This window comes from Electrophorus electricus, chromosome 13, assembly GCF_013358815.1.
Source record: "Electrophorus electricus isolate fEleEle1 chromosome 13, fEleEle1.pri, whole genome shotgun sequence".
Lineage (NCBI taxonomy): Eukaryota > Metazoa > Chordata > Actinopteri > Gymnotiformes > Gymnotidae > Electrophorus > Electrophorus electricus.
In genome coordinates this window covers 14,309,944-14,454,122 of record NC_049547.1, presented here as the reverse complement: position 1 = coordinate 14,454,122, position 144,179 = coordinate 14,309,944, and the positions used below count along the sequence as shown (strand labels likewise).

At 39.0% G+C, this 144,179-nt stretch overlaps 1 protein-coding gene across 2 annotated transcripts; it reads left to right on the top strand.

Moving 5' to 3' along the window:
• Positions 1–42,377: 42,377 nt before the first annotated feature.
• On the top strand, positions 42,378–116,388 carry LOC113591837 (leucine-rich repeat and fibronectin type-III domain-containing protein 2). Of its 2 annotated transcripts, none has more exons than XM_035533117.1 (4): positions 42,378–42,874; positions 92,654–92,744; positions 107,712–109,107; positions 113,618–116,388. In XM_035533117.1, the coding sequence occupies exons 3-4, from the start codon at positions 107,732–107,734 to the stop codon at positions 114,579–114,581; spliced, it is 2,340 nt and encodes a 779-aa protein (XP_035389010.1). In that variant the 5' UTR covers positions 42,378–42,874; positions 92,654–92,744; positions 107,712–107,731; the 3' UTR covers positions 114,582–116,388. The 2 variants fall into 2 exon arrangements, with proteins under 2 accessions (XP_035389010.1, XP_035389012.1); XM_035533119.1 differs by lacking the exon at positions 42,378–42,874 and adding an exon at positions 50,742–50,805.
• Positions 116,389–144,179: the final 27,791 nt, after the last annotated feature.

Here is a 144,179-nt window from a genome sequence, read left to right as displayed (position 1 = left end):
TCCATTTCTTACATATACTTAGAGAAACTGGATATGATGAAAACAAAGCAGTTCTAATGGTTGCAGTGTTTGTGTTCTGAAGGCTAAATCCTGTCTCTATATTACTATTTTATAGCTGAATAACTTATGAATAACTGCAGATATAGATTTTCAAATACGTGTCACTGAATGGTTGTGTGAATGGATAGATACACATTGCAAGCTAGATTTTCACTGTTTCTATTATCAAGATAATTAACAGCAGGACAACTTCGCTGCTGTAATATTATTGAAGCTGTTCAGCACAGCTTGGATTACAACCACTGTGTGGTAAAAATCATGCACTTACTTAAATGAGCTGCCAAGGAGAGCTAATGATGACACATTAGTGAACAATATGTTCAATACAGACCCAAGCCAGACTCTGCTGAACAGCTCATATATCCATAACTATAATAATAAGGGAAAAATATTATTGAATAAGTGTATAAATAACAAGTGAAAAGTAGCAGTAGTAATTTGCTCTGAGAAAATGACAGATCCCAGCATTTTCAAAAGGTCAGAATTCGGTTTGGTTGTCAAACTGCTCATGCAGCGAGGTAATATAGGATTAAATAATACTGTGATGTTTGTTAGTATAGTGTAGTTATCAATATCTCAGAAAGTGACACAATGACCCAAAATATGAACTTTATTTCTCTTGATATTTTGCAGTGCCAAACTCTATTACAATAATACAACACTTCATATAGGGCAACATGTATTTTTAACATTTTAGCATATCTTTTTTAAATTCAAGGGACCTCTTTATTCCTGTTATGATTATTGCAAAAGTTTGTGGAAAGAGCAGGGTGAAAATCATTTGATGTCTCTCTTTCACAATTAATTTTGTCTCAAAGTCTACAATCAACTGCATGCATCCCTCTCAGAAAGACAGGACTAAAGTATGATTTTTAAATGTTACTGCAAGAGATGTGGTAGTATTTATTATGGTAAAGATATTCACCTGTCCTTTAATGAAGCTTTTTAATTAAACGCACTGATATCTTTTACTGAGACATCGCCTTCAATTTTCTTCCGTTTTTATTAAATTTATGGGACACTCTAAATATATTATAAACATTCTATAATAACTAATAAAGGTAAAAAGACATGATGGTTCTCTATCATGTCCTCCTCCCTTAAAGCTCTTTATAATTGAAGTTTTCACATATGGTTATTGACATATGCACATATGCATAACCTGGTATAGTACTAATATTATGACAGCTTTTAAAATAAACACATCACAAAGTCTGCTTGGCCTTCCCTTGACTGAAATTGTACACGATATTGTACACGATAAGCATTGCATATAATATCACATATTAATATGTGGTAAATTTCCATGCACAATTCTGTGCCAAAATGCTTTTGTTTATTTATTTTGTTTATTTTCTTCTTGTGATCAGTCATAAACCAAGCATGCATTTTCTATTAGGCAGTAATTATATATAAAGCTTTATGGAGCAGTAGGACTGTTTTTGAATTCAATCTGCTGTTTGCCAGGCTTTTACAGAAAAAAACCACAAGAAACAATTTTAATACAAACATGCAGTGTTAAAGACAGAAGCTTGCAATGCTGAGTACTTCTGATGCGAGTGGTAAATCAAAATAGCATTTGCCCCATTTGCTGTGCACTGATTGCGGATTCACACGGCATGCTAAGCAGAGTCACATTCATACGGCATGCTAAGCAGAGTCACATTCCTGATGTGACTAAAAGTGTTCTTTTCTGGGCTGCTGCTTTTTCTGTTTGCTTTATCTTGGTTGTGCATGGCAGACTGTCAGCACTTTAGGTGAGATAGAAGCTCTTGCTGTGTCTAGGGAGGCATGAATAAACATTAAAAGCAGTTACTGCCTCAGGTATAACTGCTAATGGTTGATATTGCTGTGGGGATCTTTAGTACAAGATTCTGGCCAGAGTATTAAGCATTGTGAAACCCCAGATTGTATTATTCTAAAGCACCTGTAAAAAATGCTATATGCCAACCTAAAATTGTCAAGTTTTATTTATAAGCTTTAAAAAGTGCATATATATATATATGTGTGTGTGTGTATATATATATATATATATATATATATATATACACACACATGCACTTTAGAGAGAGAGAGAGAGAGAGAGAGAGAGAGAGAGAGAGAGAGGGGAAGGGGAGAAGGGCTGAGGAGAGAGAGATGACGAGAGAAGATTTTGGTCTTTTTGTGAAGATGCTGTAAATGCATTTGACACGCCAATTGTGTATGATATGTGAACTGAGACGTGTGTGTGTGTGTTGGGTGAAGAGCGGACAGCAGAGTTCTTGGTTCACTTGGTCCGATGGACAGCCTGAACGGTCATGGGGAGTACCCAGCATAGAGACATTTTTTACTAAATGGGCCAATTTGAATGCTTTACATTTGATGTGTTGACTCTTCTTCCTTGCTGTGCATTTATCAGGTGAGAGTGTCATAGGTGCACACAACCTGTTGTGAGAAGGTACACAATAATGGGGCTAACTTAACCCATGAATGCGAACTGCATGAATTGCATCAGTCAGAGTTACATTTTTAGAAAATGAATTTTTCCTCTCACAGTATCTGGAAATAAAAAAAGGCTTGGTTATTTCCCAAGTAGCCAGCATTATATTTTTTTTTACACACACACACACACACACACACACACACACACACACCACACACACACACACACACACACACATATATATATATATATATATATATATATATATATAACATTATTTATGCTGCAGCTAATTGCTTGCACAACACAAATCAGTAGACAAAAATATTTTAAAAAGCACAGTATTTTGAACCCTAGCCTTTACATTGTGAGCAAGCTGCTGGCTTACCAACAAGATTTCACTGAAATCCCTTTATACCATAGCCTGTTTTATACCATAGCGAGTTTTGAACTATTCCTTTCTTGTCTGGCTATACTGAAGCCACCGTCTAATACTAACCCATCCAAAAATCTCTCAAGCTATGAAGATGACAAGCATTATTTATCAGCAGAAATACTGAAGTTTCATTTGTGGGCTTTGATGTCAGCTCATGGTTGATTATTATTGTTCATCTCCTCCTTTTCCCCTCACTCACTGCACTGCTTTCCATTCCAGGTTCTACACAGCAGCTCACAAGACCAACAGCCTTTCACGTCATTCCAGCATTTAGAAGGATGTGGGAGTGACATTGCTCACTTTGGAATATCTGTCATTTCAGTGACCTTTTTTGTGATGCAAATTCCATCATTCATTAGTCATCTAGGTCTTTTTGCATGAACTTAAAGAACATATTATCACGTCAGAAGTGTAAGCTGTTTGCAAAAAAATGTGTTTTATGTGCTATTGGCAAAATTGCTAATTCCTTAGCTACCAGGTTTGAATATAAATCCTCTTATGAGATGCCATCCTTGTGCAGAAATGAGTCCATTGTCAGAAATTGTCTGAAAGCAATGTATAACTGATGACTTTTCTCATCAGAGAAATCATAGAATGAAATGGAAATGTATAGAATGGAAGAAAAGGTCAGTGCATAGCCCATTGATGTTCTCCAAAATTAGAGCTGCCCTTATGGAAGCTTAAGATGCTGATGTAACTCATTTCAGACACATCTCTTTAAAGGAAAACAATATTATATTGAAACCTGTACTGATTCTTTTGAATTGTCATTTGAATTTGCAATCATCTTAGCTGAGTTATTGATGTTGCAATTTCTGGAAGTTTTTCTGAAATAAATTTTTATTTCCATTCCCAACAGGTCCATATTATATAACAGAGGCACATTAATAATAATGATCATAATAATAATCATAATAATAATAATAATAATAATAATAATAATAACTGTATAATAATGACTTACCCGTGAGATTTTATTGTAGTGTTAAGATCATTTTAAATGGAAGAGACAGTGTTCAGTGTAATAGTCCCTTTACCATCTTTGTTTATGATTAGCTGGACCACAGCTACTGGTGAGTACTAGACCTACAACAGAGAAAACTCTCTCTTGCAAACATGCACAGTGTCATGTCTCTTTATCCAACTTGTTTCACAATACTGATACAATACTTTGTTTAATAAATGTCCAATTTATTATTATCATATTACTCAAAATTATGTTCAGGCACAATAATAATAATAATAATAATAATAATAATAATAATAATAATAATAATAATAACAGTAAGAAGAAGAAGAAGAAGAAGAAGAAGAAGAAGAAGAAGAAGAGAAACCTTGGAAATAAAGAAAACTGCCACCAAATACTATTTGCTGATGTGCATGTCTGAAAGCTACAAGATCAGTAAAAGTGTATAGTGTACCATTCGATGACTTACCCTTGAGATTTTATGCTCTTGATATGAACTTTTAGTTTTATCAAACATCACTTAAACTTGCTGGACACATGATTTTGTGTTCAGTCTTTCATTTTTGTTTGCAGTCTGAAAATTTCACCTTTTCTGTCTGTTTTTGGCAGAGCTTAGACCTCTATTTCTCTAGCCTATATGGAAGAAAGATCTAAACTCTGATCTTATTATTTATATTATTATTTAATTATAATTTATACATTAGTAAATTTGTGACGGAGGTGGCACAGAGGAAGCGAGAGGCAGGGTAGTAAGGAAGTGCTCTTTATTATCCATAGGAGAAGAACAATGTGAAGCACTGATGAAACAAAAAAAACAAGCTAATATTTTCTTCAGAAGACAGCAAGATGACGTGTCAAGACTCTCAGGTCTGTGGGTCAGCTAATGTACAGCGCTGTCTACCAGGACCTGTGAGTTTAAATAGATGAAACTGAAAATAGGGAACAGGTGAAGACAATAAGCAGGTGATTGGCAGCGGTGTGGGTAGGTGGTGTGATCCCTAGCAGGAGTGGGCATGTCCCACCTTCTGGATGGCCGACCAACCGTGACAATATTGTTCCCTAAGTATGGAGAATTATTTAGTAACTACATTTGAAGTATGAAAAAGTATGTATAAGAATGATAATGTGAATGTGGATCCAGTGGGGGATTCTGGAAGGGGTTGATGCCTCAGCCACAAAGCATATGTTATGAAAAATTAACATCGATACTAAGGTAGAACTTAAACTGGGAATACACAATGAAACTGGAGATGGTTCACGTCAAGGAGCACCATCTCATATTAAATGTCTAATTTTGCATGTGGACTCAAGATGGGTGATCTGTACTGTAAAAGAGTGTCCAGGACCTCTCCCGAGGTACTTCATACACCTATGTGTATCCCAGACAAAGATTTCAGACATGTCAGAAAGGGGTTCAGGTGTCCTGAGAACCCAAAGGAGGTTGGAGGGACCTACCTTGAAGTGTCTTTCACCTACTCACAAGACCAAGCTTTGGATGTTAAAGAACTAAGGATATTTTTAAGCAAGCTTACCTGTGAAAGAAATGAACATGGCCAAATAATAAGGTATAATGCTGGGCTTGGAAGTATTTGTCATAATAAAGGACATTAATGCCCAAAGAAGAAACTTACATAATTCATTTCCTCACTATTTATGAATAGCTGTTTGAAAAGATGCTAATCATATTGTGATCACTTTTCTGTTTTAGTTTGAATGCATAAACCAATTTACTATAAGTGCGTCAAAGACAGTAAAACCTTTCAGCTTAATTAGTTTGTTCTTTCTAAAAGGATTATGGGCACTGGTTATTATATATTCATTGCCACAAATGGATTATCAAAGTTATCCATGACCAAGAGAGTTTGCATGAGACTGATGCAATTCTGAGAGACTATGAAGTATGCCATATAGTTGAATACATAATTACATTAATTTCTTAAGTTCACCTTGCAATTCACAAGACCCACTAGTTTCCTCTCCACTATAATGAATAAATCTGAAGGAGAGGCAGTATGGTTGCCCAAGGTTGTCTGAGGTATTTCAGGACAGGCGATAGATACGGCTAGCTCTTTTTCATGTTTTGTTACATTGTCACATTTAACATTTCAGAATGTTTCAGAATGTTAATGGTAATGAAGCTCTTGCTGAAAGTTCACTACTTATCCAAATGATTACAGTAGGTTTTAGCAGCAGGTGAGTTATATGTGTAGCAAGTGGGTGGAAGGATGCAGAACCCATACACAGACACTGCATATTTATGGAACTGAAAATACATCAAATTACATCAGGTTTTTGCCAGCCTTACAAAAAGATTATTTCAAAGTGATGAGGATCCACAAGAGATTAGACAAGCATGCCAGGAAATATCATTAGTGGATTTCAACAGACCAGTTGTACTGGTTCTGCAAATGGATCCATTATCACATGCGATTTCATTGTCTTATAGGAATGAAATTGTAAATATTATAAATGGTTATTTTTTTATTAGCATTCCTGAAAAAGAACTAATGGGAATGCACTTATCAGATGACTTGGAGCTCTATAAATGTTATAAAGTATTAAAAAAAATAAAATTTTACTTTCAGATTAAAATATTGTTGATAAATATATGGAGTGAATAGTATAGCCATTATCTGCATATCAGGTACCTATAAAATCTATTACCTATATAATCTAATAGTTTTTTTTAAATTTATTTAGTTTGTGTTAGGCAGTTGGGTTAGGGAGCATAGTCCTTAAGTATGTTGAACCCATTTGCAAAACTCCTTTAAAATCAAAACTTTAAGAATCAGAGTGTTTCTTGCCCAGAGGGGCTCCTCATCTTTTTCAGATTATGCTGTACCAGACAGCACTAAGGCCTCTTCATAACATTGCATAACAGGCTGTGGAGTGCTGTCTACAAGGCTGGGAGCTCTGAACCATTATTCAAAGTTTAAAAATCTGGAAAAAAGCCCCTAACTACTCTGCTGTCAGTGGAAAGGGCTTGTGCTTGGCTTTTCATTACTGACTCTCTTATCAATGACTATGGATTCTTTTATAGAGAAAAATATGAATATATGGAAATATTTTTATTTAAACTTAAATATAACTATGCATGTCTATTTAAATATTTTTTGGATTATACTGTGGAGAAGTGAGGGCTGCACCCATAGTTGCCTATAGTTTTCTATATATTTTATATATTTGTATACTTTATTTTGGCTCCATCTAATTTCTGAACCCCATTTCCCCATATTATTGTAGTGTTAAGATCATCTTAAATGGAAGAGACAGTGTTCAGTGTAATAGTCCCTTTACCATCTTTGTTTTATGATTTTGGGAAACACAGCCCTGGTTGGCTAAGACACTGTTTTCTTAGGGAGTCTTTCCTGCTTGCTAATGGTTTACTAAAATGTAGTTCTGTTGTGCATTGCTTACATTCAGTTGTTGTATTTGGCACTGGTGAGTATTAGACATAAAACAGAGTTTTAGTCTCGCAAACATGCACAGTGTCATGTCTGTTTATCCAACTTGTTTCACAATACTGATGGTTTAGCTGTATTTGTTTAATAAATGTAAAATGTCATATTACTCAAAATGTTATGTTGATGTTTTGGTAGCTATTTAAATACATTCATATCAGCTGTCCGAAATAGCAGTAAACTTGGGCACCATTTCTACTTTCAAGTGGTCATATTAGCTTGTTTATCATAGTGCCAAGCTTGGTTGTTCACTCTGTATTATCTGTGGTTCCTGCTGCAGACTTCATGATTTTTTCATGCTTTGCTTAAGCCAGATCTTACCTCGGAGACCTGAGGCTTCATATAAAACGGACATTTTGTGGACTCGTGGGGTGAGGGTTTCTGGACTTGTGCTCAGAGCCGAAAATGTGATTTTATGCAACCATGGACCTCATAAACCATCCTGCTACACCTAGAGAAAATGGGTACCAGCACTGGAATCAACATGGAGGAGATAAAGACACAGGAAGAGAAAGACAGTGAAAGAGAGAGAAAGCAAGAGAGAGAGAGAGACTGTGTGTGAGAGAGAAGGAGAGTAAGAGCGAGAGAGCAGTTTATGGCAGAGGGTGAAAATTAGGTTATCAGCTCTCTGCTGTTGCTCCAGGTCTAGATTTTAGCTTCCTCATATTTCCATCTTCTTCTGTTATTGTTTGTTTTGTTTTTTTTTCTCTCACTTTTTTGCCCCCTTGTCTTTACCTCTGCCTCTCTTGTGCCTCCTGCTCTGGATTATGGTTCTGTCATTCAGAGCTCTGTTACTGTCCCGCTATCTCACTGATTAGGATGACAGTGCACCTCAAACTCCTTCTGCATGCTCGCTAATGAGGACCTTGATGTAGGTCTGTTTTCCCAGCAGAGTCCAGCTGCAGAGGCAAAAGCCCCTGCCAAGATTCCACAGGACCTGGCAGCATCTAACAGCCAGAGCCCCTGCATGGAGCAGCTCTCCCTCTGTGATCCACTAATTGAACTAAGGAGATGTAAAAGAGGCTGTCGCAGAAGCCCTGTTAAGCTCAGCTAATTGTGTTTTGGCTGGCCAGAAGAGGTCACACTCTTCAGGCACCCATAGAGGCCTGTGCTATTTAGTCAGGATTAGGATTCTCTTCTAAGAACCTTTATTGGAACTGTCCATTACTGTCAATATAGTGCCAGCCTTCCTGCGTGCAATCAGTCCACAGCCAGAAACAGGCACCGCCAGATATGGAAAGGTTAGGCTCAGAAAACCAACATTAATTCAGAACTTAGAGCGACAATGTAATGTTCTAATATACACTTGTGAAATACATCATACTTGGTCATACCTATCTGAAAAAAATAATTTGGCATGAGCATATAATTTTACTAAAACTAAAGGGATAAGACAGACTGTTTATAATAGCACATGCATACTAACTAAAATAAATTCCTTATTTAAAAACATTTTTCACTATTGTCAGTTGATCACTAAATCCACTTAATCTAAGTGCCTCTACCTTAACCTGAATCACTTGTGCTTATATATAGAGTGTCATTTCCAAATTATTATCTGAAACACTGATAAGAGAAATTTATAGTGTTATAAATGTCACTGCCTTTAATGACCAAATACTTTGTAAACTGTGGACACTTTACATACATTTAAATATGAAGCTTTTCATTTCTGCAACTGGAGAAAAGAAATCAGGACAAAATATATGTACTCTGGTTCATATTATTAGCAAGATGAAAGGAAAGGCACAACTAATATTGAGGACAATGGTTCAAGTCAAGCTAATCTAATAGCAATTTCTCTCTCATCTTGAAAAGGCTCTGAATCTTTGATAACGCATCTAAAGTTTCTTTAATAGCAAAGAGTTACACATATGACTACTTCTAACTGAAAAATAAAAAAGTATTTACTTTGAAAAATGAAGCATTTATTCCTAGGTTTAATGTATCTTTATTCAAGAAAGGTGTGTATCGCATGTCAGTCTACTGAATGTAACGCGTGGTGGCCCGAGTGTCGCAGGGCGAGGAGCAGGACGCACAGACTCCAGCGACTGGGACGTACATTTATTTACATATAAACATAACACTAACGGCACTCAATAATTACACACGAAAATGATACATAATACGAACATGAAACGGTTAACATTTAAACACGGACGATAAGCACAAATACTTTTAACAACGATAAAGGGAACATTACATCAAGACACTTAGGACGTTACATCCACAACGACCAGCGACGCTGCGCACCCTGACGTGGGTTTAAACACACACAGACGAAACGAGGCGCAGGTGTGTGCAGGCGTGGCCACGAACGAAGGTCTCCCACCAATTGCCTCGCGGGAGGCGGCCGTTCCCTGACACTGAATGGCTCTATGAGATGTTTATATGATTTGAATGTGTATACTGACTGTGCATTACAGTATAATTGTTTATTAGGTCCATCATAATATATGAATTGTGCATGATATATTGGACAAAATAGCCTGTCACATAGCCAAGCCACTGTTTAAGTTAGTTAGACATCCAAAGGAGGAAGGAGGGGAGTGAGAGATTGATGATTTTAGTGTGTTTCACCGAGTGTGGATTGGCAGGTGATGCAATGTTTGTGAAACCTAGTCCGTTCAAAAGGCAACAGAACACGATATAGTCATAGAGCCACAGCAAATCTCTGGCACACATTCCGTTCATCTAGTGTGTTTGATGGTCTCCCTTACTCTTCCCTGGCCTTTTCATCTGCAACGTCTCTTGAATAAAAATAGCTGACAGTCTAATACTAATACCTTAATCAGCTGAAACAGTGAAATAAAAATTGTAATAAAATATACATGTGAATATGATAAAGAGAACTATTAAACAGAGTTACTCTCTTACATATTTCATAATACTTAAGAAACTTAAGTTCAGCAAGTGTTGCTGTTAATTCATTATCGTAGATTATGTCTCTAGGGGACTATTTTATCTAGAATTATAATAGTGGATTTTCTTTTTTTCCCAGTCTGTGCATAATCATAGTGTGCAAGGACAGCCTTACTGTTCCTTGCTAGACTGAGATATTTAAACTCTCTGTATCCCCACAACATGGCACAGAGGTGACAAGGTACAGTTTACTCATGAGTGAGCTACATCTTCTTAGTTATGTTTCAGCTTTTGAGCATCAGTATTTTGATTTGTAATCCAAGGTAAATAATATGTGCTTAAAACCAGAATAAACATAGTTAGGTTCATTTTGACACAAAAGGAACTCTTAATTTTGCTTAGAGGGACAGCTCAGCCAAAGTGTGAGCACTGCTAATGCTAATGAAATGACCAAATGTTAATCCCATTATTAAGCACTACACTGAAATTGCAATAATGAAATCATCAATAATGAATTACACACAAAAACTTGATAGCTGGCAAGTGTTAGATATAACTTTCACTACTAGTTTTATTGTAGCTTTACTAAGTTTTAATTTCATATGTAAACTAGCAGACATATCATAAAAATAGTACCATGTTTTAGAGAATGCATGGATAGAGAAACAAATTATTATAATAATTATAATAATTATAATTATAATTATAATAATTATAATACACTAATTTCTCTCACTGACTTCCTGAGCAGCTCAACCAGCTAAAGCTTTGTTTCTACTACACCTTGTGTTTGTTTATTTATTTATTTATTTTTCTAGAGCACTGAACTATTTGGTAGTGAGACCATCATTTGGACAGACGCAAAGACTGGCTAAGCATGTGTGTGTCTGCTAACTCTGAATGCACGTGTCCGCCTTTACCCTCCTAAGACTGACGGCACTGTTATGTGATATAGACAGTCCTGCAATGATTGGAACATGCCATGACCAATGAGAAAGGCAAGGTGAGAGGATGTTTGCCCTAAAAGTTATGACATGTCTAAAAGCACCCTCATTTGCACATGCTGTTTTACCCTTTCATGTGTATAGGTTTTATCCTTTAGGCCCTTTTTGTGTTTTTTTTTTCTTCATCCCAGCTGATGACAAACTGTTACTGCTGTGCCCTTGGGAAAGACACTTACCCTAAGATGCTGTGAGGAGACTGTTGCTGTAATTAACATACCTGGATATGACTGTCTGATAAATATGCATACAATGTAAACAGTGGACCCATTATTATATAGTTTATTACGGTGATTTGAAATAGTGACTCATTAATTTGAAACTTGAAATGAGCAGTATAGTTGATGAATAACTTACACCTGCGATGTGCATAACTCTAATCTCCTTTTAAATAATTCCTTCTCCTAACTCATCTGTCACTAAGCTTTCCATACAAAATAAGCAATTTGTGCTAAATACTGAATCATGTAAATAAACACTCAAATACATTTTCAATACAAATTAAATTATAAAATAAATTGCATGTCCACTTCAGTTGAAAAAGCATTTACTTCAAATAATTCATAATAATAATTATCCTATCTTTGATATAAAATTAAGAAATGTATGTTTCCTGTATGTTTCCCTCATCTGTCTATTATATGGATCTGAGATCAGATATTTGCATAATCACATAATGTAATAAAATCGGTGAATTACAGCACATGAGAACATTCAGTGGTAATGCTGTTTATAACATGACAATGTACAACTGTAACCCTTCTGGATGGACTCAAATATTCACTTATCTCAATCTTAGTATGCCTTTAAAAGTTTTTAAAATCTCTAAAGCTCTTATGCATAAACCAGAGAAGACATATTCATGCTGAGTTGCTGTGTCACGAGTACTGAGGAGCTTATTATTTTAAAAATGATCGGCGAGCGAGCCAAAGCAGTGGAACTTTAAGGCCCCATGGTCACCATGTGCTTCAACCTCTCTTCAATTCAGAACCATACCCACCTGTAACATTGGTGAGGCAGGATGCAGAGACAAGCCGTGTCGACAGACACAGACGTTTATTTTCCCACATAACAAAAGCAAAAATAAAATATGAATAGTGACACTACATGAACACAAGACAAATGCAGTAAGTGCTAAACATTACTCTAAACACTTCAAGAGGCTGGCAACAGCATACATGAGATCAAACACTGACAAAGACTAACAACTAAACAGGACCTTAAATACATAAGTTAACAAGGGAGATAACAAGAGGCATGTGTGACACATGGGAAGGGTGTGGCAACCAAGACACACACTCACACACCAGATGCCAGACAAACATAGGGAGGAGTCTAGGAGGAGGGGGTCATGCCATGACACCACCAATTGTTGTGGGTATTTCTAAAGTAAACCGGAGAGATATATTAAGGATTTTCTTCACTGTACATTTCTTCACTGATTTTTACATTAGTTTTAATAATTTCAAATATATCAAAACAACTAACTACTTATACTTAATGTTATGTTCCTATTTAATGGGAAGATCTTTATTGTCATTCATTTTAGAGTGTTATGAGTGACATTACTATAATAATAATAAATAAAAATAAAAATAATAAATAATAATAATCTGTAATCCAAAGACAAATATCAGCAAACAGGCAGGAGTCATAAACACAAAATCAGGCAGACCAAAACACAAAGCCAAATGGGGAAATCCAAAATGGAAAAGATTTTAAACAAAAAAAGGGTAATAACCAGAGAGACTACAGAACAAAGGCTTAGAAACACATACAAGACTACACAAAGAATATGGAAACAAACAGGTGTTTATTTATACTGAGGGGAAATTGGAGAGAGGTGACAGTGATTAATAATTAGTTGAACTAGATCGGACAAAGGTAACAGTGGATGTAGTTCAAACAGGGGAATGCTGGGAATCAGAGTCTAGTTCAAAGGTACAAAAGGGTGGCGTACAGGTCTGTTAGTATCTCCCACAACAAAATACCACTATAATGGAAACAGGAACATTTATTTGCAAGTAGTAACAAGTAGCAGTATTAATGAGGATTTACATGATAACAAATTAAGAATTTTCTCAGGAAATAAAAGAACACATTCTAGCATTTTTGAGGAAAGAATACTGAGCAATATGTTCTCTCTAAACACTCTATTTGGTGTTTTACAGGTTCCATCACGCCTGAATTGCCTTAAGAACCAAATGCTGAGAACAGCAATGGCAAATAAACAATAAAATGTAATTACCTATACCTATATATTCCCATTGCAGTAGCTGCCATTCTTCTGCACAGCACTATGGAACCATCAAGAGAGACTAATGGCCTGAGCTCGCCACTGGAACTAATGGCAACATAACACAGTCAAATGCTTCTCTATGTCGGAAACTCAGACCGCTGACTCTTAAACCAGAAAGGAGAGAAGGAGAGATCCCACCATCTGCACTCTCAGGGATCTGGGCTCCTATACAACTAAGCAGTATTTATACCACCTAGTCCCTGTGGGGATGCTTTGACAGGGAAAATCAGCATAATCTGAAATAGTCTTAAACCATCTAAAGATACAAGGTCATGCCAAGCTCCAGGGCTATACTGAAGGACACTGCTTCAGGATATCCTTTTTAAAATGCCAGAATGTCTACCTTTCATCTGGATAACTTCAGGCAAAATGCCCTTCAGGAGGACTCAGCCATACTTAATGATGCAGTTCGATCAGTAAACTAATTTCTTGATGAGGAGAATGTCTCAATACTTTGATAAGACTGGAGTATAATCCCACCTGTACAGGAATTCCTTTGGTACAATGTTAATGCTCACCATTAAACTGGTCATCAATATAAAGTCTAGAATTTTTTATATCCAGTGTATTTACTCAAGTGGACATATATTTTACTGCAAATATGTATTTTTATTACAAATATGTTCTGACAATACTGATGTGAAGTGATAGCTTGTGGGAACTAGTAATAGAATTTTGAGCCTGTTGATAAGTTCTATGCCAATCATTACACCAACAATTTTCTGTCAAACATTTTAAAAAGGTTTGACCTTTCATTAAAAAAAACCCAAATCTTCTCGAAATGTTTGGCAGAAACCTTTCTTTCTATCTTTCTCTTTTAAATAAATATATGAATATATGAATTATATGAATATCCGACTTAATATAAGTCTGACCTTATTAGGTTACCATTATCTGTGTACTTGAGCCATTCAGTGTCCAGTGACTCACTACCGACTGATACATCCTTATTTGAAGCATTTTTGTAAACATACTGTAAAATACAAGCAACAGGACAGGAACTTTGTTATTAAAGAAAATCCAAGTAGCCTAGTTGTTAGAGGTACTTCTGTTCAATATACAGATAGGCAGGGGTGAAGGCATATTTAGAATCCGAATCCAAAACTCAAAAAAGTAGTCAAAAGCCAGATAGGATTACAGAACTGGGAAATAAAGGAACTAGCTCTTATAGGTCACCTAGCTAGTATTAGTCATCTGGTGAATGATGATTTATATTTTATTAACAATATTTTTTTAATATATATTTTCTTCTATTAGTTACATGAGAAACGTACATTAATTATAACAAATTCAAACAACCATTGCTGTTTTATGTTACAGCCATTTTCACTTTTCTATACATCAATAAAATACGTCTAGGGGCCCAGTGTGGTGCTGATTTTTGCAACATGGTCCCTGTAATACAAAGTTTAAGTATTCCTGGGTTAAGATAATGAGGAATTGTGTTTTTCTCTGTGCTCCAGCTAACTTTGAATTGATGAAATGAATACAGTGTCTAATCTACAATGGATTTGAGTTATGTGGAATAGCATCTCCTTGTTTGGACTTTCTACTGTGTTCCTTGCAAAGACTATTTCCTTTGTTTGGGATCAGTCTGGAACTGAGGATGTAAGGCATATAACATTTATGTCAGGACTTGTTCACTCTCTGTCTTTCTTTAATCTCTCTTTCAATAAATTAATGTATTTATTTAAAATATGAAAGCCACCAACAAGATTCACAAAAATGGTAAGGTTAGGCTTACTGTTGTGCTGATATTAAGCACTCCTCATTTTTAATACTAGTGTGATTTTTAGCAATTGTCAGATTTCACATGACTTCCAAGTTCAGCATAGGTTTACTCCTTATTAAGTTAATGTAAACATGAGACCTTGGAGATATAGAATGCCTGTATATTAATATTTAGGTTAAGTTTGTGGAGTAATATAATAACCATGTTCAATATATTATAATATATATAAATATATATAAATTACCATTAAAAAAATTTACTATTTACTAAATAAATTTGACATTTTCACTTTGTTTTACTATTATTTCCCCATCAACAAATTTGCATTCTACTGCATCTGCTACTTTAAAGCTTTACTTACTTTTTTAGATAGTTCAATAATGTTGGTCTTGTTATGATGCACTGGGCACAATGCCAGAGGGACACGCCCACTCACTCACACACTCACTCACACACACACACACCCCTACCTGCCTTGGTCCCAATCACCCTCTTAATGATTATTACACACCCCTGTGCCTTGTTTGCCCTCGTTTGTTCTCCACACTACCTCCACAGGTACCTGCCGTCTGTGCTGCGCATTGCCAGTTGTCCTGCACCTGGAGCCATCCTGTGAATGTACCTGCTTTCAGGTATCTTCAGTTCTTATGATAATCCATGCATTGAGCTATTAACACTGCATTGTCAGCTGTTTTTTTCTGAGATCTCTCAAATTGAGTGTTCTGGAGAATAAAGATTCTCTTGCCTTCACTCGCCTCTCGCATCCTCCTTGCCGCCAACGTTGTAGGTCTCACTACTAACTGTCACGGTATGACCCCTCCTTCCAAATGTCCCCCCGTGCGTGTTTGTGTGTGTGTATGTTTGCCCTCCCTGTGTTCCACACCTGCTCCTTGTTGTGTGTAGTTAGTATGCCTGTTTAAAAGTTTGTTGTTTATGTGTGACAGTTGTTGGTGTTTGACGCAGATAGCTTGTGAGCTGCGGCTTCAAGGTTATATGTATTAATAAACGTATGTTCCTGTTTTATGTGACTCATCCCCGCATCCTGCTTTGCCTCCTAAGCGTGACAGAAACACAGACCGATGAAGGATGCTTGGGAAGGGGAGCAAAAGAAGGAAAGGAAAGAAAGCAAACGCCCATCCACAACCCTCGCAGAGAGACCCTCCATCATCCTGGCCTCACGCCATACTCCTACAACAGGGGAGGAGGCCACTGGTGGATTTTGGGGGGGGGCTGGGTATGGTCCAGACCTCAGCCGGACTACGGGGAGCAGTACGTTGAGGATCAGTACTCCGCTGGGTCAAAGGACCCCTACATGGACTACTATGAGGGTTACGCAGATTATGGAGGGAGAGGAGAGTGCAGCGACATTAGTCTGCGGTTGGACTTGGGGTTCGACTATGTGGAGGATCTGTCAATGGAGGTGGAGGAAGTCCTCTATGGGGATCCTCTCACTGACAGTGACGTTGAGTCTGTAGTCTCCAGGAGCGATGAACCTCCGGCACATAGGATATCGCAGAAGACTCCATCCGGGAGGTGCCGTTGGAGGGCAAGCAAGCCATCCCATGCGGCGCACATAGAGGCGACCTTGTTCGAGGAAGAAACTCCCTCCACTACCACACACAGCCCCGGAACTCGTGCGCCTGTACCGAAGCCTTGTAGAGGCAAGAAGGAAGTGACACCAATGCCCATACCAAAGACGGGCAAAGTAGCTGGTGCACCTCCTGAAATGGGGCAGCAAAAGTTACCGCCCCCCAAATCAGCGAGGGGCAATCCCCCACAGGCGGGTTGGACTTCAGCCCAGCCGGCGACTGCGGGACAGCCCGGGGCTCTTGCTGGCTTACCTGGACTCTTTACCAATCCTCTATGTAGTTTTGTTACCTGTCCCTGTCACTGTGCCTGTCCCCATCATGCTGTCTGTGCCAGTCATCTTGTCCCCCTTTGTGTCGGTGCCTGTGCCTGTCAGTGTGTTTTTCTCTGTGTCTATTGTCGTCCTGGTCTCTGTGCTGCCCATGTCGGGTTGCTCGGTCCTCCGGCTTCGCCATTTGGCGTTGGCTTCAGGGCCTTAGCCCGAAAGGCTGTCGCACTGGGAGTTGCGCTGTTGGGGAGGGGCTCTGTCACTGTATTGCCCCTCCTCCCAAATGCCTCCCCGTGTGTCTTTGTGTGTGTGTATATTCTTCTGTGTGGCCACGCCCTCCCTGTGTTCCACACCTGCTCCTTGTTGTGTGTCGTTAGTATACGTGTATAAAAGTCTGTTGTTTATGTGTGATGGTTGTCAGTATTTGACCCAGATAGCCTGCGAGCTACATCTTCAGTGTTATATGTATTAATAAACATATGTTTCTGTTTTACGCGACTCGTCCCTGCATCCTGCTTTGCCTCCTAAGTGTGACAGTCACAACATTTCTATACATGAACACTTCTGTTCTGTTATGAGATGTTACTGTTGAGATCTGACATTCCTAAAGAGATTTTGGGATTTGATTTTGGGATTTCACATGTAAACGAGGAAACTCATGAACAGTGCATTTGGCCATACGTAATTAAACAAAGTCTCCTTAGCTACTTCACTTGAATTATCTATGTGATAAATAGCCAACTTATCACTGTCAAATTGGTTATAGTAATAAATGCAGAAACTTTGCCCTATCCCTTCTCTCTGATTAAGTCATTTTTTGTTTCCCCCTTGTTTATGCAGTGATAGACTGAGGAAGCGATTTTCTTGCACTCACACATTCTTCACCTCATGCCCTTTACAGCAGAAAGATCTTGCACTTTCATCAACCTCTTTTGCTAATGAAACTATCCAGCAGAACTAATCAAAACATGTGCGTAATTAATCAACCCTTGGCAATCTGGAACCTTTTACAAATTCTTCTAAATTGCCTGTGACATCTCTTTCCCCTGCTTAAGATGGAAGTGTGGGTACATTTTTCATCTCAATGATAGCACTGAATTGTACATGATTGTGTATTTGGCAACCATACTGTACACAAGCAAATAGCATCTCAATGCAATAGAGATCTGTTTCCCAAAATCATTGTAGTGTTAAGGTCATCTTAAATGAAAGAGAGAGAGCACAAGTTCAGTGTAATTATCGCTCTGTCATTTTCATTTTACAATGCTTTTGGGAAACCCAGCTCTGTAGAGTAGTGCTTAATGCTACCGTATAGTAGTGTTTTAATGCAAAATACATTTTAAAAACAACCTTATACGTTTACTGAGCAAAATGATATACCAGACACAGAAACAAACATAGTTGTACCTGTAAAACTCAAGAAAATGTAAAAATTCTTTACCAAAATTCAACTTAGACTATGCATCACTGGCTTCACAAACGTTTTAAGTTTATTTACTAATATTCCACCTGGAAACCATTTTGAAACAAAGCCAGTTTTGAAAAATCTCCAATACTGGGGTAAGGAACATCAGTCATGAACTGAGCCATTGTCTTGTATTCTCTACTTGCCATTTTCCTGATCCCACGCACCCAGTATGATAATAGGTTTATTTTCCAAGATTTTTCATTCAAGAGTTTTTGAAATGCAAAACCACATTATAACAAAGACTCAAAAGATTATATTATAATAAACTCCCACCTTCTAATTATAGATGCCTATTTGCTCTTCCCAGTTTTTCCATTATTTTAGCAAACCCAAGTACATTTTCCATATTGCAGTCTTAGAAACATTTGTAGCTCTTCTTACTTTTTGGAACTGGAAGTAGGCTTGTAAAAAATAGCATGTTGTTATCAGTCTATTGAGACCTGTGCATTCTGGGTGTGGCCTAACCTTTTCAAATGTAATTTCCAAGGGCTTTTCAATTTAGATGGACCTTCTCTGGTGGAGCTTGGCTAGCGTCCATTGTCCTTGAAGGGAAAGGTCAACTGTTTGGAACATCCAGGGTCCGAAAGATACTAGTGTTCCTGCCAGACAAACTGAAGGAGACAACCACATAGAGAGACTGACTGATGTTTGACCTGACAGGGAACAAGGGAGACAAATACAAAGCCCAGTGAAGTCAGAATGTCAAATACAGTTTTTAAAAATGTGTGAGTGTAGACCCTTTTATGGTTAGATGTCTTGAAGAAGACTTCTGGAATGCTAGTTGTCATTTTCAAATTGACTCCTTACACTACAGTTAGTAATGATTCAAATTTTAGTTATTTATTATTTTGCATTGAAGGTTGATTGAGATTAGCTATATATTAACTACGCATAAAAATAAACATTTTCAGCCTCTCTGACATAACTATTAAAGTATGAATTCTCAAGTTAAAAGGGCATTATGTTATGTGTTCTTGAGAAGTAAAGCATGTAAATTAATGCTTGTTCTGTCATATGCAGCTAAGGTTGTTAGAGTCATCTTCTGAAAGTGTATTTTTATGACTTTTCACTGTAATGACACACAGCATGATGAGGTCTCTTAGGAGTCCAGGGACTGGGGCAACACATGGCCACTTGTGTGGTCTGTGCCTCCCAGAACCCAGCTGGTTTAATTGGCTTTGGTCATGCCTGCCCTTTATGAGGTAATGAGGGAAAGCCTGAGCACCGACCCAGTTGGGGGTCAACAGCCGCAGGCGATGCCACAGTGCCCTAACAGCCAGTCGACCCTGTGGACACCCCAGCAGGAGTCATTGTTCATTGCCAACCCCGTTGCCCGCCTGGGTTTCTGGTCTATGACTGATTCTGCTTGGAGTTTAATAGCATGAACAGCATAAGGTCACAGCCTCATTCAAAAATTAAAATGGCTTCAACTGTCAAGCACTATGCCTGTGATTCAGTGGCCTTGTTCATGCCCCATTGAAAATGATTATAAATAATTAGCTTTTTTTGCCAACCATTCAGGTTTCAATCAGGTTATCAAATAGAATTTACATTATGTCAATGATTCATCATGCATCTTGTTGAAATGTGTTTGAGGGATTCTCCTTCAAATCTACCTTATATAAAAGTATGTGTGAATTAATTCAGAAAACAAATTAACAGTTTTTTAGTATCTCCGATTGTTTTTATCCTAGTAAATCCATTAATACAGCATATATATTAATGTAAAACAAAATGATACACCATCATTATAATAGGCCATGTTCTATCCCTGGAAAGGTCATTGAATGCTGTGCTATCTGTAGATAGTTGCTGTGAATAGATGTGCTGGCTGAGGTCCAAACCATGCACCTGGGAAATGTACCATATTGAGTGTGGGGTTGGGCTAGGCTGGCAAAAGATTAATTTATCACTGGTATTTGAACCTGTTTTCAATTATATTACTCTGTCATAGGAGATACTTCATTAAAAATTAATTTTGGTCTAAGACCAGTTTAAATCTGTGACTGCAAAACTAGCCTATTGTGCTAATGTGGAAACTATCAAATGATAGTTCAACATGAATATTTACTCCATTCAAATAATAGATGTATATAATTTGATTTGATGTCCCATTCATCGATTGACCATAAACAGGCCATAAACTGCTGCTGTTAATATGATAACTTGTATTTAAAATTAGGAATTCTAGAAAAAAGTCAGTCAGAGCAAAGAATCGGACAATCAAGAAGCAACTTCATGCTACTATATCTTTAATAAAGCTCTCCAAGTGTGACAACATCAGTTTAGAAGCTCTGTGAGTGCTACATAATTAAATTATATATGCCACAGTGAAATACACTGGGAAACAATTTACTGAATGTTGGGTTTGATTGTAGAATTTGCTTAATAATAACTTGCTTAACATTAATTTATTAATGTAATTATCTTTAATAAATCTTGTTTTCTTCTCACTATGACCCCAAACAAAAAATGCAGTAAATTAGAGTGCATCAAAGAAATGTACAATACATGTGTTTCTTTTATTTTCCTTTTGTTACATGAATTGTACAAAAAATCTAAAATGAAACTTGGATTATCTTTGCTAAATTGGGATCCAAATTTGTAAAACACAGTGGCATTAAGTGATACATCCTTTAGCATCTCAGAGTAAACACAGTGTTATGAGCCTTTGGCAGTATGTGAAGTAGTTCTTTTGAAAACCACAGCTGTCCTTGAGTGTGTACACATAAGATGGCTGATAGCACAGTACTAATATTGCTACAAATGCTGCTCTCAACCATCCAGTTCCTAGACTTGAGCTAAGTGTCAAATCTAACAGCTGTCAGAAAATGTCCAAGATTAGAGGTGTGCAACCAAGGGCTACCTGAAAGCTAGAATTACTGAAAGGGTTCTGAAACCTGACTGAAGGTGGGAAACAGGGAAACAGCTAAAATAGCAAGCACCACTCAGGTGGAGCTCAGTACCAGAATTTCATCATCGTCTACCTCAGGATTGATCCAGGAGGGCAAAGCAGGTAACGCAGAATCTGTGTGGCTTTGAGTTGAGAGCATAAAAGGGTGAAGTAACACTTGTTGCTGTCATGAAATCCCAGTATCTGTCTTTACAAAACTGTAATACATTCAGTGTATAATACACCCAAAACTCATATTACAGTGTGTCCCATCAATGTTTTGGAATCTATTGTCAATTACAAAATATTCCATTTTCATTGGAGTGAGATGCTATGCTTGAATTTACAATGTAATTTTATGAGTGTCGTAAAAAAATAAATGGGTAATATCTAGTCAGTACAATAAATCAACCTTTTTCATTCAATAGCTGTATGGTAGTGGGTTTTAGAGAGAGGATGGGGAGTTATTGATGGTGTGGTAGCCATCCCGTAGCCCTTTATCAAAAGTCAATGTCTGACCACAGGACCACTGGAAGCTGAGTGGATGGTGGACCACTCTCAACACAACAATAACATGTAAAAACCTGAGCATCTCTACTGCAACTGTACACTAAAGATGTGCCTGTAAGAGAGTGCCAGTGAATGTATTTAGTAAACATGCAGTAGTGCATTTACATTTCTGTGCCTCTCTTTATTGGTAACATACTTTTCTTTTGCTTTTTAGTTATATATTGTAGCTCTATTGGTGTTATGTAAGACTATCTAGTCAGAGAGATCGTCAACATGGGCTCCCTTAATCATATAAGGGTAAGAAGCTACTTTGGATTTTACCTTTTTCTTTTAAGTCTTTGCAACTTAAAAGAAAAACATTTACAGAGTGTCTATAAATAAAAGCTAAACTACTAGCTAGTGGATGTCTGGATTGGACTGAAATGTCCTAAACTAACTGTAAGCAATAGAACACTGAAGGTAATTCTACAGTAAAGAAAAGCGGGCACTTCAAGGATTCATTGACTGACAATGTGTAGTAAGTGGCAGCACGTCAAAGAAAAGCAAAATGAGTGGGAACTGAATCTATGCCAATGGGAATATACACTTACATGTAAACAATACGTTCATATACATGTCTAGCTAGTATAATGTAACAGATAATGTGTCATAGAATTGGTCCTCCAATGCTACAAAATAAATGAAATATGAGTAAATAATCCTTTGCATTCTAGACTGTCTGGACTAGAATGACAAATAAATGACAAATAAACAAATAAACCAAACTTGAAACTTGAACTGTACTGCCACTCCTTTATCACTTCCACATATCAGTTGAATCCAGTCCCCTTGGTCCTAAGCTCTAGCCTTTTCTAGACTTTTCAATCTCCTATTCTCTGTGGTCGGTATTTTAATCTCTTTCACAGATATAGATCAGGAGGCTCACAGCAGCACTCCAGTCTTTTAGCTGTGAGCAGTCCACAGAGGAACAGAGCTGTTTTGGATCACAGTGCCTTCTGAACTTCAGAGCTGAAAAACGAAATCCACCCAGTCATGCACTAAAATTAGCACACTCAGTCAGCTACTGCTTTTTGTGTCCAAACAAAATAAAATACAATGGAAATTTTGACAGCTGAATGAGAAAACCTGCTTCTTCATTTTGATCAGTCCCACACTGGATGTATGCTTTTTGAAAATTGAAGATTGTGTGTGGGCCTTACCTTCACTTTTATGCAGTCCATGACAGCTCTCTTGACCAATGAGATAAGACTTCACATTTGGGCAGGTTAGATAATTTACTGGCATTTCTCTAGTTTGTGCATCTGTACAGAATAACTAAGCTAAATCTATAGCTTTCTTGTTCTAACTTTCCTTTATAGAAACATCAAAGAGAAATTCCCCTGTCATTGTCAGTGGAGTGGTAAATAATGCAAATGATTAAGGAACAGGTAATGAAAATAATAATGAAACAATGGACACATCAAATAATAGAATCAAACAGTGACTACTTAAAAGTTTGTACCTGTTCATTTGAGATTGGGTGGTAGGGTACTGACTATGTTTCACACCATTTACCTTCAGAAATGTCTCAGCCGTCTTTAAAAATTGTTTTCTGTATTGTTTTCTGAACATTTCATTCTTAGCTCCTGCAGTGGATGGAGTAGTGTTTTTCATGAGCTTGATTTCTGGCCAAAACGAATAAGTATCAATGACCACAGGAAACTGATGCTTGACTTTTTCTTCAAGTCTACACATATATTTCTCCATGACTGCTCCAGGGCCCTCCAGGGACACACTACAGGTTTGGATTACTACGGTTTGGAAGCATTGTTTTGTTTTGACATAAGCATACATTTTCCGTCATATCACTGTCTACTCGTAACCATCAATAAATGTCTGGTGTTCTCTTAATCAGGACTATTCCTAGATGTTGATCATATCATGCTTTTAAAATATTTTGTCTCTGGTAAGATTAGCTACATCCATATAGTACAGCCAACTTGAACTGTAAAATCAACATTTTCTGCCAACATAGTTTCAACCTCTTATCTATATAGCACCCCTATACTGGTTTTTGATAAATGTAGCAGGGTGAAGGATAATGGAAGGGCACCCAGATTTCCATTAATTTATTTGAGTATCTGTGAGTAATTTTATTGCTTTCTAATTTATTGAGTAATTTTAACTAAATATTGCAAGTATTGTGTGTTGCCGATACCACTAGTGGTCTATGCTTGTCCCCATGTCAGATGAAACACAAATAACCCAAAACACTCTAGATATTAAATTTAATGCTTCCCAAAATATATGGGGCTACTGAGATTCAAGTAAAAATAAACTGGTGAACTTATATAGCATATGTGTTATTCCACAAGATCTAAGTGGTCTATGGCATCTTGCAAAAAGAATTTCAACTCAAATTTAAATGTACATCTTTGGTAACGATACAGAACTCAGATAAATTCTCAAACATTAGTAATAAACAATCAACTTGTAATCAATTTATAATTATGCAGTGATCCATGAGCACAGACCCTCCCCCACCACACACACTCTAAACCACTCTTAACTGTTGGAAACCCCTTGCTGCAGGCTTATATTGGTGCTAGAATACATCTTGGCCCAAAAAAGCCACTGAACACCCTGAACACTCATAAAATAAATGTAAATTAGCTTTATTAGCATGACAAAATCATATTGTTTTGCCAAAGCATTTCTTGTAAACAGAAGTAACGTACATAAACAAAGAATGTTTAAACACAGATGAAGAACAGAGCAGTAAACAATAGTATATACAGTATCTACACTGTACAGCAGGAAAAGTTTGAAATATGGAGTTGAATGTGTCTTGTAGTTGTGTGCATTAGCTACATGTGGTGAGGAAGTGTAGCTGTCTCCACTGCAGTTTGACTTCAGTGTACACACTCCTGTGGTACAGTGGAAATATGGGCTTGAATTGCTGGCTAGCTGTTTGTCCAGCAAGGTCCTGAGCTTGAATATGAAAGGACAAGGCTCGGTTGGCCTAATCAAACAGTCGACGTTTAACTCCCACAAGTGATGCTGTCTGTTAGCCTGTGTTAGACTAACTAGCAGTTCAGTGAGTGTATTGCTTACTGGCTAATATGACACATTACAAGTACTTACAAGTTATTACCATCAGTCTACTTACTTCATGTATCACCATCATTTTTCATGATATCTAGGTTATAACACAACTATAAAAACTGCTGGAATTACTGGAAGTTTCTCGCACAGTCTTCTTCTCGACCCAAGTTCTGCCCCACAGCTCCTCATCTCCAAAGGCCTGCTTAAGTAACTAGAATGTAGACCACCCATCTACATTCTGGTGAAGGCTTGTATTCATCAAGTTGAAAAAATCCTATCAAGTTGAAAAATTAAACTAAACTAAAACTTTAAACTAAACTAAACTTTAACTAAAACACACTTTCTCCCATACTCTGAATCTCTAAATGTCTGGATCCCAAAATACACTTGTTCTTTCTTTGTTCAATCTGGGTAATTTAACTCTTGCTGAGTGTACACATAGGCATTGGACCATCTGTGCTTTCTTGTGTAATTACAGGTTTTCTTCTCAAACTGAAGCAGCACATGCTAGTATGAAGTAGCAGTGCAGCAGCATGAGTCAAAAAAGTGGCTGCTTATAATGATTTCTTAACCATAAACTCAAAACAGCCTTTTTTTGAACATGTTAATAAAAGAGAGTATTTTATCATTATCAGCATTTATTATAAAGTCCAAAACTCTTTCAGTTTCTATTAGGTTCACCTTACATCACATCATTACTATATGCTACATAATGGTGAATGCAAAATATATTGTTGTTTACATGAAAATCAATTAACCATAATTTTTTTTTTTTTTTTTTTACCATGCACATTAAAACTATACAGTTGACTGTTGATAAGTACTTTATTAGAAGTAATTAGAAGAGAGCACAACAGCTTGTGTCAATGTGTTGAGCTTCATTAAAGCAAATGAGCTGTTATGAAAGTTTAAAAACTCAAAGGTCTAACACAGATGTGTCACCCAGTCTGAAATGTAAGCAAATGAAAGCTATAACATCATCATCTTGTGGAAAAAAAACAAAATATTAGAACGTTAACCTCTCAAATATTTAAGTGGATACAGTGGAGACTCTCCTGCCTTTTGCTGAAGATAAAAAGACCCTCCTAGCCCCTAAAAAAGCAAAGTATTCCCTTTCAAAATGTTGCCAGTGATGGTCAGGCAGTGGTTAGTTCTCTGTTTTGCTTCCTCTTTTCCACTACTCATGTCTTGTTTCTCATCTGTATGTGGTGTACCAAGTTACATCTTTCCCCTTTGAAAGTCAAATGTGCACATTTCTTTGCTTCAAGGCAACTGCAGGTTATACACATGTGCCAGCTAAATAGAGATAGGAACCAGTAACCTACTCTGAAATGTTTTTGTTGGAGTTCATGTTTCAACAGCAGTGCTTCTGTCACCTTGACCCCTTAAACTGAATGTTCTTTTAATATCATTCTTCTAAATGTCCTTCCCCAATTGAAATTTACAAAAAAAAGCACAAAATAAATGTTTTGCGAAGAAAAAAAAAGTAACCCTAGAACTATCATAGTTCTATTAAATTATTCTGCTTAATATTTACTATTGGCTCCTAGGGAGTAGCCCAGACTGCTCATTTATGTCAGGAGAACATGGAGAGGTCCATAGAAGAATATTATTTTCACTGAAAGATCATTGTGGTGTTACCTACTACATAAGGCCAAACATATGTTTTTCGACTCTAGAATTCTGGTCTTTGTTAACTGAGCTGTATCTCCACAATATCCAGAAAGAAGAGTATATAATGCACACTTTAGACATAATTTGCAACATTTGCAAAATTGTCATATTATTGAAAATTCAGTTTCCATGCTAATTATTATAACACATTGTCACATTATCTTAAGTGTCATGTGGGCATTAACATAATTATATTCAAAATTGTTTTTTATCTCCATATTTTATATTATGGCGGCTCATTTAACTCTTGCCTGTTGACAAGACATTAGTTAAGCAGCAAGATAACTGTAACGTGGAAGTTCAAGCAGGATGCAGGGACGAGTTGCAGACACAAGAACATACGTTTATTTGCACATGTAACATATAACATTTAGCACGCAGGCTAACGGGGTCAAACACCGACAACACAAACGCAAATGATAGACTTTTATACATGTATACTAATGACACAATGAGGAGCAGGTGTGAGACACAGGGAGGGTATGACCACTATGACATGCGTGCAGACACACACACACACACACATACACACACGGAGGCGTTCGGCGGGAGGGGCCGTATCGTGACAATAACAGTCTAAATATGGCAAGCCTCTCCATCAGACATAGCAGTTTGAACCTTTATTCCAGATTTAAACTAAGATTTTTTCTTTACTTCTTTCTTTCTAACTACAAAGTGTTTCCTTTGTGTTTCTCTGCAAAGATGTGAACTTAGAATTGGCAAGTGTGCTTAAAGCAATTTCCATGAGTCAGTCCAGGAATGAAATGGCAAACCCATTTATTTATTTATTTACCTATTTGTTTGTTGGTTGTTTATTTTTGAGATGTATTTTGAGATATATGCAGCTCTTCTGTACAAACACATGCCTAAGTAATCATATTTTACCCACTGTGATGGGAAATCGGCCCAGATATATGGCTTGGTTTTCCCTTGTTTACAAGATTTATTTATTTCTGATGTGGACATTCCAGTAGTGTTTCCCTTGGTTATCTTACTGTTATGGGCAGTGCAATTACATGTTTACATATAGTTTAAATAAAGCGCTTTCGTGATGTACTGTTGGAAAGATGTAAGATATTATTCTCACAGTAAATGTCCACTCTGTGTCCCAGTGTAACAAACTTGCATTCCACTCCTGACTCCTGAATGAATGTGTTTTTCTCATTCATTCAGTGCTCATATAACATTTTGTCTATGCATCTTTTTCTCTTGTTCTTTTCCCATGATTGCTTTTACTAGGCTCCTAGATAGATAGGCCAATTGTTGAGAAGCAAGTGCTTCACAGCAGAGTGGTTGTTTAAATATTCTTTCCCCTTATTAATTGCCATTCAGTATATGAAGATAAATGCTAATCAATGTTGTACCTGAGCCTCAGCAGAAATATTTTCTGAGCAGAGATAATTGGAAGTTGGTGAAACATCTTGGATGGAATATTTTTAATGCCTACTATGTAGTTTGTAGAAAAAAAGAACTAGGAAAAAACAATGAACTTACAAACTGTAACCTACAATGATATGGAGATTATTAAAAAAACACTATATATATTTTATGAATAGTTTATTCAATTTTCCGGCAATATGATTTATTCCTCTATATTGCTTCCATATTCTCTATATTGCTTCAAAAATAAGTCATGTTTTTGATGCTCCATACTTTTATTAAAATTAAGTGAATTCCAGTTGGAAGAATGCATGCCATTTCAGTATGTAAGAGCCATAAAACAGGTTTTGCATATTTGCTTTATGAGAAAACTATGCAAATTGCACTGGACTCTCCAAGCTCACTTGAAGTACAGTTCTGCTTGAGAGGCAATAGTAACCATAAAACAGTACAACACCTAAACAACATTACCATGATCAGTGTGACTGTGAATTATTCTGCATAATATAAATTATGTAATCACAAAGACTATTCCAAGTCTCCCCAGCGTAGCATAACTGTAGCATAAGAGCTATCTCTTTTTGTCAAGGTCAAGGTATGTGATGCTTTTACTTTTCATTTTCAAATATAAACATTAACTGAAGCAGGAAACAGTAGACTGCTAACACGTATTCCCTTTCAAAAGGTGTTTCTATTTCAGATTTGTCAGTCATTTACGACATGTATATCTCTGGTAGATCTGCAACAAAAACACATTGATAGGAGTGAAAGGCCTTTCTGATTTATTATAAAACATCAAGGAGAGGTTCGCCGCAACTCTGTGACAAAGCTGGGTGTGCTGTGCATCATCTTAAGGCCACTGGGCTTTGTCTTCACTGCTCTGATATGTCCACTGCTCCTTCAACCATTCAGGTCCACTGAGGTTTTGTTCTCATAAATTCTGTGGTTTATCGGATCAGGGAACAGAGCAAGTCCTCAGACATACCCAGACAGTTCACACATTGGCATCCTAATTTGTCCTCTGATTTATATCTAGATATGAATGAGCCACAGAGTGTTTTGTTTACATGAACGTGTTTTTTTTCCTTCATACTTTTATCCCCCCCCCCCCTTTCTAGTGGAAGCCTGCGAGTATAAAATAGATCCAAACATAAGCCTTTCGCTCACAGATGTCATTTGCAGCTAGCTTGTGGAAAATGCAACATTACAGTCATTCTCAGTACTCGCATCCTTTAGTGGTTTAAGCCATCACAAATAAAAATGTTTTGGTCAATTTTATGCAAACATATCTAAAAAAAATGGACTTCCTTATTTACAGAGGGCAGAGGGAAGAACTGCATGAGGGACAATGACTGATATCCTTATCGAGACTGAGGACAGAGAATAGATTCCCACGAAGCAGATCACTGAACCAGCATCCTGCTGGGGTTGAACAATCTACACAGACACAGTCTAATACACAGACAAGGCAATGGTTGAGTTCTAGACTTTACTATTTTTAAGGTGACCCTCTGCTCACAGTTCAACACAGCACCAGGTACTCATGACCAAATCAAGACACTAACAAGTGCTTACCTCAACTATTTGCTTTAACTTGAAAAGATTATTATGATATAATGAAACAAAGTTAAATACAGGTGCACTTTTCATTTCATGAAAATTAAGTCAGCATATGAGTAATAGCTGATGTATTCAAATAAAATGTGTACTGTTGACAACTTAGTCACTGTAGATCTTCCTTAACATAACACAATAGCCAAGACAAGTTTATTTGTATCGAAGGTTTCATACAGAGTGGAAAAATGTAAAGGGAACACTTGGCTTCAGTTTCTTGACTTTTCTCCTCCTTTGAAGATAATCTCACACTTTTACTCTGTAAGGCACACAAGACAGCTTTGTCTATGGAAAAATTTCACTTTATTATTTTATTTATTTATTTTACACATGTAATATTTGTGTGACGTTGGCAGGGAGGTAGCTGAGACTCGTCTGCAGAAAAAGGAGTGTCTTTATTCTCCATCGTAGAATAAAGGGACGAACGAACAAAAGAGCCCAGCGGCGAGCTGGCTAAAACACAATAGATGCAAACACACTGGCAGTAAAGCGTGAGGCATGGAGCTGCAGCAGAGCAACAGCAACACTCAGGGCATCATTTTGCCTCAGTATCAGTGAGCAATGCACAGCACAGTACGAGTATTACTGTGGGCTTTATATACAGGGAGAAACAAAGGAAGCAGATGAGGCACACGTGCACATGGTTAGTAATGAGGGGATTGGGAGCAGGACAGGTGTAGTGTGTGTGTGTGAGAGACAGTGGGCGTGTCCCTCAGGCAGGGTGCCTGGTGCACCGTGGCAATTTGTATTCAATAAGTTATACGTATATGTGCAGGATTGCAGGATTACACAACAAGTGTCTGAAGAGCTATTGAATTTATACGTATTCTGAAGCTCTCTGGTTCAAAAGCAGTGCAAGGCAAGGGCTTGCCATTACTGTCAGTCTGCATTGCCAAAAAACACTAAAGATCTTCTCAGCATGCAAGGCCATCTTGCTCTCCCTGTTCTATCCTTATCGCGTCACAGAGAAGACCAAGATAAGCATGTCCAATGGTGGTAAATTACTGTAGCTGCATCCACTTTGTCTTCCCCCCCTCCATCAACTATGGCCAATTAGTGCACGTAGATATATTTAATGGCTTATTCCTTTTCAATTTTTAGCATGCCCAGTAGTTAAATTTTGGGTGAATCACACAAAAGTTGAAATTGAACAACTGCACACAGGGATATGTTATAATGTTAATGACTAACCACATAATTAAATTCAAATCTGCCATGCTACAAGCAGTCAGCACATTTTTATAACATGTTCATTACAATGCTGTTGTTTTCATTAACGGCAGCTAGCCTTCCTGCATATAAATGAGGAACAGAAGGAGGAATCATATGGAATCTTGGTGAATTATAAAATATTTTATTCATACCTTGATTTTACATGGATAATTATTACATAACCCATAGTCTTATGGGCACTGGCGAATATCCAAGTGTAGATGAACTTATGAGACTTTAAAGTGATAGGACCATGATGGTCTTTTGCACTAATTTTCTACACTTTCACTAGTGACACTGGCTTAGCCAGCTGTGCTGGAGGCACCTTAGAGCCTGTTCAGCCTCCACTTAAACTCCGGTTTCAGTTCCATTTCATGGTACAGTGGCAATGGCCATCAATGGTCAATCATAGAACATAACTTCATCTTAAGAAGTCTCAGTTATTCCTTTAATCCTTACCAGCTGTAAAGGTATTCTAAATGTCTTTTCAGCTTGAAATGGTATTTTCCCTATTTTGTACAGTTTTCCCTATTTTTGTACAGTTTCTGTACAAAGATTTTGTTTTGGATTCATTCTGACCCCATATTTTTAAAGTGTATATAACTCAAATCAATAAATGGTGCTACATGTTACCTTAAGAGAACAATACTTTGCCTAGTCAAGTCCTCCTAGTCAAATCTGACTGAGTTTCCACAGTAACAGATGTCTTGCTTGCTAACTAGCAACCAGTAGGCCCCTGTAACAATCAGTTACAAGTTGTATGTATATAGTTTCACACCTGTAAAGCAAAATAAAAGAACATGAACAAACCAATAAATCTAACCAATAAAAACTCCAATAAATCTCATTCAAAACACCACATGGTGGAGGGATTCTAGGACTTTATGCACACCATATATGCCTGGGAATTTTCCTGTATGAGGAGGAGACTTGTTATTGATAGATGAAGATAATCTACAAGAAGTGCCTAATGACAATAAGAAGAATCAGATCAGGAAGACAGCTTCGAGTAAAACCAGGGAGAACCAGGCTAGGATCAAAAGCCAGGAGCAGAGGTACAAAAATCACAAAATACAAAAATCAGCAGAGGAATTAAAAAACAGGCAGAGAAAGGCACAGGAACCAGAGGCTACAAAATGCTAACGAAGGCTTGGTATGAAGGCAAACCACACTTCACAAGCATAGAAAGAAGAACTTGGTTTATCTAGGGAAGTGATTAAGGGGCGACAGGTGCGTGAGGTTAGTATTCTGGTGAGGCTGTTCAGTGTGCGTGTGATTGTTGTGTGGTGATTGACTGTTGGGGTGGAACTGTATGAAGACGTGACAATCAGGCAGCAAGGTGGAGATAAGGGGTGAAGAGATATTCGTGATATGCTTACACTGAAATGCTTACACTGACTAAAAATACATTTTTAATATTTTTAGTCAATTATTTTTTGAAATGTTTATAGTTATGCCCTCTGGTCTTAGGTATTTACTTATTTTACATATCTTTACTGTATCTTACAGAAGGAGAAGATCTATTGTATGTAATCCTTAATAGGTCTTGTATTTTTTTAGCCATCATTGTAATAACAATTCCAGGAAAAAAAAAGTCACATAACCCTGTCTAATAATAGTACAGAATTCACTCCACTGTGATCATTTTACACAGAATTAGCATCTAGTGGGGAACTTGAGGATTACCATGTTAGGATTAAACTGTTTTAAATGCAGAAATGATTTGCATTTAAACTTTAATGTTCAGTGTGACTGCTAGGATAGGGCCGAAGCAAACCTGGACTATATGGCTAATTAACAGACTATACACAGAATGTGGGGATTAACCATGGTGAAATGTGGATAAATGTCTGAAGATGTTGTCTTTGATTCTTAGTCCAGTCCTTTGAGAAACCTAAACAGTGTATCATTCTGTTTTTCTGTATTATTTCTGTATTATTTTGTGTATCATTTTATTAATGCCCTTGTTTACATGACTTTTTGTGTGTTGGAAGCTGGAATAGAGCAAAGGAGAGGACTGGATGGTGGTACCTGGTAAAAGGTAATACCTCATACATTAGAAGGTCAGGACCTGAGCTCTCATGTACTTTAATCAGACCAACACATAGCAGTGCTGGAAAGTAGTGTGTGGGTAGGAGGATTGCAGATCACAGGTGAGTTAGCATTCTCCAGGCTGCTGCTGCTTTTAGGCTCAGTGAAAGAGTTGTGGTTGACGTCTAGAAGAGACTCCGCAGAGCTGCCGGCCATTACACAGGCCACCCAGGCTAAAGGACAGACCACACTGTACCGCTGCACATGTGCTTCATGCAATTGCTTTCATTCACATTTGCAATTTTGCTTCGTACCTCATCCACCCAAACTCAGTGAGTCATACTCTGTACTTTATTATTATTTTTAATCCTTACATGTAGCTTCCAAGTGGCTTTGAAATATAAATTGGACCCAGTGTTCCAAAGTATGACTCTCATCCAGACTTCACAAACACACATACATACCTCTGAATCCAAAAAAATGTTCCACATAACATTAAATAAATCATACTTTGGATATTATCTGACTGTTCCTGGAGGTGCTTAAACTGATACTAAATAAAGCATAGCTGCACCACACTATTCCACTTGTCAAATATTTTACACATGCACAAAGCTGTCACAGTGCTTAGAAATAAATTCTTATGCCTGTTACAGGTGACAAATAGATGTGGGAATAGATCTGTTGTTTGATCCTCATGCTAACATGCTTAGCACTGGCAGGATGGCATCATAACATGCCCAGAGTACAGCATGCAGCAGTGGGTGACTAAGTCAGAGTGTGCGCTCAGCTCCGACACTCCTCTGAAGGCTGTGCGTGCCAGGTTAACCAGTTACTTTTCCTCCATTTCAAACTCAACTATGCGAGAACACGATCAGACAGAAAACATCACACAGCAGTCATGTCCCACTTCCGTCAGTGCTTATGTTAGTTTGTGTGTGTGTGTGTGTGTGTGTGTGTGTAAGCGTGCATGTATGTATGTGCTTTCTAATAGATTATGCTGAATACTGTCTGGTTGACTTCTTGTTGGATAGAACATATTAATATGTGTGCTGCTGTTAAGTTCCTGATTTTTGCTCATTTACCTTCTCCATAGTTTTAACTGTTAGCATGTACTTGTAGAGAATAAATGCTGCACGTGCAGTGGGTACTGGTGATGTTCCCAGCATTGCAATGCCTTTCTGTTTCTCTTTTTCTAAAAACCTTTAGATAGGAAGTGTGAAACAATGTAAATTAGTGATGAATCATTAAGATTTTTTTTTTTGTCTGACACCTTCCCCTTTGGTCTCATGGAATACTGTATATTGATTTTTCATGAAACATGTGAATATCATCAGAGGATTATAGTGAAATCTAAGCCCTCAGCCATAATCATCCTGCTTTTATTCAGATCACTTATTTCTGTTGCCTGCTCTTTGTCTCTACTCCACACAAGCTGCACAATTCCTGCATAGGAAAGTCATTCATAGGGAGTCTGTAAAATGCCTGTGTTATTATAGAGGTGAAGTGACTCGGCAGCTCTGGAACACAGTCCTTGGGCAAGTGTGCTTTTTATTTCTCTGATGTATACAGCTCATTCTGTATGGTCTTTAAGATGTACTGCTGATTAAAAAAAGATAAAAGCTGTTGGGATGTAGATGCTTGCTTGGGACACACAGAGAAGGGTAACAAGGTCCTTGGAAAGGCAGTTGAATCTTTGTAATTCAGATGAGAATGAGCTATGCAAATGTTACTTTCCCTGGAAACTGCTCATTAAGCTAAAGAATGTGAACATATTATTTTTGCTTTTAGTGCAAGAAAACATTAGGTTACTAAAGCACAGGGTTACTGAAGATTTAGTTTCTTCAATAAAAGGAATCAGGGTTCTTCTACATTTACAAGGGCAAAAACTCAGTAACTACAGGATTTAGCTTCTCTATTTAGCAAATCGTTGATGGTTTGTCCATGAGCTTTGAAACTCAATGGAAATATATGCTGATGTAAGGTCACACAGAGAGAAACTCAAGAACTGCTTCTGATTTTAAGTGCAACTGACATATTGGCTACAATGTCGCTGAAACCCTACCCACTCTTTATTGATTAAAAGTGCCCCTTTTAGATAAGTTTTATCAGGTTTAGCCTTTGTATCTACATCTGCATTTCATAACCATAATTCAGGCCAAACGCAGTTGAGAGTAACCACACATCTGGTGACAATAAGGTGACAGTGATGATGAGGCAAACTGCCACATGTCAAATGCAGCTAAGGACAAGATATAGGCTAATCAGGACTGAGAATCAATGTTTGATGTAAAAACTTTCTCTCCCTCCTTCAAGCTCCATTGCTTCCATTTGAAAGGCATTATCATGGGTCACAGGAATAAGGGCTACATAATTTTAGAGGTTACACCATATTAATGGGTGATATTTATTTACCAGTGCCAACAAATGTGACAGTTTAATATCATTGGACAAGGATATTGATATTTCCCCCACATTCTTCTGTGCAGAAAGCACTCACATAAAAATGCCTGCTATTTACTGTAGGTAAACATGTTAGGCACTTTTACAGGGAAGGCTCTGGCCTTTTGCCCAGTTATTTGCTGAGGGCTGTTTGATGAAGACTTTTCTGCTGTTCATAGGTGCCCTTCCGCTCACTGCACCTCCTCCGGTTCTTAAAGTATTGTTCACCGAACCTCCAGTTGGAAATCTATCTACCAGTGCAGCTCAGTTCCAACTGAACAAGTAGAACAGGAAAAACTGAGGAATTTATTCACCAGAGTCAGGGATGTGAGGAATTAAATGCCATTCATGGTCCAACTGACAAAAAAAGGGAAAAAAAGAAGTCATCTTAATCTCCACTGTGCCCTGTAGATATAAGCTATTCACTCTTTGTCAGACATATTGAAGAATGTAATTCTTAGAGGCTTCTGTTAAATCGCCTCTGCCTCTTTATGTAAAGAGCAGGAGTATGAAGCGGTACTGCTGGTGAGTGAGAAGGAGAGAGTGACAGCAAACTGCAGCATCCAGCATGCAGTCACAATGAGTGGTGGGTGTTGTGAAGACAAAATACCTCGGCTCAATATCTGTGTCTTCCATTAAAGCCTTGTCAGAGACTCCCTTCAAATTTAGGAGCAGGACACAATTCTTCATCGACTAGCCGCTGCTGTTACTTAATTCACAAAAAATAAAAAAAACACCAAAATAAACCTCTGGCTGGGGTCTTGCTTGTTTTCGCTGCATTTGGCTTGGGGTAGCATTGAGGGCATTGCAGTGAACAACCATTGTTCCTGGTGAAAGCTATCTGAGATAGGGCCCTGATCCCTAGCAATTAGCTACTACTGATTTGTCTTCAAAAGATTCATTTCCCCCTACCAGGAATAGGATCCATGATGACATTTAATGCACTTATAATTCGCTTTGAAATTGCCCTTTCAAGCCAGCATGCACATAAAGTGGGCTTATCGATTACTACTTAACAGGAAGCTGATCTGCACTTAAAATGGGCAATTAAATGGCTGGTAATTATATATTGATTGGAAGCTGAGGCGTTTGTCAAAGGCTGGGTGTTTAATCCGCATTGGGGTAGGCGGAGGGATGAGGGGAGGAAGTGGTTGTCATGCACCATGTGAAATCCCCTCTGTGATCAGAAAGCAAACGCGTGGCGAGGACCCCCTCCCCTCTCAGTATCCCATTACAGAGGCACTGTGAGCACTCTTCTCTCCCCATAGACCCAACGAAGCCTTGTGATGACCTTTTTGATGCTGTTTTCATTACCCGGCTGTGCGGAGGAAAGCTGGCGTGATTACAGGGTCAGGGGAATAGAAATGAGGAGGTCTTGCCGTGCACTTCTGAGATGATGACACAGCAGGGTCTGCCCAGTCCTATGAGTCAGATATATCTATGCAGTGGATGCATTGATCAGCCTGAAGCCACCATCTACAAAAAAATGCTTTTTGTTTGGTAAAAGATTACTAATAGTTTATACAGTCAACATGCCATTGGTGTGAGTGGGAACCCTATTTATGTTTATGGTACTATTGATGTTACGTGCCTTCTAACCTTTAAAACATTTAAAGTTTTAAATATTCTTGTTGTTTATAAATCTATATCTGTCAGGATCAGTCCCCTCCATGTTCCGTGTTTTCCATATTTTGTGTTTTGTTCCGTTCCATAGTTTCGTTTTGTCCTCACATTGATTGCATACACCTGTCCCTCGTTTCTAGTTCCTCTGTTCATTACTTGTTTGGAGGTTTGACTGTAGGTTTCATTTTGAATTAATGTTTGACTGTTTGAATGTTTGATGGTTGTTTCTTTGTGTTCCATGTCTTTGTGTTTATCTTAGCCTTCATGTTTCCTAGTCCTGAGTGTTCCCTAGCCTTAGTTCCTAACCTGCTTCCCTAGTTAGCCTTCGTGTGTTTTTGTTTTGTAATGTTTCTCAGTACTCTCCGTGATGGCTCTGTGACACTGGAATGCCTTAATGACCCTGATTTTGGATTTGCCCCTATTAAATCTCGCTCCTCTCAGCACATGCGTCCGCCTCCTTACCGCTCAATATTACAATATCAGTTTTCATCACTATATATATATATATATATATATATATATATATATATATATATATATATATATATGAGAATCTTAAAATCCCACGAGTCTATATAAATCCAGCTAACAAACTGTTTTTGCCAAAAACAATGGATGAATAGAGAATTATTTGTGTACAGAGACACAAATAGGACTGGCCAAGAAGTAGGAGTAATGTGCACCTCTGGAGGGAGGCTGTACATAGTTCCCATAAACAAGCATCCACACTGAAATGTATCGTATTACTCATAAGCCTCCTTGACCACAGTGGGCGAGAATGTGGTCCAGTATGCATGCAGTGTTGCCAAGAGGAATGTGACATTTCTCATCTAATAGGGCTTTTTTCCTGCTAATTTCAAAGGGTGAAATGTGTGCCTTGTAACAGTTGGTGGTGCTTAAGTTATCACTGGTTGATGAGAACCATGCTATGCTAAAATTATCTGCTGTAGAAAAAAGAAGCGTAATTAGTTTCTTTAGAGTGAATCAGTAATCACTCAGAATAATTCTGTTTTGATTGGATTGGTAAAGTGACAAGTTAATGGCATTATTTTGCAAGTGCAGTCCGAAAGTTTGATTGAACGACTGTGGTTTGAGGAGCAAATGCCCAATTTTGGAAAGGGGAAAAACTTATTGAAAACTCCTCAGAGAAAATAGATAAGTGAGTACAGAGTGTAAGCATTGAGGGAGCAGAATATTAAGATATGGTCTCTCTCGGAAGCTTCAGTTATTACAACATGGACACACCAATGAAGGTTTGTTCTACAGAGAAGAACTCTATATAATGACATTAGCTACAGCCACTTAAAAGCAATACGACTTCTCACACAAGGTTATGTAAATTAAAATAGACTTACAATAATTGCAGATTCTCAAAGTCATCTAAAACACCACATACATGATACATGTTAATTAATGCACAAACACAGCACAAATAATGTCTATTAGCCAATCATTTTCTGATTTAGTTTTATATTATCCTTTTTATAAATCTTTATTTATTCATTTATTTTTTTTAAAACTGATATTCTACTTTTTAATGGAAGAATTACTTTTCATGGGCATGGTCACATGTTGATTGACAGAGAGACATGTGGTGTGACATCTCTTATTCCATCTTCTGCCTACCTTCCCATGAAGACAACCACTTGTGTCTATGGTAGACATATTAAAATGAACTCCCAGTGTGTTAGCATCACCATATCCTAGCAGTTTCTTTTGTTTGCTTCAACCATTCCCCCAAATTATGCATACTTTCATAAAGTAAATTTATGAATAGCGTTATTGCATTTATATTTTGTGTGTTTAGTAGAGGGGTATACTGTATGCCATTTATATTACACTTTGATGCCTTGACCAGGTTTCTATGGAGTTCTGTTAAACTCACCATGCTTCTCTTACACTTACTAATTAGAATAACATAAATAAATTGAACCTTTATTTTCTTTGAGGGAATTTGTGTTACATATTAACAATTAATTAAAAGATGAAAAGAGACATAATACAACATTTAATAACAGAGAAGCATGCTATCTGTGACTAAAATATTTAGACATATACATTTATTTGTATACATAAACTAGTTCTCAGTTATATGGACCCCATGATTGCACTTTGACCCTTATTAAGGTTATTAAGTGAGGGCACCTTAAGCATCCTTCTTGCCCATGGCAAGAAGCAATGATAAAAATTCTTTAGGCTACTTGCCAAAACAATCACTCCCAGGGGGCCTGAATGATCAGTTTTATGAAAAACACTGTCACTCACGCCGAGTCTCAACCAGCACACAATCAGACCAGTCCTCAGGCTGTCTCTGGGATATCAGAGTATGTGATCAGCTTCACTTGTCAAAAAAGGCAGGTCTGCCCACTTAAACAATATCACCATGTGGATGCCACCCAAAGCCTTAGATGAGATTAAGTGTGATTTTTGACTTTTTATTCAAGACCCTGTAATCTGCACCTGTTCTGGATTAATGAATGCTACATTTCTATGACAGCACATCTTTTATTTGAATCTATAATATCTGCTGTGTCACAGTAACACTCTTTCATTGCTCATTTTTATATGTATAATGCATTAGGTTTAGTATGAAAAAATATGAGAAAATAAGGTTGTCATTTTAAATGAATGCCTATGATTATTTATGCCTATGGTTTATTCATATATATTTTTTATTCAGTGAGGTTTAATGGCAGCAGATTATATTTGACATTTTTTTTATTTTGTTTGATTTGTACAGAGCCAATACAATAGGCCATATTTTAGAACTGTAACATGGGCTGCATGTAGTGTTTCATGTTCATTCCCCATTTCCAATTATGTCACAGCAGTTCACTGCTGCTTCAGAACATGAAAGTTCTCAGCAGATGTGAGGTCGCTATACATTCCTCCTCCTCTTCAGATGTTTGATAAGGCATATGATCAGGTTTGGGGGTTTTGATCTGACATTGAATGGCTGAAATTTGTTTGTTTCTTTTAAGTCCTTGCCATGTTCACAGTCAAATTATTCTGCTGGACCAGTCAATTGGCTGTTAGCAGATATACAGTATGTGTGAGTGGCACACACATTTGATTAGCGTGTCTTTTGGCAATAAATTGAGCTGCCATCAGCCTCACTGGATCCGTTGCTGATTAGGTATGAAATAACAAACCATCGACACAATGTCTTCACACATGGCAGATTCTGAGACATTGCTGAATGCATGAGAGAACCCTGTTTAATTGGCTCAGTAGGGAACAAACTCCATTGTGGCACTGGCAATGTGGTCAATGCTGTCAAAGCATCCTTACGATGGTATTACATATGACTGTTTGTGGTTATTACTATTTGCACTCACTACATGAGTAATGCAACTCAATGTGTTCGATGTCCTTAATGCACATCATACTGCTTAACACTAAAATACCCTTTAACGTTTTAGATTTTATAGTGAGTTCAGAAATTTGCTATTGGCTCACATGCCTGCATTACTTCACTCCTCCTTCAGGCTTCTCTGTTAAACATGGTTGTTTCTCATAAATCATTCAGAGGTAAGAAGTATTTAGCCAAGGTCAAAAGGCAGGGTTGCACAGAGGCTAAACAGCTGCAGCAGTAACGTTCATAGATAGTGAGAAATATAGTCCATGAACATACTGTTTACTGTGCTGTTAATTACAGAGTAAAGAGCTTCTTTGACTCATTGCTGAAGCTCATTTCCAATGGCCTTGGGGTGAGAGAGCTGGAAAGGCCCTCTGCCTCCCCCATAGTGCACTAGACCCCAGCAGCAAAATGTTCTTCCCCTCTCTCTCTCTCTTTCTCTCTCTCTCTTGTTTTCAGTGGCCATATCTGGCTGGTCAGAATTGAAACTCAACAAGGACATGAAAATAATGAAGAGTCCAGTTTACAAAATGTACAAGGAAATATCATCAAGTGTATCATCCAGTATCAACCCTATAAAAGTTTTTCTTGTAATGGCAGGGATTCTACTGTGCTTAAGATTTTTGGACCTGAATTTCTCATGGGAAACATTTTGTACTGGCAATTTCCATGTGTCTTACAAACGCCTGCTCAGTGTTTTGCAGTAAGTCATACACTAGCCTTGCTGCTTGAACAAATCTGAAGGAGGGGATGCCTATCAGGCATACCTCACCCACACGCTGAATCAGAAACTGAGCCATGAAGCAGGCACTATACTTTCCTTTCTTTGCTGTTTTTAAAAGAAGTAGAATCTGTTCCCAAGTAATTGCTTGGCAGTTGAATCCATAACACTCTAATAGGTGGCCTTTCAGTACTTCACAATCCAAACAGACTTCAGAATGATCACTACCAACTAATAAATGTTCTTGCAAAAAAACAAAGATATAAATATATATTCCACAGGTTGTTGTGACATAATTGATAGCATGGTGATTAATGCAATTGCCAAGTAAGCCGACAAGTTATGGTACTGGTATGTTATAAATTAATAGTTACAGCAATATCATTGGCTTTTATATAGGCCCTGTAATATGATCTTTCATATATATATGAAACCTGTTGCTTCTGAACAAATCTGTCATGAAAAGCTCTTTTTCCTTGGAATTCTCTGAACAAAGGAATAGAAGCAGTGATGTCTTTACTGCAGACCCTGTCCAACAGTCTGTGTTTCTGGATGTCTCTCTGGTGTTCCATCCATGTGAACGCAGTGATCAATAATATGGAAAATAAAATGATGGGGGTGGTGGTGGTGGGGGAACCTCCCTGTGTCTCTTGTTGAGTGAGTCAGTCATGCTCTGAGGGGAGGCTGAAAGAAGCCACTTGGCGAACTGTTATAGAAGAAAAAACAGAAAGGCAAAGGTGCATTCCCTTCCTGAGTTCCCACAATAAAGGAATTCCTATTGCAGCAACTAAAACACTGTGCATCCAGTTTGAGTAGAAATTGTTTGCTTGTGTTTTAATGCATGTAAGCATGCATTATTACTATTTTTAATATGCAAGCCAATGAACCAACTACACGTAACTGTATTATTTTTGTGGTCTTCATTTCATAGTGAAAGTCTTCACATTGGGTGTACATTATATAACTTACAACTTCAATTCTGTCCTGAGAGACCAAAAAAAAAAAAAAAGACAAAGGCTATTGTCAAGGTTTCGTGGCAGGCCGAAACATTAGGCGAATACTCTAGCACCAAGTTAATCCGCTGTTTATATAAAAGGAAACTGAATACAAATCTGTGTCCTAACCATAAACGTCGCCTGGTAAGTCTATGCTCGCGCACGCACGCCACACAGCTGCGGTCTGATAGGCAGCTCTGAGTTTTGTCAACGACTACTATACCAGGTCTACCTCGTGTATGCCATCTAGAGATTTTTTCGGGTACACTGCCTTTAGTGTACTCCTTCGCGCTTCGGTGCTTGTGGAGCAGGATGCACGTTGCGTGGCATTTGTGGTTCGTTTCTTAGCTTGTTTTGAAATCGAAGATATAGGATATGTGTAGTTCGGAAAAGGATTTCCATCATTAGACACGGATTCTCAGTGAAACTATGAAGCGATCTGAAATCAGTTTGGGAATGAACATTTGAGTGCGGGATATTTGGCAACTCGCATTCGCACCGGAATTTTTCCTGCCTAACCTCGCAGTGAGGTCGCTTTCAATTCAACTTAGTGAGGAAACTAAGCATCGTGTGGTGAGGCTACCGCTCCGTTCTCGGTGCAGGTTGCTCTATCTCGTCTGCGGTAAAGAAGAGGGCAACGATGCAGTTTTGATCCATCTGGAAGTTGTCAATTTGAATGAATGAAATGGATCGTTTTCCATAACGACAGTTATAAAGGGCATTTATGAGCGTGAAGCTGAATGAAACAGAATGGATATGTTTCTAGTTTTCAAGGTAAGAGCAGCGGTTAACGCCGCTTAACTCTTTTCTTACCTGTTCTATTATTATCATTTAACCATAGCCATGTCAAAAGGATTTACGATTTGTGGTGCAAGAAAAAGAAACGACCAATAAGCGCCGCGTTATATCTTGGGAAAGGAAAGTTGTTAGTGCACGGAAAACGAAAAACTGGCAGGTCCGTTTTAATGGACGGAAAAGAGATGCAGATAGTTAAGATAACAATTGCATTCCTTTAGTGTACAGCTGCATTTAGTATTCCAAATCTCAATCTTATTTAATCACTGTATCCTGTTCGTTAGTAGCACGCTTTAAATCGGTGCTATGTCAATCAGATATAATTGGGATTTGGAAGGTTTTATGATATATACTGACGTTTAGAGGTTAAGGGCATTAAATCAGTGCATACAAGGTACGCCACTGCCATAAAAATAGAAATTGTAAATAAAAGTGAAGTTTGTTCCATGTAACGTTATCTGGGATTTGTATGCTACACGTACAAAGGACAGTGGTGACTAGTGCTTCCGAAGTGTTCTAAATCATATAGCTTTCCCATGCTCAATGTTTGTCTGATTCTACTTTGGTAGAATACGCACTGGCAAGAAGAAATGTGTATCTACATGTAGTGCATATTGCAGTTTACTCTTTTAGGGAGTGGTTGTCCACCCCCCCACCACCCCCCCACACCCCCCTCTCTGTGTGTATGTGTGTGATAGAGAGAGAGAGAGAGAGAGAGAGAGAGAGAGAGAGAGAGAGAGAGAGAGAGAGAAATGGTGCGTTAGTTGTTAACATTGTGCATTTATATAACATATTCAGATGAAACCTAGTACTGGAACAAATTGCACTGTGCATTGTTTTATTTGGATGTTTTATTTATTACTTTTTGTCTATGCATATTATGTATTGCAGTCTTGGAAAGCAACTCTGTATGTACAAAAATTTAACTGCACTTAGTTGTTGGATTTTAGAACCATGGACAGCGTCATAATATTTGTTCCCTCCCTGAACAAGAAGGAACAACACAGTCAAATAGCTTATTATGCTTATGATTCCGTGGTATAAATGTTTCGTATTGTTGCTGCCTTTTGACTGCTTGGAGTTACTCAAGTACTGAATCTGGGACTATAAATCATTGTTTACTCATTTATTGATTGTAGAGTACAATGTCTTATTCTAAAAGTTCTATTTTAGTAGTTCCATTTAACTACATAGACTATTTCATTATTGACTACCCATATAACAGTGTTACTGTTTGCTTACACAAAATCTTTCCTGTTATAATTTCACTCAGAACAAAGGTGGAATTATGACATTTCTCATGTAAGATGTAGCCTTGAATACTCTGAACTCTGAACTTGACCTCAGCGTTTGCACACACATGGAACATAATCCTACACAGGACACTGGTTAAGACTGAATGTTAAATTGGTGCTGTTAAATCATGAGATATGAATTAAGCAGAACAGATTGAATAATTGAATAGGAACACTCTTTCTCAACCTATTATATCAAATGGCCCCGTAATTGCCCCCTTGCAGTTAGCTTGTATTAGAGTCATAGCGTTTGAGTCTGACTAGTCCTATGCGTTATTTTTATGAACCCCTTTTTTCTGTGTATCACTTAGTGATTTTGTCTCTTCTGTCTCTTCGTGTGCTGCTCAGTCTAAAAAGCAAATACTATCTTTAGTGAGTGTAATCTCTGTCTCTCAGGTAATTATGCTTAACCTCCCTGCAAAGAAGCTCCAGGACCATGGTAGCTGAACTGAATGTTTTCTCTGGCAAGCATGCTAGGGACCTGCCATCCCACCGACACATGCTATATCAGAGGCCCACCAGGCCAGGAGAACTTGCAGCCTAATCTGAGTGTCTGGCTTTGGTTAGCTGCTTTGGCCTGCAGGGGATTAGGGAAATTTCCCTAATGAACTTAGAGTTAAAGCCTTTTTACCCAGTGGACCCAATTTACACAGGCTACTACATAGCACTCTGGTCTTTACAAGGTTTTCCCATTTGTTCTACCTTACTCTGCTTGCTTGTACCAACTATAAATACAAAGGCTGAAATGCATGGGTGAACGTGATGAATTAATATGACTCCAAAATATGAAATGTATTCTTTACATTCAGAAGATTGCATTCTTGCTGGAGAGGGTGTACTCCATTGTGCAGTCCTGTGTGTTAAAAAACAGTGTACTTACAGCTTCAATTTGTACTGGCTAAAGACCTGCAATGCAAGATCAATTATGCAAAAATCCTTACTGCAAGAGCAAGAAAGGTTTACCTTTAATCAAAATTAGCCTAACAAATTAACATTAGGTTAATATAAGGAGTTAGTTAATTTGGGGAGATTAATGTGCACAGTGCAGAAAGAGAACATGAACAGCTATTCACAATAATGAAAATTACAGTTACACAATTTCCCCAATACCCCAAATGCAGCAAATGAGGTAAGATATGTGGGGTGAAAATGTAGCTTCTTTATCGTTGCACTGCAATTATTAGACTAATGTAGCTAATAAGAGGGGACTGCTTGGCGTCTTTCTAACTTGTCACGGGACGCCCCCCTGCACGAGTCATGTGGTTCACCTTGTTTGTGGCTATGCACACCTGCACGGGGTTTAATGTCGTGTCTATTTAAATCTCCGCTAGTGTGTGTATGGTGTTAGTCATAGTTAGTCTGCTGTTATGTTAAACACATATGTAGTCCTTGTTAAGTGTTATTGTGTAGTGTGTTGTGTTAATTATAGAAGTCGTGTCTTTTGTTAATATTGTGTATGAGTGCCACCAGTGTTGTTTGTGTCTTTTGTTAATAAATGTTTCACCTTATCGAGGGAGTCTGTGTGTCCTGCTCTACGCCCATCGGCACTCGGGCCAGCAGATTCGTTACATAACTGTATGCTGAAATTATTATGCATTCCTTTAGAAAAGAACAAAATTTGAGAAAGATTTGACTGTTTGTAGCTGTTTAATCAATGACTGGTATCACAGTCCCAGGTTAACCGATGAAGGAGACTATGAATGTAATTTACAGAAGGCCATATGAAGGAGTAACATCTGACAGTTGGTTAAGAATCACAGAACATCAGCAGACAATGGGGTGAGACCACAAATGCATTTAGATTCACAGATTGCTGCTGTAAAGGAAATAAAACTAACCTGAATCACTGTGTTCAAAATATCTACATTTTTTTACCATAACACATGATGTGAAACAGCTTCAGTGATCAGAACCAGGATCAGCTGAATATATGGGAACTGCTGCAGAGCTGACCTCCGCATATCTCTGTTCTCTCAGAGATATGTTATGAACCTTTGGTGACTCTCTGCAGGTTTCTCCATTGTCAACAGTATGATAAGTTCAGAGGATATCGCACTGACCATTTATGGCCAGGAGTCACAAATACTTCTGTATTTAACCAACTACCATTTTTTGCATTTACATTTATAAAGAACAATAATACAAAAACAAACCATCAAACACCCAAAAAATAAAAAGAGGAGAAACCCTAGAACTCACCCTCCTATGAACTACTCTAGAGTGGTAAAAGATTATGGATATTTAGTGGTGATAAGACTTTCATTGTACTCTTGGCTTTAAAGGTCAGATGCTGAGGAATATAAACCCAGTGCAGACTACAGAGTCACTATGATAGCAGAAGTAATGCTCTAGTGAACAGCAGAACAGCTGCTCCTAATGTGTGCTACTATTCTTTGTCTATATGTTTGTTTTCAACTCTTTATGCAGATCAAAGCCCATGCGTTTGTGTCTGTACATGTCTCATGTCTTCATGTGTCTGTGTACGTCTGTACCTCTGAGTGTTTGTCTTTATGTGCGTACTAATATTAGTCAAAGCTCAGGTGACTAATTGACTTATTCAGGTCTTAATATTGTGGCTGTTTTAATCTCTTGCCAAAGATTGTAATGAGCTCATGCTGAGGGTGACTGCTCTAGAAACTCTGCTACGTGTGCTGGTCTGAGATCAGACCCGATGTTCTGTTGATGATGGGAATGATGAGGGTGGGGATTGGGAGAGCTGATTCCTGACAAGGGCAGAATGTAACTGGAGCAATGGCACCACAGGGACAGGGAACAGGGAGGAGATGGACTGTGCCTGGCAGACACATACTGAATTAGATGCCCCTCTTGGGACAAGGGAAAATGTTTCTCAGTCACTCCGTGAAATATTAGAGCCTGACCATTAGAACATCATTTCACCTACCCATATAACCACAGTGGCCCAGAGAGATGAAGGCCCTTACACTTGTACTTCAGAATGAAGCATAATTACATATTAAAGCATTTATATTCATGATCTGCTCCTAGCCACTGAAGATTTTGTACAGAACTAGAGAAGCAGACCTTTGGACCTGATGAACATTATGTACAAAACCAGCGAAGCAGACCTCTCACTTTGGGCCTGATGAAGATCATGTGCAGCTTGGTGCTCTATATTTTTTTTGGCACTATCTATTAGCAAATGTTATGGGGGTGTATACTTTGATGTCTAGCCTGCTGTATGCATTATACAAATGTATGGTTTTAAGTTGCCAGTTTCAAGGTATTTTGGTCAATGTTTGCATATAATATGAGTTGATTAATTTTTAAATGCATTCTTTCCTGTGTTTGCTCAGCAAATGCTAGAACTAATTTATCCCATGAGTTCTGAATCCAGTGTCCTACTTTACAGAAAGTATCTGTCCAATCCATTACATTGTCATTTAGAGGTTAAACTGATCTCTGTCATCTCATTAATATTATGACCCTCCAGTGAAATGTACATAATAATAATTTTCTACCTCCTCAATGGATTCTATTGATTCTTGAGTGTACAGGTTTTCCAATATGAAAGTGAGAGCCTGGCTCTTTGCTCAGCCTGTTCGCATAAATGTTTTAACGCACTGCACATTGGCCATTTCCAGGCACATAAAGTGTGCAATAAGCTAACAGTGTTAAACATATTTTATACTTTAGCTTGAAACAGCCAAGCTTCCCATCTGGACTTCGTTTTTCTCTGCAGCAGAAGTCACATGGACATTGAGACTGGCTATTCAGAGACCACACAGAGTTCTTTGTCGCAGTAGTAAGCCCTTTTTTCTCAGTGTGAACAGTGTGGGCTGCTTTCCTACCCTGGCTTCACTAGTTAATTACATCCCGCTGTATGAGGCTCCTTACAAAGTCACAATGGCAGCTGGCCAGCTAGGCTTGCATTCTGCAAACAACCCCCATATTAGTGATTTATGATGTAAGATGGTGTGGTGTGAAATATTTGCTTACCACAGTTGTTTTGCAGTGTTCTCTTAGGTTTAGACCAGCTTGAGAACTTTGTACAAATAGACTGCCTCCTTATCACTCTGCTGCAACATGACCTATTTCAGCCGCGAGGTTATGTTTGATTGCACTTGTTTCCCAACTCCTTTGTCTAGTCCCAAATATTCATGAAATAAATTTACACAGGATTCTGCAGCAGACTTGGATCTACCATTGAACTAGAATGTAAGCGGGGCACTGCTGATGTGATAGTTAAGACATCAGAACCTCTGTGGCCTCTTTGTCTCTTTGCGTGTCTGTGTTGGGGAGCTGGAGGGGGAGGAGCAGACCCTGAGGAAAGTGTTAAAAACAGTCTCGCTCCATGGAGCCAAAAAAGGAAAGCTACTTGTAGAGTACAGAGGCGATAACATTCAGGCTCGACTGGGGATATGGGCTCCGCGAGGAAGCTGTAATTTAGAAGGGATCTCAGGCTTATCAGCTGACGGCCTGGTGTTCAGGGAAGAAAGGCAGAGTGAGAAAAAAAAGGAAAAGAGAAAGAACACCAGGAATGATTCATTTTGCAAGGGAAAGTCGACTAAAAAATGTACTCACTCACCCAGCTCCGAAAGGGAAGCCTATTTAGATATTCATGGGTTAACATCGAAGGTGGTCGAGGCTGTTGAATGGAGAAAGTGAAAGGTCAGGAGTGTGAGTGTGTGTGTATGTGTGTGTGTGTGTGTGTGTGTGTGTGTGTGTGTGTGTGTGTGTGTGTGTGTGTGTATGTGTTCTCTTGGGGAGTAGTAGGATGTCTTTACCCTTAGTAGCACACATGGAACCATCAACATGTATTTTTTCTGTTAGAAGCCTCTGGGTATTTATTGCTCTGATAAACACAGAGGTAAGATGTTGCATACTGTGTGTCACATTTTTGCAAAGCAAACAGGCTCTTGGGACTACAGAGGCTGCTATGCTCCCATAGGTTTGCACAGTGCTGAGTGTCATGAGTACAGCTGCCATTGATGTAGACAGAAGCAGTGTTATCTTTAGCATGAGGTAATAAAGAGATGATAAAGCATGCAAATCCCTTGAAGAATGACACATGATGAATGCAAGCCTCTTCACAGTTGTGAATTATCTTTACAGTAGTGAATCATGTTTGCAAAAGTGAATCATATTTACAGTTGTGGCAGAAGGTTAGGGTGTGTTGGTTGGGCTCAGTGTGCTAATGTGCATATTCTGTCTGAAGTTGAACAGACAGAATACATGTCTGGTCTTCTAAACCTAAAGACAGGCACCCTACAGCAAAGATCTGTGCCGATATTATGGGTTCTTAGTCTTCCTGTGAGGACGTGTCCTCTGAAGACTGAGAGCACTGGTAATTTCCTACCCATCAGTAACATGGAGCACTGCTCCACTAGGGATGAAGATGGAGAGGAAGAGGATGAAAAGAACACAAGTATCAAGACTCAAAGAAGTTTTTTTAGCTTGAATAGCTTCTTGGTGTCAGTGTGTATGGTGCAACGCAGGGAAGAAACGGGATCTATTAGTATAATGTACTAGGGCTTCCTGCAAAGCAGGCAGGACTGCTATTGGTCACAGTCTGAAATGATAAATCACAGTCAGTTGGAGGCTGTGCAGTGACATGCTGACTGCAAAATTTACTACTTTGCGTGTTACTGTTTCGTACATTCAGTTATAACAGGCCACACACCAGAAAGCACACTGACACAAAATGCTACTGAACTTTTGTATTTGATGCACTTTTATAAATAGCTGTCCTATGACATATACAATTAAAACGTTGCTTTCTAAATCACACAGTAGATAAACTTCACAGTATAGAATTACATCAGCCAGTCAGTAGGCCATACAAATTAAAATTTGACTACTGGTCTGTTGAGGAGTTCCAAATGAAGCCTCTATCAATGTTCAAGTAAAGTAAAGTATTTAGATATTGTTTATTTCCCCAGAGGTTGTAGAAATAAGGTTTTAGGGCTACTTATGTTATCTTGATGGTGAAACTGCAGGCAAACACCAGTGTAACTATACAGTTAATGCGCCTGTGTAGGGAAATGACCATGTTCTCTTCAGTAGTTCTCTGCTGTTTACCATGAAAGTGGCTTATTACTTTATAGTCTGAAAGTGTTACTATTGACCTGGGAGAGCAACTATAGACAGCACTGTATTTATGTATTTATCAGCAGTGGTAGTAAATTAGAGAATTTGGCTAATTGCTTGTCAAAGAACAAGAGGGAGTTAATTAAATAGCCAAAGAATGTATTTAAAACACACACACACACACACACACACACACACACACACACAATTTTTGATGTTTGTTTTCTGTATTTGTTTGTGTCACATTTCTTGTTTTATAAATACTCTCCCCCCAACTATGCAGATATCTTCCCTTTCTGCTTCCATATAGTACTGATACCCTCTGAAATGTGAAGTTTTATGTAAATTACATCAACATCTACATATACATGCTGTAGACACGTGATATGCACATCTATAGCCTGTCTCTCTGTCTCATTCTGTCTCTTGGTCTCATTCTTTCTCTTTCTGTTCCTTTCTTGCAGACATATATGCTTACACACAGGTAAGCATGTACAGTGGCAGCCTGCTGCTTTCTGGCATGTCTCATTTTAACATGTTCTCCCTGCGAGCTCCACAGTCATCCATGTGAGTGTCAGTGTCTGTCGTGTGACAGCAATTACAAACAAGCTTCCATGCACCAATTCCACACCAATGGCTGGTGATGTCTGACGTTCCATCAGAAACTGCCATGCTATGCATGTCTCATTAGTGCAGTCAGAAAAGAATGTTCCACACTGGGTTTTTAAACAAAAGAAAGATGCCAAAAACAATGATTGAAATAGTTTTTAAACAAGACTTACCATACTGACCAGTACTTTTGTCAACTCAGTCTCTGTAGGGATTGTCTTAACTATTTTTGACACACAAATGCTATTGTATGTCAGCTCGCTTTTTGATGTCATTGCTGCTATGAAACACTAAAGTCCTCTACTGCCTGCCTCCAATTCACAGCCTCTCTGCTGGGTGTTTGCTGGCATGTTTGAGCGGATTATTTGTCCCTGTGTGGCATCTTATTTTATGACATTCCCACCACTGGGGGTGCGAATGAAAGAGATGTGTGGCCCCCTTTGATCACCCATGACATTCAGAAAAGGACTTTTGCATATTCAGGGACATTCTGCAGCTGCCGTCATTGGTTCTGAAACGGCTGGACTGATGATTTCAAAGGGAAAGATGATATGGAACAGTCGTTATCACGGGCCTGCCCATGCAGTGAGTCTGCTTATCATGTGCAACGTCTGTGGCCTTATATCTCTGACGTCTCTCGTGAAGGGAGCACTGGTTCTGCACCAGAGTGGCTTTTTGCCTGGCCCAACACCACAACCCTGCGGCGCGAGCAATTAGACCCACATGCAGCTCTCCACACCGCCTCTCTGCGGTGCGCCTGGTCCCTGGCTCTCCAACCCCTCCAGAACAGCTTTGCTGGTAGGGATAGCAACAGTGACGCTCACTCAAGGGGCACGATGTTGTGTGGCTCCTTTATTCTGCTCTTAAGCAAACTGGGTCTGTTTGCTGTGAGAAGGCGTTATTTTTCACAGCAATAAATGGTGAAACAGTGCAAACATGGCTAAACAAGTAGTACATGTACCCTCCTATGCATGCATGCCCTCTTTCTCTGCATGTGTTTTTCTTTCGCAGCCCACACTATCTATCTATCTATCTATCTATCTATCTATCTATCTATCTATCTATCTATCTATCTATCTATCTATCTATCTATCTATCTATCTATCTATCTATCTATCTATCTATCTATCTATCTATCTATCGGAAGCTGCATGTGGGTAGAGAAGTTGCATGTTTGCCAGATATGACTTCCCCACACATATGCCTAATAGTTAGTGACTTCTTCCTTGGAGCCTGGAGTTTTATTTACTATTTAAACATCTAGAGTGCAAAACCACAATCAGTACACAGTGACAGCTTGAGCAATGAGTGCTCCATAACTTAGTAGTAAAATTTGGTCACAGGGACATAATTAAGAGTTTCCTGCAATAAAGGTGAGCATTTGTCTTGCTTTGAAGAATTACTTATTCCAACATTTATGGACCAGTGCAAAGACTTCTGGTGGAACCTAGCTAGGTTGTATTGTATAGGTATTATGGCAGAGTATCTTCAAAGACATGTCAAAGATTTGGTTAGTGGAGAACCGATAGATCCAAAAGCAAAGTGACATGAAATTAATCTCTGCAAGATGGTGTTTATGAAAGCCGTCTAAGCCAGTGCCATTCACTCACAGCCAAGGCAGCGTGGGTCCTTTTCACTGAGGCATTTCTGTTTGCAATGGGTACAGGAATGTGGCATTAGTTTAAGTTAACAGAAACACACCCAGTCTACAGGGCTCCCCAAAGCTCCTTCTCTTACCTGAGATGTCGAGTTTGAAACATTGCTCAAAGCCTCTATTTTTCAAAGAGTCCCTTAATCCACATCCATGCCCCTACATGAAATAGTTCAACTGAGCAGGCTGTTGCAAAACAAAGTATCCAAGGACTGTACTGTTACATCTAAAACAGCATGATTTGCTTACTTAGCTCTTCAGAGTAAACTAAGACCATTCAGATTTGTTTGTTAACTCATTAACATACCTGAAGAAGCATATTCTTAGTTAGTTAGTTTGTTTCTTTCTTTCTTGTGCTAAGTGTTGAGATAGGCAGTCAACCTTCATTTATTTAGAAGTACCAGTTTTTACTATGTTGTGCAATTCTCATTAAATTAGCAATGTGCCTGCTAGTTTTCCTAACCCTGCTATCATTCACATTGTGACATATAAGATTATGGTTGATAAAATAAATGGAGTGTACAGTGCCAACCTAATAATATTTGCATAGGCATTCGTTTACGGGTGGACAATGAGCGATTAATTACATTACCTTCTCGAAATGACGCCTACCATAACAGTGCTCCATCTTGTCTGCTCCTGTAATTCCATCACTCGCTCATTGATTTTGGTGAGGGACATCGTCCACCTGGGTGCGTAAGTTGCGCATGCATCAGTTAATCGACAGTGCTCTGGGCTGGCTGATGGTGACAGCCAAAGGGTTTATGCGTTAAACTTTGCCCCCGTGCTATGCATGCGTCAACAGATCGCAGGACGTCGCCGGCGACTGGGATCTGGCATCTATCTTTTTCAGCACCGTTGCTGCCTGCTGATATAACGGCTATAAATAATGCAGCGGCGTGTGGCCTTCGGGATGCATGGTGACTGCTCAGTGCCTTGCCCGTCAATGAGGCCTAAGGCTTCCGGCATGCTCGTATCTTAGAAAACTCAGGTGCCCACACTGTTTCAGCGCCACTCTTTGGGCGTGTAGCTTCCAAGTCAAGCTACTTGCGGGGGTGGTTTAATTACTGAGTCTGCTCTTCCATTGCGCTCATAGCACAGCAGCGGCAGTTATTATTATGTACCTTGCAAAGGCATATCATTTGATTTAGTATGGAGTAATTTGTAATTGATACATAGAGTCACACAGAGCGCTGTTTCAGTGGGTTTTGTAGGCAGAGGAGATATTTTGTCTCCCAAGATGTTTGTTATAAGAATTACCAAGATGCTTTAGTTTTATCATTATTACTGTCATTTGACACATATTATTACATATATTCAGAATTATTATGCAAAACAATGTGATTGCAGCCATAAAAGTTGCTTGCTCTTTTTTTGTTGGAAAGTATGTTAAATCCTCAGATTTTCCTACAGTGAAATGCAAACCATGGGGCCTAATTTGCATTTGTTTTTGCTGTTTTGGAAATAATTTTGAGTCTCCAGTTAATTGAGAGCATTTAAAAGCTTCCCTATTGTAAGCACATGCATAATTGAGGTTAAATAAATTATAGATTAATGAAGCCCATGTGGAGGGAGGATACTGTGTTTGCGCTCGAGCACAGGATTCATTCAGCTGGCTCGCTGCAGTTGTATGGCTCAGGATGATTGGAGCATGACGAGAGGATTGGGCCCTAAAATAGTGTTATTCTTATTCACAGTTAATGGAATCCATCTGTGCCCCGCTTCCAGTGCCCGCCTGCCCTGTATCATCTCTGTCTGATCTCTACCTGAAGTGAGAAGACAGCGCTTTTCAAGATCACTCATCACTGGAATGTATTCAAATTCGTTTCATGATTTCTACCCACTTCCTCCCAACACCTCCCAGATGCTATACCTTGCCCGTGGTTGTAAGATTCCCATCACAATGTTGTCATGGAGGCTTAGTGTGCGTCCATGGCTCCAGCCTGGTGGAAGCTTGCTGCGTGACCCAGCAGATAGCCATGCTGCATCAGGCCAGGTTGAGTGGGTCTTCTTGCCTTGATTCCTGTCTGGTGGGAGCACAGCTGTTGGGGGGGACTCAGGGCAGCCCCGTGACGAGGACCCGTACGCTGCCCTGTTCATGGGCAGCTGGAGGCTGAAGCTGGGTTTACAGCAGGAGCCTTATCTGTACTGCTGGAGCTCAGCTAGCTACTTCACATGAACTCCATTGTCTGTGTTTCAAGTAGAACAGTTCAGATGGAAGTTGTAAATAAACATATTAGGCAGTAGAGTGTCTGGATTTCTTGCTCAGAGCTTGTTGTGACATTTATAAGCAGCCTGACAAAAAGACAGCTGGCATAAAATTTTATTAATAATAATATGGTTTTAAATAAACAGGGGCTTTTGCTTTTGCTCCAGGTAATGAATGCAGCCTTAGTGTTAGTAACAATTGGGGATTTAACTCAGCTGTGAAATGGGAAGAGAGGTTCCAGGCCTTCATCCACTCTGCAGCACCAACACTCTCTGTGGGTGAAGGTTGAAGTGATGTGTTCCTGCAAAAAACTCAAGGCCATCTCCTTCAGCATGGCGGGCATGCGATGTATGTTTTAAGCAGGTCAGGTGGATGTGCAGCTTTTCTGCGCTCCATCAGCTGCCGTTCATCCATCCCCACCCATTTCATGCCACACTTCACCTCTACATTGTGTGGATGCTTTGAGAAACAGTGGTGCGCAGGTATAATAGCAGCTGGTACCTAGTATGGGTATGTTGCAGACTTACAGAGCAGGCCCATGGTGAAAATTGCAAGCCCTAGAAATCCTGTTGTCACACCCCTAAATGCTTTGCAGCGCATCAGGAAATATCACATCGAAAGTGGCAATGATAAGGCCTGTAGTCGGAGCGAGTGGCTTTGCTGCCAACTACTACTGTTGAATGGGATAATTTAATGAAACATTATGAGAGCTCTTCACACTTCTTAAACAGATTGCCTCTGCTACTGCGCGTGCCGTAGTTCTATTTGGCACAGCCTGGGAAATGTGGGGCCAATGAAATAGGGGGAAAAAGCACTCCCATAGTGGGTAGGCGGATGTTTAGTGAGAACGAAAGCATGGAAGACTGTCTTGAGTGGGAGGAGGGGTTTAGCTAAGCACTGGGATCTAGAGGCTGGATTAGAGGTTTTCTGCCATGCAGGCTGCTGGAGCCAGTGTCTGGCTAATGACTTAGTGTTAGCGTTTAGCATTTCTGCATTAGAGCCCTCCACAGATGAGTGCATGTGAAGAGCCTCGGTAGGTTGGCATGAAGATGTGAAGGATGTGACATGTTATAGAGTTGTCAGCCTTGCCGGGCTGGCTGGATGCGAAGCCAAACTCTGATGGGAACTCTATCGCAGAAGGAAACCTCTCTGTGTGGTGGTCAGTGGAGCAAAGCTCAGAATCAGATTAATTAGAGCCAGACAGGCGACTTCTGGCTCACATGCAGGGGTGGCAGAGGCCTCTTATACAGCTACACAACTGTTCCTATTCCACTTTCCTCCCTTTCTCTCTCTCTTACACACACACACACACACACACACACACACACACTTAAGCAAACACAGGCATTACTGTGCTGTCATTCTGTCATTCGTATCTCATTTGCTAGGTTGTTACATATGTATTATGGCCTAATGCCCCTCTGGCCTTTACAGTGGCTGAATGTGGGCAGGTGCTTCTGTTAGAGACTGGGCTGATTTACAGGAACAGGTGGGTGGACCATCAGGGAACAGCAGATTTAGCTTCTTTAATTAAAAATTAAACTGCTTACAACCACAAGCTTCCATACTTGTTTGCCTATTCTTAGCAGAGATACACTTAGTGTACATTTTTTTTCCCTGCAGTTTATTGGACTTCTACAGCTTTACGTTTGCCTTGTGACACTGGACATGGATATGGGGAGACATATCTTCCTTGTTGGCTTATTTGTCTTTTGCATTATTATAGTGAGAGAGGCTGAGCTGCTCATAATAATTGTTGATCATTTATAGTGCACACTTGGACACTTTCAATTAGGTTTGAAAGTACCCTAAAGGTACAGTTGCACAGTGAGCTGGTTGTATTGATGCATGTTAGGATCTGTATGCCATTAGTGTAATAGAAATGTCTGTTCTGTAGGGGGTGAATCAGCTGAGAGGAGGGAAGTAGTGTATGGAAATGTAATACAGCATGCCGACACTGGTGTATGAGCCATGTGGTAGTCAGTTTGCTCTTTAGAAGCATGTGCAGTCAGATAATTCTCTGTTAGTAAACAGATTGTGTATTTGTGTATTGTGTTTTTCTATAATTGTAGGGTTGTGAGTGTAAGTATTTTAGATATGCTGCACTGGTACATTGAATCCATTGCGCAAAGAGAATAGAAGTCTTTAAATGGCGATATCCTAAAATAGTGTTTAATTTTTCTTTTTTTTTTAATCATTGCACATTGTTTCAGTATCATGAGCTTTATGTCAGTTATAGTATGAGCAGCACATACGAGCACAACCGATGACAACAGAAGACCGGCTGACTTGGATCTACAGCTGCATTCTGAATCGTGAGTGAGGATCTGTTTCCTCCGCTTGCTCGCCACATGACCTCAGCCTGCGGTAGGCTGCTTTGGCTTCTCGCAATGCGACTTGGTGGTGGTGAAGATACCACAACTCTGACAATGTGTCATCCCTGGTGAATGGCTCCTGCAGCACCCTGTCATCTCAGCTCGAAGGCAACCTCAGGGTTATTTAGTAATCTGATGAAAATGTCATATTGGATGGCAAGGTTAAAAGAGAAGAGGCAAATGTGGCAACATTCAGAAGGACTTTCTGACAGGACGGTGAAGGAAATACTCAATTAGTTGAGCAAAACGGCTTCCAGTCAAAGAAAAGTGCCATTTTGAAAGGAGGTGACTGGATTGTAGAATATTTTTTTATATTGTTTTCAATGTTTTTTGTACCAGTGTTTTCAGTACAGATAACACTAAGTGAACATTTGGCCGAAACCATGCACTGAAGCAGTAAAGGCTATGATACAAGACATAAGAATAAGTTATTATAATAAAAATTCTAAAATTCTTTATTACAGTGTAGGCTGTGTACATGTTTCTAACAATAAATATTTGTGTATTTCAAATTTAGATTATGGCATTCTCTTAGAACGCATAACATACAAGGTTTTGAGCAGGTGCTTAGGACCATGCCTTCGATTCCCCACTGATTTGGTTTTGGTTGTGCTGAACGTCTGATGAGAAGCTCTCGAATCCTCCAGATCTGTGTTCAGGCAAAACAACAGCTGCTGGGAGAGGGGTGACAAATATTTTGTCTTGCAAGCAGCAAATAAGATAAAAAGTGGAATCTTGTGAGGTGGAGCTAAAATATAGGGCCATAGCTTTAAATTAACCTGGCCAAGCAGGGTGTAATAAGGGTACATGAGAGGCATGTCTGCACTGGGCAAAATCCTTCCTGAGAGAGCTCTGGCTGCTTCTGGAGTTATCTCACTGGCTGGTGAGTAGGAGTTGGGCGATCATAAAGGCAGCTCATCCCGACTGCCTGCCAGACAAGTGGAAGGTGTGCAGGCCAGCAAGGCGGAAGGGAGCTGGATTCGTCTCTCTGTCTCCTCCTGCCAAGTACGCTTTCCAGGCACCCTGTGCTAAATGGTCAAAATCACAATCTGGCATCTGCTGTTGATATGGTATGACTGGGAGATTTTGCTCACAGCAGTGCAGCTGGAAAAGGATGTGTCAACTATGACATAGATATACAGTAAATAAATTATGCTTAGTGTTAGTTTACGTATTCATGCTGCCATGTATCAATTTCAACTCTATAGTCTGTGCACTCACTTGACATCCCTGTCCCACTGCCAGGGGAGACCTTACTAAATCGGACTACAGAAGGTTTTCATCACAAACCCGTTTCATCTTGACTGTGAGGTAAAAGCAGGAGAATCAGAGCAACTCAGTGGTTCATTAGGGCTTTTGCAGGAATCATTTTCAATTTTGATATGTGTACATCAACAACATGATTCAAATGAAGCTCAGGGTATGTATGCAACATCAGCAAGCACAGTGTTTTAAACACACCTCCTAATATAAACAGTATCAAGAAATATCTGTAAATGATAATGAGCAGGAAGAACCAGGGAGGAGGCACATCTGGTGTGGACCAATCAGAATTAGAGGAACCAGTGTGAAGACTGTTGACTCTCTGACATTAGGCATCTAAAAAATCCCATGGATTGGAAAAAAACCCCCTTCATTATGCATCAATTCTCTCCTTGTGTCTCTCCTGATATGAAACACAAATCACATTAAATGCGAGATTGCTCCAGCGCTTGACTTGTGCTCTGAATGTTACATTAGAGATTCAGTTGTATGAAAGAAAACATCTGGTTCCATTGTGTGAATTTCTCTTTCTTTTTTTAAATCAATTATTAATGTCTCCAATTGCATCCAATATCAGCTTTCTGGCTTGGATTTCACAATTCATATTGTACACACAGTGTGAGATAAGAAAGAGCACTTTCATTTCGGACTCCCCAGATGCACCATGCTCACCTCCACAGGCTCTTGATCCCTGTTTCCACAAATACATCTTCTCAAGGGTTTACACCAGCAGACATATGGATGTCTTGAGCTATGTGTCAGTAATAGAGGCCCAGATGTCAGCCATAAGGCTGAGCAACATGCATCGCCTTAAAGCCTCTGTTCACCTGAACCTGTGTACAGCAGAATACACATAGCTGACAACTGACAATGCATGGAGTGGCAGCTTGGAGAGATATGGACCTGTGTGGTTTGGAGATTTGCAGCAAAAAAATAAGTGCACATCCTGCTTGGGCTTCAATCGAGTGCATGAGCTTTGCTATTGCACTTCCTGTTAGCAGCTTGTGGGTGACTGAGTGGGCGGAGCCAGTGAGCACTGGCCTCTTTTCTCTCTGTGGTGGGACAGTGTGGTCCTCCATCCTGCAGGAAGCCCGTATGGTGGTGTCCAGAGCCAGGTCAGCCAAGCCATGCATACACCTTCCGTGATCTGTCTAATGGAGCATTCTGCTTCCTGTTAGCAAGCGTACTCACAGATCATAACAAATGAGGTAAAAATGAAGAAAGCAGTTGGTGGTAAAATAGGCACCCAGGTCTACTGATTAGCTAAAATTGAGCTGAGCTGAATGCTTTATGCTGACTAGTTTAGTTAAATGAAATATCAGAGCTTCTCTAGAGGCACTTAATCCTTATGACAACTGCATAAAAGCTCATATGCTGTCACAATTGAATGAATAAATGAATGAGTAAATAAATAAATGCAACCTCTATTGATTCTTATAATTTATGTCAGTCTTTCTTCATAACTGCTTTTGAAAGATTTTTTCTAAAAAGCCATGATGTTTTTCATTATAGAAAATAAAACAGTTTTACTCCCTTAGATTGTTTTCAGTGGATTTGACTGATGGCTTATTGAAGTTATTGGACATCTAAGTGTGACATTGGCGGGGTATGAGCGAGACGTCAGGGCGGGAATGGAATGTCTTTATTCTCCATTTGCAACACAAATAATAAAACACTGTGGCAAGCAGAAATAAAAGGATAAAAGGCAATAGCACTGCCAGTAGCTCTCGAAGTGTAGAGACACAGCAGAATAACAGTAACTCCTTAGCACACAGGAACAAGGAGCACCGGAGCACTGGACGAGTGTTCCTGTGGGCTTAAACAGAGGGAGGAACAAAGGAGACAAAACAAGGCACAGGTTCAAGCAGTCAATGAGCAGGTGTTTGGGAGCGGAGCAGGTGTGATGTGATGTGTGTGCACATGGGTTTGTGTGTGTCAGTGGGTATGTACCTTGAGCACTGTGATGCTAAGATAAGTTGTATAAAATATCATTTCCAGAGGAAAAGGAAAAAGAACTGGTCTTATCTGGCACGTGCTAGTCTTCCCTGGTTTTGAGGCATGAGGCATGTTGAGAGGGAGGTGTCAAGGGTCCCAGGTAAAAACAGAGATATGGTTTTGGGAAGAATCAGCATTTCTTGTTCATGTACCCTCTTTCACTTCTCAACTCTTCTCATGTCAGAGACAGAGATTGCAGATCTGAAGTAAGTAGTTGTTACCATGTAGATCATTCAAATCACCAGATCACTCGGGACAAATGAAAAATTATTGTCCTTTTTATTATGATTTTTGTAGGTTTGTGATAACAATAAAAATAATATTTATATGGCTTTCCTTATAGCCTCAGACATTTTTTGAGACTTAATATAAATAAATCATTTAGCAGTATATATAATATCACTGAAACAAGCTGTTTCATCGCCCTTAATAATGACTGTAATTAAAATTCTTTTTGGCCTCAAATGTGATTCTAAACTTAGCAGCAGCTGTAGACCCACTTGTCTATATCTTAATGGGTCAAATCATAATAAACTGAAGAGAAGCATAATTACATCTGTAAAGTGACTGTGTTGACCCCTTTCTTTTTGAAACATAAAAATATGTTGAAGTGATATGTGAGAGTTCATTTAGCAATTTTTTCACACTGTTGGAAATCCTCTATAAAGATGTAGAAATCAGGGAATAGCTTTGGTATAAAATTGCCTTCATGTATTACTGTGGCTATTTGCTAACTTGTAGGGTAATCATTGTTGTGGCAGCCCGCTTAACCTCCCCATTAACCGTCATCATTTGAAGCGAAGCGTGGAAGATTCTGGATGAGGTCCTGTAAAGGTGGAACCTAAGGCTTAGTTTAGTTTTTCATAGCAGTTTATAACATTTAAGTTTATAACAGTTCATTCATAAGCTCATTCATAAGGACTACAAATATTTATATATTTTTTCTTCACTACTGTATATACTCATGTATATCCTCATTATCTTAAGGTGACATGCTCTATATTAGTTTGCATTAGTGAACCCATCAGTACCAAAGGATAATCTGTCAGGACTACTGGATAATTACCTTCCTGCATAATGTACATTGAATTAGTAAGACAGTGTCTTTTATGGGAAACTAATTATCCAGTGGTCCTGATACATTATCCTATAATACTGATGAGTACACCTAACATAGGCCATGCTGTCATATTATGAGCAATGACAAACCATCCATCTGTCTACATATTAATACACTTTACTGTATAGTCCCATGTTTAAACGAATATTATGTCATTATGAGTGAGTTAAATGATGAGTCAGCTGATTTCATGTGTTTATGTGCTTAAGTAAAGCACAGGGCTCCTGCTTGAAGAAGCACTTTTGGGAGATTTGAGGCTGGATTTACTTACTGGATTACTGCATGAACAGCTATGATTCTAATGCAGTTCTTTTCACACATTGTGAAAATTGCATGAGTTTGTGCTTAAGTAGGCTGAATAAGCAGTATGAATCAAAGGCTACAAGGAAAACCACTCAGTACAGTGTTAAAGGGCATCTTGCTCTTCCTTTTACACATTACTTCATCTTCTTTCACACACCTGTGATTTTTACCAGAAATATTACCAGAGGACTTTGAATTGATATGAATTCAGAAGGAATTTAAGGAATAAATTACGGCTGCCCAATGTACTGTATGCCAAAGTCCATGTTTACCTCTCACAAACCCCATGCAGATTATAGTTAGCTTCCTTTCTGTCTTCCCAGGCAAAGAAACAACAGGGGTTGTTCAGCAACAAGAGAGAATGACATTTCTGTAGGATTGTACAGGGAAGAATGATGTGCTGGATATGTGGAAACCTAGGAGACAATGATACCAGAAACCTAATCATATATATCTTCAGATGGCTAATAACATTAACTCCCGGAGGGTAGGATAGTGGCAGAAAAATGACTTTCTTCAGCAACTAATGTGGAAGAGTGTTATACAATAAGTGAGTGCATGAAACACTGGGTTCATAAACTCACTGCTAGAGGATGTGTTTTCAGAACAGTTGGACCACTATTCTGGTCTTTCAGAATCTTGTTAAACAGTTTCAGATTCTCCCTGACTTGCTTTAAAGGAATATGTCTGAAAATGTGCATCCGAAGTGCAACTCTGGGACTGGTTTGAGGTTTGAGCTTTCAAAAAGTAACATGGTTTGAAGCCTTTCTCTCTTTATATTAGTGACATGATTTACTGCAGCTCCATAAACACCTGTCTAAAAGCAGTTGAATGTCTTTCCGCTGTCTTGCAGGTGAAAGAGTGACCCAATGAAGTGGAATACTATCTTGTCAGTGTGCTGAAAGAGAAGTCACCTTGCTCCACTCCTTGAAAACCAGAGAGAGGGAGAGAAAAAGAGAGATAGAGTGATCGAGAGAGAGAGAGAGAGAGAGAGAGAGAGAAAGCTATAGCGAGAGAGAGATCAAGAGAGAGAAAGGGAGAGAGAGAGACATCTCTGATTGTTTGTTGCCAGCAGGGAGACAGGAAGGTCAGTAAACAAACCAAACCGCATTTTTTCCACGGCTATGTGTCACTCCGCCTGTGGTTCAGCTCCGGTGACCACACCTCAGTGCGCCTGCGTTACTGCATGATTTATCGACAGAGGGGCTGCTGTCAAGTTCGATATTGCCTCGTGGAGTGCTAGTCAAAAATGAGCCAAATATATCTCTGAATTTGGGTGTAAGGCACTGTGGGGGCTTTGCATAGCAGTGCTGAAACTGTTGATTTACTTACCGCATAGTATATTTCTTTTTTGTCAGGGATTATATTTCCTCTCGGGTAGATACTGAGGAGCAAGAGTCTTTCGGCCTCTTCTGTCCTTGGAGCCTATGCTAAACACTGGAACTAAATGTTCCTCTAGCCAGCTGGAAGCTGCTGTCACATATGCTTCAACAATAGTTTGTTTGGAGCATTTATAGCTGTGTACTTGCAGCAGGCTCTGCGGTCATGGTTTTGGTAATGTTACATCTGTATACAGCGGGATGTGGTGGGCTTTTAATTGTTTACCCACAGATCGCTGCCTCATGGAGAAAGTAGGTTAATTGTGGAGGATGGGAAAGTCATTTAGTGACCTTGATAAGATGTGGACAACTATAGTTACTGCAAAGTTTCTGTGTTTTCAGGTTTGCCAGTAAATGTGCCTGAAATGAAGTGGGTAGCATTCATGATTTTAAGGGGGAATATTTGCAGTACTTAAAAATGTTAAAGTGATGCATGATGACACATTTCCAATTTAATTGTGCTGTGCTTGACATTAAACAATGCACGACAAATCCTTTTCTAATGCTATCCCTAATCATGTGTGTCAGAACCAAGCAGCACTTGTTAAAAGTCCTTAACTAACATTACATCATTAACAAATCATAACCCTCAGCATTATTAAGCAATAAGTAATAAATGATCACCTTCATTATTATGTCACTATCTCGCATGAATCTGCTCTGATATCACCATCTTATGGTTTATTAACACAGATGTTCCTGGTTTGTTAATATTACAAAGGCCATATATAATGTAAGTTAAGGGATCCTTACTGTAAAGCCCTTCCATGCCTTACCTAGGTCGTCATCATGCTTTCGATATCAGTAACCAAGCTGACTTCAGAATCACATGAATGCTCCTTGAGGTATTATTCTCAGCTCATGCAGTCTGGTGCCTAGCCTGTTTAGCTGCCGACACACCGGTAGATGGGCAAGAGCACATGTGGTCTGCTGGCAGGCACTGCACAACTGTGCAAGAGTGTCAGGCTGTCCACCACCTGACACGCGGCATAGTGCCTTCTACTGTCCACCACCTGACACGTGGCATAGTGCCTTCTACTCTGCCACCTGACACGTGGCATAGTGCCTTCCATTATGCCACCTGGCATGCCTCTCTCTTCCCCCCAGAGGCTGGATTAGTCACACTCACCTGTCACACAAATGACAACAGTTTCACCCCCAGAACAAGACGAATGGGGAAAGAAATCGCTCATTAGATATGATCAGAGAGAACGACACAGGGTTTGTGTAGCTTTTTCAGGAATAATCTTGTAGGTAGGGGTTAGAGGTTTTCATACTTCACAATAGTCTTGAGATAATACCTTCATACACAGTAAAGCAGGGTTTAGATTAAATGTATTGCACTCTTTGGTGGGCAAGCCATGAGGAAGACTTGGCTCTTTTTTCATTGTTCTGTATTTGAAATGTGCACTTAGACTCACCAGCACAAAAAGGTTACAGAGCTGACAGAACTGAGAAAACTAATACTTACTGGAAAAACCATCAGCTCTATATTCTGCATAAGAAAGGGTGATGTGAGGTTGAGGAACTCAAACGCAATCCAGCATAGGGACTGATGGGGGAATATTCAAATCAATGGGCATAACAGCAACGCCACATTGCTGGAATATCCCAAGATAACTATTTATTTATTTTTTTGTTTTGTTTTATTCTATAAAACACTGGCAACATTTCTTCCAAAGTCCAGATAAAATATTGTATTTTAGAGCATGTCATTTATTTATTTTTTAATTTTTAAATTTTTTTAATGAAAATGACTAATGGTCAAAATAATAAAACAGTTACAGAAATTTCAGACCACAAATAATACAAAGAAATCAACCTCATATTCATTTATAATCAACACAGTACTAATATTTCAACTTATGATGAGTCAAGAAATGAATATTTGGTGGAATAACCCTGATTTTTAATCACAGCTTTCATGCATCTTGCCATGCTTTCCACCAGTCTTTCCCATTGCTGTTGGGTAACTTTATGCCACTCCTAGCACAGAAATTCTGGGAGCTCGGCTTTGTTTAATAGCTTGTGACCATCCATCTTCCTCTTGATCACATTCTGGAGGTTTTCAATGGGGTTCAGGTCTGGAGATTGGGCTGGCCATTATAGGGTCTTGATCTGGTGGTCCCTCATCCACTCTTTGATTGACCTGGCTGTGTGACATGGAGCACTGTCCTGTTGAAAAAAAACAATCATCAGAGTTGTGGAACATTGTCAGAGCAGAAGGAAGTTTTCTTCCAGCACAGTTTTGATTCATGTGTCCTTCATAAAGACAAATCTGCCAGATTCCAGCCTGGATATTTTCAGTCTGGATATTCTTTGCTTCTCATTGATGAAGGGCCTTTTTCTACCTTTTCATGACTTCAACCCTGCCTCCAGAAGCCTGTTTCGAACCGTCCTCGCTGTGCAATTCACCCCAGCTGCTCCATGCCATTCTTTTTGTAGGTCACTTGACGTCATCTTACGGTTATTAAGTGACATTCTAATGAGGTGACGATCACCATTGTCGTTTTCGAGCTTTGCCAGTCTGTAGCTATTGTTGTCCCATGTGTTTGCTGCTTGACTATGTTCTTATGAACCGCAGTTTTTGACATTTTCAAGATGAACGCAACCTGATGCTCACTACATCCCTTTGCCAGTAAAGCTACAATTGAAGCCTTCTTTTCCTCATTAAGAACCTTTCTTTTCAACTCTTTTGGCATAGTCTGAAGCTGTATTTTGACTACACTTACTTTTTGGTTAGTCCTAGCACTGCTTTTCCCATCCAGCTGGTTCTATAACAAGAGAATAGTGATGAGAGCGGCAGAGATTTTTATACTGTTGCTCGTTAGAATTGGATTTTGTTATGGTGACCACCTATTCAGCATGCCATTAAGTAGAATGAGGTGTGTCTGTGAAGGAATTCAACAAACACTTGAATGGAATGGCTGCCGTACATGTGGAGATGCTGATTTAAGAAAAAATTGGAGTGGTCCCCTATATATATATATATATATATATATATATATATAAACAGATACTTAACTATACTTGACTAGCATTAAGTGCAATTAGTTTTGATGAGCTTCTATACAGTCATGTTTTAGATAAAATTCATTAATTGGGCTATGGACCCAGTTCCAATTATCCTTTTAAAATAAGTGCCTGTATCCCTGTATTAAATATAATGAACAGCTCCTAGGTAGCTTCCTAGACCCACTTAAGGTATCTTTTGTAAAGCCACAACTAAAGAAACATAATTCTATTATGGCTACTAAATGATTTCTAATCAGGTAATACATACCCCTCAATAATAACATCTAGGAGCGCTTTCAGTGAAATTTCATGGCTCAGATCATGCCACAGTGAAGAAACATTTTCAGTGACCTTAGCATGAACACTGATGAAAACAAGGTATCTGTTCAGGCTCCTGTGGGACCTAAGTGCTGTGTCTTTTGTTGGCAAATTCTAAGAATCATTTATGAGAGCCACTGCTGTGTATCTGCCACTTGGCTACATTATAGGTTAATACAGTCAACTTGCATAGTTTTGCAGATGATATATGAAATTAGAAACATTAATTGACTGCTAAACTGCCCATCCTATCCAATATTAAAAATTAGATGAGCAACAATTTCTTAAAAATAAAAATACTTGAAAAAAGGAAAAATAAAACAGAATTACTTCTCTGCAGGATGCTAAAAGTTGACCTATGCTTTGCTTCTGTTTGGATTATTGGAATGTGTAGTGGTTTATCCAAAAAGCCGCAAGATGCAAAATAAAAAAAATGCATTAAATATATACATATAATGCATCAAACAAATGGACATGTGGATACCATGGAAACCAAGGAGACAAGACAATCCTACCACTGGCTGGAAAAGGCAAAACTGAAGGACAGCACAGGGACACTAATCATGACAGAACAACATCAAGCTTTAAGTACTAGGTCAGTTGAAGGAGGTATGTATTAAACCAGACGAAATCCTAGGTGCACTCTGTGCAAAGGAACCCCAGAGATGATCTAGTAGGATGCAAGATGCTGGTGCAAAACGCATATATCGAGCCACACAGAGTGATGGAAAACAATAAAGCTGAGATCCTGTGTGACCTCAAGATCCAAACACACAAGCAAGTGAGAGTAAACCATCCAGAAAGAGAGAGTGAGAGAGAGAGAGAGAGAATGCTGTGAAAATACTGTGTAAATGTATTAGGCATCCTAGAATAGGGTTTAAAGCTGTTTAAAAGGCAACTAAGTAACCACAAAAGTATTTATTTCTACAATTTTATTTATAAAGTACCTTTCATACAATAAAATGCAGCTCTGAGTGCTCTAAGTACCTAAGTTCTTTATTATTTATTGTGAAGGTGTACATATATATATATATATATATATATATATATATATATATATATATATATATATATATATATATATATAAATGGTGATACTGGCCTAGATTTCATAAAGGTTTTCAACAAAAACAGTGTGGAGCACATGGAAACAGAACTGCAGACAATGAACAGGAAACAGGAAAAGAAAAAGAAAAATGAAAGCCAAAAATAGACCAGTCAGCTGCTCGTGATGCTCAAAAATAGACACATTTGGAACCAGCCAGATGATTGGCTCTTTCAGTTTCAGCACAGACATAATCTCAAATGCTCTCCCATTCTGTAGGATTGGATCTATTAATGTGGCATTAAGAAGAGGAAATGGGGAACATCATTTGCATTGAACAACACCATTTGCTGTCTACTTAATACTTGTCGCAATCAACCATGGACACAGATACATTTCTAATGGTTTGTTATATCTTTAGAAAGTAAACCCTCTGCAATAAAAATATAATAGCTTTGCTTATCAGCATTTAGTAACTTGACCCTTAAGCCTTTAGGAGGATGCTAGAAGTGATATTGAAGCATTTGTAATCTGAACTGGATAACAGGAGGATATCTATGTTTACTGAAGCAGTTCAGCAGTTACATTTTGGTAAATGGTCACAGAAAATGGGCAACAACCAGAGCTGAGTTTTATTCGGTCTGTCAGGTGTGACCGAGCCTGACAGATCCAATGACATGAAGGCTGCATCTCAGACACAAAAGTTGAGCTTTTCTGACTGTATTTCATCAGCCTGACCTAAAGAGTTGCAAGCCATGTCTTTTTGTGCCAAATTAATTTATGATTGATTGCCAAACGTGACTAGTTTTGTAATGTCTAGGTGTAACTAAACTATCTCAAAATATCCTGATGCACCTTGTCAGATGGTAATCCCATGGAAGCTGTTACACTCTGACTGAACTGTTCATTTTACCTGCCAGGCCCGTCTGTGCTATGTCTACCAGCTTGCATCATCAGAGATGCACTGGATCTTTATTGGTAGAGAAGCACTTGCATTTACATCAGTGGTACTGAGTGCATCTGACAGGTGGAGGACATCAGTAGTGTTTTTAAAATCTCTAAATGTGCTTGTTCAGTCTTATCCAGCCTGTCACTGCAACTATTTATGTTCCCTATATTTAGACACAAACACACACACACACACACACATATATATATATATATATATATATATATATATATATATATATATGTGTGTGTGTGTGTGTGTGTGTGTGTGTGTGTGTGTGTGTGTGTGTGTGTGTGAGAGAGATAGAGAGTAACTGCAGTGTACTGTACTAAGATATGTAGAAATATTCAAAATTGTAGTAAAGCACACAAAGTTTCCGGACAAACAGAGCTTTTCGGACAGAGGTGTCTCTCTCTCTCTCTCTCTCTCTCTCTCTCTCTCTCTCTCTCTCTCTCTCTCTCTCTCTCTCTCTCTATATATATATATATATATATATATATATATATATATATATATATATATATATATATATATATATATGTGTGTGTGTGTGTGTGTGTGTGTGTCCTGATACTACTACTACTCAATTGGTATTTGTAATGTGGATATTGATACCTTTATGCTGTAATCATTTCATTTGATATATTGTTACACAATGATATCCCACCATAATTGTTGTTGACATATCACAGCACAGTCACACACATGCAATAGCTTGTCTACGAATATCCAGAAATGTGATACTCAATGTTGGCAGATTCACTGGTGTCACTGGTAAAAAAATGGTATCTGCAATAGTGTGCACACAGGATTCTACCACATCTCTCATCATCTCAAATTCATATACATGCTTTGGTCCTATTGTTTCCCTTTCTGTAAGACAAAATAAACAAAACAGTAACTGGGAAGCTGCACATAGGAGGTGTGAATATTACTGCACACAGAGGTTTTTAGAACCTAGCTGCTCATAAAGTCTACTCAGAACAACTGTACATCCTGAAAGGGAGATGTTTGCCACCTTGGGTTGTTCTGAAATCAACCACATACTTACAAATCTGTAATGGCTGACTCATGGCAATGAGAAATCTGAGGAATATTCTACATATATCCATTTCTGATATTCCTGGCTATGGACTCCAAGCAGGAAGCTTTAGAGTTTAAGTTTCTTTGCAGGCAGTGAAAACTAATAATGCTTTCATACTTGTCAAACCTCAGTTGTGCTACATATTTAATCAAAGTACCTTTTATATTCTGATGTGCATGGCAAGTGCAAAAAAAGGTCTATGGAAAAGCAGACACCATTTCCTTGTCAGAAAAGCTGACTAATATTACTAACAGCAGGGGATAAGTACTATAATAGGTCACCAAGGGAATCATTTGATGGCTGAAACACATCCTTTCAAACTTGGCCAATGGAAGAAAATTGGAAAATTGGATTGTGAATGACTGCATGTTTCACTTAAAGTTCTCGCCAAACAAATAACTCTTGAATTAGTGTATCTTTCTTCTCAAAATGTTGTATTGATCATTATTATTATGGATATGTTAGTAACCCCAAGTTCTCATAATGCCTGTGATCTTACATATGCATACCCAGGCATGCACACAAACACACAAACACAAACACAAACACAAACACACACACACACACACACACACACACACACACACACACACACACACACACACACACACACAGGCATGCTTCCCCTCTCTCTCTGCATATTCCACACACACACACCTATTATTCTTTACTCTCACACAGCATGTCTGTATGCACAGTATGTTGACTTCATTCATGCATGTCACTCAACATCTTTCAAATCAACAACAACAAAAAACAAAATTAAACAAAGACTTTTGAGACACAGAAAAGATTGCCCAGATTCCAATCGATAGCAAAACAGGATATCTGGCTCCCACTCTCAGTACTAAGTATTGATTTCCTGAAAAATGGAACAGTGCACAGTCTGGGACATGGGCACAAAGAAAGAAAAAATAGCATCATTATGAATTTCTCCAGTGTGTTTGGCTATTCAGTGTCTGTGTTTAACTGCACTTCCTTGTGTCGAGTCCTATTCCCAACAGCTTTAGTTCCTCTATACTTAACTTAAGCCATTTCTCAACACAGTACTGATTCATTACATTTGATTGGCAATCAAAGATTTCTACTTGCTATTTCATTAAACTGGGAAAAATGCATTTGGGCTAGCATTTCAGCTTTGAGTGGACTTAGGTTCCTGTTCTTTGAAGAAATGTTCTTATAGGAGAACGGAACTTTAACATTTTAAGAGTCAGGCATTCTAAGAAACTATGAGTAAACTGCTATTGGCATATAAGGATACAGAGCATTGGCTGAAAGTTCCCTTATTTAATCAGTGATAAGCAACAAGTGTTCCCTTCAATCCAGGAAACGTGTGTTTATGATTACCCAATAGAAGGTAGGTCTACCACTGTGAGATTACACAATGAAGGTTGAGTAGAAGGTTTAATATGCTTCAGAGGTAGACAGCTTTATAGAAGTCTTGCCTGGAAACCATTCCTTTTTGGCATTCTGTTTTTCTTCTAGGTATTATTTCACACAAATTCTATAACCACAGCAAGACAGAATATTTGATTCCTGATCATGAGTGATCATCCATAGATTGTCAGTCTGAACAAACTGTGCAAACAATTATTTGTTGCTTGACTAGTGAGTTTAGAATAGTAAAGTGAACAATGTGTGAACCACCAAACCTGAACAATTGTAGAAAAATGTGAAAAACGTGAGCCTTGTAACAACGTTTGTTGTGGCTTGAACGATATCTAATTTATCCCTGGTCATTTGGTTGCTTCTAAAGACAATTTCCTTGTTCTTGCATGACTGCATGTGCTATTCTCTCACGTTGTTCAGCTGTTGACTAGAATGTAGGCCAAAATCCTATATTAATATCATGGTAAGAAATCACCTGTTAAATTATGGATTTTTGTATGGGATACTACACTGTTTTAACAACACAGTCTGTATCTCGTTGCCGATGTAAATCACCTGTGGTTTTAAGGTTAGGAGTAACTCACATCCACAGTACCATGCAGAGACCAGAGGAAAATGAGAAAATGTTCTACCCACTCACCACAGCTTCTGTGTATTTGTTCTATACAAATAGTGTTTCTGCCTTCATACTGTGATTAGCTTTACTATTTTGTTTCAATTTTATTCAGTGATAGTCTCAATAAACACATTTGGTATGCTGAAAAGAAGATTGTTTTAAACCGCGATGGTGAGAACAAGCCATTTGAATAAGCACCGTGGAGATTTTAGCACTGCGAATATAGTGAGAGTCAGTGAGTCAACCCTATGAGTGCCATTTATCACACACATCTAGAAATAGTTAACTATGGAAGAGCATGCATAATCACTAAGCTTGTGCATATAGTAATAAATACATGGCTGAATAACATGTTTTTTTTGTTTTTTTTTGCTGAATTCTTCTTAGAAGAGGCACATTCATTGCATTCCAATGCAAAAGGCAGTCAGAAATACCCTCACAGAGTTTCTGCAATGAGGTATTATGGCACACAGTCATTACTGCCCATGTTTGCGTAGTGGAGCTTGTGGACGTCTGTGGATTATGCAAGCTGTACTGGCAAACACATGGTCCTTTTGGTGAGCTAGTACACTGGTTGAGCTGAGGCTCAGACTTCCTGCTCCTCACTGTCAGCCCTCAGCCCTTCTGCCAGCAGCCTGAGGTCAAACCTCCCATGCATTCTGGCAAAAACACTGGAAATTTAGCATTTAAGATTTGGGACCATTATGATTAAGATTATTTATTTGCCTTTGGTATACTAAATACATTGGAAATCTAGCAGTCATTTAGAACATAGGACATATTCACTCTCAAATGATACACAGCAATGACGACAGCAGTGAAGTGCAAGGCTTGACAGCCAGTGTAAGAACAGAAAGAGAGCAAGGACATTTGAAAGCCCTTACCACACACTTGCTCACTGAAGCGTTTAGGTTTGCATTTTCTTAGGAGACCATGAAAAATGACTGTAGTGCAGCAAATGTTTCTAAAGCTTTTCAGCCATCACATATTTGTCTGAGCTCTTGTAGCCTACAAACTTGTCTTTTTTTTCTAAAGAAATGCTCAGAACATAGTTATATGAACTCCAATGCTGCATGGGCAAAAAATGGTGAATGAATTCACAGTCGTGTGGCAGTGTAGCTTAAAGGTTTGTATGGCAGTGTAGCTTATAGGTGGTTGAAGACCAGAGGAAAGAGGGAAGAGAAGGAAAGAGAAAAGGTAGGTCTTTGTCTGAACTGTTTATACTACTGGGATTTGGAGAGGCCCAGTACCTATACCACTCACCTAGTTCCTATATGTCCCTAAAGATCGCTTAAGTCCATTTGAACATCTTCTTTGGGTTCACTTCATTTTACTGCACAAGACTAAACCCACACAACAATTACTTGATTTTTACAGGGAAGAGTATCAAGGGAGAACTTCTCTCACTAAAGCCCATGTCTGTTCCAGCTGATGATATACAGGTCTTTGAGGATGGTTCTGTTCAGTGGGGATTAGTGTGCTCTCATGCTCTCCTGACAGATGAGTAACTATTGCAATCTGAGCAGCTCCACTGTGACTGGCCTGGTGTGGGGCACATAGCATGACTACCAGCAGGAACAGGTAAAGCTAGGCTATCAAACATTGGCAGTTATTGTGCAATCCATTGTACAATACAAAATTCAAATGATGTGTTTTTTCTAATGATAAAATCTTGAACTTTCTGTGAAAAAAAAAAAACAGGAAAAGAAATGATGGGTGATGACACATAGAATAGGAAGTGTGATCTTATACAGTATGTCATGTGACAGTTGCTAGCAACTTAGAAGGTAGCAAAATTAAAATAATGTTCAATACCATGCCCTAAGGCCCATTGGGTTGTAATGGACTTCGGTAAATTACACAATGACTTGCTGGGCTGCTTTTATGCCTAGCCATATGTAGGTGCTATAAAGCAAAGAAGGCCATTAATACCATTTGTCAACACTTTTATGAGAGCATTAAACTTTTGCTTCTCTGATAGTGTTTAGTATATATTGAAAGTCTGACAAGGCTTTTTTTAAATCACCCATTTCTTATTGGGTTGGATTGGTAGAGGGCACCAATGTCCATATCCAATTACAGAGGCTACTTTGCCTATCCTGCTATTGTGAAATGCAGAGAGTAGGAGGAGCTGGGAGACCAGGCATCAATTACATTATCCAGTACCTAACACACTGAGCAGTACCATTGTACTTTTTGGCTACTTAAATCAAATGTGATTGTCATGAAAAGAAAAGAGACAAAACATTAGAGAAAAAGCATGATTAGAATAAAAGAAACTGGGCATTTTAGCCTGCTGCCTTGAATCTCTAATTATTTCATTTCAATTAGATTCATGTCTCTGGTATCCAGACTGCTAAGCCGCACGCCTACATAACATTAGCACAGGAGCAGCTGTGTGCTTCCCCATTGTGCAAATGGTTCAATAGCTACAGAGCCACTATAGCTATGTTTTCAGATATAAACCTTGCCATGTTGGGGGGATTATGGGATATGAGGGAGGAGGTTATGGTCTTTACCAGAAATGGTTCCCTATGGGATCTCTGTTCTCTGTATCTCAGGTCAATGAAATTCAGCACCACCAAATGATGTTCAAGAAAAGAGCACGTGATTCACTGTGCAGATAAGCTGTGGCCGATACAGACCACACGCGTGTTTTATTGGTTTCAGCAATCATCTTTTGCAGATGTTCTAATAAATGATTACTTTTCTTGAAGAATCAAAAGTGTATGAAATGAGAGTTAACATGAGCAACCTCTCACTGCATCTTTGTGAACCACCTAATTGTGCATTTCAGAAAGCATACATAATGTTATGCTATCATGTTAGAGTAATTGCCTTACAGTGTTTCTGAGACTTTAAAAAGTGTTGAAAATCATGAAAGGAATCTCTGTATCAAAGAATCGCCATATTGTTGCATTTCCAGATTCAGCACTGTGAACAAATGGAAGGTTAAATCTGCCCTCATGTAAGTGAAAATTCATTGTGCTTCTTTATGGTGTGTAAGAATGAAATGTATGAAATGTGGAGTTCTACTATGAGTAGAAAATAGGAAGGTTGTATTCAGCTTTGAGAATATGTGGAGAAAAATATGTAAAATGGAATGAATGGCTAGGAATAAGATTGATTAGGACTTTAGTCACGAGAAAAGTGTAAAAAAAGAATTCCAGAGCGAACCACCTTAATTTGGGTCCACAAGACATGTTTTACTTTCTTTAAAGCTTTGACGTGAACAGCTTTTTTGGATATTATTTTCCTTTGTATTGTAACCTTGATGGCAGAGAGTTTTGAAGAGTGCATGGCTACAGAGTCATCAAAACTGCAGACACCACACAGTGATCCTCCCAATATCCAGCCAGGTTCATTGTGCATACTGCTGCTCAGCATATAGTTGTCTGGCTGAGATGGAAAACTGGATGAAATGTTGCTCATGCGTGGACTGAATGGATGTCTTTCCTGATATTGACATGTACATGGCATGCCTTGGATTCCAGTGCTACTTTTAACTGCAACTGTCTGCTTTTAACAACTCTTTTAGCAACTCCTTGATTGAGGGTCTTACTTGCTTTGTCAACCGGAGGCCCTGCTTTTTTTCCCACCGGCCTGTGGTTCTCAGGTACTTTTCAGCTGGTGTTAGTTCAACAGGGACTAAAGAGAAAACTTCCTCCTAGGGATTTGTCACCTGTGTCCTTAATTGCTGCCTTAGCAACTGAGAGATGAGGGTGGTGGTAAACTCGCTCCCTCTCCAGTGACATGTTCAGTGCGCCTCCTGGCTTCTGGCCTCCTGATGTAAACAGCTGCACATTTTCGGCACTCGTGCTATCCCAACTTGTTAGCATCAGACTTGCGCCACTCCCACCTGCCTTGCATCCGTACTTTGAGCTTGGTAAGTGGAGACAGTAATGGATTTTCGACTCAGTGAGTACACTCACAGAAGCAGCAAGAGGTGTCAGTTTTGTCTGAGGTGAGACATCCCTCCAGGTTGCATTCGCATTTAGCCAGACACCACGTGAACATGAGCGTAACAGCAGCAATGTTATGATTTAAAATCCTAAAGTGTGCCCCACATTAGAGGTTAATGCTAGAGTCTTAAGGGCATGAGACTTCTGGATGTGTGTTTGTTCATGCTACATTGTTAGATTGCTGTAGAAATGTTATTTTGTAGCCTATATTTAGGATATGCTCTACTTTTAAATGAATGCGCTCTCAGAGTATTTGATGTTAGAGCTGGAGCTTCTATTGGCAGTGCTCCTGAAGCTGCTCGTTTGTTCAGATGTGTTAGTGAACTGAAGTCTGCCTGAGGGCAGAACCGCGGAAGCAGGTTCAGGCAGCCGTGCTCACGTTACGCAGAGCAGCTGGGGGAGTTGTACTGCGGGCCTTCACAGATGGGTTAAGACACTGATCAAATGGGAGTTGAGGTGCCAAAGGTTGGAAGAGGTCAGAATGTGCTGGCCTTTAAAAATGTCACCCTTTAAAACACCTTGTAATCTGACCTTTATACCACAGTAACAGGAATGATGGGGAATTATATGGTGAGCATACCCGCACACCCATGCCCACCTCCACACACACACACACACACACACACACACACACACACACACACACACACACACACACACATACATCATTTGCAAATGGAGGAAGAATTAAAAATAATATACAGTAAATAAGTGTTCACGATAGTCAATAGTAGAAATAATTCACCAGTTATTTATAAAGGGTCATTCCAATATTCTTGCTCTCTCTGTCTCTTTCTCCCCCTTTTTTCTTGATATACTATGTCGGCCATGGTTATTGCCGCTGTTTACTTTGATAACCACAATATCTAAAGAACCATTGTTGTTATTAGATGGAGTGTTCTGAAGTGTCTGAAGCTCTGTAGTTCCACTCTGTGTGTTTCTACCACTGCCAAATAAATAATGCATCAGGCCCCACTCAGCCGGTGCAGTGGCGTCGAGTACAGGTAAGCTCTACAGTTCTGAACAAAGCAGGGGACCAAGCACTGACCCCATTTGTCATATCCCTTTATTTCATTAAGGGGACAGTGAAAATGAAATGGCAAGTTTTGAAACGGCAAGTCCTATGTGATGAACAGAAAATATATATTGTAATTTGTCACATTATAATACACATCACTTCTCAGATGTATACATGGGTTCTCTTGTGAGTATGGATGCATATATGTGTGTGTGTGTGTGTGTGTGTGTGTGTGTGTGTGTGTGTGTGTGTGTGTGTGTGTGTGTGTGTGTGACAGCAAAATTAGATTGAGTCTATCTGGAAATAAAGCCAATCTCTCTCTTGAAGGCATTCATATCGGCAGTTTGTTCACTGGAATGCCATACTGAAGGAGTGAGTAAGTGGAATTGCCAGGCTGACTTGGCATTCCCACTAACATTACCCCACCAATGTGACCTCAAGCCTTCAGATTTATGAACAGCCACCAGCCCCTTTCTCTTGCCATATGTTTGGCATGTTGGATGCACATGTGCCTTCCACAAGTCTGCACTTTAGAGTATCCCTGTGGCACACAACCCTGGCCTTCACTGGCTGGATCAGTCACTGTGCTCTAAGGTGCATGGTTGATACAGCCTCTTTGAGGGCTTTGTGAATTGGGAGAGACGGGTGGTGCCCTGTGCTGCCCGAACTGAACCCAGAGCGCTGCCAACAGCAAGGATGTGTGGGTCTTGTGTTTTGCCCGGAGTATTTGAGATGGCTCATTTGCACCTGTGATCCAATATATGTGAATTGGCTTCGATTTGGTAGAATAGGATCCTGTGACACTGTGTCCCTGTTAAGAGAGAATGCATGCTCATGTGGCTTAGTGCTAGCTGCTTCTCACTGCCTCAGGGAGGTGGGAATTCAAAGCAAGGGCATAGCAATGGCAGGGCTACAAACTGATATGAAACCTGATATATACCATGAAGGGTTTGCATTGGTGTTTGTGTTAGACTTCATACATTATTTTAGCAGGGAACTGGGCATGTTTAAAGCTAGCCATTTACTTGCTTCCTGTAAAACTGGCATGATCTTTACACTTTACGTTACATGAAGAAATTATGCCACCCAGAATTTATTTGGTCTCTTAATCCTGCTTTTCTTTGTTTCATAAAATCACATGGTGTGTTCTATTTATTTAAGAACTAAATGAATGAAGTGAACTGGTCCAAATGTGACCAGTGCACACTATACACCACACACACCCTAAGGGCCTTCAAAATGCCTTTTGACTTTTGAAATATATACATATAATGAAAAACCTTAGACTGCATTGCTTACAGCTAGAGTTGTTTTGATGTAAGAGAAACCAATAGCTTTATTAAATGTATCAAGTCTAATCTACTGATGTTCAAAGAGAATGGATGCTACTGTAGCCAGACAGTTGCTCCTTTAAAGAAACAGACAGTTCTAACAAAAAATTCTTTTTAACACCCAGATAAAATTTTCTTTGAAGATAACTTACAACTTAGCATTAAGAGCTTAGTTAAGCAAGTAACACAAAGTGAACATGATTAGTTACAAAAATTGAGAATGAGTATAATTTTGATTGATTGACAGGTCATTAGCCACTGAGAGTCAGATGTGATTCCACATAAAGAAGGAAAAGGTGCCTTCTTCATAGCTGCTATTTGTTGTGACAGTGACTTTAGTACCCTGGCTCACACTGTCACTTTGATTTGGTGATCAGTCACTCATGTGTTGTCTGTGAGATGGCACACCACTCAGCCACTGTAAGCAGGTGTCACTAGGTGAGCATGTCTGACAGATGGCCACAACATTATTACATTGGATTAAATAAGTAAAGTAAAAAAAAAAAAAAAGAAAGGTCCCAAGAGAACAGTGGGAATATTAAACCCTGGCCATGGTCCAGCTACTGCTAACATCTAGACTCTGATGTGGTATATGCTGTTCGTATGCTCATTATATCTTTTTTGTATGTTATATATATTTTTTGTGCACGTATTTCATTAATCAGTAGATTTAATTGCAGTGTTCTTCTATGAGATCTGACATGGAGGAATTAGCACTTTTGCCGCCTTGATTTTCAAACATGGGTCAAATGCTATTTGTAGGTTCTGGCACTGGTGCTAATGGGCTGTGAGATCCCACATGCTTTAAATAACAATCCCCTGACTAGGGCCTGACGTGCATGTTGGACCTTGTACAATTATGTGTAGACCAGGCTTTTAGCAGTCCAGCTCTTTTAAATAATGTTGAAGTGTGACTGTACACTGGAAAGCTGGAGAACTTTGTATTGAACTGCTGATCCATGCATGTACCAAGCTGTTTGTCATGCAAGGGGATGATACACATAGCAATCTGACTGTTATAGTGTGTACAAGTGATTATCTGTACAGATCATGCTGGCACTTACTCTTCACTCCTCAGGAGTTCACGGGCTATAGTAACTCATTACTAGTATTCAGTGAGAATGGACCCAATGGCCAGTTCCTTCTTATCTTGTTCTCTGTTGAGTTTATTATGATGGTTGAGCCATAATAATAATTAAAAAAACATCCTCAGCTATTAATTTTTATGTTTATGAGTACCTGAATATACTTGTGCAACTCAAGCTCATCGATTCAGATATACTTAATAATGGTTCATCAGAAGTGATGAAGAAGGATATTAAGTCTGCTGTCTCCACACACTGCCTCATAGGCTATAGCCTCTGCTCTCTGAAAAAGCCTTGCACAGCAAATATCCAACCCCATTTAAAGGGCCCAGAGAATATTTCTCCCAAAGTCATCTTTCCAAAGTCAGTTACACACAAGAACCTCTCAACTAAGTCAATGTTTCCATTCCTCATCCCCTTGAACAGGACACATTACCGATTGGTGTGCAGGTAGCTGTCAGGCTAAGAGTCCTGTGTGATTATATGATATGAATCGGTCAGAATAAATGTGAACAATTGAGTCAGCAGAATTGACAGAGTTCCTACTTTCTTAAGTTGGATGTGGGCCTAAACTGTTCTTGCAAGCTCTTTTTGTTTGTGAAGCTTTCAGAGTCACCCTTTAAATATATTATCACAGGGCCTTATTGTCTCCCCAAGGCCCAGGAAACAAGTCTTGCATAGCATCACGATAATCTAAGTGCGTTTCATTTCTGATTCTTTGTAAAAGGGAGGGACAGATAAGGGATTACAGGTAAGTAATAGAGAGAACACTTCGTGCACCCCAAGGAAATTGCTTGCTTAGATTGTTTGATTGTGGGATGTCTGAAGAAAGATAACCAAATTGTGGCCACTGAGTCTAAAGTAGATTAAGAGATGAAAAGTGACAGCATGAGAGATACTGAGTTGGTTGTGTTTGAGCTGTGAGGAAGATTATAGAGAAAGAGTTTAGGGTTACAGTATATCAGGTCAAAACTGGCCAGGGGAAATAAGAGACAGCTTCATGGTGTGGTATGATAACCTTTTTTTATAGTCAGAAAGGAATGGACTACGGCCTAATCCACACTAACAAGGGGAGAATGGAAAAAGCATCTGTTTCATAACTTTGTCCATTTATCCACACTAAAACTGAAAGTTTTACTTTTTACTTTCCACTTTACAAATTGAAGTTCAAGTTCAAGTTTGGTTTATTTGTCACATACATAGTCATACACAATACAATTCGCAGTGAATTGGTTTGAGAGTGCTCTGTCCCAACTGAGGAAAAAAAAAACAGGGGTGTATAGGTAAATATATATATATATATATATATATATATATATATATATATATATATATATATATATATATATATACATACATTGTTAATATATTTTGTGTGTATATATATATATATATATATATATATACAAAATATATTAACAATGTATGTACAATATATGTATAATATGTTTATATACACAATGTACAATGTATATATGGATATGTATAAATGTATGTACACAATGTACAGTTCCAGCTTACAATTGAATATTTACAGTTACATGGTGGTGGTGGTCCCCACAGTTTATCAGTTTCCCTGATTCAGGGCCCGAATGGCCTGTGGGAAGAAGCTCCTCTTCAGTCTCTCTGTCTTGGTCATCAGGGAGCGAAAGCGCTTCCCTGACCTCAACAGAGAGAAGAGCCTATTGTTGGGATGGGTGGGGTCCTTCACAATCCTCCTGGCCTTGGTCTGGCACCGCTTGTAATAGATGCTCTGCAGGTCAGGAAGTTCCATATGAGTGATGTGCTCTGCTGAACGCACCACCCTTTGGAGTGCTTGTCTGTCCTGCTTTGTGCTGTTCCCAAACCAGACTGTGATGTTCCCTGTGAGGATGCTCTCGATAGTGCAGGTGTAGAAGTTCCGCAGTACCTTGGAGGGCAATCTGAAGTCTCTTAGGCATCTGAGGTGGTAAAGATGCTGAGGAGCCTTCTTTGCCAGGGAGTTGGTGTGGCGGGACCAGGACAGGTCCTGCGAGATGTTAACACCAAGGTACCTGAAACTATCTACTCTCTCCACTGTGGTTCCACTGATCCTCACAGGTTGGTAGCACCACTCCTGCTTCTCACTGCAATCCACGACCAGCTCCTTTGTCTTGCTGACGTTTAGCTGACGAATTGGGTAATTCTGAAAATGAATTGGTAATCGATAAAGCATTTATCACTTATATAAACATCATTGGGTTTGCATCTGATGGGATGGACTTAAAACTAATACATGCATATTGAGATCTCCTCCATATTTCCCCTTTGCTGCCCTTGAATTTTATTACAGCACTGATGGCACAACTACTCCTCCCTGCTTCACCTTCTCTGAATATTAATTGCCTGTTTTTCCCTGTGCTGAATTTATACCTACAGCATGTGTATAGGTCCAGCTACTTACCAATGAATGCTGTAGGTGGCAATTTAAAATGAGGTATTTAGGATTTTGCTGTGTATTACTGGTTAATATTTCCTGATACGTATTTCCTTTGTTTCTTCAGATTTCCCCCAGTGCAGATTGCTTGCAGACTTTGCAGTGTTACCCCTTCTTGGTCATCTAGTCAGCATCCTGTTTGTGCGTCTTGTTTGGTCCACCTTCTTGTGTGGAATACTGTTCTGACTGTCTCTATGGTGCTTGTGTCTTTGCCCCTTCCCAGGACTTAGTGTAGTGATGGCTACTACACGGGCTCGCTCTCTGCTTCTCACCTGAAGCCAAGCACCTCTGTGTAGGCTGTGGCTCCCTTACGTGCCACAGCAGTGACTCCATTCAAGCCTTGTGCTGAGCTGGCTTTCATTGCTCCTCAGCTACGGCCCATTCTGGACGCACTAATCCCTCGCATTGCAGCCTTACAACCCTTGATCCTCTGCTTCAGTCTGTAAGAGATACATCCGAATCTGTCTTACCCCCTACAGAACAAAATGTTCCTCTGAATGTTATCATGAATATAGATATGCGTTGAGTCACATTTACATACTGATGCCCTTATCATCTTAGATATAGATATGAGTGCCAGCACTGTGTGTTGAGATTTCACAGGATCCATATCCCTTTTTCTGGTTATTGATGAAGCACTGACACATCTCTCACAAACAGCACCACCAGTGACCTTTTGTGTTTGTCTGCACAGTCAAGCCTGTTTGCTTTTGCGTTTGTTTGCTTGTGCTTCAGTTTATCATTTAACCATGAGTGTTTTAGAATATTTTCCATAGAGGGAGTTCTACATTATGGAACTCCCTCTGAACTGTCGCACTTACTCAGTCTGTTCGATCAATACATGAGAGTGGCCTTGGTGTTCATTCAAGCAAGACTAACTTGCCTAAACTCACCATTTTCTCTCATTGTGTGAAGTAGTGATTTTCTAGTGTGTGGTTAGGGCTTGTTTTGGAAGCGGGTCTGTTTCCCTGTCTTTATCTTGCTATTTGTAAAATCTTTTTTTTTTTTTCTGGTTGCTGGTTCAAGCCCTACCATTGCCAAGTTTCCACTGTTGGGCCCTTGTAATGTAATGAATGTAATGTAAATGTATACAGTTCAGGAATGTAGACCATATGTTGCAAAGAACTGTTTGAGTTCCAGTTCTTCTGGTTTTCATTTGTGATCTGTTTCTCAGCAGCACCAGGCAGCTTTTGGCTGGGTAATGTTAAAGTGGCAGACCATTTTCAACCTGTCACTGGCATTGACACATTTTAAAGCTCTAGAAACACTCCTGTGTATGATACACTCATGCTAGAGTGACACTAAGGCATTCATACCAAGACCATATCACTACTCTTTGAGTCAGCATCACTACTGTAGTGTCACTACTATGCGCCAGTCAAGAAATGTTTACCAGCTGTGGCCCTGTGGTCAGAAACTGACTAGTATTGAACAAGGTAAAGGGTTTTCTGTAATTGTAACCCTAGAAAATGCAACTGTAAGACATGTATAAGAAATAAAGCAGACATTAAGTGTAGCTGCAATATGAGTGTTTCCAGTTAACTTCCATTGATAATTGCATTCCTATAGGGTGCTTAGCAGTGCTGTTAATTCTAAGCCAAAGCAAGAGAGAAGTACAATGGAATAACTCATTGACAGTCAGGAGTGGTACAGACTCAACTGGATTTAGTGCATTGCATTTATTAATTAGATGGCTAAACCCAGGTTTCTGGCTGCGGTTCCCTCAGGGCCAGAGCAGCCCCTGCTCTGCCTCTGAATGAGTGAGTTTCCTGGAAGAGTGAAGGGGCAAGGCAGGCCTGCCCCCACTCTGTGGGCATGTAGCAGCTGTGGGCAATGTCACCCCATGCTGGAGCAGATGTGTAAATGCATCTGTCAGCGTGGGAAGATGAATCATAAGTATATCTCACGTATCCCCGAGAAACTCATGCTAAAATGGTATTACCCTAATCAGTTATCATTTGAGCTCTGAGGGTTCTTCGAAGCATTAATTACCTTGCAAGCCTGAAAGCCACTTTTAGCTTCTAGGGCACTATTACCGTGAGCACCTGGCAAGATATTGAGGTGGAGTGCAGATTGATGAACCTGGAAAAAAATATGGTGAAATTGGGAAGGCTGGAAAGCTTATGGAGAGGAAAGACACTCTGAGCAGTGCTGAAGTAAAGCTATCCATCTCACTGTGTTGAAGATGTCGCTAGCCATGAAAGGGGAAACCATCGCAATAGAATCTTGGGAAAACATGCTTTTCTCAGCTCTTTTTTATCTAGCTGGAGGGCCTGCGTTGATATCCTGATATACTACAGCCAGAGATCTGTGACTTTTCCCCCAGTGTCTGACATTTTACTCGCTGGTGTCCGACGCATTGAATGTGCACATTTGAGACACTGATGTCTCAAGGCACTGCAGATACAGAGTGCAGCACAAACACGACACCGCTACAATGGACGAGTGAACCCCTCTCTCTCCCTCTCTCTCTCCCTTTCTCTCCTTTTCTCTCCTTCCCTCTCACCCCTCTTCTGTCAACTCTCTGCCCCTCTCTCTCTCCCTCTTGCATGCCTATACACTCTACATGTTTGTATTGTACGTCTTGTGCGCTTCAGGATAGCCAAAGAAAAATACCATGCTCATAGCACTTTTCCCTTGCTTGCATTGCAGTTTGAAGGTAGCAGGGTACTATTGATGAAATACTCCCTGCACTGTCTGCATAAATAAGCAGTAAAACCTGTCCTAGTGCTCTGAGGCATAGAGGCATAGAATAGCAGATGCACAAAAATGACTTGGGTAACAGGTGTGATATACAAATATAGTTTGTTTGCTAGCTTAACGCAACTGTACTTCCCAGTTCCTTGAGGAGCATGCTTTTTGGCTGAAAGAAAATCATGCACACACCTTGCGCTTACACCCTCACCACAGTTCTCCTTCAAATAATTTTGGAGGTAATATTCAGATAGCCATTTTGACATGTCGTGAAATCAAGCCCAGGGGTAATTATAGTTCGCTAAGATGGTGTTGGCAATCAGAGCGACACCAGGCGCACCTGCTCACCGCCCAGCCGCGATGCAGTGTGCAAAAGTGATTTTCTTGCCACACTCCATGCTCCTGCTCCCCTTGACAAAGGCCCAGCACACATGCCTTCCTCTGGTTTTGTCTCTAGAATCAGTTTCGTGCTTTCTCTCGTCAGCGGCAGCTGCCCTACATGGCCGCATTTGATATTTTGGTTGGGCCACGAGGACTACACAAAGGCAACTGTAGGGAGCTTTGGACTGACTCTAGTTCAAAGGTTCGCCATGTTCTCTGCCTTTATGAGGAAGGCTCCGAGTAGTCAGGGAGAGAATAAGGTGACATGCTCGGTGGTCACATAGGGCATAAAGTGGCAGCACAGTTCTGTCAGCAAGCCAATGAGACATGCCATCAGAATGCTGAGGAATATTAGGTGATGCATCCCAAATATTCTGGGAGCGATGAGATACACCATTCATATAGTTCTAAGTTTCACAAAGGGGAGCTTTCCTTGATCCCCAGCAGGAGAGGGGCATGAACAGTACTGCTCAGAAATCGACGCATAATTCTGCTTGATCTAAGTGGGTTTCAGCAAACGAGCGAAACAAGACATTAAATGCAAAATAACAGGGGCTTAGAAGATAAACTGCTAAACACTTTCATCAATATACCCCCCTTTCGCATCACCCATGCCGAATTGAACATCTTCACAGAACATATCATTTTTCAAGGTTTAAATGGTTTACACAGTGTTCTGGTGAAGTGTGTGTGTGTGTGTGTGTGTGTGTGTGTGTGTGTGTGTGTTTGTGTGTGCCTGTGTGTGTGTGCGTGTGTGTGCGTGTGCAACAGGATGGGGGTGGTAATAGATTGAAACCTATTGTACGAAAAAGCACACTTCTTAAATGTCAACATAATGTTACATGCAGTGAGAGCACAAAGCCTGTCTTGCTGGCACATTTCCATGATTGTTTGTGTGTTCATTGCCTGGGGGCAAGTGCAATTTGCCTTCCTGGACCAGGGCAATTTTCCCCACCAAATCGACAGCTAATGTGATTATTTGTAGATTTAGATTTTACCAATGCCTTTTAAACTGAATGAATGTCAAAGTTACTGCTTAATTAATGCCATGAAAATACCACTTAATTCTTACTACAGGCAACCAGTTATTATATGGTGTTAGTTTACTGGCCAGAACTCACCTGCTTTTGATAGTAGTAAGCAAGGTGTGGTCCATCTGAGAGATCAAGGTTTTCCATAATCTGCTAAGAAACCAGCACGTAGGGTGAAATCAGCACTTTAAGACAAAGGTGTTGCATTTCTTTTACTGAGCAGATAAAATTAATCTGTTATACCTCAGAAAAGACAGACTGAAATTCATGCTTTTCAGGGGCCATAAAATTTGTATTAGGGCAGACATGTGACTACTTAAGCAAACTGGGGCTTTTTTGATAAAGTAGGACTTTTTACTGACAGTCAGGTGATGGGAGTCATTGCTATCAGCCCACTTGAGCTGTGTGTAATTTTACAGTGCTCCTTGACAATTGGCATCGTTGTTTTCTCCACCATTGCACCTGGTTGCTGTTAGTCTCTCCCAGCTGCTGCCACCTTCCTTTGGAAACCTGCACTGAAAAATGCCTTCCTAGCAAATCTGCAATCACATCAGCAAGTGTCAAGTAGCCTTCACCACTGAGGTTAGAGTGAAGCCCCTGCGCTATCAGCCACACAACGAAGCAAATCAAATCAATTAAAATGTCAAATTTGATTTGTCACTTAAAGAGTAACAGGAAACTCTACCCTTGAGTCGTGAAGATTTACACGAAGATTATGGTGCTCAGGCCTACAGTTTCTCTTACTTTCATAGGCAACAATTACCAGCACTGCAGCCGTTGTATGGATTTCTCTTCCCTTACAAAAATATAACTGGTCCGCTGGTCTGTTGGATTGTCATAGTAACAATAGAATATGATTTGGCTTCTATGATTGCCATTATTCTGAGCCTTGAACAACTACATTTGCAGTACATTGTTGGAATAAGTGGGGTGTTACAGTGTTACTGACCAACTGGCTATGGCCTGGTTTACAACTTGATGATATACAGGTGCTGCATTTTATATGACTGTGTCCTTGAAGTACTTAACATTTGGAAGGAATTGCACCTTTGTCTTTCTCAACCAGGGGTGTCACTAGACCCAATTTAATAGGGCACATGCCCCAGTAAAATGTTTCCATGCTCCACTATAATCATGTGGGTAAAAAGTAAATACAAAAGCCTTAATACTTTGCGTTTTAACCTGGATTGTTGAGCAGAACTGCACAAAACAAATCAGCACCCCACAAATTCACAATAAGTACTATAATCACCCAGCATCTTTCCAAATGCTTGAGTGGTTGACACTCTCTGTCAGAGCCAGCTTCTTTCAGTTTCTCTGTTCACTTTGTGGAGCTAGCAGTAGAAATGTAACACAGTAATATTTAAAAGCAATTAAGCTATGCAAAAGACAAGATAATGATAATGCGCACATTTTAAGGCTAGCCATTCATAGCCACTTAACCTACCAAAAACGCATATTAGACCACTAAAGCAAGCTTATGCTTTAGCTGCTTATGCAAAAAGGGGCACTACAAATCTAAGTAGCATGAACAGATGATACAAACAAAAATCACACGATACACAGGTAATTTTATGTCTCAGATTTATGTATCAATTTTATATCTATTTCTTTTGTATACGTACATGTGTGACAATATTCAAATGAAATTGAACTTATTGCACAAAATACTAGAAGTGAGAGTAGTCGCTGGCATAGGCCGTGGGAATGCAGGACATGCTCTGTGTGCATAAGGTGTGCATAACACAATATACTAACACTGTAATGGGAAAGGAAATCATATAATGTAATAACAAAAGATAATATTACAATGTAATGCATATGTGATATATAATAACACAAGGGGTTGGTCTTTGCCCACTGGCATTGGGATGGGCACAGAGGGCACACTGTGTGTGGAGGGGGCTCCTCCACCATGCTTCTCTGTCTGTGCCACTGTCTGTGGCCCCTTAAGTCTGTGTGTGCCACACTAAAAACACACATTCTCAACAATATTTATGTAGTATATACTTCATACTTCATATTTTTTGTAAGTTGTTTGTAAATTCATAGACATGTCTATATAGTATATAGTACATAATATAGTTGATATTGTATTATGAATTGCCCAGCATTATAGGGTGCTGCACTTCTAATTTCGCTGTGCTGCTGATCAATGACAATAAAGCATTCTAATTCTAATTTGAATTCTAATTCACATTCTAATTTAATTACTTTAATGGAAAGTAATGTCCTCCCAAATTCAGCTGTGATTAAAAATGCCACATACTGACCAAAGTGGGCCAAAGATTTGTCAATAAATGCTTTGATTAAGGACAGAAAATGCTATTTTGTAGTCTTGAGGCTGCAGTATTCTTTAAACTAATTCTTAAGTTCAGCAATTGTTAAGGCTTATGGGGAACACCTATAAAACTAAAAAAAAAAAAGTATTATTTATTACCTCCATCATCATTATGCTCCAAGCTTCGCTGATGTTACAAAATCCAGCCTGGAACTTTCTTGAAAATATTTCCTTTTTTTCGTTTTTATTCAAGGAACCCCACAGAGACTCAATAACATGTCTTTCAGAGACCCATCACTTTGGAAAAGGGGCCAGACACTTGACACAACAGTCCTTCTCAAATTGCCCATACCAGATAAGTGGACATACCTTGGGGTACAGAGCAAGGTGGGCATAATGGCAGCATGGACAAATATGATAAGCTCTTATCTGGGGGCACTTGTTCCACCCCTACTGGAAAATGTGAATACATATCTCCACAGGGCAGTCACATAGTTGGGGTAACAGAAAATGACAGTAAATGTGTCTCATGTCAAGGAAGTGTCACTGATATGAAATGCTTCTGGAGGTCTTTTTTGAGTGCTTTATAAGATTTACTTAAAAAACCTATCGACAAGTTATTTTATTATCTCGCATTTAAGAGATGTTCAATATGTATTGCCAGTAATGACCCAGTTGTTGTGAATAATATTTATAAAGCACACTTACAAGTTCACTTACTTTGTTTCTAATACTATTGAAAGCCTCCAAAAGGTCATGGGGATAAGTAATACTCCTTAAAAAACATTATTGTGCAGCAATGAATATGACTGTGATTGTATTTTAAGGGTTTGGTTTACAGTGGGACTAAAGATAAAGTCATTTCGCCCACTGTGTGCTTTACTATGATGAATTGACAGTGGTCAAGGTCCAAACAGTTTCAAAAACTGTGTGACAACAAAGCAAACTCCAAAAGAAAGCATTTCACTCAAGGTTCCGTTTTTATGTGCGTTCAGGTTGATGTAAAAATAAGATGTCCGTGTTGCTTGGTTAGGTCAGGGGACCGTTAACAAGAGCATGCCAAGGTCGGTCTGTCTCTGTAATAAGAACGGCCATGCTTTTTGTTGGGAGGCCATGCAGCTCATGCTTTGTGTTTTGAATCTTAGTGTACAGCATGCTCCCGAAGCACTGACCCTAATCTTACCCCTTACCTGACACGGTGGAATTGAGGTTGTTTGTACACTGTAGGGGAGAGACTGTTCCTTCCCTATGCAGGCTGGGTTCATTTCATGGCCAGTATAGTAAAAATCCATTTTTAAATACTTGCTAGCCTGTCATGTTACACCCAGTGTATTTTTGAATTCCATATTTCTCAGGACATGTCTCTAGGTTTTCCTAATATTTATTCATAAACTACTGGAGAGATAGAGGTTTTTTAGCTTGGCACCAGGGGGTTATCAGGATACGACAGGCTATGTATCTTTTGTGTCAGCCAAAGTTTTCTTCCTTGCTGCTCTTGAGGCTTGCTGATTGAGAACTTATATCACTTTCCTAAGAGAGGTAGTGTTTGTTCATGTAAAATAATGGAATTAAAATTGGCAGAAAGATTTTCCAATTCTAAATCTTTTTTTTATGCTATGCATTTCCATGATAGTGCCTTATCAATGACATCAAATAGATTCAAAACTGAGAATAATTTCTACTTCAAGAGGTTTTTATGACCAGCTGTCTCAGTCTGACTTCAGGAATAAGGCAAGGTGATATTGAAATGGGAATTTGATTCAGACCTGTAGATAACCAGGGCACAAGCAATAAGTGAGAGCAGCCCAGCAGGAGGAAGTGATTCGCATATGATTTTCAGCATGCGCAATTTATAGAGTCAAACCTCAGTGCAGAGAAATGGAAATTGATTGTTAAGGAAGCCTCTTTGCATGTCTTTTTGTCCCTCCCCGCATCCTCGCTAGAACTCTTTAATGAGCTGAGGTCACATAACCATACACACAAATCCCGAGCAGTGCCTACATGCTTTCTCTGCCCTTCAGCTTGCATTAAGTTTGTAACCAAAACTACAACTCAAATCGCAAGTAAGAAAAGATAAAGCTTGGGAACACTTCACATGCTGTAGTCACACTTAGCTATGATTAAAGGAGCTTTAGAAAAGAATAGGGTAGATTTCTTTCTGTGAAAGAATATAAATAAACCTAATCTTTAGAATACTGTATGCCTAAGGATCAGAATGCTGGTCATCAAGGGTTTACACTTTTGCCTTTTGTTAATTAATGTTCATGTTTATATTTGTCCTTATAGCTTAAATTCTGTGAAATAATTCAAATGAGGCCTGAGTAACTAAAAATAGGTGGACAGCATGTCCCTGAGTAGACCTTATTGTTGGTAAGCTGCAGTATGTGAGCCCTGCCCCAGAATTGAATATTTCTGTGAGGAAATGATGAAAATTTGTTTGAATTTATTAAATGTGTGTCCCACTTAGCTGGTGAGGGTATGATGAGCACAAAACACAATGAGAGTTTAGCCTGATCGCTGAGAGTGACATGTGGAAGCATGCATGTGTGTGTGTGTGTGTGTGTGTGTGTGTGTGTGTGTGTGTGTGTGTGTGTGTGTGTGTGTGTGTGTGTGTGTGTGTGTGTGTGTGTGTGTGTGTGTGTGTGTATGTGTGTGTGTGTGTGTGTGTTTGTGTGTGTGTGTGACTTCTAAGTATGTATGTGGGGGGTGAACTGCAAAATGGGGATAAAATGAGAGAAAGAGCGTGCATATCATGAGAGACGGCAGAGTGAACGTGAGACCTGGAGATAGAGGGAGATAAAGAGTGGCAGGATATTACTGAGCTCCTCTGCGTTATTTGTCCCATCGTCACAGATACCCTCTCCTTTTCACCACCCACATCATATGAGCATTTCTTTGGAGTGGGGGTGAATTTGTTTGGGCATTTGTGACAAGTGATCATGCTCCGTAGTGAGGACCACTGATTACCAAGCATCAGTGCTGAAAGCAAATGATCGTGCAGATACAATATGGAAGAATGATCCAATATTACTCTTCTCCTAGTTCAGCTCTTTTCTCTTGCAAATATTTCATGTAGCTATATGACATAAATGTGGGGGAATTGGAAATGCATTGTGTGCTCTTTGTGAAAAGTGTAAATATATTCCATGAAACAACAGTAATCTATCAATCTTCTTCATGGGGCCACTGGGACTAGATAAACTATGAAAATACTGTTTGAGTGCAGACCAAGTCAGTGATGATTCTGCTTCATGGGCTTGTTTCATAGAGCAACAAAGTTATAGTAATTGTGTTTCCTGTGTGCTTTTGAAGTGACACACGTAGGCATAGCAGTGACATTGTGCAAGGTAAAATTCATTTAAATATGCTCTACACTTTTCGCATCAAGGTCTTTTAACTTTTTCATGAAGAATTAACAAAAAGGATGAAAAGTTAATAAACACACAAATTCATAAATGCACTAATAGAGACCTTCATCATCAATGGGGGTTCTAAAAAGCTCATTATTATTATTATTATTATTATCATCAAATTTATTATTGATAATAATGGTGATGATTATAAAAGTAACAACAACAACAACAACAACATAAATTAATAATAGTGACAGCAACAACAACAACAACAACAATAATAAATTATTAGTTTTTATTGTTCAGTAGGATAGCATTTTTATTTTATATTGTAACACTGATCTGAGCAAACATATTACGCAAAAAGGGTATATTATTCTCTTGTGTTCATGACTCTTTCATCTGCACATACTTCTATGCCATTTAGATTACAGCTGAATCCAAATTGTGGAATACACTTTTATTCTGTTTGAGAAGAGCTGAGAGAGAATAATGCCCCGGTAATGCCTCTATCTGTTGTGATGTAGTTCAAAAAGCATTAGAGGAAGGATTTGTCAATGCAGTAATATATACAAAACAAATCACAATTATAAAACATGCCATAACATTAAATCATAAATAAAATGGAAATTAAATAACATAAGTAACAAAAATAAACAATAATAAGTGTCTTAGGAAGTATAGATGTCTTTTTGTGGATTAATTAACCTATTGCATCTAAATGGTAATTAACTATATTAGTTAACTGGCCCTAAACTGGAACATTTTGAATGGCCAGGATTCCAGAAGAAATAAGTTTTGTTGAGAAACAATTGTCCATATCTTCCCTCTTCTCATGGAGTTTCACTGCGTTCCTGCTGGTGAACTGGTAATGATAGCCAGTGTGAGTGGCTTCAGTGTGGAGGGCCTCTCTGAGACATCTCTCAAGCCCAGGCTGCATCTGTTGCCATATCTGATCCCAGCCTGCCCAGCATTTTGCAAGCTGAGGGTTTGTTGGGTCCTGTTGGGATGTACCATGTACTTCTCTCCACTCCCCCAGCCAGCCAGGTGGAAGGAACCGCCCACTGGCATGTATGTCTAAGCGAGCTCCACAAAAGTCTCCTTTTATGGGCTGTTATGATGGCAGACCTCTAATCAATGTTAGTTTAAGTGAAGGGCTATTTTGGGGGTTGGTGGTAGTGGTGGAGGTGGGGAGGACGATGTTTGTTCGTGTAACGAAAGTGCGTGCTCCTATTCCAGAGCAAAATAATATTTCGTTTTGAAGCATTTCAGATTTGTCCAGTGGGTCTCAACATTCTCTACATTATTTTCAAAGCTTTAGATTATACATAGAGTCAAATATATAACCTGCTTTGTATGTGTGTCTGCTGCATTACAAGTACCAAAAAAGCCAACTTTGCAAAGTTAATACAATTTTGGGCTTCACTTTGGCAAGGTGGCACAGTATGTTTTCAAATGATACTTTGTTTCTGAATTATATGTATTGCTTTTTTTTCTCTTGCAGATGGACACCTTTGTTGAGTAACATTGCAATTAAGAGTCTTTGCCATTGAAAGGGGGAGAGGGGCCTTATGGCAGAAAACTACACTATTTAGGTAAGAAGGACCTGCTCTCATTCATCTTTTGTTGCAAGTACACTGCTGAAAAGTGTACGGAAAGTCTTTCTATGTCAATTCCAAAAAAACCTTTCATTTATATTTTCTGTGTAACTATGAAAATATAAATGATAGTTCAGTGACGGGCATAATGATTACTTTGAAAATGTATTGTCTAGTTACTATTATCTAATGAAATGCAATTAATTTAAATGCAAATAAGCTATTTATTGACCTGGAGGTATCAAGCCAAGTTATATCATTGATAAATGTGATTCCAGTTATTTATTAGCAATGACTACATTTGGACCAAAGAAGAATAGCCTTCTTAGGGAGTTTTAAACAATCTTGGCATTTTGGTTTGTTATTATTTAGCAGATGGAAAGGTGAGCATACATGTTTGTAATGGTTTAGTGTTTTTCTTTTGCTTTAATACATTCTTCTATTTATCAGGAGCATGTCCGAATCATTAAAATGCATTAAACAAAGCAAAATCTTACAGGTGCACAAATACTTTGGTGAGTCACTGGAAGTTTGACAGGTGCAAAGCCCTAATCTGATCATAATCTGTTTGAATGTTTGCACACGGGGCATTGCTTCTGGATTATTCCAGAGGAAAAAAGGGCTTTCTTTGCAATTTGAGCACCACATATCTGATTACAAAGAATTTTTTTTCAGTAGCTTTTGCATATTTCCATTTGCATATTTCTTAGATATGGGATATGGGATAAATTTTGCACATTTCTATTTGCATTTTTTTTTTTTAGATATGGGATAATTACTTTATTTGTCTGCTTCTCACATGATGTTACCTACCCTTTTCCCTGATAATCTACATGAATATTCACCACCCTCCCTGATTTTCCCAGTCCCTTCCACAGGAAGGACCTGGAACCTCTGCAGTAGGAACCTAGAAATACACCAAGATGTTTGTGATGGGAAATCTAATTTATTTTTCATATACTCGGAGATTGAATTCCATATACAGTATCATCGTGCCACGTAACTATTCTGCACAGCTCCTCCACTCTGCTCACAAAGGATAAAAGCAGACTGATCAAAAATATGCAGGCAAAGTCTTCAGGCTTGGTGGCTTTGTTTGATGCCTGAGCGAATGATATAAACAGCGTAGAGCAGGTCATTCTGTTGGCTTTCGTCACTTATTTGACTGGAACATATATGCAATGACATCAGAGATCACAATGGATTACAAGTGCTTAGCTGTGCTATTGTTCTGGCTAATAATTAAATTACTGATGTGTACATACAGAACAAGGCCCTCCCATTCTTTTTTAAAAATACAATATATAGTGCATTATGTAGTGTAGTTACAGTGATAACTGTGGATATCTGTAAGAGTACTGAAATGTTTTGTCACAGTTTAGTAATCCTAAAAATGCATTAAATTGCAGCAAAATTAAATTAAACACAAAATTGTGCAGGGTTATTGCCATGATGGTTCCATCACAGACTGATTCTGTTCTGTTAACGGATGTGAACATCTCTCCAAATACTATCCACATGCAGGCTGCCAGTTAGAGGCACAATCTGGGATTGGCAAACACATTTTTTTTAGCTTTATATTTGTGATACATTCACTTTGGTTCTCATTTTTACACAGTGCAGGCAAAGGTAGCAAATGGCTTGGTTTAATTGGTTTCAATGTTTGTAAACAATGCAGACATGCTAGTTGTCACAGCTAGTGCTCTTACTTTCCTCTTTCTCTTGCTTCTTTATTTTACAACATGTAATACAAGGGACATCTGGTTTAATTTAGGACCCCTGACTGTGGCATTTAAGAACCAATACAATCATGAATTTGGTGGTGTAAAATTAATGATTGTTTTGATTTGGCTCCTGAAAAAAGAGCTAGGATGGAGAGATATGGCAATTTACATTTATTCAACAAAAAAGCAGAAATTGCTTAGTGTCCCAAGTCTAAGACTGTGTATGCTACAGCTGTAGCAAGAACATAGACTCCTGATTTCAGAACCATTTTTAATTTTAAATGGTATCAGAAGAATGAAAGGTTGGGACTGGTGTTAGTTTATCTTTCCTTGGCTATTCATACAACTGCATTAATTAATGCTTGGCAAATTAATGCAAAATCTTTCTCAATTTGCATAATTTCTGACATTTTTGTTTGAGTAGTTTGGTATCAAAGAAGGCCAGAAACTAGCTGGCCATGCTCAGTTAATCAGTAGTGGACTGGGTGATTCCAAAACTCTTAAAGGATGGAAAGAACTTGGAAGTTCTTGGTCTGGGGATTTGTGCTACCTTGCAGAACTTCCAAATATGAAGGGTTTGTGGAGGACTGAGAGGAGATGTGGACATGGCAGATTGAGACAGTAGAGTACAGACACAGGAAAGAGTGGTTTTATGTAGGATTATTTTAACTGAAAGGGAGCAGATGAGGTTTCGGCATTTTCCCAAACATCAGTTACTGCACAACTCCATTTTATACATCAAATAGGACTCTTGGAGGCTCTTGTCTGATTAGGAAAGCAGGAAATTAGGAAAGGTTGTTCAATTTATTTTTGTTTTATTCCTTCTTAATGCAGTGAACTTCTGCACTGGCCTTTAAATAATCTTCTGCTTCACTGCTTTGTTTCACTCTTACTTCTGAATTTTAAAGGTCAAACAATTTGTGGTGTAAAGCAAACTGCACATTTACCTATGTTTTTTCCTTTCAGAAAATAAAAACCTCCAAAAATGTTCAAAAATTAGTGTTCTCGAGAAGGACTTAAAGGGACACTGATATTGTGTTTAGTACCCTTCTGTAGCTTTTGCACTTGCTGATCTTACATGCTGGTGAATGACTGATGGGTTCTGAATCATGTCAGTCATCTCCATCACCATTAGTCTCTTCATTTCATCTTTCATCAGTAACAAAGAACCCGGAGTGAGGTGTAGACAGGCTTATTACATGCATGTGGACTTACTACCGTTTACAGTAAGATATTAGGTAGACGTCCCTAATGTTTTATGCACTTGTTTTAAGCAGCTAACTTAAGTTTCATGGTCAAGGATGTTTGTCTTGCAGCTACATACCTACTACATTCATGGTTTCCATGGGCCAGTAGACAAATAGCAAAACCATGCAAGCATTGAATTAGCCCCACAGAAATGAAAACCACTTGAGCACAAATAAGTATTATTTCATAAATTCCATAAAAAAGGACTCACTATACTATTTACACCCCAAAATTACTTACATTCCAAAATGCATAAATATCAAATTACCAAGGAAAATGTCATAGATCAGTGCGGCCTTTTTTGAGTAGATGAACAATGACAACAATCACGTCCTGTCTTGTTACTTTGCTCTTTGCAGGTTCCTGTGTTCTAACATGGCTTAAAGGGCACTGTGTGGGTTCGAGGGCTGTTGACATAGTGTTGTCAGACACCTGTCAGTCTGTGCAGCCTAGACTGCCGATCGCATTCCCATAGGGGTCGTCATCCCAGCTCTGCTTGTTCTGTACTCACCTGTCCATTCTCTCAATAAAGGTCCCCCCCATCAATGACCTTCATGCTTCTACCCCTCCTGCAACTGCTAGACCCTACAGGTTATGAGTTTCTGTATTCTAATGGAAGCTAAGCAAATGCCAAGGCTTCACTGCTAAAGCACTTGTCAAACATTTCCTGGGGAGAGGCAAACCACATTATGTTCACTGGCAGCTTATATGTAGTAGCATTCATATTTCATTAGTACTGGGGCCACGATGGGATTAAGTTCATACACAGTCAATTAGAATCCATCTCATTTTAATATATGAATGAATATCCAAAGCAGTATTGTTCTCTCATCAGCTATTGCCACCCCTAAGTTATTTTTAAGCAGGAGGTTTTTTTTGCCAGTCGGCTGCTTTGCTGTACCCTTTTAACAGGATTCTGACTCGGCAAATCTAAAAGGAGTCATAAAGGGTCTCTGTCGTACCTTGGTAGGATTACATTTCTCATTACTGTGAGATTGCTCAGTGTTTTTGGGTGATAATTATTTCACATGATAATTAATCACTCCTGCCATTTTCTAATTCCTTTAGACGAGGGCTCCCCATTAGTTAAATGACTGCGGTAGGAATGATTGCAAAAAGTAGGACACCTCTGATGTGTTTTTTTTTTTTTTTTTTTTTTCCCCCCCTGCACTGCACACAATGCACAAAAAAAGAAGAAAAAAACCCCCAATTCCCCAAGAGAAGCAGCACTGATCTGGTGAAAGCTGCATAAGTTTCTATCCCTTAGAATCAGCGTGACAAAACCGTCAGTGCGGAACTAATACGCTCAGAAAGCGCCAGCCGCCGCCCCGTCTCATGGCGGCAACCTTTGTTCGCCAACACTGAACTCTAGCAGAACAGGAGTTACTCATATGGGAACGCACAGAAAGGGAGTCAGGAGCTGAAGTTCGCTTTCTAATGAAAACGTAGCGCGCTAGTGTTTCCCACTTTGTTGCAGGTGTATGTCGACGCCCTTGGAGGCTCCATGCTTTTCTTTCCGTCTGTGCTTTTTTAATGCAATTTTCCTTTTTTTTTTTTTTTTTTTTTTTTTTTTTTGATGTATACCCACCAGGCCACATGCAACATCAAACACAATGTCACACTGTCATTGAGATGTACATACAGTGCTAGTCCTTCAGCTTCTCTGCAGAAAACTGTACAGCAGTACATTCAAAATTCACTCCAGCTAAACTGAAGAGCTCATATTCTCTACGTAGCTTAAAATATTAATTATTTACCAGTAGTTGGTATGAGATCAACTGTGTGAAATGCCTGTTTAGGTTTGCCTAGTTCAGTTTTCTGGTTTAAAAATAATAACCTGATAATAAAGACTGGAGTACATTTTGCTTGTGTATAATAATCCACTAGTTAAATGCAGTCTGCTGTTTTGATTAATTAAGTACCTAATGAAAACAATTATAGGCAAATCTCATAAAGTGCTTGTGAAACACTAGACACACACAAACTGTCAGATATAAGCACAAATTAGGTGCTGGTGTTGGCTTTCAGAAGTAGGCATTGTTTTTATAGAAGTAACTATCAATAATCTCTAGGCAAATGTCAGAATTTGCATGATACTGGAATGTTTTAGATGGAAAAAAAATGAGATGGCATATGTGCTATTTTAGTTTTGTATTCTTTTGGTATTTCACATTTGGTATTGCTATGTGATACATGAGTCCATGACCTCATTTTCTGTTTATTTCATAAATGATGGCCACCCTACATAACCTGCTAGCCTTCAGAAATGCATTTCTCACTGTTTGTAAATACTAACTTTCCTATAAATTTCAACATATTTAGTAAATAATTTACAGTGTTTACCGCAATAACATGCCTTAAGGTGAATAACCAAATAGCAAGCCTAGTGTTTAAAAGTGTTAATCATTTTTAGCTTTTATTTATATCACCAAGTAAATATTTATTTTAGACTAGCATCGTAGACGTAGACTAGCATCCATTAATCACATTACCAGCTTAATAACTCATGGCTTGTTGGTGGCCTCTTGGTTTTAGCTTCTGGTATTATCGAAGGGCCTTCTCATTTGGCCAGCCTCCTGCAGAAACAAACCAATGAAGGAACAAGTGTGGTTGCTGTGGATGCCGGAAGTCTGCATGGAGCAGTGGTCTCAGTTAAAGGTTGGGGGTGGGGGGTTAATATGATTTGGTAAGAGAACTCTTGGCAAACGGCTGAAGAGGCTGTTTTGATCCATGTGAAGGATGATGCATCCGCTCCGCAGCCTGGTTCCCCTCCTGCTCTCACTCCTTTGTTACTGGTTGCTGCTTCGCCTGTCCAACCTCATGATTTCTCTTTGTGTTTTTTACACATTTCATGCTGTGTTTTAGTCTCCCACATTGTCCCACACTCTCATTAATATATTGTGTGTGTTCTGGGAGTGGTAATTGCCCTCATATGACTGTTTGTTATTGGGAGCTGGAAGCTCATCTTATACAGAAAGCTGGAAGAACTCTTTGGAGGGGATGTTTGTGAAAGACAATTTAAAAGGCTAGAACTCACATTTAAAGGCAAGTCAAAATAAGACAGGCAATGAATCTCTCTCTCTCTCTCTCTCTCTCTCTCTCTCTCACTCTCTCTCTCTTACTCTCTCTCTCTTATGCTGATGCTGGAGATGTATGGAGAGAGATGGATAGAAGCTGTTAGGTTCAGTTGATCTGCATATTTACTGTCTGTGAAAAGGTGCTCTGGAGCCCTAGTGGCAGCCATAAATCATACTGTTTTAGCTTTGAGTGCTCTGCACTCCATCGAACAGAGATGGCCTCTTCTTTCTTAGATTTTGCTGCCTCTACTGTCTTAGATTTGTGAAGCAGACGGAAGTAAGATCAACCAACTCTCTCTCTCCCCCACCCACTTACCTGCTCCTCTCCTGTTTTCTGAAAACTGCTTGCCCTCTTCCTCACCATCATTCTCAAATGTATGTGGTTCTGTCATGCTGAGACACTTGTAGGCGGTACATGCAGAACTAGGGATGAGATAGGTGTCTGGCAGTTCTCCAAGAAGAGCAGAACCTTGTTCTCTGGGTTGCTGGAACCAGAAGTGGGGGTTTGGGGAGCAGGTGACCACTGCAGCAATGTTTTCTGGCATGCTAGGTTCTCTCGAAGATGTGGGCAGAATAGACCGGAGGCTTAGTTGTAGTACAGTAACAGTAGATCCCTGGGGATATACTTTAAAGTGCCATGGCTACTGTGCATATGTCCTTCATGTTGGTGAGTAGTGTGTATTGATCGATTTACTGTAGCTGTGATTGGCAGCCTGAACAAATACACAGTGCCCTAAAGCATGCACTATCATATGCACTCTGACTCCAGTGCCTTGTGTGTGGTTCTGGAATTTAGATAAACAGTTTGTCTCTCAAAACATATAGGAGCATTAGGGCAAAAGACACTCTGGAGACATAATTCCAGCATATTTATATACAGAATCATAAGCACTGCCATTAAAGAGCTCGTTGCCTGAGTGTGAGGTTTATAACTTATTCATCCATTGAATGTGGGCTTGACCACAGGGGAAGAGCTGAAGACTTAACAAAAAAACAGATAACAGGTCTTTATTATGGGGAGTGGGTTCCTGGAGAGGCTCAGGAATGAAAGACTGTAGGTCAGGAACTTGGGGTGAGCTCTGGGAGACTCGGCTATTGTGCAATCGTGTGCGATCCATGTACTTCCCACCATGAAGCAGCTCAGCTAATGTTTAGTGGTTTTATTAAGCCCTCGTTATTGACTACATAGAGGCACTGTCCAAAATGTAATAAGGGATCACATTATTTTCCCCTGCAGTGCAATTTCTGTCATAGATGATGACTTAGTTTCACAAAGGCCCAGGGAATTTGACTGGAAGAAAATCTTGAGAAACACACAGTCCTTCAGCTTCTCAAACTGGAGTCATTATTCAGCCAAAATCCACCGATCCATTAAGAGTCTCTGGGTTTGTTCATGCATGAAGTCATATTGGAAGTGAATAAATAGACACTGTGTTTACATTTCACAGTTTCACTCTAGCTGCATTTAGAATGATGTGACCTATGAGGAAGACACATATCTCTCTTCTTCCCTCTCAGCCTCTCTCTCTTTCTCTTTCTCTCTCTGTCACTCACACATTTGCACGCACATTTAAGTTGTGCTTGAGTGGTCTGTTGCTCGTTCATGTCCCTGCTCTCTCGTGCTACCAAGGTCTTTAGGGTGGGTGTTGCCACTAGCTCCCTGAGGAGTAGTGTTTGATGGGCAATGTAAAGAGGATGCACCCTGTGCCCATGACCCGGCCCCTGTGAGACAACATATGACATATATGGAGTGATGTACTATGAGACTCTTATTTTCCTATAAGTGCAAAACAACCAAAGCCTAAGCAGAGGATATGGGTATAATCAGTCCAGATGCTTTTCACTTAAAAAGGAGCTCATGTTGATATTGCAAATATGTATTTTATGCAGCATTTTGTGGAGCATATTGTAATAGAAAACAAAATAAACAAACAAACAACAAAAAAAAACCAAACATCATCTGTGCTGAACATCCACTGTGTTAAATTATCTCATTACTAAAAAGCAAATGTTGAAGTGATGCACATTTAAATAAAAATGTGAACTACAAACTGTCACACACACACACACACACACACACACACACACACACACACACACACACACACACACACACAGTACGTCACCCCAAACAATAAACACAAGGCAGCAGATTAGAAGAACGTAGACACAACATAAGCCATTAAGGTTAATTAGCCTGCTGTTGAGCAGAGAAGCAATCACATTTTTAAACTTCTGCATCCTGCGGTGAAAATTAATTTGGGCGCCACAAGGGATCCACCCCCTGCGTCTCATGGTGTCGCCTTCACCCTTGCTGCCATCCTCTCTTTTCCCCCACAAGGGCTTTCATCACTTCCAGATAAGGCAGCATCAGCCAAGCATCGGCCATGCATTCATCAAAGAGCAGGGAGACGGAACGCATTTGTACGCCAGGGTGGGAGTGATTAGCACAAGCAGATAGCAGGCCAGCCGAGGGGCCGGGGGTGGGGGGGTGCGGATGGGGAAGGAGAGAGAGCTTTTAATCAAGCTGACCTTTTCCATGGTGGGCTTGTTATGAAAAATGCTGTGAGGGAGGATAAATGAAAAGAACGGCTGAATGAAAACATGGGCACAAGGCGCTGAAATGGACGCGGTCAAGCGTCAGACGTGGATCTTTTTCATGTTAGGATGTTTTAATATTGCTGTTGTCGTTAATGGCAAAATGACAAAATATGTTTGTTGGGATTAATAAATGTCATTAGTATGGATTCCAGCATCAATACCATCAGTGTATTCTTGCAGAGACTGATCCAGAGACTGATCCTAGTACGATAACTAACCTGTATTGACATTGACAGTAGAGTAATTCAGGCAATACAGTATGATTGATTAGAAGCCCTGGGGCTATTGGTCTGTTAGTCTCTAGCTTGATGTGACATCAGCAAATATGTGCAGAAGATGTGTACACAGTAATTTAAACCATCATCTTAGCTGAGTGTACAGAGTTATAGACAGCTGAAATGTCTTTAAAAAGTTTCTGTTAGCTTTATACAAGACTTCAGCAGCAATGGATGTCCCAGTATTAATAGGATTTACAACCCAAAACTTCTTCTTCTAAACGAACCCTCCCTCAGTTGCTCATGCACTTAGATTACTTAGAACAGTAGTGCAGGTTCCTCCAACTTTTCCTTGACAACAAATGCGGGATCATTTGGTTAGATTTGATTGTATATCTCTAAATCTGCTGAGATAAGAAGGTTTGTGATGCAGGCCACAAGCAATCCACGAGGAACTCATTTGTCCTCAGTCAAAAACCCGCTAATCCACTCTGCACCAAATCCCCGGCTCTCAGGGAATGTTTAATTTGTCTTTTTGGAATTTGGTATTCTCTGACAATTTGAATGAACTGGATTACTTAGGCAGGAGCAGATTAAATTTTATGGCATTTGTGTAATGAATATGAATGGCATCATTATCTCAACATGTCTTTAAAGTGGCTTATCACTCCTGGGAGTGACTTAAGAGGTTTACAAGGCATTTTTACTCAACCTGCAAGGGAAGGGTACATTGCATATATAAGGAAAGATGGCCAGTCCCTTCCCACCACCAACACACATTGGCAAACAAAGTAGGTTTATTTTTGTGCATGTTTGGTATCATTTAGTATCATTGACTGCTATCCATGCAGGTGATATTGGTCACCATCCCATTACTTGTTTCAACGGTTATCTGCAATTCCCTGAGGGTCTAATAATTTCAGTACAGTATTGAAGAAAATTGTAAAATTTGAAACAGTGTCACTGATAATTTCCAGGAAAATGATATATAATATATGCTTATGTGACACATATTTAAACAACACTGAGGGAGTTTTTGCGTCCTGTTCCACGCCCTGTGGCACTCGGGCAATTGTCACATAAACTTTTGTAAATGAGACAGTTCAGGTGTAATGTTTATTGTTTATAACTCGATAGCAAGGTTTTATAGTATCACATACTACTTTGCAATCTTTTACTTTGAAACAAAGTAAATAGAGATTTGTAGATTTTTTTTCATTTTTTAAAAATTTTAAATATTAAAAATTTAATCAAATCTTGACCACCTAATTAAACATTGCGTTACATCTGAAACTGTAAATTGAAAATGTGTGTTGTTATAGCCTTATTATTTCAAAACCTCTGTATAGTTCCTGCCCTTGGCTGGAAAACGTAATATGAACAGCAGTAGTCCACACCATGTGGTCCATCTTCTCCTTGCTTGCAGTGCAGAGTCTTGTTACCCTGCTCACACACTGGAGAGGGTTCAGTCAGGGTCACTCCGTATCCCCTTGTGCACGGTAGGTAAACCCAGCAGCCTGTCTTGTAGGGATACTGGAAAAAGAGCTGCCAATAACTCTGAATTAATTACAGTGTGATCCATATCTCCTGTAGGAACATCGATAATGGCAACCTAAAGATATTGAGTAAGGCTTTATAGTGATATTTCAAAGCTAAATTATTACTTGAAATCATGAACAGGTAATTGATTGCTATGGCAATTAAAGCAGAGCACTCTGAGAGTCATAGTACACATTCCAGCATGAGATCCACTACATTGGGAATGTCCCAGTGCTCATTAGGAATACTGCATGTCAGTGCTCTGGACTGATTGATGAGGCACTGGCCCTTTGCCTTGAGAAGAAAAGGACCCACTGGGCTGCTGCTCTGCTCCCTCCAGCTTTACACCTGAAACCCAGCAGATCAGAAGCAGATGGTTCGGCAGCTGCGCTCACATGTCCAAGTGAAGGTTACAGTCTGACCACCCAGCCTCCTCCCATTGTCTTTTGCCCTGTTACTGTATTCTATGCTAGGGTTCACCTTGCCTTCATTTACTTTCTGGCTCATATGTTTTTGAACTAATATGAATGCTTTGCTGACATATAACAAATTCCCATGTTGTCAACATGATGACAATAACAATTGCTGTGAACTGCAACGTTAACTCGTTCTAAAGTATTTTACACTTCTGCTCCATTTTTCACAACAAATCTATTTTCACTCTCGCAAAATAAAATAAACATAACAGCTTTGTGTTAATTTACTTTCTACATAATATTTTTTAGATCTGTTGTAGGGTCTTTTTTGTGGTATAGGGCATAGATTTTGCTGGAAGCAGTAAATACAAAATTGCAGATATATCTGCAATATTTTAGGATCAATACATAATATTGATTTACACTGAATGAGATTAGAATTTTATAATGTCCATATTCTGGTATCTGGAGCAATGCAATGTATACGCTGTATGTTATCAGCACAATATAACACAATATAACTTGTGAAAGAAAGTAACCTCATCAATCAGTGGTATCTTTTTGCCCCAATATAGTCTTATGCTCACCTCAGTAGTAATGATTAGATCCAGTGTTAATGGTTAGATCCAAGATCCTGTTGGTCCTGTTGAATACTACTCTACATTGAACAGTCAGGAGTCAAGTGGATTTCAGAGGTAGCCCCTTGCCTCTTTTTTGGCATTATGGTCCTTTTTTGCTCTTACTCTCCAATCAGGCACCTGCACTAGGGACTGCTTGTCTGGGTCCCCAATAAATGGACTTCCATATGAAAGTGCTACTTCCTTCATCTTGCATTTTGCTGCTCTGGGATTGCACTGCTCAGCTTTTGGGAGGTTGTCCCTCATTCCATCTATTGTAGTTTGGACAGAGTCTATGGTTCCTCTTCCTTTCCTTGGATAAAAGACTTTCTGATGTTCTCCAGCACTCAGCTATTCATTAAGGGGCACTTTGGCCTTTATGTCTGGTGAACTGAAAAAGAAGGTTCTGGACTCAATGCGCCCATCTTCTTTGTTGGTCTCCTTCAAGTGAGTTTGGAGCATGCCAAGCTCCTGTTTAACAGCACCTCAGACAAACGAGAGATTCTTGGGCTGTTTGATCATCAGAGGAGCCAAGCTTCCTTCCATCTCCCCTTCAAACAGAGTTAGATGAGGTCTATGTAAATGCACAGCGCTTAAAAAAGGGTGCTCAACAATTTTGAACTACTCTAGTTTGTTATGTATGCCTTTGATGATTGCACCATTAGCTGGTTGGACCGAGATGAATACAGATGAGGACTGACAGACAGTTATGAGAGAATAGGTAATGCAGGAAAGGGGAGGGAGAGGCATGAGTCTGCTAAAGGCCATTTCTCTACTGTATCCAGTCTAATCAGGTTTCACCTGTCAAAAATGACTTATATCCCGATGCCCCAAGCACACTCCTGATAATACTGCAAAATAAGATAGAGCTTTAGTTCAGAGTGAAATCCATGCTAACACACTTTAGTTCATCAGACATAAAATCATTAAAAGTTATGATCATTCTAAAAATGGTGGGGGTTATGTAGCAAGGTCATGTAGCAGTGCATAGAATATATTTAATATATCTTTCTTCTTTTTTTGAAAAGAACATATTTGTTGGCATGGTTCCCCCTGTGGGTTTGTGTTTTACTGACAGTGACAGAAAAAACTTTAATTTAATCTCAAATATACTCTCTCTGTCTCTCCCTCTGTCTCTTTTTGACTCTTTCTTTCTCATTATTTAAAATCAAAGTTCCCTTATTGGGAACAGCATGATAGGCATGTCACAAACAAAGATCAGCCAATGAAAAGGCTTCCTCTTATTCCCATTTTTTTTTTCTGATGCTCAGTTTGTGGGTTTGTGGGAATGAATTGTTGTGTGAGTTGTATTTGAAATCATGTGTCTGTCACAGTAAGTGAAACATCTTCCCCAGCTGCACATCAGTGTTTGAGCTATGGTGTGTCGAGTGGGTCATAGTGTGCCAAAGAGACTTGCAATATTCAGCTACTGTGGCTTAAGATTAATAGAGTGCCACATTAAAGTAGAAGTGTCAATATAGCTCAATGCAACATGACTGGTAGTTGGGGAGTAAAAAGTCAATGGCTCAGAAGATGCTGACCTAACTAATATTGCCTAATAAAGTTCACAAAGGCTTTCAGATGCTAAATATTTCCCATTTGCAACTGTTTGCTTCAAATATAGTGATCATTAATGGTTGGTGGTTCCATTTTATTTAGACTAAGCCAAATCTTTGCTTAAATATACACAGAATATTCTATACATTGATATATAGGAGAGGAATCTCAGTTTTGTGAGGACACACTAGGTATTCATGCTTAGACATGGCATCTCTATTCTCTTTGTGCCAAAATGGCAGTCCTGGTTGGAATGACTAGCTATAGAAGTTGGTTGTGTAAATAGCAACATAGACCTTTGCCCTTTTGTGTCTTTCTATTGGTTGGTTTGTTTGTTAGCTCTTCTGATAAAGATTATATGGTATAAGTAATTATGCTCAGTCTTGTAATACAGTTCCTGTACTGGGGAATTTTTTTAAAATTTTAAAGCTAATTATATTTTAGTTGCACATAAATATAATCCTGTAGCAATATAATTAAACATAAACTTGGACAAATCCATTCTGTTTAATGTAATCCAAAGGATTTTCAGAATTTCCTGTGCATTTGTAACCCAACATTTGCATCGCCCACGCCACCCGCCCATCCTATGCGTTCATTTCCGCATGCTACGTCGATCCAATTATATTTCTATGACATGCAGTCAAAATGCTGCAGCTTTGCCTGATGTGATTGCAAACTTGTCGTGGAACAGAACGAGCCTGTCACGTGAAATGTCATTCATAAATAGGAGTCATTGGAAACCCACTAAGGGATGTACGGGACCTGAGGGAAAAGAGGTAGGGGACAGAGATTAAAGACATCGATAAAGACGTTTTATGGGAGGTATGTTGTAGGATGAGGGCACTATTAACCTTGACTTTAATTCTTGGGAATTAAAGTCACTCCATCTCTTTTGCTGCTGGGATCTCACAGCCATCAAAGCAGTTCCTCTGCTCCTCCAAGCCTGACTTGTCACTAAAGAATCGCTTCAATGGAAAGCTGATTAAAATTGATTTAGGTTTTGAGTGCATTTGGAATTAATGGTACAAATATCCAAGGGTATTATGTGCTGTTGTCTGAGGGTGAGTCTGCCCATCTATTTTCTTAGTGTCTGGGGTGATGGGTGGGTGAGTGTTAAGGCTGCTTAGCTATTCACAGGCACACACAGACTCTAACAGCCTCAAACTTGACTGACCCCTCCAGCATACAGACATATTTCATCTTTTAGCAGATTTTTAATACACAGACACTGAAGAAGGGAGAATGGAAGAGGCCAAACAATGAGAGGGAGAGAGAGAATGAAAGAGAGAGAAAAACACTGAGGAAAGGCACTGGGCTGTCATGGCTTAAAGGGAAAGATTCAGAAGTTTTATGTCCAAATTTACATTAAGTAGGTCATAAAAAGTCAGGTGGTATCATGACATATGAGTCAGTGGCTGACATTTACCACAGTGAATCATGTCTTTTTTTCTTTCTTTTTTATTATTTAAGCAGCTTTTCTTAAGTCTTTCTCCCTTAGCTTCTCAAATTTGCAAGGAAGGCTAGAATGCTGAGGGCATGAGAGGGGCTAAAGTGGACAGTTGAAAAGAAGATGTTCTGACATCTTCTTCTTAAATCATCGTCTTCTTAAAACGGACAAGCCACCCCATTTGTAAATTTTTTTCTTGACATCATGTGTGCTGTGGATGTTCTATGGATCATTAAAACTGCAGCAAGCAAGAACAATTGGGCACATCAGCGGGAGAGCGGAGCGGCGCTCGGAGCTCCCTGCTGTGACAGAACAGGAAGTCAGGAGGCGTATACACAGGGCCAGTGCAACACGTATGCCTGTCTATTTGAGTTAGTTCTACAGTGAAGGGGGCTGAGTTGGAATTATCTCATAATGAAGGGTGCACATTTAACAGGTTCTGCGGAGGTAGGGACTCAAATGTAATGGTGTATATGTGTCAAAAAGGGCTGTCTGATCGCTGTTCCTGCTCTTTTTTTAGGTCCATGTACATAATCTACCATGGCCAAAGTGCTCTGTGGCCTCCTGCTTCTGGGAAGTGCAGTAATGTCAGCCATTGCCTGCCCCAAGTACTGCGTGTGTCAGAACCTGTCCGAGTCTCTGGGCACCCTGTGTCCGTCTAAAGGGCTGCTCTTCGTCCCGCCAGACATCGACCGCAGGACTGTAGAGCTGCGCCTGGGTGGGAATTACATCATCCGGATCACACAGCAAGACTTCGTCAACATGACGAGCCTAGTGGACCTGACACTGTCGCGGAACACCATCAGCTCTATCCAGCCCTTTTCCTTTGTGGATCTGGAGACACTGCGCTCACTGCACCTGGACAGCAACCGACTGACGGAGCTCGGGCCAGATGCACTGCGCGGCCTGGTCAGCCTGCAGCACCTCATCCTCAACAACAACCAGCTGAGCCGCATCTCCAGCGAGACCTTCAATGACCTGCTACTCACGCTCGAGGACCTGGACCTGTCTTACAACAACCTGCGTAGCATGCCATGGGAGGCTGTGCGCAAGATGCTCAGCCTGCATCAACTCAGCTTGGACCACAACCTCATCAGCCATATCACCGAGGGCACCTTCACTGACTTGGACAAGCTGGCCCGTCTTGACCTGACATCCAACCGGCTCCAGAAGCTGCCGCCTGACCCGATCTTCGCAAGGTCACAGAGTGGCCTGGTGCCAAGCACTCCGTATGCTCCTGCCCTCTCGCTCAGCTTTGGTGGCAACCCACTGCACTGCAACTGTGAGGTGCTGTGGCTGCGGCGACTGGAGCGCGAGGATGACCAGGAGACTTGCGCATCGCCATCCAGCCTGAAGGGCCGCTACTTCTGGTACGTGCGCGAGGAGGAATTTGTCTGTGAGCCGCCCCTCATCACCCAGCACACGCACAAGCTCCTGGTGCTGGAGGGCCAGACGGCCAGCCTGCGCTGCAAGGCCGTGGGTGACCCCACGCCCTACATCCACTGGGTTGCCCCCGATGACCGCCTGATCAGCAACTCTTCGCGAGCCACCATCTATGAGAATGGCACCCTGGACATTGTGGTGACCACGTCCAAGGACTACGGCACGTTCACATGCATTGCTGCCAATGCTGCGGGGGAGTCCACAGCCTCAGTGGAGCTCTCCATCATTCAGCTGCCACACCTGAGCAACGGCACCAATCGCACAGCCCAGCCCAAGTCCAGGCTGTCTGACATTACCAGCTCGGCCAAGACCAGCAAAGGGGAGGCAAAAATACAGCCGGAGCAGGTGGTGACCGTGTCAGAGGTCACCTCGGTCTCTGCCCTGATCAAGTGGACTGTGAACAAAGTGACTCCCAAGGTGAAAATGTACCAGCTCCAGTACAACTGCTCAGATGATGAGGTCCTCATTTACCGGTAAGCATTCGTATTGTCTTGACCCTGTAACCACTTCTGAGTGCTAATTAGCATCCAAATAAGCTTGCTTCTTCGCTGATTTGCTGACTCCACCTCTCTTTTCCATTTTGCTTTCTCCTATTTCATTTTCTGTTTTCTTTCACATTTTCTTGCATTAGTCAGCCTAATTTACTAAATATTCAGATGTAACATTCTGGATATCCTATTTTCAAAAGGCCTATGAGCATAACTAGTTCTCTAATTAATACGTAAAATCTAATAATAAGGTGAAAATAGTCAGGAAAAACTTCTAATTATGTTTTCATGATGTATAATGCTTTAACGGCAAATAATTATCATTTGCTTCTAGCTATTTTCAGCAATTACCACAAACAAAAGTGAATGTACTGTGCTTCCCAGAGCAAAACACCATAGAATGTAATTACATGACTTCATCATAATGTAAAACAGCTGAGCTTTTTATTCAGTAAGTTTATTCCCATATTCATAGCCCACTGGGATTTAATGGTATGCTGGTTTTACTCCTGGTTGGTTTAACTGCCGTTTACATGCACCATTGTGACATGATTATGGTGGCCTTTCTTCTTCTTCATGTACTTGTCAATGAAAATAGCTTTTAGTCTATATAGTCTAAAATAGTCTTTTTTTCATATATGTTAGCTGATATTTTGCACAGCCTGTTTTCTGTTATCAAAGGCAAGGCAGTACTTTGCACTACTGCAACATTATATGCTATCCTATGGTATTCGGCTACTGTCATGACACAAATCATCTAAGTATGTGTCTTATCAGTGACTCATCCTCTGACCTCTGAGCAACCTGTGACCTTTCTAACAGCACGCTCTAGCCTGTATGCATGTATTTATCGATGGGAGGTGGGGTTGTGGAGGTCTGGAATGAGCCTTTCCACTCAGGGTTATTTAAATCGAGGTGTCTTCTCTGTGGAAATCAGATGGGATTTGGTAAGGCAGAGTTGGCATACTGCAGAGTGCAGATACAGTGAGTTATGTGTCAGCTGTAAACTGCACGAAACACACCGAGGAACCCCTTCGGCCATCCTTTATGCTTTAACTGTTCCTGTGTCAAAGCAATGTGTAATATATAGCTAAAAACTGGAGTGGTGCCTATAAATGTGAGGCGGTGCTATTTTTAACAGCTGTACTGCATCTGTTTCACACAGATTGTGAGGCAAATGCAAACCTCTGTTTTTCTGGGAAGGAAAAAAACCCAAAACATTTTCTCATTTGTATACTTGAGTTTGTCAACTTGTGTTTGCAGCATTTAACAAAATGAGGTTAACAGTTTTTTCTCATTTTAACATCATATGCTCTTTTATTTACACAGATGAGAAATTATTTTGTACTTTCTGTTTGTACAACAATAATTTGCTACAAAATGTCCCTGCTGTGTCTGACAGGCTGTGTTAACAGAACGTTCACAGTGCTACAAAATTACCATAAACAAACAAATAGGTCCTTTCACCAAGAAGTGATTCCTAATTGTCTAGAATCAGTGGGAAGCTTAAGATGTACCTTTTAAATGTGCTGATTCATCTGTGAAGTGTAAACTTACTCACCTTATATATAAGATGTAGGGTGGCCTTACATCCTAATTTTCCAGGACATCAGCCATTTTTTGGGACCTATATATGTGCAATTTCAAAAACTGGGATTTTTAAATGGCCTAAAATGTTTGGAATTTGCTTTTGATTACATTTTGATAATGTGCAGTCTACACAGTGCCACCCCATATCCACTGTGTCCTCTTTTTTGAAAACCAGTATATGGTCACTCTATAAGATTATTCCACACAATTAAAATCAAAACAGAGTAATGCTTCAGAATTCACCACATTTTGGACATGGTTTAGTATTATTTACCATGGATTAAATATGAAGGTCAGAAACTCAGTGCAACAATAATTTGAAGCAGCTTTACTATAGACTTTACTATAGAGTTTCATTGGTTCCTTTCTGAATCACACGCTTGGTCAATAAATTCTGAGTTCATTGCATTCTCATAATATATGTATAATTATATACACACACACACACACACACACACACACACACACACACACACACACATACACACACACTATAATTTAATTACTTCCTGTTCATATTAAAAGTGTAATACTGAATATGGGAACTCCTTTTTCTGCTGCAAAACTTGCACAGCTGATGTAGGACCTCTGTCTGAAAAAGTCCCGTTTCTCTGAAAATGTATTTCACTCCAATTTTGACACTATATATATATATATATATATATATATATATATATATATATATATACACACAAAGTTGCAATCTTGCAAAACTGTCACTACAGAATAGAGCATTTTCCTTGATGCTTCCTTCATTAATTAGATGTCAGATGACCATTACATTACAGCGTGGAGGGGCATTCTTGTGTCAGACACAGGGTTGCTGGCATGTGTGTGAGGAGGCATCTGTGAGCTTCCCCTCATCAACTAGCACACACATGGTATGGTGGCGATGACACATTACATGTGTTTATGTGTGTGTGTGTGTGTGTGTGTGTGTGTGTTTATATGTGTGTGTGTGTGTGTGTGTGTGTGTGTGTGTGTGTGTGTAATGTTTCCGCAGTCTTGCAAAATGTTTGCTACAGAATATAGTATCTTCCTCTGTGATAGTTATGTAATTAAGAATGAGCAATGGTCTTCCTCAGTGTGGAAGCTTAGTATAGTGTAATGTGTCATTGCCACCATACCATGAATAATGTAATGTGTCTTCACCACTGTACCATACACTGCTAAAGGAAGGATCAATCAAGTGCACTTTATAAGCCCACTATGTCAATATGTCAGTCCTACAGACCATGGGATTGATAACCATGTGAGTGGCCTTGTAAATATTACTACTGTAAGATTGCTGTTGTAATATGACACTGTATGCATGACAGGATAATAAAATTAACCATGTCATATCGTTTATAAAGGCATGATGTTCATTGAATACTACCTGCACTCAATGGCACACAAAGCATTTCATTTCAAATTGGCAATTGCTACTCTGTATCCTCTATATCCATCACTGATTTATGGGCCTTATGACAAAGCTCAAAAATTGTCTGTTTAAATTGGTGCATAATTCACGTGTGTGTGGTATTGCAGTTTATGTGGCCCTGGACAGTGTGTCTGTGTCCTTGGTGACTCCACACATGCATTGTTTTGCTAGTGTATGAGCACAAAATCAATTCAACTGAAGGATAAGGCACATGTGCCTTCTTTTTATTTGCCATTTCATCTCACTAACTATCCTTGGATATATATGAGGCAATCTCTCAGAAGAGTATGGCCATCTTGTCAATTATGCCTTAATTAAAATTCCCTCTCTGTTTCACCGGTAAGGAATCCTGAAAGAATGCACAAGACAGTGATAGTTGGGCCTGATGCCTGCCTGTGATAATTACTTCACCCTGTTTCTTTTTTCAGAGGCTTTAAACTCGTTGTTCATTTTTTTCCCTAGGTAGAGGCAGAGGTCATGATCCCAGAGGCTCTCTGTTGAAACACTCAAAAACCAACTTACCTTTAGGGTTTAATTAACTTGCAGAGGAGCTCTGTCTGGGTCAGGATAATCAATGATGATGCAAAAAGTCTGTTTCTGTATTTCAAGCTGCTTATCTTCCTTTTTTGTTTGTTTTTTTCCCTCCTCAATTTATTTCTCATTAAATATCCTGCCAATGTTATTAAAAGAAGTGTAGTACACTTGTGTAGCACACTTGTTATCACACACACATGCATATATATATACTTTATATGTGAAGCACTTTGCTTGCACAGCAGAGGAAGGACCCCTTACAGTGTCTTTCTTTGGAAACTGTGCACTTTATTATAATTTTAAATATCGCTCTCTCGCTCACTCTCACTCTCTCTCTCTCACTCTCTCTCTCTCACTCTCTCTCCCATGTTATATATATATATATATATATATATATATATATATATATATATATATATATATATATATATATATATATATAAATAATTCATATGTTTAGTCAGAAATTAGACATGTCACTTTATTTCAATAATTATTTATTCAACCTATTTATTTACACTGTAAGATAGAATTTAAAGAAATTTTGAATTTTGAACATTTTGAAAATTTTTTTGAATTTATCTTAGCCACTATTTGGTATTTTGCTGTTTTTCTAAGAAAATATACCTGGTAATTTGAGCACAACTATTCAATTTGATTATGGCAAGTGATGAATCTTGAAATTAGCAAATTTCCACTCACCTTAGGTGATACATGTTACTTTCCAGTTTTTGAGCTTTTCATCAGTGTTCTTTTAAATTAGGTTTAAATATGCTTTAGTTTTGGTGTCCATTGCAAGTTCCATGTGTCCCTTTGCAGTATAATAAATATGTACATGTCTCCAATTAATCAGTGGCTTTGATCTGTGCTATTTTCGCTGTAGTAATGCTGGGATTCATAGTAGCAATGCTGGGATTAAAGTCATGCTCTTTCTTGTCCTGTTCAAAGGATGATCCCAGTGGCCAGCAGAGCTTTTGTGGTCAATAACCTGATGCCGGGGATGCAGTATGACCTGTGCGTGCTTGCCATCTGGGACGACACTGCCACCACCCTCACTGCCACCAACATAGTGGGCTGCGTACAGTTCGTGACCCGCGATGACTACCCCCGCTGCCAGTCCCTACACACCCAGTTCCTTGGGGGGACCATGATTCTGGTGATAGGTGGCGTGATCGTGGCCACTCTCCTGGTATTCATTGTCATCCTCATGGTGCGGTACAAGGTGAGCAGCGGTTTGCAGGTATCTAAGCTGGTGACTGTCAGCAACACTTACTCGCAGACCAACGGCGGGTTGCAGGCGGCACAGTGGTTGAATGCGGGCCCCCCACCCCTGGCCCCCAAGGCTGTGGTTGTGATGCAGGACGAGGTGGTGGAGTTCAAGTGCGGCTCCCTAAGGAGCAGCCTCTCCTCTTCCTCCTCGGCAGACTCGATCGGATGCGAGAAGGTGGCACGCTACCACCTCCGCCATGACTCAAGAACCCTGCCCAGCAGGTGGAGGCAGGCTCCGGCCAAGACACGGCCGAACCTGGACCACCTGCTGGGTGCCTTCGCTTCCCTAGACCTGAAGGCCCCAGCCGGGGATCTGGGTGGCCCCTCGTCGGCGAGAGCCGTGTCTGTAGTCGTGGACCCCATTTCTGACAAAGAGCCTCTGCTGGGCCGCGGGGAGTCCAGACTGGGGCGGCTGTGGGCATTGCCGTTGGAGAGCAAGCCTAAGCGCAGTCACTCTTTCGACATGGGTGAGTTTGGGGCATCAGCGTCAGGATACATAACCTACCCACGGCGCATCAGCAACATCTGGACTAAGAGGAGCCTCTCGGTGAACGGCATGCTGCAGCAGTGTGAGGAGAGTGAGGGTGAGGCAGACAAAGGGATGTTTGGCAGCTCTGAGTGGGTCATGGAGAGTACAGTCTGATAACGGACCAACCACAGTGCTTTCCAGGAAATGGAGCAAATGGACTGATGACTTTTCCAGAAGGATTCTTGGGACCACATTGATTGGATATCCCAGAAGTGTGGATGACTGTAGTGCATGAATCCCCACATTAATGATATTGTCTTTCTGTCCATTTGATCGATTTACAGACTCCAGGTTGACATTCTACGAGTAAGCCTAGGCACAGGTTGGCCCTTATCACTAAAGCCTGAATGGGAAAACCTTCACACACTGCCTTCCCAGTATGAGGGCAGTTGTTGACTGATGCCCAATCATGAACGATGAGGGAGTATCGCTGTAAATGGACAGACAATAAAAGAGAGGCTCTTTCAGGCTGTGCACTTTACCTTGCCAAGAGGATTTACCCCAGTTAAGTGCATGTGCATCTTAATAGACTGAATGTACTCAGCAGATGGGAACACATTTTTACCAAGAGGAGAAATCAAAAAATAAAATGCAAATGTAATAAGGTATTTTTAATTTCTTTTTATATAATTTCTACCTTAAGTTATCTGATGTTTTAAATCAACATTTTCTTTTTCTTTTATTGGAAACAATTGAATGGATTGAAAAATTCCAGTCTGTCCAGTCCAACAAAGAAACTTTTCACCCATAGCATTATGTAGAGAAAACATCTATACAATTGTCTGTTTTATTTGTTATTAAATAATAGGAAAGGGGGACAGGGGTTTGAATGTACATTTTTATATGACAATTGTCCATTACATGTTATTAGAAAATGTGTGCCTCTCTGTTTAGTAATATTAATATATTTAAGTATTTATTAGTAATCTTTATATTGGCTATCCATGTAAACATTTGAAAACTAAATTACATATTAATGTAATGGTTCGTCGATGATATGTGATGAAAGAAAAATGTCCTCTCCTTAGGAGGAATATTAAGTCAGTTGTCAGCTATAAGATAGTACTGTACAGGGTTATTCAATCATAAAAACTAAAACTCCAAACATTGATCATTTCTAACACTGATCATTTGTCTTTTATTTATCTTTTGAATCATTTGTTGGATAAGTTGTGGGTAAAGTCCTTAAAGTTTTAGCTTGACCTATATAGATATAATTGGCAGGAACTGTGTGAGAGTGGCTATACCTGGTTCACTGCCCCCCATTTATCAGTGTATCAAGTTCAGGCAAATAACTGAAGCTCATGAGAAAGTTACCCATAGATTGTGGCAGAAGTCTTGACAGGGCCAATAAATAAAACTAAAATGTTTCTGCCCCCTTTTCAATTTGAAGTTTCAGGCCACCCTTCAAAACATATAACCAATGTCTATTTTTCTTATTTGGAAAATGTTTATTTTTATATTTTGTGCACAGGTAAGAGTTTTATTGCCTTTGTTACATATAATTATTCCATAATTGTGAAAGAATGAAGTAAATGTAATTATCACACTATATGTTTTTGTGTTTCTTTGTTTTTTTGTTTTAACATTTCAAGTAACATTAAAGATTTGGGGATTCATTGTTTTTAGTTTGTTATTACTCTCGGTGTATGAAGCTTTCTATTGAATTTTTGTACAATAGCTATGTGAGAATGTATGAAAGCAAACTGTACAGTAATCTTTTTATTTTACCAATCAGCAACAGTGAGAAGGTGCTTTACTGTGTTGTCACAACATAAGTGTGTATGTGAAGTTACATAGACACAATTTTCCTTGAGTTGTGAAAAAAGGAAGAAAAGGAAGTCTTCTGTAAAACTTTTCTGTGTTCAAAATGTTTTTGTTATAAACAAAAGATAAACACGAGTCCATAAAATACACCTTGCTGCTTTCTTATTGTGGTATACAGTATTCATTTGTAGCTTTGCTTTTGCTTAGCCCACTCTGTTGGTGGCTTGGTGTGTCTGGGTTCAGAGCCAGAGGATGCACACTGACAAGTGAAAGAGTTCTGATGCATCTCATGCATCATGAATTACAGACACTGACCCTGATTCATATTACTGCTAATGACCAATACACAAGACTGACACTGGAGTTTATGTGATGCTAAATGTTTTCGGACTGTTCCTTATGACCTGTTATTAAAACTGCTCACAGGCCATGCATAATTGGAGACTGCTTAAATCAGCACATTCATAAATATAGCACTGAGCTGTTGACACACAATTATTTGTTTTATTGCTTAATTTCATATGATGTCATACTATGCGAACTGAGGTGTTTAGGAGTCACCCATGCAGTTCTAACATTTACATACATTTACATAAGATGCAGTGCTTTGTGAATCCTTCATACTTGCTGAACAGTATGCATCATCAGTGACTGCACATAGCTTCCTTAGCCAGCTCATTCTTGTATTGGTTGACTGGCAGGATGGCTGAGTTTTACAACAGGTGATTAGTGCAGGGGCTTGTGCTCATCAAGACCCAGTCGGGGTCCTCACTACCCACTGCCCTCTACGCCTGTTCTTATGAAGTTGAGGAGATGAGATGGTGGTGGCCATGGCTTACATGTAATCTTTACAGTCTGGGTGCAGTGATTGACTGAATAACAATGCAGCACCAAAATTACGAAGTATTTAATAACACTTTAGGTCTTTAAGTTTTTTTTTTTTTTCTGGTGTCAGACCTTTACATCTAATTAACTCACTGAGTTTTTATTTGGTTTTCATTTTCCCCTCCTCTGGCATCGCGGCAATGGTTTCCATGTGCTTCCTTGTTTTGATTTTGTTCCTGATTCCACTCCTTGTTTCGGTTTTGTTCCCAGTTTTTCCGTTTCTTGTCTTGTTTTGTTGTCTGCTCCTAATTGTCCTTAGGTGTTCCTTGTTGTCTTGTGATTCCCTTGTGTATTTAAACCATGTGCTTTCTAGTTGTTTGTCATTTCATCTGTTTATCGTTCGTTGTTTTCATCCCATTGTGGGCCCACGGTTTGCACTGTGTTTTTGTATTCCTTTTGTGTCCAGGTTATGTATGCTGACTTTTCGCCCTTGGACTGTCATGAAACCTACGATTATGGATTTGCCCTTAATAATCATCGCTCTATACAGTGCTTGCATCCTGCCTCTCTTCACACACCGTCACAATTGCCTTTTATCCTCTGATTCTCTGCACTAAGCACTACTCAAAACTGGTTGAAATAATGAAGTACTAACACACAAATTCATGCAACAAAGAATGAGGTTATATGTTGGTTCATTCAAAAAGTGGATTGATGGTCTCTTATTAAGCAAAGTACTATGTTTTCGGTATTTCTAAATAGAAATATAAGTGTGGTACTAGGGACAAATATAAATCAATTTGATTTAAATTCTCATTTTAGTAACTGTTCAGCTACAGGTGGCAGTTGTTGTAGCATGGGGATAAATGGTGTTGCTGGGTCAGTGCCACATGATGTGGAGTCTTGGGAGATCAGCATTATCTCCTTACCTTGCTTATGCATACTTAGTCCCTGTTAGCCATGCATAATGCTATGATAGGCTTTCTGTGGAGAGTACACATAGAAATATTTGTCTCTGTGTTAGATTGTTTCTTTTTTCATCACAACTAAGAGAGCATATATCATTTACCAACTGCAATTGTTTACAGAAGTACTTCTTTAATAACCATAATGAAATGGAAAATCAAATAGGCTTGCATCTTTAAGAAAGGCTTACTATTGCACTCCTGCTGCAAAATGCATAATGCTGGGGAAAAACTCAATAAGATATGAAATTCTCATATCTATTTTTATTGATTTACTTTCTTCTACATAATGGTCAAAATATTTGTTCTCACTGCAATTTGTTCCCTGGTAAAAAACCTGCCAATTAATTTGAATTACACAGGCACTTTCTTAACAATAAGAAACACTGACAAAGAGAAATGATCTGTGAAAAGAAACAACTGACCTCAATTCACCTTCATACTGAGACATGTAGGGGAAGTCCCTCATATGTGTTGTGCTCATGGTCAGATAAGCATTGAAAATGTTGAACCTTTTATACAGTGTTTTTTTGTTTACTTGTTTACTTCACTTGGCAATGTTGCTTTATTTTGTTAAGTATTGATGAATTGACTTGAACAAAGAACAGATGACCCTAGCAGGCAACGTGCTACACTCTGCAAATTTAAACTATAATTCCATGCATAAAAATAAAAGGTAGTAACATTCCTCTTCAGTTATGCACTGTGCATATTTTATAGCCCATTTTTAAACCAGGAAATGGGTTTCAACTCGCAATTGTATTAAGCTGAACCCGTCTCCACTACTTGATCTGCCAGGTAAGAGGTCTTCTTTTGGAGTCATTCATTTTATTTGCTTTTTTCTACAGGGATATTTTATAGACCTTAGCTACAGAGAAATGTCCAGTATGAGGGGATCATTGCCAGCTGATGAATCAACATAATCTAATAGAGCAAAAAAACACAAATTTTTAAAACAAAAAAGAAGAAACATATTTTACAGTTTACTGTATCCATGTATGTGATTGGAGAATGTGCTTCTCAAGGGGTTTCATATGAGCCACATTTGTAAAACAAAAACCAAGAACGCATTGGTCATTTTCCAAATGCAATTCTACCATGCATCCAATCAAATGTAATACTATCATAAATCCAAATGATACTATCATAAATCCAAACTGCAACATTATGCATTGAATTGCACTAAGATAGAATACAAATAAAGGTAAGCCAGCACTGTTGCCTGACCTGATAAACAGTGATTTCATTAAATTAAACAGATCATGATAACAGCTGTTTCTCTGCTAAACATGCCCATGGTCCAAACAAACTTTTAAAAAACATTTTATATATGCTAGTTTACACATAATACTGTGAATTTATAATCTCAAAACTGTGTTGGTGTACTTATCTCCAAACTTTAAAAAATAATAAAAAAGGGATTGTACTCCTTGATATTTATATGCTTACAACATTAATCTGCCAGTCCCTGTTTTTACAGTAGATATCATTAAAATATGTTAAAGTGTATATTTAGTCAAACATTTTATAATATTGCATTCACATTTTACACACAGTACTTCTGATAAGTGGAGGCGCTGCCATTTATTAAAATGTTGAGTTGTATAAACAGTGAAGAAATAAATAGTCCCAGGTTACATTTGGTATTCACAACCACCATATACATATGGTATTCATTTCATATGCTCCTTAGAGCTTTTTAGTGCCTTAGATCTCTGGAGTTTAAATGTAAAACATATTTAAATGATTAGTGCATTTGTAGATTTATCCATGCACTTCATTAATTACCAAATCACCTAGTAATTAATTGACCTTCATATATCTAGTTGAACCATTGAGATCAATTTACAGTGGTAATAATTGAAATACCATTGCCCACTTGTTATTCCATTCAAAAACACAGGGACCAGAAAAAAGTGATCAGAACACAGGTATTTTTTTTTCAGCAGCCTCAGAAAAGGTATATCACATGATCATCTCTGTAACCACAATGTAGTCACAACAGCATGGTTATCACTGTAGTTGTTTTGCTTCCAAATTACAGTGAAATGTTCACATAGATAGTATTGGCACTTCCTCAGTGATTTATTTAACCTTTCGCTTAATTTTTCAGGGTATGTACTCAATGATCATATATATTTTGCCAATATTTTCAGTAGAGCATGGTCATTCTTGTACCCATATATGAAGTCTGTAAAAATGCATGACTGTTACAAAGATCCAGTTAATATTTAAAATTAGTTTCTTTTTAACTGTAAGTGAAAATATCTATTAACTTAATAGACAAACTAGAGACATTTCTGGAAACCCACAGTTTATGGTTCAGTGATCTCTCTGGGTCTACTGTTGCTGTTTAGACTCTTGTAGATAGTAGCCCTTTCTCATTATTTCAAGGATGAAGCATTAATTCTGGATCATGGCTTACTGGATTGAGCTGGTGCATGTTATTATAATTATGTTATGGTGAATGATATTCATAGCACTGAAAGCAAACCTAGTGATAAACAACACTGGCAGCTGAAAAACAAAACTAACAAAGCAGGAATAGTGATCACTTTAGCCATTGTGGATTCCATTTAAAGTGTAAGGCCTATGTAACACCAGCCTTAATAGAATTACACTCACAGCATTACAAAATTGTACACTTTCAACTTGGGAACCCTGGAGAAAATCCATGTCAAATTTGCATGCATCACTGTTTCTTGATGTCAGCGATCAATTTTAGAAAACTGCTGGAGGTGCTGTCAGTGACCCCATACAGTATCACTAGCTGGTAATGCATTTAGGCTGCAAGGCAAACAGATCTGAGAACTGCTGGGTCCCAACACTACCCAACCACTTGGAGCTCAGCTTAACATCCTGTCAGTTATGCTGGGCATTTCACTCTGGTGGAATTCTTGCTCCTAATTATGACACTGGGGGCCTTCCCTCAGTGTTTCGATGTTTTGCTGTCTGACCACTGCCTTTGAACATGTGTTCATGTGTTCCTACATAGAGGAGATCCAAAATATTTCTGAAGCTGTCCAAATTCAAATGTTGCAATACTTCATTGTGTGCATTAATCCTTCCTCAAGTCCTCCAAAAGAGGGCTCCAAAAATCCCCATCCCTTACAAAAGCGCCAGTCCTCAGTGGGTGGCCAGAATTATATATGAAAAAATGTCTGAAGAGCAAATTCTGGACATAAAATAGACAACCTGCTCCAGGGGGCTGCCTGGAACCATGAATACCTGTGACCTGGAGCTGGCAATAACTAAAACATGAAGCTATAGTAGGCATGCACAGCAGGGCAGGCAGTATGGTGTCTATCGAAGTACTGTAGTGGCATACTGATGAATGAGCGGTAGAGCTTTGCATGAAACACATTCTCCTTTGCCCTCCAGTTGGCTGTTAATGATTGCTTTTTAGGCATTGTTTATGCTTAGGCTTCAAACAGTAATGAGTAGTATTGTTGGTCATGTTTGCTCAAGTAGTAAAAGTGATGTTCAGTGATCTTGTGCCTGAGATCCTCAGTGTTAAGCTGCATCAGAGTTGTTTGTGTTTATTTGACCCATCTGCCATATGGCTCAGTTCTATGTCCATCTGTACAATGTCACCACAGTGTGCTCACTGGCTTTCTTGCCAACATTTTGAAGAGTGTTATTCAATAGCACTTGCTACTTGAAATCTTTTGCTCTTCTTGTTACCATGACCTTCATTTAAGCATAATCCTTGTATCATTAAATAAACTAATATAAAAAAGAAAGCATTGTGTATGTGCATATGCAAACGAATGTGGATCTCTTGGGAGTGTCCTATAAGAAACATCCAAGGTTTGGAGGGCTGGGGAATAAATAGCTGCTTCACTGACACTTGTGGATTAAGCTGCTTTTACTCAGAGAAGCAAGTTGGCAAGGAGTATGCCTGAGGAATCCTTTAGAGATTGGCTCGTTGACTGGTTAGCTTTTGGTCCTACATTACTGTCAGCTTTGCCACTTTGATCTCCACACCAAAACTCATTTCACACCTCTGGGTCCACATCCCTTCTTCTCTGATATGCGTCAGAGAGGATTCTCGCTAATTGCGTCTCTTCTCTTCTGACCCCTGCCACCTTCGTTTTTTGGCTTGCACGCACTGACACCCACTCTTTGATCTATGCTTGCACAGCCTAAGTTAACTCATTGGTTAAGACGCCAGTGTCAATCTGTAGTGGTTGAGAGGTGAGTTTGTGGAAAAGGTTTGAAACGAAAAGGTAATGTTTGGGATCTGGGGCTTTAAAGGTTCATTAAAGGGCAACTGGTTACTTCACAGGTACATTTGATTACCCCTTCTTGGAACATTCAAGATGGTAGAAACTATAATTTTCTTACTAGAACAAATAAACTGTGAAACATGTAGAACATAATAATAATAATAAAAGAAAATAGCAATGACATCAGAATGTGTATTATGTGCCTGAGAAAACCTGCTTACTCTTGGATAGAATCTTGTTTTGTGTTTACATTGACCTCCTGTCACTTTTTTAGACAGTCCTCAATGCCCCAGTACTCCACCCACTGGAAACATAAATTCAAATTGTATAATTGAACTGAGTAATAGAATTTAATTAACAAATTGAGTAGATAAATCCTATCACTTAGAGGCTTAAGTAAAGTATTGCATGGGGTGAGAAATATACATAATGCTGGTCAACAGCATCAAACTCCCTTGCAGCTAATGATGCTAACTAGCTAACAGGTAGTGACTGATAAACTCATTGGAGCTCATTGCAAAGAAATATTGGACAGCAAAACTCTATTCTGACAGCAACAAATTATTACGATCCAAAAAGTGTTTACAGCTTTATAATTTCAGTATCAAGAAACTAGGCTAAATTTCATAATGAGTAACACTATGTGTCAAATGCTAACACCATAACACCTCCACACATGGGAGTATGATGCCTGCTCTGGTTAAACGACATTGCTATGCCAAGATGAATTGTAGGGTACTTGGGTAACATGATTAGACTAAAGTCTCTCTGAAAAAAGAAATGTAATAGTATGTCATCATAATTTACCAAGTAGAACAACATTGTAGACCTCTCCTGATGCAAATCATTTTTCTAGGCTTCTGTATACAAATAGACCCACCCTGAGATAACAGCTACCATGCATTTCATTTTTTCTAACAACTTCTTAAATAACAAAATATTTTTAATAAATAAATTGCTAATTCTAATCGTAGAAAACTCCGCTGGATACAGCGGAGATCTTAAAGTTGTGCGTTATGTTCATGATTGGGGTTGGAAAGCAGATCCAAAGAGTAAAAAAAAAATAAAAAATCAACACTTTGCACAATATTGCTGTGTACACTTACTTAACTGGTAGATGTGGTGTTTCTTTAATCTTGACTAACACACCTTTAAGAGAACATAGTGCTGCCTTTGCATGAGCTCCATCTATACACATGCGTGGCTCTCCTGCAGGCCACCATGTGAAAAGGAGCTTGTCTCTGCACTGCAGGCTGTCTGTGCACTGCAGGCTTTCTATGGGACACTGGAATCTGTCATGGTTCAGCTGAGGCCCAGGCATAGGGGCTTATGAATCATATAGTCACCCAGCGGTGCATGAAACTGATTTGCTGCTCTGATTTGAAACATTACAAATGACAACTGAGATGCATTGCAATTGGCTGGGCACCAGAGGGGCCGTCCATGCACAGATTTGCAGGAAAGCTGCCTCTTGCTTCACCTTGCAGTGTAGGGGGGCTCCAGTTCTCTGCAGCACACAATATAATCTGCTTAAACTGCATGCTAGATAAAGATATCACAGGCTAGTGCAGGACTCTCTCTCTCTTTCTCTCACTTGCTCTCCTTCCCAGTCTCTCTTGCAAACACTCTTACTCTCTGGCTTTCTCTATACTCACGTTCTGGTGCTCATGGGTAAAGACAGCTAATCAATAGCCATGGCTCTGTGTCCCAGCTCATATTAACTTTGTTTTCAGGAAGACTCTATAAAGAGTCTATGGGGAAATTCTGTCCCTCTGAGTTCTCCCTCACAGCGTCTGGACCATCTCTGTTGAAATAAACCACCATCTGCCTCATTCTATAGCTTACCAGACATTGCATATCTGGGCATGTACAAGTTCAAAAGTGTAAACATTATTTAGGTAATATGGGTAATATTTAGAAATGTGTATTTTTGCAAAAGGGAAAATGCTTTTGGACTTCATTATCATGATTGCAGTTTAACATGGGTTAAATTGAGCCAGAAATATTCAAAAGGATCATGATGCCATATAAAAATAATTGGAGGGGTTATAATAAGAAAAAAACACACAAAATATTTTAAAACTACCTTTGGAATGATTCCTAAAAATGACAAGAAATAACTTTACTACACTATGAGAATGAAGTTGAAATATTGAATTCATAAATGTGTACTTGTAGAATAGCCAAAAATGTTTAGTGTAAGCCAATAACAGATTAATAAATTACTTTGTAGAATATTAGAGATGTGTTGTAAAGGGTTAAGGCCAAGAACAAGTTAACCTTTATCATTTAACGTAACACCCACATGCCACACAGAAGCCAAAGGCACTCCTACTCACTTAGATTATTGAATGCATGACTACCAAACCAAAAGGAAGTTAAAAAAGTTGTCATGACAAATTGATTGGAATAAGCACTCTGGTCATGTTTCAGTGTACTATAATACAAAATTATATTCTGTTCTATTTGTTGGGCTATTCTTAGCCACAGCAGACTATTCCTACTACAATAGAAACTTTAAGAAAGTCATAATTTAGTTTATTAAAGCAAAATGATCTCAGATTAAGGGCCACAAATGTTTGCCACTGTGTACAGCAATTTAACAGTTCAAATTTAAACCTAAATTGATGAAAACACTAGGCAAGAATAACTCGCCATCTACCCAGTGTGTTTGAACAAATTACAGTGAGAGCACATCCCAGCTGTGTTCTCAGAAACAGTTTATCAGGTAGGTGGTTTCACGTGCTTAAAAGTATTCTAACTGGTGTCTAATTTGCTGTAAACAGTATTTTGCTCTTAGTTAATCTAATTATTAATTTTAATTTAAAAGAGGTTACAGTGTGCTGATGCATGTCTGAGCTAAGCAAAAAAGTATTTTCTTCAGTACTCTTGGAATGTCAAGGAAGGAAATATACAAGCAATGAGTCCATTTTGAAGAACCAATATTAATTGTTGATAAAATATCAATAGAACAAGTTTTAAATGTCAAAGAAGGTATCTAAGTATAAAAACATCTTTATCTATTACTGATGAATATGCATAGCATGGCATTACCAGCAGCATTAGAGTTTTCTATCAGCTTTTATTTATTTTGTTCAGAAGTTTATCTGTTTGTTTATCTGTTTATCTGTTTGTTCAGAATTTCAGAGGTATTGCATCAACTGCAAGTAGTTGTCTACTGATATCCAAAAGAAGTTTTTGAATGTGAAATTTATGTGGGGTTTTGAAGGCTTAAGTGAGTGCCCATTAGAATGCCTTTAAGCCTGGCAGGAGGCTGCTTTGCTAAAGCTATTTGTAAGGTTTTTCGTTATGCTATTATAAATATAGATGGGAATCAACCATTTTAATAAAGTATATCTTAGAAAATAGCAAAGCTATCCTTTAGAATGAAGAGGATCCTACAAGCAGAGAGAAATACTGACAGGAAAAGCACACAGGGCACACAGGAAGTGAATCTTTATCCTTGGCCATAATGTCAAGTGCATAGAGGCTAGAACACTCACAACTTGGTTTAATGTTGAATTTTAGGTTTTGCTGATTGTTTAGGAGGTGGGTTACAATACAAAGTGTCAAGGTACAAAGAACTCAATCTGCCACAGTAGAAAGAACTAAAACTAACTTTAATTATTGCTGATGTGAATGTTGGGATAACATCACTGCCTACACAATTATTGATTCAAGTTCATTTTTCTGTGCTTGGAACAAAATTGCCCAGAGCACCCATTCATAATGTTTATGCATAGTGAGCTGGCACAATGAATAAGTACTTTTTTTTTTTCAAGAACAACTGTCTGAGTCAGATAACAGCACATCCCAAAGCCATTTTATGGTGAACTACTTTGTATTTGGCTATGCAATTTGTTGATATCTGAAGGTCCAGTATCAACTGAAACCCTTGTCAATCCTTACACCTTTTCCAGGTAGATTAAAGAAATACATATATTGAAATGATTTTAACTTTTAGACAGTACTCAAAAATTCATCCTTACACAATTTGATCTGAGCTTTAAAAAACATATTTAAAGAATGGCTTCTTTGGTGAGAGATTCACCTGTTTGCACATTGTGAACTCTTCTAAAGAGCCATAAATATTGCCTGTAACATCGACATTCTCAGTATCACTACTGGCCCAATTGAGTCTGATCACATATTTTCAAAAACCTGTGCACATGGTGTGTTTGTATTTCCAAAGTTAAATAACCATATGTATACATTCAAGAAATAACAGTAAAGGGGGACTTGTTTATTTAAATCAGTGTGCACTGTCAGGAGTATGGAAAAGTTATCACTTCGACTACTATTGTGAAATGTTTACAGTGGTTATACCCAGTGTTCCAAGTCATTTCACTTCAACACTTCTTTCTTGGGACATTTTCAGTTGTTGCTGGTTATGTGACTCAGCATGCTGCACCTAACTATGACCACTGTAGAAGTTTACATTTTATAGAGCATGTGATTTAAAGTCTAGTATTGCTTTAAAATAAGATAACATTTTATTGATCCCAAAAGAAATTGCAGAGTCAATTGCAAAATTGTATTTTATTTTTTTCAGAAATTATCAGTTTTGAATCTTGAATCTGCAGCCTGTGAGTATGCGTCATGTAAAATTAATGAAATCCTAGTATTACCTGTGCAATTAGAAATGCACAGGCATACACCAATCTGCAAAACATGTAATCAGGATGACACAGCGGTAGGATGCACAGTGTCTTGATTGACACTTTATGAGTCAGGGCATACATGGCGATAAGCAGGATATAATATCGCCATATCAATGTTTTAAAGCATAGCTCAACATCCTTGTCTAAGGTCATTATTACCCAGAAACAACTTATGCTTCAAGACACTACAGTTGCTCACCCTTTAAGTTTGTGAGTGGAATAAACAACACTACTGATCACAGTTCCATTTGTGTTACAATACTAAGCAGCCTCTCAATCTCAAGGTACCAATATGAAAAGCTTTTATTTAAAAAAAAGTGCAAAATGTTCATTGAAGAAGTATTTTAACTCAACAAGCTACTAATTTCCTGTATTGGCTCTAAACATAAAGTTTAAATAGTGATTTTTTTTCCATGTTGGAGAGAGATTTAGGGTTGAAATGGGATTACATGCTTCAGCACTGAGTGAATTTTTTGACCAGCATGAGTTGAGTATTACATGGCAGTGATACATTTTCTAAATGAAATGGTATATCTCTTACTGTTTCTGGACTCAGCAGACAACGTGTCAACAGAAACGGCCTCAAAGTAAAGAATAACATGGAGGGTATTAGCATTTGGAGCAGAGAAAAATTATTCTTCTTAGTTTGGTTTCCAGTACCATGCTATCCTTTTTGTTTAAAAAAGTTTTTCATGCTTTGATGTACATCAGGGGGTCTGGATATCTTAGGCGTTTGCTATGTAATGCACAACACCACTGTGTGTACAAGATGCTTCTTGGCTCTTTCTACTATAAATATTGGGTTGAGGTCACCTTGCACCTCCAATAAATAAATAAATAAATAGAGAGGAAATAAACAAAACCATGTGCCCTTGAAGCAATTTAAGTAACATTGAATACATCTTGTAGATCTGTCAAAAGCACCTTTTTCCTGGCTTTTGGGCAGATTGTCTTGTCTTGACTTTCTATGAGCACATAGTGTGTTGAGGGAAATTGATGTAAAGGGAAAATGTGAAAGTGAAAATGCTTCCAGTCTAGAATCACACAACACTGTCATTGTCAACAAAGCCTGAGGAAGAGAGAGGGAGAGAGAGAAATGGAATGAGTGATGTGAATGGAACGATGCCACACTTACTCATAAGGAAAAACATGTTATTTGGATTAATGTAAAATACATGCTGTTTCAGTGTTCTTTATTGGAATTAACAATCATCTTTAAACAAAATCAATCATGCCACAAGGAAAGAAGATTATGTGAGGTGCCCAGTTCAGTCCATTACAGTGCAGTACAACTGGATAATTTTGGATGTATGTAATTGGAATGAAAATTTATAACAATGCATTCACAATACATAACACAACCCCGTATAGATAAGAGTCTCCTGCTTATGAATATAAAAACATTTTTCTTTACTAATATCAGCGCAAGAGTTTGAAAGGGTATTGATCTTTCAAATCCAGTGGCAGGCCATTTTTTTAAATGGAACATTTCCTTCTGGAATTCCATTATTTAGGCATTGAATTGTTCAATTCTCTCTCAAACATCATGCCTTTCACAATAAACAGAACCTTTTATTTCCCCTAAGTGTGAGTACACCTTTTCTATTTACACATTGATGTTTGTATTTTAAGGCTGTTCCCTGACATTGCTTGAGTGTGGCTTTTTTTATGCTGACATCCAGCCACATCAATGTTGCATGTTGTCTGTTGCACTGTTCGGTGTTGCACCATGGTCCTGGAGGAACATTGTCTCGTTTTTGTTGCGTACTTGTATATAGCTGAAATGACAGTAAAACCTCTTTGAACTTTGAACTTTGAACTCATGCCCCTGCCTGCCTTCTCTCTGTAGCTGTCAAGCGACAAAAGCATCTGCGGACTTGTGAATAGTCATCTTCCCTGTCTCTATGTATTTGGTCTAATGATTTCCATTTAACTAGGGTATGTTGTAACTGTGTTGACAGTGGTCTTATTGGTGCACATCACAGGAGGTAATCCATAGTAATGTATCTAAAATTAGTTCTGGTGTTTGTAGCACAGTTTAGTGTTTTTCATTTCCTTTAACACACCTTTTACTCACCACTTTAATGCTCAGAATGCTCAGACCTAGCTGAATTGCATGTGTTGTAGCAGGAATAAGTTAAAATTTGGGAGAAACTCTGGCTGTCCAAGAGCCTCTCTCTCTCTCTTTCTCTCTCTCTCTCGCTCTCCTCTCTCAGTCTCTGTCTCTCTCTCTTTCTCTCTCTCTCTCTCTCTCTCTCTCTCTCTCTCTCTCTCTCTCTCACACACACACACAAAGAACTTCTATGGGCATATAATCTGTGAGAGACCATGTCAACAAGTAAATACATAAATTTTACCTCTGTTTTAGATTCCCATGCATCTAAAAAACTCATTCATACAATTTTATTCTTTCATGCACTCTCTCTAAAATGTTTTATATTGTTTTATTACATTTTTATAAAACAGAAAAGAGAAGTACAGTATGTTGCAATTAAAGTTGCTGATGGTTGCGGGGCTTCTAACTAAAAAACTATTTATTTTCTGATTGACGGGTCATTTGAACATTAGTGATCACGAGCCTCTTTAAAGCACTTTCCTTTGCCTGTCATATGTCTTTGTTGGTTTTGGGTATTGTCTCCACCCATGGTCCTGCCCAGTGAGTCCCCATCTCCACCCTCACACCTGTCTCCTGTGATTGCGCTCACCTGTCCCTTGTGCCAGCCTCATTACCCTTGTATATGTCTATCTGTCCTTTCCTTTTATGTGTTGTCAAGTCTTACTGTGCTTTAGTCCAGATTGCCTCCTCTGTATGCCAGTGTTGGTTTGTCTTCCTGTTTGCTGGTTTGTTCGATTCTCTGGTATTTTACCTTCTGCCTGGGCATCTGCTTGAGAATATGAACTTGATGTGTTTGCATGTCTTTCTCTGATTATGATTTTCAGTTTGCTCAAAATAAATTCTCTCTGCCTATGTGTCCTGACAAGGGTTCCAGCTGACAGGGCTTCATATATTTCCTGTGTTCTGTTATTTTAAAAATTGTTTGTGAAAAATGTGAGTTGAACAATCTTTTTGAATTCTGAAAAGTATTTTGTGTAATGGAATAAGCACAAACATATACAATACCAGTCAAAGGTTTGGACATGCCTACTCTTTGTTAACTTTTACTATTTACTTCATTTTACAACAAATATTAAAGGTATAAAAGCATTGAAATAACACATATGTGATTATGCTCTGTTAAAGAAATATTCTTATTATTTAAACAAATATTTAAGTAGCCACCCTTTGCTTTGATGACATCTTTGCATGTTCTTGGTGGTCTCTTAACCAGCTTCATGAGGCACTTGTGATGTCTTAAAGAAATTCTCACATATGTGTAGGAAGAAACATTAATTCTAAATTAAAGCTATGTGCTGAGGGGGAATTTAAAATAAATTAAAAATTTTAACTGGATTATTATTTTATTATTTTAATTTCATATATAAATTAATATAAATATAATATAAAAAATAATACTAATGACTAATTAATTATATTAGATTCTAATGCCTTTAAGGCTATGAAAACCTAACATTCAGTCAGGTGTGTCCAAATTTTTTACTGTATTTTTTTAAAATCAGAATTAACCCAGAATGATAATAACATCAACATCATTCTATGGAGATCCAAAGTGGCAGGAGGCCATGGCCCATCTGAGCTCTGAGCATTGTCCTAAATTGCCTGCTAGCTTTTTGTTGCAACATTATCACAGCAAGTTTGTCTTAAATAGATTAGTTCCATAATTTTACTCCTTTACAAGCAAGTTTATTGCAATTCACATTAATAGTGTTATGACCTCGTCTAGAGACTGTGATGGAAATGAGTAATTGATCAATCGGAGTTAAATGAGAACTGCAACTGAGTGTGAATCATGGATATGTAAGTAAAAAAAAAATGGAACAGACTCAGTGATAAAATAGTTAACCGTTGTATTTTGAAAAATTATAGTATAATACAATAGGTAAAAACCAGCAACACACCAGACAGACTTCAGGTGGGCCAACGCTGAAAAGGTTAAATCAACAAACTAGAATAAAGAAACTTCCTGACCAAAGTGGGACTACATAACCTAGCAGAGCGGTGAAAAAAAACACATACACATTTCCATACCTCCTTTACAGGGCACAAAAGAGACAAACCTAAAACTGCAAAACAAACAGCAACCCACCCTACACCTGGTGAGAAGTGCCACAACTGAACACAGACACTGCAATATATACATTATATACACTACACTATATACACTATATACACTACAATATATACACTATATACACTACACTATATACACTATATACACTACAATATATACACTATATACATTATATATACCACACTATATACACTATATACATTATATATACCACACTATATACACTATATACACTACAATATATACACTATATACATTATATATACCACACTATATACACTATATACATTATATATACCACACTATATACACTATATACATTGTATATACCACACTATATACACTATATACATTATATATACCACACTATATACACTATATACATTAAATATACCACACTATATACACTATATACACTACAATATATACACTATATACATTATATATACCACATTATATACACTATATAGAGCACGGAACAATCAAGACAGCAAAGAGCAAAGACACAAGCGAGAACACAAGGTTATGCTCGAAGCTTCCTAATACCATCTTCCTAATACCATCTTCGGGACCTTTTGTCCTTGTTGGAAGGGAAGAGGTAGCAGGCGGGTGACATCATCGTCAAGTATGGGGATGTTAGGGCCTGGAACAGAATAGAGAATATCAGGTGAAAAGTGTTAGGTGAATGTAACCTTAGGCTACACCAGTGGTAAACAGGTCTAATGGAATAGCTTTTGCAAGTGATGGAATAGGTTCACGAGAAGCTGTGTCTCTGAGGAATATGTCCCGTTGTCAAATGACTAAACTTCATGTCAAATGACTAACCCTGATGTTAAATGTCTTTGCTTCCAGGTAAAACATTAGTTTGGTCATACTAGAACATTTTGGCATTTTAATTGTATTTATTGACCTTGATAATGCATGTTTTCAATAAATGCACAGGCTTGTCATCCTTATTTTCTCATCTGCTGACTTCAGGAGATTGCTCACGTCCATCTGGTTTATTCTTGCATTTTCAAGACCACTTGTGAGTGCACCTCTTTAGAAAGGCTTAGCCATGCTGAGAGCAGAAACCCGTGTGTCATACCGGGTGTGTATCACTATGCAGCTCCACTCACTGACTTGCTGAGACCTGCAGTGAAGCTTACCAGACTGTCGCTTCTGTTCCAAGTGAAAGCCTCTAGGATAACAGCAAACCAATTAATCTTTCTTGTATAAAGCTGGAGGCCTGTGGATTATAGTGTAGATTGGAGAGTTCAGTTTAGACACTTAATTAGCTTTGCAGGTTTACTCAACAAGCACATTTTTCTTGACTCTACATTTATTCTTAACGTAATTATCAAACACAGTCACTTTTATTGACGGTCTCTGATTGTGTTTGGGGAAAAGGGTTTTTTCACAGCTCTTGTTTTCGCAACATGATGACACTGCGCTAAATTTTATGTACAAGACCACATCTGCCTCTGTATTTCCCCTAGCTATACTAATTTGTCAGAAGAAATTGTGGTACAGGGATTGAATGCATTTTACATGAGGGTGAATGTGCAGAAGGAGAGACAGATGGAATTAATTGGGCCTGTCATTCCACAGATCATGTGATGTGAAGTAAAAGAGCAGGTCAGGTTATTGTAATTGATTGCTTCATGGGTGAACATACATCCATGGCCCTGCTGTGATGGCTGGAGCCTTCTCAGTTGCAGGTCATTTTGACAATGTCTCAGATCAGCTCTTTTCAAACAATTATTCTGTCTTGGTGAACAAGGACTGCAATACATGTTGCCTTATTTCTTGACTGAAATGCACGAGTTATATATATATATATATATATATATATATATATATATATATATAAAACAGATATAGAGATACATTTATTAATATAACAGATACATTTATGTCTAATGTCTAAACCAGTATATGTTCTAGTAATCTTTCTAAAAATATTCTTGCTGATCACAGATTTATATTGGTATTATTTATTGGTATTGCCTAAATACAATATGCAACATAAGAGCAATGTCTCCTGGAACAGAGTGCAAGACTTTCCCTTGACTGAAAGCAGAGGAACATCATCAGAATTAATTAGCCATAAGTAAAGCAGAACCTTCTCTCAGTTAACTGAGCCCATGGACATATGGATCTGTTAACTAAGCACATACTAAGAGCAAAATGTAAGTAGCTTCCTTAAAGTTATGTTTTAGAAAACTCTGCTATATAAAGTGATGGACATCTATTTGCACAATGTGTTTTGTACTTTCTGTTTGGCCCAAAGGCATGCAAGCTGTTGCAAGATGAACTGCTTCTCAATAATGTGTCAAACCGAGTCGTTTGATCTCCTGTTTGCATACACATCGCTACAGACTTTATCTGGCCTTAGACCAGGAAAATGCTGTGTCAGTCATAGATGCCAAATATTGAATGAAATATATAACAGTAAATAAATGCACACTGCTCTAGCTTTCAATGAAATAAACAAACAGTAAATAAATGCACATTGATAGCTTTAAATAAAATCCATAAACAATAAATAAATGCCTTCTGTCCTAGCTTTCAATGAAATACATAAACAGGAAATAAATGCACACCATGCTAGGTTTAAATAAAATATATAAACAGGAAATAAATGCACACTTTGATAGCTTTAAATGAAATACATAAACAGTAAATAAATGCACACTTTGCTAGCTTTCAATGAAATACATAAACAGTAAATAAATGCACACTGTGCTATCTTTCTGTGGGCCTTAAATCTAATCTGAATGACATGTAATATAACAGCAACATTTCTAGATGATCATCATAACAGAAGATTATAGCTTTGGAAACACAGTGGGCAGCAGTGAACACGAAGCTTCCTTCATAAATTAATCATCTAAGATGGTTAATCTGCTAAATAAAAAGTTAGATTTTAGAGTTGCATTTTATATAGGGCAAATGGAAGTATATGTGCCTTTTTTTTTATAATCCTCTCTCACTCATCGCAATTATTTATTGATATTCTAGAATATAGACCACAGAATAGACAATAACTCTACTGCTGCTCTGCTGTCAGCTCTGATTTCCATGGCAGCAGTGAGCTTTCTGGAGGACTGTGGGTAAGTCACTACAGAAGTGATTAGTTATAAAGACTGGGGATTTAATCAAAGACATGGAATTGGCTCAAGGGAATTTCCCAAATGTCCCCGTGAAATACAGATTGAGAATTTAGTGTATGCCAAGAAGTATTAATAAGGATTGTCTAAGCATTAAATGGGATTTAGGAAAAATATAAATATGGCTATCAAGATAGCACACTAAGCTGTTTATGTTTTTGAACCTTTGTATGTGGTTTACTAAAACAAAAGAAGTACCATTAGGGATGTGGCTTTGGTTAAATTGAGACATCTTCCTAAATAGTGAAAGTCAATCAAATGCACCATAACACTATTCTCTGCTGATTAAACACAAGTGGTCCATATGAAAGATTCTGCTGCAAACTTCCTTGCATTACATATACTCAACACCTATACTCAACATTCGTATTAGAGACATGTCTTGTACCTGTACTCATTGGCCACTTGCCTAAAAAACATATTTAAAACATATATCAATATATACAGATGGCACTGTAGCCCAATTGTTGTTATGCACAAACTGTCATCCAGCATCTTGCCTATTCATTACCCATCAGTTTCTGATAACCAGAACATTCCCATGTATATATTATTTGGGTGGCAGGCCATTCTCATCCCAGCAGTGACACTGACATGTTTGTGGCGTGACAGTGGGTGTTGTGCTGATATGGGTATCAGGCACAGCAGTGTTGAAAAGATTTTAGCACATGACCGTCATGACTGGGTTGAGATTGTTCTACTGACCAAACATACATTTACATTATTTTTTCTTTTTAGCCTGGTTTTGAAGGATTGATGAATCAACAGATAGAAAAGACAGCAAAAATGTTAGCTGTCTTACCCATATAAGGCTAGGTAGGTTTTACCATTGCAAGAACAGACACATTTTTCATACTGCTGGCACATTTTAATATGTGAAGTTCCCCACATAGCTATTATTTGATAAGAAACACTTGAAAAATGATGACTGGTAAAAAGTGAGATTTGGGGGAAAAACAGGAGCAAATCTAACTGGCAAACCGTCATTGGACCAGCATGTGTCACCATGTAGGCTCAGTCAGCACTGTGGCTTTCTTCCTCCTCATTTTCTATCATCACATTCTTGATCATTGGTGGACAGAAAATCAATAATAATGCATCTCCTGCTTGTGACTTTGAGGGGCACTGTGCAATTTTTGTGCAGAGTGAAGAAGACAGATTGTCTGCTTGAATTTTAGTAGTGGGAGACCTCATGGTCGATTACTTTAGTCATTCACTGTGTGCATAACTGTTCATGCACACCTTTTTGTTGGCCTCTATTGTTAACAAAATGTTGCAACCAATTGGCCAATTAAATTATCCATTAAACATAATTCAGACCTTCATACAGTTAAAGAGATTTCTAACAGATTTTAGTTTTAACAGGTTAGCCAGAAGAAAATGTTTCAGCTCATGAGGTGAGTATTCTCACAGAGCACTTGAGTTCATCTGTTAATGTTACTTAAGCGCTTAATCCTTGTGGAATTGACAGCTAGTCACAGTTAGAAACATAAAATGTGTCGTGATGGGAACAAAAGGAGAGAGAGTTAATCAATATTGGTGTGTGGAGGAAGTCCATTTTTATGCAAAGATTCATTAAACCACACTGGAATGCATCTTATCTGCAATCCTATGCCTCACAAAGAGAACTGTAATTAATAAAGAAGTGCTAGGAAGAGTTGATGGTTGATGGTCTACCTAGAAATAGTTGCAGTAAATCATTTAATTCTGTAAATAGGGCTATTGAATTGGACTGGATAATATTTTACAGCATTTTTCAGAAAATGTTCAACTATAATTCCCTGCACTATATATCTTTGCATATATTGTGTAGGTAGATGAGGAAACAATGTGTTCTGTGATGACCTTAAGTGACCCATTAACTGTGGTTTGCTGGGGTTGTGTATTACCATTTCCATTTCTGCATTATTTTTAAAAACATATGTCAAAGATGGATTTCAATTATGTGATATTTAAGCTAATTGATAAGGAAGGCAGAATTATAACAAAGGTGAAGGAGGACACAATTAAATGCATTGGACTTATTATAGAATGTGTTGCACAGGCAAGGAAGTAGGAATGACTAAAGTATGTAGTACCTGCCCTGTATCTATGATGGTTCTGATGTACTCAACCAGTAGGAAGTGCTAGAGATCCACAGCCATAATCAATAATCTTAGGCACTTCTCTTCAGCCTCCAAAGAGCATTTAAGGGGAAGAAATCTTCAGTTACAATATAATGTAGTAGCTTCACGCCTTCAAAAAGGTCATAACTAAATAAATATAGATATTTTTCCATAGTCTTATAATAGCCTTATAATAGCAATATTAATAGAAATATGTTTCAGTTGACAAATAAGAGAATTATTTAAGGAGTGAGGATAGACCAGTAAGTAACCTTTTTACATATTGTCTATTATTTTAAGATTTGCTTTTTAAATTACCCTCTTGTAACACTAACAGTGAGAGTTGCCCATATGTCAAACATGCCGGCACATACACTCATTAGCAGCATTCAAACATTCTGTACTCTATGAAGTAAAGTTACTTAATTATGTCATCATCAAGCTGTCAGCAGGTCATTGTTAATTACTTTGGTTTGATTATGCTACTTCCTGTAACTAATGTGTCTGAACTTGCTAAGATCCATCCAGTCAGGCAGGGTGGGAAAGTATGCCTTGAGGAGACAGTTGTGCTACTCTGTCATGTCACACTTGCCCTCCTACACTAACTCCCCCTGGTACTCATCCTCTTACAATGATAATAGGATTTGGGCCCCTCATTTATTCTGCAGGGGCCTGGTTATGGCCCTGTCCATGGTGCAGAACTTCTTTGTAGCTTGTATGTTTGGCAAGCAGATTCATAGCTGTGTGTATGTAAAGATTGCATTATTGGTGTTGGGGAGTGATGTGTTTCTGATCTGTTTTCTTTCCATGACTTATTATACTTAAAACAAGGAACATCTTTAGCTTTAGGCCAGGCAACAAGGAATGATCCACAGCAAATCCTTAACCAGGTAAAAGGATCCTTATAAAAACTCTATATAATTAATAGTTAGGTTGATAGCATATGCTTTCTGACAACATTTACAGACCACCATTTTATTAAATTATAGAAATGTGTTTTCACAAATCACAAAATATTACAAAATACATTGTATTATAATTCCAGTAGCATGATATGATTGTCTGTTCATAACAATTTGTATGACACAGTTTGTATGAAAAGTTGTGAATTGTTAGAAAGGTTAGGGCTAATGTGAAGTATTTTGTTTGTAGCTACTTTTGGGCATCATTTATATGGAATCCAACATCCAGCATCTCTCACTGGTACAAACTGGTACACATTTTTGGTGAGATCAAACTCCAGATTAGCATTTAATACCAAAACAAAATCTAGCACTGCCCGCCAAACAAAACAATTCCTTAGAGATTTATCAGTCTGCAACTTAGATGAAAAACTCTTGAAACAATTACCAAGAAGAGCTAATGAGCATGTAGCAAAGATCCAATAATATTATTCTTGACTCATTCACCATCACGTCTTTACAAAAACAGAATCCAGAGGGGGAAACCATTCTTTTATTCAAAGTGCTATTTCAGAAATTTGCTAGCATTAGAAAGTCTCCTGGGACTTAATGGTGTATATTGTTATAAGGTTTGTAAGATACCTTATCATAGCAAAGTAGAGGACAATTACTTTTATGGTTGGATTGCCTTTATGGCTTTTCTCAGATTCAGATTCAGATTCAGATGGGGACTGGAACCTTAGGAAAGAAATCCCATGATTGTTCCTCCAGGTGCACATCATTGGGATTGGTGTAGTGCCGCTATCCAGTACCTAGGAACCAAGGTAGTATGTACAGTCAACCACATCCCAACCAATAAGGCCCATGTGACCAGCGACAGGTCTCCCCACTGGCACCCTTTACGTGACATAATAAAGGAAAATAATTAAGCGGGCAGGGGAAAGATGGGTCATTAGCAAAATGAAGGCAAAACCAAAAGAAAATGTTTAAAAAAAAGTGTGCTCAGAAGTAAAGGAGGAAGAGAGGGACTATGCATGTGGGAACATGCATAGATGCAGAGAAAGGGCATCCAATCGTTGCTTGAAAGCTGCAGTTGTGGGTGCCATGACAACGTCCTCAGGTAGGGAGTTTCACGAGTCTATAACCCACCTAGAGAACTGAGCCTCAGGTTTGATGTGGTATGACATGGGCTTACTCAGTTTCATAGAATGAAAGGGTTGGTAGGGGAGCTGGTGTAAATAGCCAAGTTAGGTCAGGTCCAATATTATGCATGAGTATGCGATAGGTGAGTATGAGGTCACCTCAAAGCCGCCTATAGTGCAAGGAGAACATCCTTAGGGTTTCATGCCTAGTGCCATAGTACATACCTCGCATGCCACATACCATCTTAGTGCCAACCCATAAAACGTGTTTCAGGGCCATTTTGTCCCTCACGAGACAAGGTGGATTCGCCTGAATGCAATATTCCAGGTGTGGCCTGACAAATGCTGAGAATATCCTAACAAATATGTCACTGGTGATTTTACAGAAGGCCTTATGAACCATTCATAGAACACGGAAAACTTTCGAGGCTGAATCCTGCCATTGATCACTAGCCTTGAAATCACCAGAAAGGGTGAAGCCTACGTCTTTGATCTGGCTGACAGAGGGGATATTAACTGTTCCGAGCTGATAACTTGTTGGAGGCAATTTGGGACTGACACGCAGTACAGAGCATTTCTCCCAGTTGATCTGTAGCTCCAAATATCTCTGACCAACCCCAAAGCTGATCTAGGGCACTCTGTAAGTTATGCCCCCCCCCACCAGGCTTGTCCACAAACAACAGGGATGACAGATTCAGGGCCTCAGGAATATCATTCGCATACAAGGAAAACAGTATGGGCCCATGTACAGACCCTTGAGGGACTCCACTAATAACAGCAGTCCTAGGTGACATGCTAATGCCAACACGAACACACTGTTCTCTACTGTTGAGGAAGGCCGAGATCCAGTCCAACAACCTGCCACATATACCTAAGGTTCTCAATTTGAAACAAAGTCATTGAAGTGGAACCTTATCAAACACCTTGCAGAAGTCAATAAAGACTACATCCATGGCATGGCTCTGCTCAACCATGTCAGCCCACATCTTCTTGGTAGACAGAAAGTTAATCAGGCAGGAATATCCCTTCTGAAAACCATGCTAAATATCACTCACTAGATGGTGCCTTGTTAGGTAATCCTCCAGCTGCTCAAGAACAATCCTCTCCATTAGCTTGACAATAATGCTGGTCAAGCTAACCAGCCTATAGTTCACTGATCGGCTTCTCTCTCCTTTTTTGAAAACTGGGCAAATCACAGCTTCCTGCCAGACCTTAGGTAAGGCAACGGAATTAAACGATTTCCGATACACTGCCACCAGAGGAACACATGGATCAGATGCCAATTCCTTCAAGAGTTTAGAATGGAATCTGTCTGGCCCTGATGCTTTTGATAGATTCAGTTCCTGTAGCAGCCTACCATATAAAAACTCCACACTACAAAATGAGTGATCTGCTGGCATGAAAGCAGTCAAAATATATAATGGCAATTCTAATGTGAAAGTAGTGGCATATTGTTTCTCCAGCACACATGCCTTTTCCAAATTGGTAGTTAACTGGGGTGTCATCATCACCCAAGAGAACCGGAATAGAGTCCACTCTGCCCCCATGTGTTTTAATGTACGAGAAAAATCGCTTCGGGTTTGCCGCAAGAGAGGCTCACAAGAGCCTTTTACACGTCGACCTCGCACTCCTGTAGCCTTTCCAGGCGTTACTGGTTGGGGCCCTCACATAGCACTTCCACTGTTTGGCACACCTACGTAGACTCTTACTCTCTACGCAACTGATCCATGGTAGCCTGGCAGTTGCTTCTTTAGCAATATGTAGCGGCATGTAAGGTGATGATACATTGCTCAGGAACTGTATACATTTGTCCCATGCAGTGTCTACAGTGTCACATTTAGTGATAGAGCAGGGTGCCTCCCTAGCCTTATCCCTCATGGCCAGGAAATCAGCCTTCCATATATTTGGTCACTGTATCCTACCAACATTCCTTAGTCTCGGCAGGTTGCATCTAAACAGCAACACCGTGTGGTCACTGGATCCTAGTGGTTGCCCATAGGACATATAACTGATCAAATCTACTGATTTAGCAAACACCAGATCTAAAATCAACTCATAAACCTAGTTGGTTTGTCGACAAACCGCCTCAATGGACTTTCGAGTGTGAACTCAAGAAGCCTATTCGCAAAGGTGATAGATCCTGGCGAAGTTGTCAGAGTGAACTGCCGACACACCACCCAAAAACCCACAAGGCTAAGGCTTTGTTCACCCGTGGCATGACATGCCCTCAGATCCTTGAGCACCTCTGCACATTTTAATCTGTCAGCGAGAGGTAAGTCCTCTTGCAGACTGACGTCAGAGCCTTTCAGCTTGAAGGCAAATTATAGAAGTGATTTGCATTCATCAGGCCTCAAGAGAACTACTCGGAGCAGTCTCGGTTTGGACTCCTCAGCCTTTGGCAGAGTGTTACTGAGCCTGGTAAGTTTACGAACTGTGACCCCTAGGTGTCCTGGAGGCAGTAGCTTACTGGCGTAAGCCTTAAACCACTGTAAATCATCCATCATTCAGTGCTTCAGGCAGGACGAGGATGACTCATGAATATTACGACATATTACACTACAATCAGTGTATTGATGTCCTCTTCTAGGTGTATAGATCGCCCGGCTAATACCAGAATTCAAGCCCACTTTTGTTGTCTTAGAACTAGTAAACACAGCAATTTTTGAATTGTCTAATGAAATAAGCTCACCAGAAGCAGTGGGGATGGGATTATTAATGATCTCCTCAGTGCTCGTATTGTCTAGATCACGTGTGCGGTATGATAGGACTAGCGACGAGTTTGGGTTTTCTAGCTGGTCATTTCATCTTAGTCTCTGGACCACTAGTTGCGACTGCTGGACAGTCCTTATCCATATCTGAACCAGATTGGGGTTGACTGATATCAGGTATCCAACCATTATCAGCCAAAGGAAGTACAAATTCCTGAATGTCCGAATCAACTGGAACTATTGTTCCTATTGGAAAGGCCTCATTCTCTACACTATTTGCCTGCCTAGAGATGCTAAAGACTGAATCTGTCAACACAGTTAACTTGTCGTCCATCAATTGCAAGCATGCAGACAGTCCCTCTAATGCATTCAAGCATGCTAGTACTGCTTCTAACAAAGTGGACGATAAACCAAATCCCTAAGTATCAAATCTAGAACAACAATCCGCACAGTTAAACACCTGCCAGTATGCTCGCCGAACATACTGATTGCTCTTCAGCCCAGTACACTGCTCGTGGAACCACTGATCACAGCGGTTACACTGCATGCCCCCTGACATTGTAGTAACTAACTCAAGGCATCCTGGCCTACCACACTTAATCGGGGAGCCAGATGAAGCTACCTTCGATCGGGCACTACTTCTTGTCAAGGCCATAGTATAGTATCAAGAGTTAATAGCTAAGATGTGGTTAGAAAAATCTCACATATAACATGCACAAGTCTTAAACGAAGGTTTGCTGATAAAGCATCCAGAGTCACTTGCTGTGCATTCCTGGCCACGTATGGGCCCTCTCTGTTGGAAAACCTTGGTTCGGTACAAGCTGTACGAAGTCCACCACAGATCAAATTTTAGCTGGCTAACTAGCTAGCAGCCAGTAACTTCACCAACTTGTCATGATAACATCCACTGTTTTTAATCCATTCAATTAAAATCCATTGGATTTGTTCATGGAAGAAATGTCCGATGTATCCGTGCAAAGGAGAGCAAAAGCAGAGCTCAAGCAGAGTATTGCTGGACTTCTTCACCTTTATACACCATGTGTGTAAACTCATTCAAGTTTAGCTGTGTTTGGGAACAGCTGTGCTTCAGTTGCCACCAAGCTTCATGAGTTCAAAAATCAAATCTACACAAAAAAGGGTGTGTATTGTGATTTCCTTACTTGCGCTTCCTTGCTTCCTGGAATCTTTTACTCCTATCTTAGCTCCGCCCTCACAGGAAGTGAGGACTAGATGTAAGGAGGAGATGTGAGGACAGATATTGACGTCAAACCTGTACTCTGATGAGCTGCTCACGGAAGCATCACTTTAAAGTGACATCATTATTCATCACTTGTTGTGTTTGTGTTTGTAGTAGGTCTTTTATAACTTCATTCTTTTTTGGCGCATCTTTAAAGAATTTAATTATCTGCTATTAAAAGCATAATGAAACATTTAAAGTGTACTTTCATGGGCAAATTTTGTCCCTGATGATATTTTTGAAGAATTCAAAGAACATATTTCCTTTCCAATGTATGCAGCTTATTAATTTTCCCTTTTTATTTAATTTATCATTTTCATTAGACTTTGAGTGAATTTTTCTCTGTACCATGCCTTGTGTGGTAAAAGGAGCATTGCAGCATCACACCAGGCAAGTTCTCACAATGGTCTCAAAACCTGTGAAATTTCAAGGTCATGCCACAGTCCCATTCTAACACTGCCTAGACTAATATATATTGCATCACTGTTTTTCCATTAGTTTACTGAAGCTTTACAATTATTCAGTCATTTTCAATTTCAACTAATAGAGGGGAACCTTTTTCTTTTTTGCTACACTGTCTCCATGGAAACGCAGAGAAGACTGCTATTGCTGTAATTTCTGCAGTCCTCTGTGAAGCAGGTTGGACACAAGGTGACTTAGTGGTGTTCACATTCTCTTACTGGAAACCTCAACCTCAAGGAAAGCTTTTGTATTCCCTCTTATTTTGGCCTTCACTCAGTAACTGCAGTATGCCGTTGAATATCTCCTGAGACTCAAACATAAATGTCAATGATATTAAGCATCCAAAACCCAAGTTCAAATTTACAGCATCACAATAACAACCCCTTCTCATATCATCCTAAACCATTTCAGATCCCTGTTGTTGTTGTTTCTGTGGCATGAATAAAAAGCACACATTAGTTAGGTGTCACATTCATTTAGTGAACTTCAGTCCTTATTTGAAAACATGCCTGTGAACATATGACTTTATGACTGGTCCCCAGATCTCAGTATTGTATGCTTTGCACCGCCATCAACACAGCTGAACCCCTTCCTCTGATGCAGCTTGTGTTCAAGGGCACTATGGAAACGGGGAGAGCAAAAGCATTTGAACCAGGAACCGCCCTCACTGGAACCTACTCAGGCCATGCTAACCAGTTGATATAACTTATATTGCCTTCAGTACAGGATTGCATAGAAATTTGTTTTCTATTTATTTATTTGTCAGAATCAATAACAATGAAGAAAAAATTAAAAGTATAATGAAATGGATGAAATCTACAAAGACTTTTCAATCAGCTGCACATTATTTATCTATTGATAACATGGTTAAAAGGGAAAAATGAACCACAGAAAACAAGCCATTGTGGGATTGGCTTTCAAGACACTTAATTACAACAAATGAGATTTGGTTTTAATGGTGGTTTTCTTTCATTTCTAAAAAGAAAATTAGATTTTTGATTTTTAAATTTTGAAGAGAAGCAAGACTTTTACATAGAGTTTTAAAAAAGGGTCATTATATCCTAGAAACAGAAAATTAATAGCCTATTAATCATGAAATAATGTTATATAGTAAACCTATCCCAGATGTATGCCTACAGGCTAGCTGGCTGGTTTGTCAGCAGGCTCACTAATTATCATGATGACATATTAACTGCATTAAAATGTGTTTCAATTATACCCATGTACAATTACATACTCACCTTTCAGTGTGAACCTGATAACTGGTTATGACAGTTCAGTTCGCATCAGGGTTTAATACATGTAGCTCTTGATATTCTGCATTTCAGCAGTAAGACACCACAATGTTTATAGCAAAAGCTAAAGAA

Coding starts and splice junctions, on each gene's coding strand:
- LOC113591837 (XM_035533117.1), top strand. CDS start 107,732: ATGGCCAAAGTGCTCTGTGGCCTCCTGCTTCTGGGAAGTGCAGTAATG. Junction 109,108..113,617: donor GATGAGGTCCTCATTTACCG/GTAAGCATTCGT, acceptor TCCTGTTCAAAG/GATGATCCCAGTGGCCAGCA.